This window comes from Sylvia atricapilla, chromosome 14 (assembly GCF_009819655.1).
Source record: "Sylvia atricapilla isolate bSylAtr1 chromosome 14, bSylAtr1.pri, whole genome shotgun sequence".
Lineage (NCBI taxonomy): Eukaryota > Metazoa > Chordata > Aves > Passeriformes > Sylviidae > Sylvia > Sylvia atricapilla.
Genome location: NC_089153.1, coordinates 13,202,942 through 13,346,311, shown reverse-complemented (window position 1 = coordinate 13,346,311; position 143,370 = coordinate 13,202,942). Strand labels below are relative to the sequence as shown.

The 143,370-nt window shown below is 46.5% G+C and overlaps 3 protein-coding genes and 1 long non-coding RNA gene across 5 annotated transcripts in view; 2 read left to right on the top strand and 2 right to left on the bottom strand.

The window, feature by feature from the left end:
* The window catches only part of LOC136367305 (uncharacterized), a 4,463-nt gene extending 3,092 nt beyond the window's left edge, over positions 1–1,371 (top strand). Inside the window, exon 3 of the long non-coding RNA XR_010744672.1 lies at positions 538–1,371. This is a non-coding gene — a long non-coding RNA (uncharacterized lncRNA). The remainder of the gene's footprint in view (positions 1–537) is intronic.
* A 26,419-nt stretch (positions 1,372–27,790) lies between these two features.
* On the top strand, positions 27,791–29,187 carry HAND1 (heart and neural crest derivatives expressed 1). Of its 2 annotated transcripts, none has more exons than XM_066328824.1 (2): positions 27,791–28,358; positions 28,975–29,187. In XM_066328824.1, the coding sequence occupies exons 1-2, from the start codon at positions 27,852–27,854 to the stop codon at positions 29,071–29,073; spliced, it is 606 nt and encodes a 201-aa protein (XP_066184921.1). In that variant the 5' UTR covers positions 27,791–27,851; the 3' UTR covers positions 29,074–29,187. The 2 variants fall into 2 exon arrangements, with proteins under 2 accessions (XP_066184921.1, XP_066184920.1); XM_066328823.1 differs by having other exon boundaries at positions 28,972–29,187.
* An 8,319-nt stretch (positions 29,188–37,506) lies between these two features.
* SAP30L (SAP30 like) lies at positions 37,507–49,106 on the bottom strand. Its single transcript, XM_066329217.1, has 4 exons — positions 48,631–49,106; positions 46,750–46,872; positions 45,030–45,128; positions 37,507–43,098 (listed from the first exon to the last, which is right to left on the bottom strand). The coding sequence occupies exons 1-4, from the start codon at positions 48,814–48,816 to the stop codon at positions 42,970–42,972; spliced, it is 537 nt and encodes a 178-aa protein (XP_066185314.1). The 5' UTR covers positions 48,817–49,106; the 3' UTR covers positions 37,507–42,969.
* Positions 49,107–52,470: 3,364 nt separating this feature from the next.
* GALNT10 (polypeptide N-acetylgalactosaminyltransferase 10) lies at positions 52,471–134,172 on the bottom strand. Its single transcript, XM_066329216.1, has 12 exons — positions 133,888–134,172; positions 96,412–96,514; positions 95,398–95,536; positions 92,306–92,472; positions 75,644–75,829; positions 73,423–73,606; positions 72,391–72,508; positions 64,178–64,285; positions 62,193–62,414; positions 60,846–60,962; positions 58,983–59,132; positions 52,471–58,271 (listed from the first exon to the last, which is right to left on the bottom strand). Exons 1-12 carry the CDS (start codon positions 134,059–134,061, stop codon positions 58,104–58,106), a joined length of 1,836 nt encoding a protein of 611 aa, XP_066185313.1. The 5' UTR covers positions 134,062–134,172; the 3' UTR covers positions 52,471–58,103.
* Between the last annotated feature and the right edge of the window lie 9,198 nt (positions 134,173–143,370).

The window sequence follows — 143,370 nt, the reverse complement described above, 5'->3', positions numbered from 1 at the left end:
AGGGAGGGCTTGGGGAGATCTCACTGGTGCCTGTCCCATTGCAGGGCAGGAGCTGCTGAGGGGACACTGAGTGGCCCAGGCTGTGCTGTGACAGAGGGATGAATGGTTTGGGTCAAACCTGTCCAGTCAGTTCGGAGACACAGCTGCTGGAATGGGGACAGCCAGGCATGCAGGACAGGGATGTCCTTGGTGCATGATGTCACTGCGTGTCCCCTGCCTGAGCGCCAAGCTCAGGGAATTAAAGTCCTTCTAATCCCCACACCTGCACCGGGCTGCCCTGCCACAGCCTTGTCCAGCTTGGTTTTAAAACACCCATGACATAACCTGCCCCAGGTTTAACTGTCCTATGGTGACTGAACCATTTGTCTTAATATCTGACCTCTGAACTTCCTCATTACAAATTAAGTTGATTATGTTTTGTCCCAACTTCAGCAGACCCTGAGATCAACTGATCACTGTTGTCTCAGGGGTCTTGGGAGATTTTATCATGTCCCTCTCCAGCTTTCTAGAGAAAACAAGGCCCATCTCTTTGGTCAGGTTGGACTATCCACTTTGTCATTCCTGCTGCTGCAATGACTCCCCTGAACATCTGCATCCCTCCCTGAGCTGGCAGCCTGGAGCTTTTGGGGGTTCACTTTGATCCATGTTCAAAGCAGGACCCCAGTGCCCTGAGGACCACTCTAGGTCATTTGCTTTGTCTACACTCTCAAGTGCACACCTGAATTGAAGTCAAATAAAGCTCCTCAGCCCTTCAAACCTTGAAGTCAAGCCAGGATGTCCCCCTGTATCACATCTGGAACTGGAGGGACCAAGCTGCCCACATGCTCCAGGCTGAGGAGTCCTCAGACCCTCAGCACCAACTGCACACTCACATCTGCATAAACATCTGCACACCCAGAATCCACGTGCTGCCTGTCCAGCTTTTCAGTCAAGGATTCTCCAACCCAAAGGTGGAGTGAGCCACCCCAGACTGGAGGATGCTGCACTCCTTGACTCTACTGTTCCCCCTGAACAACACCCCAAATCCCTCTCCTTTGAGCTCAGCAGCTTTCCAGCTTCCCAGACTTTAATGGTGGGAACATAATATTTTTCACCCACCCTCCTGCCAATCATCCTCCCCTTCCCCCTGCTCTAGGATTTAAAGAAAGATCCACCGGACAAACAGCTCGGAGCCGGCATCTGAGCAATTAGAAAAGTGCTTTCTGCCAGCTGCTAGACTGCTCGTCACCAGTGTGATGGGTAGACTAAACAGCCAGGACCTGGGCTGATCCCCCCTGTGCTGCCCCAGCCTGGAAATGGGGGGAGCTGGGAGAGCGCAATGGTTTGCATCAAAACTGGCAGCAGCGTCCTAGAGGAGAAGGCCAAGGGAATCCTGTGGCTGCTCGATGGGGGCGGGTGGGAGGAGGTGGAGAGAGGGCTGAAGGGACTCTGGAGGATGGAGCCCAGGCTGTGGGAAGTGGGGAGCCCCTGGGTTGGGGTCACTTTCCTCCTTTGTGGCAGTCCAGCTTGGCATCACCCCTCTTTTGTTGGCAAACCTGCATCAAAGCCCAGCATGCCAAGCCTGGAACTTCAGAGGTGATTTTTTTTCCCTTTCAGTTGCCCAAACTCTCCTTTTCCTCTTGCTCTACAGACAGACAACACAGACAGTTTCCCCCAGGGGCCAGGGGGCTCATCTGGAGTAGCTGGCACCATTATCTGGGAGTCATTCCCTTATCAGGCAGCTGATTTTGGCTCTGGAGAGTCAGCACCTCTCAGGTGAGGAGGGCTGGAAGAGCAGCAGCCCGTGCTGTGCAGTCGGGGGGGGTTATCAGTCTGGCCACCCCCTCACCTGGCCAAGCCCCATCAGACAGCAGCTCTCAGACACCCCTGGGGTGGAAATGGGACATTGCATCTGGGAAATGCCTGCTGCTTCCTCAAAACAGGGAAAGGAAAAAGCATCACTTGGTCTCGGGTCCCTGTTGCCATCAGTTCACAGCAATGTGTGACTGTGCCAAAGCAAATGCAGTGGCAGTGGTGCTGAAGAGATGCAGCTTTTATTGCTCTTATCTCCCAGCTTCTGGAAGATCCCTCTGCTTGCATGGGGGTCTGGGCAGGGACACAGTGCACACGCCACAGGGAGAGCAGCCCCCCCTAAATCACAGCTTGCCATGATTTACACACAGGCTCACAGGTTAGGTAACTGCAGTAAACAGAATAAACAGACCTCCGTCTGGATTTATGGACTGGCAAAAGGACCTTTAACCACAAAAGAAATGTGCTTTCCAGCCCTCTTCTATCACCAGATCCCAACCAAAGGCTTACATGCTTATGTCAAGCCCAGAGAGCTCAGGATTTGGGCTGGATTCAAGCTATTCCTGCATCTTCCTTGACACCCGGATAAGTCATCTCACAGTTCATGTCCCGTTCAGCTCCCAGCTGACACACACACACGTGTGATGCCAGAGGAGCCAGAGGGAGCAGGGACAGCAATTTTCTGTTTGGGGCTTACAGTGAGTGACTCTTAAATACACAAGCAGGCAAAGGTGTTCAAGTGCTCTGCAAAGGGGTTACTTTCTTCTGGAACTTCCCATTCCTCCCCAGTAGCTACCCCATGTCAAGCGAGGAGCTTTGGCTGCTATCACTGAGCTAAACCTTCCCAGCACAAGAGCTGCTGTCTAAAAAGAAATGATGGATGTTTTTTATATTTTCTTGGAGTAAAAGAGGTGTTAGATTTTGATGTGTTCTCAAATATCTCATGAGTTTCCCCCTGTAGATGTGGAAACTTGTATAATGATGCTATTACTAAGGTTTTGTGCCAAAACAAAGAGTGCAAAATGCCTCAGGAGTCCTTTGTTAGCAACCTTGGGACCATTATTTTTCATGTGGCACCCCCTCAAAAAAAAGCAGCTGGAGAAGAGGAGCATGTCCATCCCCAGACAGTCACAGCTCATGCCTGGGGAGCTGGTCCCACCAGTGGCAGGAGCATGTTAGGGAGTGCCAGAGGGTAAGAGTAAAACCAGAAATCGGGCTGAGAACTTTGGAAAAACTTGGCATTATTAGGACTTTTTGCTTTCCTGTACTCCTCAGCTGAGTCAGCCAATGCATCAGCCACGCAGAGCAGCCCACACAGCTACCAAGGAAGTTCTCAGTGCCCAGAGTTACCCCTTCCCTTCATAGCCAGAGAGGGAAAAGCATCCAGGAAAGTACTGCTTTCCTCCCATCTTGCACATCTTTATTTAATTCCATTGAAAAGCAAGCACACATTTTTGAAATGGAACAATTTAAATCCATGAATTGTTCTGAATCCAGGAGAATTGCCAAACTTTCTGTTTTAATACATTTTCAAATTGCCTTTTCCTCCTGTCTTGGGGAGCCAAGATATGGCTATTTAATTACAAGCACAACCTCCATTTAAGAACCCCTCTAATGAGGCTGGTGTGGAAAGGCATCCAATTTTTCCATTGTCTGACTGAGGGGCTGGAATTAGTGTGTTTTATCCCAGGTTTGCATTTGGCAGGGCTCAGTGAATGATGCTGTGGGGAAAGGACTCGAGGCAATCTCTGTGCTCTGGGCTCTTTGTTATCCTGCCTGTTAGAGGGAACCAAACCCAGACTCTTTCCAGGGCAAGAGGATTTGTGCTGGCTGCTTTCTGCAGCTCACACCTGGGAACAGAGGCATTGAATCCTCCATGGCACAGGTTGGGAGAACGGGAATGGGAAAGAAATACAAAAGAGAGGGAGCTTTGGGTCAAAGGTAGGCCAAGAAAACTTGTGGTAAGGGAGAGAAGCAAGGACACCATTGCAAAAAAACCACAACATGGGCCCTGTGGTAACTGCACAAAAATGTTTCCCTTGGCTTGCTTTGAGTGAGGAACAAGAGCTGGTCCATGGAGAGAGTAGCTCCAGGTATGTCTGCAGCAGGTCAGCTCTGAAAACTACTGCAAAAGCCTCCCTGAGGTCTGGGAAGACCCAGATGTGAAGGTATGGGGATGCACCATCATTTCAATACTGGGACACCCTAAACCCAGGGTAGGGACCATCAGTGCTGGAGCCCACCCTCCCAAAGGGATCAGGGTGTGCAGAGCCCACCCAGACCTGCTCCCAGTCCAGGAAGCCTAATATAAACAAAAGTATCTCGTTGGCACAGCAAGTGCCACATCTGCTTTCAGGTCTCCCCTTGGCATCAGGCTGCTGCTAACAGATGTGGTGTCACCCTGGCAGCATGGTGGCAGTCACCCCATCACCTGTCAAATCCACCCACTGCCCTCATCCCATGGAGGGGACCAGGCTGAGCTGCAGAGCCACCCTGGAGGTGATGGAGCAGAGTGGGAACATCTCCCCACTGCCCCTCGACCAGGCTGTGTCTGGATGTGCCCTGCCCACCCTGCTCTGTGGGGAGGGGCATGGACATGACTCTAGCCGATGTTGGGGAGCACACGTGTGGTACCAGCACCCACTGTCAGGGCTGGTGGAGGGCTCAGCATCCCGTGCTGGCTCTGCATCCCACGAATTCACATTCCTCCGGGCTCAGCGAGCGCTGGGCCGGCTCTGGCTCCCAGTAAGCAGCCGGCCATGGTGGAGCCATGCTCATCCCCATCCATCATCCTTATCAGGCGGCGCTGGCAGCCCGGCGGTCCCTGGCAGCGGGGCCGCACGGACGGCAGGCCGGAGCCATGGCCCAGAGACAGGCGGGAGCATCGCGCCGATAAGCGCTCACAAACAAAAACAACAACTCCCCTCCTCGGCACTTCAAAGCGCCGAGCTGAAGCCGAGCTCTGTGCTCACGGAGCCCGCGTGGGTGCCGGGGACAGCCCCGGGTGGGGACACGGGCGGGACGTGGGGAGGGGACCGCGCTTTGTCCGCACGGAGCCGACAGATGGAATGTGAGTGTGACGGGGATGCGGGCACGGAGCAAAGCGCAGGTTACCCTGCACTGCCACAGCCACATGTGGTGAAAGCAGCAGCTCAGCCCCAGGCGGGTTCTGCCCCACGGCCGTGGGCTCTCTGCGCTCGCAGCTTCCCAAACCATCCCATGGGAATGTACTCCAAGTGATTTGCCAGCAATGATGCGGGACAATTTGCTTCTCGCGGGCAACAGTCTCACAGGCATAAAAGTAGCTTTGGGGAGCGGCTTTCGGGATGTCAGGAGGGAGATTTAGGGCTGTTCCCGGCGAAAGCAAGGGCTCAGCCACGCTCCATCTGTACCTGAGAGGTCCCACGAGCGTCACATTACACCCTGCTCTCATCAACCGGGATTTTGCTCCTCCGATGGTCCCGATGAAATCCGTGAGACCTCTGGTGGCACGAGCCGAAACTCCACGCGCAACCATCGGGCATCACACCGGGACATCACACGGGGGTGTCCCCACCCCTCCCGCGCTGCCACCGCACCCCTGGGCACCAGGGAAGAAGTCGTTTCAGTTGTTTTTCCTGACTGGAAAAAGAATCGTGTCGAGCTTAGCACAGGGTTAAAAGCATCTCACAGCTGAGATGGAGCTTGCAGCATTGGATGATGCAGACACTAAGGAAAGAGAGCCCGGCAGCAGATCCAAGGGATGTTAAAGCCAGGCCGTGGCTTTGGAGAGGACAGGAATGTGGAATGGAGGGATGATGTACAGCATGATGATGTCCACCCACAAACATGTCTGCATACACATATGTTCACACACTTATTAAATTCCAGCTCTACATATACACGTATCGTAATTTACAAGTGTCATAATGCTATTAAAACAAAATGACACACGGTTTAGCTGGTAATTGCCTCTTTTCATTGGATTAACTTTCATTGATCTTTGTCTATATCCCAAGTCATGGTGAAAATTAATGATCTTTAAGTTTTTTAAAAGACTCTTAATTTTATATAATCATTATTTATCAAGGACTCTTTCATTTGTCAACAAAATGACTCAGAATTGGAATTTTTATCAGAGTTTTATTTATTTTCCTTTCCCCCCAATTTTCAGAGCTTGTTCTTTGTATTTTCTTTTTCTCCTCCTTCCTCATTTTCAGTAAATGAGGGGAAACTTAGGGAGCAAGGGAATCCCCATCTATTTCACTTGAGTTGCATTTAACTGAAGTGGAACAATTGCTTATCATTTGATCTAGTTCATCACAAATTAGACCTATGCCAGAGGAAGGAAGAAGTGTTTATTTCCATCTGAATTTTGTGGAATAAAAGCCCTTTTCCTCAGCTGCCTCCATAGGAGCTTGGGAGGAAAGTTCCCATCAGATACACTTTAGCAAAAGGCATCCTGATTGGAAGACTCCCATTCCCTGCCTCCTCTCCTCCATCAGGACAGTCCTTCTGCCATTCCCTTCCTCCCATGACCATGGTCTGGGCCTCCCTTGTAAGGCTGCCACCTCTTCAGAGTCCTCCACTTTGCTTCCAGGAATGACATTGCACACCAGCCTCATGTATGGGCATCGACCACGATGCACCAGGATCATGGATGTGACCAACCACTGCACACCAGGATCACGGATGTGACCAACCACTGCACACCAGGATCATGGATATGACCAACCATCATGAACCAGGATCATGGAATATGACCATGAACCAGGATAATGCCCGTGATCAACCACAATGTCCAATCACCACGCAGGACAGCTCAGTGCCTTTACCTTTTATAGCATCTGCAGTGATGTCACAGGTACCTGTCACAGCCTGATTGGCTGTCAGATGTTGGAGGAGTGGTCTCCCTGCTCAACCACCCCTTAAAGGGACAAAACTCTCAGCCCAGGAGGGATGGTCCAGTCTCTGCTGGGAGCAGCCTGGCAGCATCCTGCTCCTTCTCTGCCAGGAGAGCCTGCCTGCACATATACATACTTACATACATTATGATATCTTGTTTTAATTACATTAGAGCAAATGACTGCTTCCCCTATGGTTTATATCAGAGCTTTAGGTTTGTAATTTATCTTGGCACAGTCTAGACTGGAGCCACTTTGAAGCTGTTTCAAACAGGATGAGAACAAACAATTTTTCCAAAGTGGCTGGATTAAGAAAACTGGCAGCCATTCATCTTTGGGGGAAGGCTTGTGGCAGTGCTGTGTCCCTGCAGGAGCCCTGCCAGCTTCCTGCTCCCCTGCCCTGCTGGGAGAGGGAGGTTCTAACCCTGCAGAGGGTGGGAAATGCCACCATCAGCTACCGTGTGCAGGGGTGGTGACAAAGGGCACCATCAGGGAGGTCTGCCCAAGGAAGATCTGATTTATTGCTAATTTATGCCCAAGTGCTAGAGGTGAGGATGACTGAGCAGAGGGCACTGCAGCAAGAGATGCAGCATCCAGCATCAGGAGCATCAGCTGCAGGTGGGGACCGTGGTCCCCCCATCCCAATCCCAGAGCACAGCTCCTTCACACATTCATGGACACCTACACAGAGCTCTTCCAATAAACCTCACTAACATCTGTACTACGGGAAATATCTTGTTTTCTTCAGATAAAAGTCACCCTGAAAGTGTTTTGCCTAACTTCTGTAGTTTCTCCAAGATATTTTTTTTTGTTTGTTTAAAAAACATACCAGCACCTTAATGCCTTCATTGACTGGGAATGGTGGTTTTCTTCTAGATCATTGTCTTCAGGCACCTCAAGAGTTGAAGAGCTCATTTTGGGACAAGCACAGTAAAGGGAGCATATCTCCCTGAGCTTTGCATTGGGATTATATGGATGCCCTTCCATGGGCAGGGTGAGGGTCCCAGGGTGTCCTCAGGGTCACCCAGACCTAACAGTGTCCTCTATCCTTGCCAGAGATGGCTCTTCATCACCTGAGACCTGCCAGGCTCCGCAGCTGCCCTGCAGTGCCACAAAGCCAGCTCTGCACAGAGGCAGAGCTCACATGGAAACACACGTGTTTTCTATATTTTTCCACCCAAATGCCGGGGGTTTAACTATTCTAGCAGCACTGTTTGCTCAGCAAAAGCTGCCAGGGTTTATGACAGATCCTTCCTCCTTAAGGCTTTGAAATAAGGCTGTAAACATGCTCGCCAGGCTAAAGTGTTACCTGTAAAGGGGGTTGCTCCCCTCGTGATGTGCCTATTGGCTCCAATTAGCACTGGCAGGAGTCAACCACAAAAAGAAGGCAGAGCTTATTCTGGGAGTGAACTGATTTATATACAGCATTTTCAAAGCAAGATGAACGTGGCTGGTTTTTTTACTTCTTTTTCTATTCTTTATGAAGCTACCCATTTGCAACAGGGAAAGAAACTCCCTTCAGCTATCCTCTAAATATCTGTAAGAAGGAGGATGCTGTCTGCTTTCCCCAAGATAGAATTTCAGCTTTGTTTAATAAGGGTGGGATAAAATCACCTGGCATTTTACTGGCCATCACCAGAGGGGGGAAGAGGGAATCCCACCCAGCCATGCTCAGTGCATGCTCCAGCACCTTGACACCATGTGGTCAGGGGCCAGTGCAAAGGGTTTCCTCAGGATGCCATCAAGGTACTGTGAAAGTTTGCTTGGGCAGGCACTGGAGGAGCTCAGCCCAGATAAATTTGGGATGCATCTCACCCAACTGTCAAGTCACAGGTTTACTGTTTGGAAAATCTGTGGTAACCCCGTGAGGGCACAAACCTCCCTGTGCAGGGGAGCCAGGGAGTGGGATAGATGAGGGAAAAAACTGAGGGGAAAACTGAGGAAAAGCTGGGAAAAACTGAGCCCGTGGGCTCAGCCATCCTCCGACCCCACAGCACCACATCCCACCACTGCTTCAGGTTTGCTTGGCTTCATCACCAAATCAGCACACCCGGGCACCCACCTTCATCCTTCAGGCTCCCTTCACCTCCACTGTTCTGCAGCACAAAGTTCCCTTTTCTGTCCAAAGCAGCTGTCGGGAAGGGGCCAGGCAAGGAGGTGTTTAAATGTGTGGGAGCTGCAGGCACTGCCTGCTACTGATGGCACCTCTGCCCCTCCAGCAAGAGCCGAGTGTCACAGCCTCAGCTCAGTGCTGAAGCTGCCTGGGTGAGGGCAAGGTGGCAGCTGACAACGGGATTTATGGGCTTTGGAGGAGCCTTCATTAGTGGTAACATCAGGGACCTTGGGTGGCAGGAAATGCTGGGAGCTTGTTGTGATGGTTAAAGGAGGGGAGCAGTCGGGAAAGGTGGGTGTGCTACCAAATTCTGCCCCTGTGGCACAGTCCTGCAGGTCCTTGTGTCACTGGGGTGGGTGGCAGCTCCTTTCCTTACTGGGGCTCAGGAACCTGCAAGGGGACGAAGCCCTCAGTGCCCTTTCTCGTGCTCGCCAGCGAAGGGAAAGGGTGGAGCACTGCCGGAAAATAGCAGAGGATAAAATCACCACTCCTTTGGGTCTGCCCAGGGATAACCCGTGTCTACGTTTCCCTGCAAAACCTGCTTCTGACACACTGCTGCTCCCAGGATAGGACAGCTGGAGCTCAGCTCTGCCTCTTGGGACAGAACAGGCAATGCCAAGCCCCAGACCCCAAAACTGACGGCAGGAGCATCAGCACCTCAGTGCTGACAGCAGGCAAGGGCCAAGGCTCTGCTTTAGAGCCGGGCTCTGCTCAGCAGCTGAATCAGCAAATAATTAACAGACCCAGAGCTGAGGGATTAACATCCCTCTCCCCTCCAGCCGGCCAGTCCAGCTTAACCCTTTCATCTGCGTGTCTCTGAAGCGCTGAAGTTTTGGCGTCTCCCAAGGGGAGATGCTGCCGTGGGAATGGCGCCTCTGGAGAGGTGCCCAGGGTGTCGCAGGAGGTGTCCCCTTGCCTGGTTGCTGTCCCCGTGGCAGCCACAGGCTGGCAGCTGTCGCAGGGTCGGGGCCAGCCGTCAGTCCCGTGGCTGCCGGCTCGTTTGTTCACCTCCGGGCAGCGCGATGACAGCGCTTCCCTTTACTACCAGCTGCAAAAACCTGGCAGCTGATTTAGGAGAGCTCCCGGGGCCTAAAATGTAAACCGTTTTTCACCAGGAATGTATAAGCAAGCCATAAAATAGGGGATTTGAGTCTGGTCACATGGGACAGGCCTCCCATAAAATTGAAGCATTGATCTGTATTTTAGTGAGCAGCTTCGAAACTGCCCGGATGATTGAAGACCTGAGCTTTAACAAACTCTGTAATCTCCCACCATACATCTGAAGTGGCATGTTTGAAGTCCGAGGAGGAGTTATTTATATTATTTGTGTAATACACGGCGAAAGGACATTAGCCACAGCTCGAGCACCGGTGGTGGGTATTGCTGCTGGGCAGAGGGGAGCAGCTCTGTGAGGCATTGCTCCTTGCTCCACACGTGGGCACAGGTGTGTGACAGCTGAGGTGGCCTGTCACCACAGGATCTGGCTGTGCTGCTGCACACCAGTGCCATCCTGGCTGCCCTGTGCCCTCTGCAGCTGCTGGGCTGGGATGGATGGCCCTGCTCTCCTGATGGGCATCATGTCTTTTCTGGCATGTGTCACTCCCTTCTCAATGTCTGCCACTCCTTTCTTGATGTCCATCACCTCCTTCCCAGCAAGTGTCACCTGTTCTTGGCATGTGTCACACCCTCCACAGCTACTGTGTCACCACCATCCTGGCTTGTGTCACCCCCTTCCCAGTGAATAACATCCCCATCCTGCTGTGTGTCACCCCATTTGCAGTGTGTCACATCCTCATGGCATGCATCACACCTTTCCCAGCATATGTCACTCATTTCTAGCCTGCCACCCCCTTTCCAGGATGGATCACCCTGCTCCCAGTGCGTGTCCCCGCTGTGGGTGCTGTCCAGGCTCCACTGCTCATGGAGTTCCCTCTTCTTGGCAAAGCAATGCAGGGCAAGAACTCATTGCCACCCTTTCCTTTTTATAGCCCAAACTGCCCTTGCTCATCAGCAATAACAAAAAGAATTGTTGGAAAAGTATATATTTGCTTTAAAAAGTATAAATTTGGAGGTAAGCAAAGTTATTTGCAAATTGTAGTCAAACTCTAATCAGCTCAGGCAAAGCCTGGAGTATGGGCTGAGAAAGTCCAAGTGACATTTAAAAATATGACTTGGTTTCCCGTGTCTAGGAGATGTTTCCTCAGTGCCCAAAGTTCACATTCCATGATTTGAAGAGACTCAGCAAAAAAAAGATTAAATCTGGAAAGTGTCTCCTCCAAAACCAAACCAGTATAATTTGGATCACATAAGCACATTGCAACCTTTAAATAAAGATTCTTGGTCATTTTCCTGCACCAAAATCTCATTATTTCCCCACTAGGTATTTTTGGAGAGAGCTGTAAAACCAAAACCAGTTAAAAAGTGTGTGAGAAAGAGAAGTTCTCAGTTTTGATGGCAGTTCCCAAAATGCTGAGCTCAGTGCAACGCCGTCTGCTTCCCTACTGTGCTGGCAGAACTCCCTGAGGGTGATGCAGAGATACCCAAAAATCCAATTTTTCTCTTTCCTGTTTCTCTCTCCTGGATTATCACTAAACACAACAATTAGTGATGTTATCATCCAAGTGACCAACAACCCCTGGAAACCCTACAATCCCCCCATCATGTGAGCCACAGCTGGGGAAGGTGCACAGCTCGAGCTCAGCCCCAATGTGGGCTTCCAGGGTAGGTGGAAAACTGTGCAATATTCAGCCTCTAGAGAGTATTTTGTGGCAGGCAGTGCTGTGCTCCTGTGCCCTTGGCAGGACGATGGGAGGCTGTGATTACTAAATCCCTTGCCCACTTAAGGCAGGCTGGGTGCTCCAGCCCACGGCGAGGCATATTTGAAATGCTTTGGGCCAGATCCTGACTCCTGTGCTGTTCAAGCTTCCAAATGATTGCCCAGGACAGAATCCTCCCCAAAATAACCTCTGTCTGTGGGACTGAACCCACTATGTGGGGGCATCCTTGGGGTGGGTGCTGCTATGCCCACGAGGGCTCTGGGGGGGAAGGACAGTGGGGGACAGTGGGGACAGGAGGGGCAGGGGGGCCAGAGAATGCTTTGTCTCATGGAGGCAGCCCCAAGCAGAAAGAGCCAGGTGATACAGCCAGAGCTGGCTGCTCCCAGGGCTTTGGCACCCTCACGGTGGGATCCAGTCACAGAGGGGCCAGGGGGTCCCCATGACCCTCGTGGGGAGCACTTCTTCTCCTCTGAGCAACGCGCCAGGAAAGGGAGCCAGTTAACTCGGTGCCACTTAAAAGAGGGATTAAGCACACAAGCCTGATAAGGGGCTAGGAGGGTTATTCCTCACTCCCTCCCCAGTCACCAGGAGGGGCTGGGGCTGAGCAGTGGGCTGGGCAGGGTGTGCAGCCCCCTGTGCTCTCTCTTTGGGGAGAAGGTGGCAGAGCAAAGCAGCAATAAATGCCCGTGTTTTACCACATGGGGAAATTATTAGGACAGGATTTTGGCAGGGCCAGAGCACCACTTTTACAGCCATGACTTTAACAAGCATGTGTGTGTTTGCAAGATGCCCGTTAAGTTCCCTTATCGCAGGCAAAGTGCTCCAGTTACCTGCTTGGCTTTCATGGACTCGGAAAAACTGCGAAGGACCAAGCCCATTTCTTCGTCCATCCCAATGAGCAAAATTCCTCTCAGTCACTTGCTACTTGGCCAGAGTTAAGCCACAAACTGCATCTTGCAGGGAAATAAGACAAATCAGTTCTGGGTGTGAACCCTTCTGCAAGAAGGCACAGCCCAATCTTGTCCAGCCAGTGTGTCCAGCCCTCCCTGCATCCCTGCAGCTGGCTGAGGAGCAGCTTTTATACCAAAACTCCCAGAGTCCTAAAGTTTTGTTTTCTGCATGAAAAAATCAGCTTTTCTTAAAAAATGTATAAATTTCGAAAATATTTAAGTGTGATCACTTAAAAAGGGGTGTGTGTGCATGTAAATAATTTTAAGTCAGTCTCAAGAGCTTTGCTTTGCTTGACTCACGATCAGGGTTTTTTTATATATCACATCAGAAAGTACTGTAAAACATACTTTCAAAGTCTCAGAGGACCTTGGCCTCCTTGGAGTATTCCAAAGCATCAATTACACGAGCATTATGGGCAGGATAGTTTGTACGAACCCTGTTAAAAAGTCAACCTGAGACTTGTGCCTCTAAATCCCCTCACTGCCCCCAGGGCTGGAACTGATTTTTGCCCGGGCTTCGGCACTAGGAAATGTTTCAGTTTAAAAAACGTTGAAAAACATTAAAACCAGGCCGTATGCACTTATTATTGAGAAAATCCCACACAGATGGACTGCATTGTACCACGAGCAATTATTTTCTGCCGTTCTCATGGTTAATGAGATGATCAGAAATCCCCGGCGGCCTTCCTCTGCCTGCAGTCCCGAGCATCAACCTCCTCTTCTGCATCCTGGGGCCACACAGCTCTGGCACCAGCCTCTGCCAGCCTGGGGCTCCCTGCCAGTGGGCTGAGAAGGCAGTGAACGCAGATCTTTAGTTTTCAGCCGCTGTAAAACCCAGGTTTTTTTGGTCCTGAACATGTTTGGGTGTGTCTGTGCATGAGGGACCCAAGCGTGAGCAGAGTTGGTACCCTACGGTCAACCCAAGGCTGAGCGGGAGCTGCAGGGCTTTGGCACGGTGGCCGAGACAAGAAAAAAAAAATTAAATCCCTTTTTTTGCTCCTATACTAAATCAGGTTTGGTGTTACGCTGCCAGTGGGGACGTGTTTGCCGCGGTTGCTGGGCTCGGGCTGCGGGTGCCGAGCGGCGGCAGCGATGGATGGAGAGCCCCTGTTTACATCCCCCGGTGCCTCCGCGCCGCCGGAGCCCTGCACACCCGGCCCGTGCTGCACACTCACTGCTCTGGCATGAGCAGAGCCCAAGGTGGCTGAGCTCTGCACCCTTATCAGCGCCAGAGCCCTAATTACCGTCCGAACCTCTAATACCTCAGGCTTGGCCCGTACCTCGCGGCCCCAATTCCCCGAGACAGAAGCTGTTATTGTCCAGATGAGGGGTTTGAAGTCTTGCAAACACAAACCTACCCTCAAAGGGAATTTCTTTCGCTGACACTTCCCAAGACAAAGAAACATTTCTGCCTGGGTTTTTGCAGATGGATCTGGCTTTTTTTTTTTTTTTTTCTTTTTTTCTTTTTTTTTTTTCTTTCCCTCCCACCCTGCCCCTCTGGATATTCGCTGGGTTGTCTGTGTCTGCTTTCAGTAAAGAGGGGATATGGGTAAGGGTCAGGACCACCACCCCAGTATGGGGCAGGAGGGCAAACCCCACTGCCAGAGGGGCTGCAGCCTGTTTTACTGGTGTGCCAGACTCCCTCTTATTGGGGCTGTTGCGTGGGATCCATCCCATGGCTCTGGGGCTGTGAGCCCTGCCACTGTGGAGATGCCATGGGCTTGGTGTGGCAAGCATAGGACCTGTAGGCATTTGCCAGCCAGGACAGCCAGGAGCTGCTCCAGGCTGTTTTTCACAAGGTATGGTGTGAAAGCACTGCTTTCCCTGGTGCCATCACCCTGACACAGGCTGGATGTGGCCCCAAAGACCCATTTGCCAGCCCTCTCCTAAAATTCAGTTTGTAACTGGGCAATGTCAGGATCCTTTCTTCACGCCATCCACCTGCTTCCAGCAGGATGGGACCCTGCCTGCTCTGGCTGGGGTTGGCTGAGCAAAAGAGTGAAGGGAAATCCCGTGGCCTTTCTGCAGTGTGAGTTAATCAAACTGTGCCTTGTTTGGGACACAGGAGGCGAGAGGCCAGAGCAGAACTCCTGCTGCCTGTGCTGGGCTAAGAGCACGCTCTCATATACCAGTGGAATCAGCGATTTAAAGGAGTAATGTGATCAGATGTAGCCAGTTATTATAAAGGCCTTGGTGACTTTAATGAGGTCCTGCACAGACTGGATTACCATGGTCACTCATCCATAGTTCATTAGAGCCTGCGAAAGGGGATCCACAAGAAGTCATGAAATACGATCTCCTAATCTCCCCTAAGTAGGAGAAGCCCAGCTATAAAAAAAAATAAAAAAAAAAGCCTTTTAAAAATACCCGTGAAGTGAATAAATCTCCCTCGTGCTAAAAGGCAACGACAGCAGACCCGTGAGAAGGGGATCTGCTCATGGGATGTGATTTCCATGCACACAAGTTAGAGAGACTTCACACAAGGATGGTGTGTCTGGGAGGAGGAACAGGAGACTTTCTAATGGTTTTCTTGGGATTCCTGGGGAAAACAAACAAATAAATAATGGCTGGGAGGAGGAATATGACAGGCAGACCTGCTGTCCCCATGGGCAGCAGTGGGCAGACAGTCTAGAGAAGGAAGGTCTGCCCATCTTGGAGGGATGCCCAGTTTCTGGTGTCCCTCTCTGTTCCAAATGCCCTCACCCAGTCTGGGGCTGGATACATCATTTATGGGCAGTGAATGGCATCCAGCTGGCACCCACTCCTCTCAGGATGTTCCCAACCAATCCCTTTCCCAGGAAAGGTGGGCTTGGCATTACCCCAGATATCCTGCCCACTAGGACAGCTTATTTTGGTGAGGATGCTTCTCTGAGCATGACACATCACCTGGTGCCTTCAGGTCATGACGGCAAGGTCCTGAGTCTGAGGACATCACTCACCTCAGCTGGCATGGCTGGGTCCTCTCTGTGGAGGGATGTGGTGGCCCAGGGATGTTTTGGGGTTAGAAGAACAAGGTATCCCATGGGACCTGGAAGAAGTAGGATGGAGCAGCTGGGACAAAGCTGTTCCAACAGCTGGCAGTGATTTGCACAGCTGGTTCTGTTGAGATGAGCTGTGTCCAGCCCCACTCCGTGGGCAATAGGAAGTGGAACATCCCTATCAATGGAAAAGAAGGCAGAGCTCCAGAAAATACGGGATGAGATCCACAACTGTGTGTTAGGGTGCAGGCAGCTCTCTGAACTGGGAAACCCACATGGCTGTATGGGCAAAGGAGTTGGCATGGCAGCAGGGATGCCAGTGTGGAGGGATGCCCCTACAGGACTGCCCAAGCAGGACATGCAAAAAGAAACCCTGAGAAGATTCCCTGTCCACTATAAACTTCCCCGGTCCTTATCAGGGAGAGCATTCAGTAAACGATTAAGTGAAGACTTTATTAATTCTGCTGCAGCTGGGACTGCTCAGGGGCTTAACCTGAAGCATGTGCTCCTCTGGCTGAGGGTCTTAATGCACTCAGTGAACATCTGGATGCGGCGCGCCCCTTCCAGACCTTTCTTCTCTCCACAGGCAGCCGGGTTATCTGGAGGGGAAGGAAGCCTGGAAGCCGACTCTGTCCTCCAGGGCAGCTCTCATTCCTCAGCCAGCCCAAGGGACAATTTGGCAGAAAGGAGCGTCGCGTAAAGGAATGTCCCGTGATGGACAGCGCTTAATGGGACACCTCCACGTGCACCCCTGGCCACGGGTGCAAATCCTGAACTGTCCCCAGCAGCCTCCTGGCATGGAGAGGTGATGGTGAGGCTGAAGGATGCCCACACTCACCCTCCCAGCGTGGTGGATGCTTTCCTTGCAGACACCTCTGCACAGGCACTGGTACCTCTGGACGCGCAGGCTCTGCAGACTCCAAACGCCGAGAAATGTTTGACAGAGCAGCATACATATTCCAAACATTGTTTGATTCATGTTTTAAAGTCTCACTTGCAAGCATACTTCCCCAGCTCAGACATCAATCACTGCAAATATGTTCTTATAAACAAAGCAACATAGACTGACTGTCTCTTCCACCCTTGCCATGCGCAGGTCACTGGGCAGCACCCTGGGGAGAGGCGCTTCCCAGCACATCTGAACCCTCCTTGGAGGACACCAGCACAGGTAGCTGAGGAAAAACAATGGGAAACCTGTTACCTGTGGCACAGCCCCATTCAAGGAGATGGATCCCAAAGGAGGGCAGCTGAGTCCATCACGGTGCCGGGAATGACTCACTCCTGCTGCACAGCTGCTGCGCGAGGGTGCCTGTCCTCAAGGTAACAGCTGTCCCTTCATCTCCTCATCTCACTCCATGCCCCACCCAAACACACATCTCTGCCATTGCAGGGATGGCATTTCCCAGGCAGGGACAGGGGATGAAGGTCCTGATGGTCGGGATGAAGTATTTTCCAGCATGTGGGATTCCTGCATGCAGCTGCACACTTACATGGATAATGAGAGCAGAGGCGTAATTTCATTTTATGTTTCAATTCTGAATGTCTGATTATCACATCTAATATCTCAAGAGACTGCCCCCTCCTCAGCATTAGGGACCTGGTATGGGCATGGGAGTGTCATAGCTGGCTGCTCCCCACGGTCACTGCACTGTCACCACCAGAGTTCCCCTGTCCCACTGCCTGCAGGGACATGGTGAGGTGCTGGATCATGGTTTTATACCTCCTTCCTCCGCTACTGTGGACATCCCAGACCCCACAAGACCCAGTCCCTACCACACAGCAGGGACCCCAAAGTACATGCAGCTCTGGGGCCACTCCTGCCACCAACTGGGCACCCCAAGAATCTGGACAAAAGCGGTGAGACATGACAGAGACGGTGGAAAAAATGTCTGCTCCAAATTCATGGGGTATGGAGACTTTTTAAAGCAAACTCTCTGTCTTTAGGACACTCCAGCAAAGTTCAGGATCCTGTTGGTAGGTGACTCTCGCACTTCTCAGCCCTCTGTTTAGGAAAAATAAATAGGAAAGAATCCAGAGGCGGTGCTTTCCTCCTGCTCCGTGAGATGGATCAGCGCTTGCCACTGCAGGAAAACTGTCCCACTGTGATCTAACCCAGTGCTTTGTCCTGAAATGCTCTGCCACGGCTGAATACATGACTCCTCTGGAGCAGAGTGACACATTCCAGCCCCAGACAGTGACACTGACAGATGCAATCAGGCTGCAAGGTTTAATGGGAACATGGCACTGGTGGAGCCAGCAGCGGGAAATTTATGAGGAATTTGTGAGAGGAAGAGGAAAATGAGCAGCGTTTGCTGATGTACGAGGGAGGAAGATCCCAAGAGGGCAGCACCTGAGCCATGGCATGGTGGCATTTACTGGGAACAATTTGGTGACAAGGTCCTGACCGTGGGGAGGGAACAGCAGTGTGGTGGGACCAGAACGGTGTCCTGACCCTCAGCCATAAAAGGAACAATTGGGAGGAAGCTCTGTGACCATCTCCTGCATGGGAAATGATGAGCCCTGTGTCCCATCACAACCCATAAACTGAGTAAACCCCATTCTGCCAGTCATATCCAGAGCTGCTTTTTCAGAATGCTCTTTCTGCCAGGCTTTACAAACTCAAACTCTCCCAGGTCAGCAGCTACATCTAACAGGTCACTGGGGCTCATCCAGCCCAGGACCGAGCACCAAACTGTGATGGGAACGTATTTCAGCCAAAACACTAAGGCCAGGGAGATTTTGGACATGTACATCCCAGGTTTTTTTCCTCCACTCTTGCCCTGCGCCCCTGTCAGTCGGACAGAGGGTCAGTATCAGTCTCCATCTCTCCTGACTCAGCCCAGCACCAGCTGAGATGGCCTGAGATAGCAGCAAGTGGCTCAGCCATGGGGCTCCGGGGGCAATTAGAGAGGAGACAGCTCCTGCCTGCACCCAGCTCCTTCCCACACCTCAGGGCAGGGCTTGAAGCCTCTGGAACCTGCTGGGATGCTCAGGGGGCTGCATGCTTTGGGATTCTTCCCCACAGAGGGGTGAGGAGGGCAGTCCCACCACAGCTCCCACAGCCAGCGCGGACTGACAAGGCTGTGAGGAGGGAAGGAGAGGGGGGAAAAAATGTCTCACTGCTGTAAGGAGATTTACTGGGCTTGTTATCAGCACAGGAAGAGCCAGAGCTTAGGGGCAAATGGGAGATGCTTTGCCTATTGCGGTATTTTTTCCTACTGTGCTCTGAGCCGGCTCATGCGGCGCAGGCAGGCGGCACACTCGGCTCCACTGATCCCTTTCCAGCCAGCTCCATGTGAGCCCTGTCGCCTCCAGCTTTCTGCTTGCAAAGACAGGGGCTGTTCGGAGCCCAGAGCACCCCTGTTCATTAAAAAGTGCTTTGTGTTTTGGTGCTGGTGTCCATAAACCCAGCACAGCCCCTGGTGTGGCCAAATGCTGCAGCCCAGCTCACCTGGCTGGTGGCTGCCCTCCTCACCCACCACACTTATGTCTCAGCAGCTGCTTTTAACCTGGAATGGGGTTTGTAACCACAGCCAGGACCAATGTGGTTATGGGGCTTTTGTGGGGCTTCCTGATTCTGCTGCCTGCATATACCTCACACCATTGTCACCACACCACTCTGGGGTTGGATCCTGGGGCTTATTTCCATGAGCTCTCAAGGCTGTGGAAGGTTGGGAATGAGGGGTTTTTCCCCTGGTGAGAAGGAGGGTTCTGCTTTGTGCTTATTTGAAGCTCCTACTGATACCCGAGGGAGCACATGTGTGCCAGGGAGCCAGTGCATTTTACGGGGCACATTCAGATACATGTGGGAGAGGGGGAGAAACAACTTCCTCATCCCACAGACTGCATAATAGCATCCACGGAATTAAAACAAGGTCTGAGCAAGAGAAATGCACCCACAAAGGCCCTTATCTGGCAGAATTAGAGCTCAGCAGTGGTGAGGGAAGCAGTGTGCAGCTCGCAGGAGACCCAGCCCATCTAGAGTTTCAGCTCTGGTTAATGACACAGCAAATCGAGCCTGTCATCTTTAGACATGATGTCTCTTGTCCTTTTGGCCCAAGAAAACAACTACCACCCTCTAAAACTGCAGTTTCACAGTGGTGTAGCCCCTTCTCCCCCCATCCCCTCCAGAGGGAAGGCAGGGGCAGCAGGTCTTGGGGTGGGAGGAGTGGCACTGGGGGCTCACCACCCTCCACCCCACAATTTTAGCCTCACACCCAGCAGATGAGGCTGGGCCAGCTTCCTCCTGGAGAGCCACAGCGAGGTGGAGTGGCCATCCAGAGGATCCCACTTCCCCCCCATAAACTGGCAGGTTCAGGCAAATCCATGAGTAACAATTTCTCCCTAATTCTGTGGGTGTTGGGCTCTTGGCAGGGCTTCACCAGGCTGGGCTTGCTGCACAGGAGGGGCAGCTGCATGGCAAAACTTCACTGCCCAAGACCCTGGGATAGAAATATTTGTGCCTAAATCACAGACTGATGCCGCTACCAGAAAAAGCAGCACCATACATACATATATATATACACACACTATATTTATTTCTTTATATTTACAACTACAGTCATAATTATATTTGTACTTACTTTTTTTATATATTCAAATATTGATTTATGTATGCAAGTATATTCTTATAGATACATAAATACTGTATCAGGATTGCTGGTGTGTATATTGCTGCCTTAGAAATTACTGGAAATTACTGTATTCTTTTTAGAAAAAAAAAATCCTAATTTTTGTGCTCTAGGTATAATATGGAGTATGTTAAAAAAAACTTTGAGAAGGGCTTTAACACCTTGTTGGAAAATGGGTTTTGTTTGTCCCAGAGTGAGTGTTCTCAGCTCCTGCATATGATGGGCCTCTCAGAGAGGCCACAGGAGCTCTGGGGCAAGATCAGAGTGGGCTGAACACTGGTACAAAATCCCTCGCTGCCAGAACTCCTGCACGCCTGTACCCTGATGGAAAATGCACTGTGCTGAGGTCAGGGATACTCCAGCAGCTGGGATAACCAGCAGTGAAGTGCTGGTGGTGGCCATCACCTTGCCAGCACCCACCAGCTCTGTCCATATCCCCGAGAACATCCCTGGAGCCGCCGCACCACCAGCGCGGCGGATTTCACAACATTTCCCCAGGAGTGTTTGGATTTACAATGTAAAACAAACCACTTTTGTCCAAACAAGATGCTTCTTGCAGAGATGGCTATTTTGGGTTGGGTGTTTTTTATTTTAATGGCCTTTCAAAGAGCAGAACTGCTTCTCATGAAGCTGCTCCAAATGTTTCCAAGCAAAAGTTTAAGAGAAAACTGGAGTTTCGCTTAAGCGTGTTTTAATGAGGAAGGCTCGTTTTTCCTTCATGTTCCCTGCTCTTCTTGGAAAACCAGGAGCCGAGAGAAGAAAGGTCTTCAGCTCACAGCAAACGATTTTGTTTCAGTTTTGAGAAGTAGGGAGGGATCAGCATTTTTATGGGAGCAGTTTATTTCCTTCCAATAAGCTCCATTTCAGACAGTTTTTTTCCTCCAGAGCATGTTAGGAGGAGTCACATATTTACTGTGGATATTGATATACAATAAAAGCGTTATTCTTTGGAGGTCTGGATTCACTTTTTACAGCATGGCCTCATCCTGTGACTCCCTGGATGCAGGGTGGTACAACATCTGTGGTGACACCATGGACCATACTGACACACAGTGTCCCTGTGCCTTTTTACCCCAAAATCTCCCCACTTTTCCCCATGCCTGTGAAGGCAATAGCACAGTCATGCTGGGTGCTGGATCCCAGTTTGGGATGGGGAATAATGAGCTCCTGGGAGGCTTCTGCCACCTCCCATTTATAGAACAGTGGAAAAAGGGGTGGGAAAAAGCACTAAAATTATTTAAGACCCCCAACTCCCAAATAATTTTCTGTTGCAAAAAAAGTATTAACAGATGCTTGTTAATTCTTAAAATCATCTCAATCTGCAAAAAAAACCCCCAACCTTGGAAAACTCATCTTGAGAGTCTTTCTGTAATGGCTGGCCTGGCAGCTCCACAGACATCTCAGGATGCAGTGGAGGGAGCCAAAGGAAAATCAATCCCTCTACTCCTATGGAAGTGAATAATAATTCCTGTACCTGAGCAGAGAGAAAACCTGGAATTTTGAGAGAGCTGAGTATAACCACAATAACAAGGCACCACTAATTGTCCTCATCATCCTACCCTGGCACAGCTGGGAAGGCATAGCCAGACCTGGCACGAGGCACTGTGTGATGAGAACTGGAATTGCCCTGAAAATCTTAGAGACAAAATGAATTAAAAACCCATGTGGATCCACACAGAGGGGAAGGTGGGAAGTAGGGATACCAGGACATGGTCCCACCACAGGGAAACATGTACAGGATGCTGTTTCCTGGCTCTGGCTGGTCTGCAGTGCCAGCACATCACACTGAGCCTTTGACACAGCAGAACCTTGTCAAAAGCATCTCAACCTATTTTGGTGGTCTGGACTCCTTTCAGCAGCCTTTTCCCTCCACAAAGCCATTTACCTGCAGTGTCAAACAGATATGGTGCACAACAGGAGCTCACCCTTCGAGCCAGGTCAGTCCTTGTGCCAGCCACAGTAGCAATGGGACAGGAGGGAAGCCTCTCTTTCAAGGAATGTGGGATGGTGGTGTAAGCAGGGACCAGGGAAATCCCTTGTGCACAAGTGGTGTCGTATTACCTGGGGTTGGAAGGTCCCTGAGCTCCTGGAGTTGGAAGGAGTGGGAAGAAGTCCCCACAATGGCACCACCAGGATCAGTGGAGAGCAGGAGGAGAGGAAGAAAGGCACATCTCATGTCATCACCCACCTCCCTTTCCCCACCAGCACACAGGAGATGACCCAAACCTGCCCTAACATTTGACCAAGGGAAAGGTTGGAAGCAGCAAGTCCAGCTCTGCCCACCCAGACCCAGCAGTTTGTCTCCAGCTATGCCCCAAACCAGATGCTTTTGACGAAGACGCCAGGAGCTGCCTTAATAAGCGCTTATGCAATCCTTCTCAGCAGAGGAAATGTCTTTCCCAATCCCCAGCCATTAGCAGTTGGCTGATGCCCTGGAGCAGGACATTTTAGAGCCCTTGTAAATTTGCTTCAGGAGTGGAAAGTGGTTCAAGGAGGAAAAGGCACTGGTTTTTGTCAGGGACCTGAATCATCTGGGAGCTCTTCTCCACCACTCCCCACAAGTGGAGAGTTGCCACCACGAGCCAGCAGCCAAACCCTGCCCTGAGCCAGGTGATCAAGGATGGAGAATAAGAGTGGCAGCTTGTACCACAAGGTCAGCAGCCAGCCTCAAGGTTTTGGGGATCAGTGTTTGTCTCAGCAAGGAATCTGAGTGGGGAAAGAAGATGTTTGAGGGCAGGAGCATCACTTCTGATTCAGTGCTAAACTTCTTTCAAGAAGAAAAGTCAACCAGGGAGCAACTGGAGCCACTCTCCATGCACATGACTCACCTGGGCTGCCAGTCAGTGCTCCTGGACTGGGTTTTTCTGTCAGACTATTACGTGTCTATGACAGGTAATGTTATATAATAGAAACTCCCCTTATGGCAGGTGGAGCCTCCTTCCAGTGTTTTCCATGGCAATCAGATGAGGGAACAGCTCTGTTTTAAGTGAAACTCAGGGCATCCATGTCAGCCTAGAGCAATGATTTTGGGGCTGATTCCAGCAGCGAGGCTGCTGTTACCTTCCCTTTACCTATTGTTCACATGCAAACCTAATTGCAAATTGACATGAGCCGTCTTTGAGGAGCTGCTGCTCCATCAGCACAATGAGCCATTGTTGAAATGGCCACAGCAATTTTCCAGGTTAATTTATGGCCGCCACACCCCATTAGCAGCAATAAATGTGGAGCCCGGTTTTGCCGAAATTTTGAGTTACGATTTTTCAAATAAATACATTTTCCTATAAACCAGCTCTCTGTTTAGTTTGAATGTTCCTCACAGACACATCCATCTACATAAAATACACAGGAGAGGAAGCTGAGCTGTGACTTTGCTCTGATGACATAAAAACTTTTGTAAACACAATGTCACTTACAGTACTAGCAAAGAAAGAGCCCAAAAAATAAACAGCGAGTGCCTGGCCCATCCCTTTAGGAGCACATGGAAAATTTAGTACTTTTTTCCGTAAAGCTTTGTTTTCCTTTTGATTTATCCACGCGAGACAGTGGCTGTTTGGCCATAAATAGATGGTATTTCTTGAGGGGCAACCATCCTGTGTGTCGCCATAGGGGCAGCACGGGAGGGGTGTGGACAGAGAAGATGCTGTGGGTTGCTGCTGGGAACAGGAACATCCAGGCACAGCCCTGTGCTCACCCCCAATTCCTTCTGCTCCTTCCTTCCATGGGGCTCTGACAGACTGAACCCCACTTGGAGTTGCTCCTGTGGTGCTGATGCAGGATCAAGCAGCCCAGTGATGCAGTGTGGGGGACTCAGGCAGTGTGTGGGCACAGGAGAGCACGGGCACCAGCAAGCGTGAGCTCTGCTGCACCCCAGCACCTCTCACCCCTGTGAATCCCGCCCTGGCACAGCAGGACACGTGTGGCAAACCTGCTGGGGAGGAGGGATGCCCTGAGTGGCTTTTACAGCCCAGCCTTGGCTGTGACCCCAGAGCTTCATTTGTTGCTGATCAAACTGACTTGATTCCATCCATTTCTGCAGGTTCTCTTGCTCCTCACATTGCCAGGAGGAAAATAATCCCCCAGAGCAGCTCTCTGCAGCTCTCCTTGAAGCAGACTCTGCTCATGCCTCAGTTTCCCAAGGGTTTTTGCCACCGTCCCCCGAGGCCTCTGACAGCAGAACTGTTAGGAAGGTGCTGAGTGATTATTATTGCATTATTTCAGGCAAGTGCTATAAATACCCAGGGGCACCTTTAGACACAACCCAGCTGCCCAGGGGAGCTGGCTCAGCCCTGCTCTGCGCCTGCAGTGGCTGAGGAGGGGATCGAGGGCAGTGGCTGAGTGAAGAGGTACCCTGGGCATAACCTAATGGGGGACACGGTGTGGGGCTGTGGGGTGACAGGGCTGGGACCCTCCTGGCTGCACCCTGGGGCTTCAGTGGAGCTGGGGCTGGGGGGGACGTGGGTGCAGCAGGGTGCCGGGATGCTGCAGGGAGACGCTAACAAGGAAGACAAGGGGAATATTTTACGGGGCTGCAATGTAAACAGAGCTGGAGCAGAGCCCCTTTTTATGGAGTCCCTGTCCTGCCAGGGCATCTGCCAAGGCCCTGATTTACGCTCCTATTTAGATAAGGGAGCCGGAGGGGGGGAGCAGAGCTGGCGTCAAAGTCACAGGACAGCCGGGGCTGCCGCTCGCTGGGGGCTGATAAGGAGGTGGCTGAGGGGCCAGGGCCAAAACCTCAGCTCCTGTCCCAGAGATGGGGATGGATGCAGAGCTTGGTGGCTCCTGCTGGGTTTGGGGTGCTGGAGTTCACAGAGACCTGGGATAACCTCACTCCCAACATGCAGCATTGGCCCCCTCACCATCACCTGGCCATGAGGGCAGGAAATTTTTCTCTGGGAAGGATTTGAAGGAAAACAGGTGGAGAGAAATGTGGTTCCTCCTGCCATGCCAGCCATAAATCACTTAATCCAAACTGCTCGGCCTTTTCTCCCCCATGCAAGTGGGGAGATGTGAAATTAAAGAAAATCACCAAAAGTTCGAGAAGTGCTAAATTTGGACGCCATGACAAAGGCAGTCTGGTTTGATTTAGAAGGTGTCGGCATGAAAAGGGCTCTGGTTTTATTATTTTATTAAAACACGAAAGATTAGAATGATTTTCCAAAGGCAAATCAACCCTCTGGTCCCTCTATTTGCTCAGCTGAGCATTTCCAAACTCTGCGAGGTCCAGGGATCTCCATCAGGGGGTGGATTAAGCAAGATAATGCCCGGGCTTGGGCTGGACTTACCTGGCTTGGCAGCTGGAGGTGACTCTGGTGCATGGCTCAAGGCGACAGCTCCCAGCTGGATGTGGCTGTAAGTGACCTGTGCAGTGCAGGGCTACGGGGATGAAAGGGCTATTTTGGGGATGTATTTCTAGAGCTGGGGTTGGGTGGCACAGGCTCTAACCTGGCAGTTTGTAGGACTGGGGAGCAGCTCAGCGAGGAGCCTGCATGGATTGTAAGAGGAGCAGGGCTCCACAGGTGATGCTCTGCCGGCATGGGAGGGGTGAGGCATGAAGTGGGACCCCTGAACTTCTCCCAGGTGGGCACTGGCTCCCATCAGCTCTGAGCCGGGCTCGGGGATCCCACCCAACCACGGCTGTTTGGAAGGAAATCGGGGACACGACGCCCTACCCTACCCAAGGCCTGGCTCTAACAGGAGAGTAATCACTAGCAAATGTTCGCAGGGTGCTTGTTTAAAGGGGGTGGGGAAGCGGGGTCTTTGCAGCAGCTGAGAACAAAGCAGGGGGGAACAAAGCTGGGCAGATCCGGCACGGCCGCTCCCCCCCAGCCGCCGGGGCCCGGCAGAACCGGAGACCCGCTTGCACCCTGCCCCGGCCCCCCCAGCCTCCTGCCTCTGCAACTCGCCTTGTAACAACTAACGATGGAAAATCCGAGGCATTTAAGTGGCTCCCGAATCCGCCCGGGAACCGTGATTGAGAGAAGTCAAATAAAATTTGTCATCTTTAAAATGCAGGAGGACGTTAATGGTGTGTTAGCCCGGATGATTAATACAAGCGCCTGCAAACAACCCTCCAACGTTTCCACCCTCCGCCGCAAGATGAATCGCTGGAAAGCGCCGTTAATCGCTAACATACCTTGGGCCCAAAGCCCCTTCCTGCCCCGCCGCGCTGTGATCACCGCTGCCGTGCCCAGCCTGTCCTCACTGGGAGCCACTGCAGCGAGAGCAGGGGGCAGCCCCAGTGTCACCCTGCAGGGTGAAGCCCTGGCTCTGGGAGGCATCCTCCTGGGGATCTGTTTCCCGTGGGTGCAGAGGCGAGCAGGATGTGCTGTCCACTTCAGGGCTCCACCCTGGGCTTGGGTTTGGGGCTGTGGTGAAGTACAAGATCCCGGCCTCAGCAGGTTCCCCCAGCCCTTTTGTGGCCTGGCTGGGACAGGGAAACGCAGGGCAGGTTACCTCCCTGTTGTAAATACGGCTGTGTGCATGGACAGCATCATTTTTATATATTTACATATCTATGCAGTGTCTGTGCACGGGTGAGCAGCACACACACACGTGTGCTTATAAGTCGTGTGTGATAGGTGAGCGTGTGCCACACGTGCGTGTGTCATATAATGACATTGTGTGGCACATCCGTGCTGCTGGTGTGTGTAACATGCATGGGTGCACGTGTGAGACGAGTTTGCGGAGCGTGTGTACAGCACAGAGAGTTGTGTGGTGCACGCAGCCTCTTTGTGGTGCATGTGGTTCCCGTGTGGTGCATGTGGTTCCCGTGTGCAGTGCATTGGTGTGAGCAGCAGTGCATGGTGTAACCAACACAAGTGCAGTGTGGGTTTGTGCAGCCTGCCTTGCACAACGTGTGCTGTACAGGCGTGCAGTGCACATCCCTGTGCAGCAGTGCAACGCACGGAGCAGGCGTGGGCCAGGAGCCCCATGTGCAGGGAGAGAGCTCACACCCCATACCTGCCACCCCCAACCGCAGGGTGACCAGCCCGCCTCACTGCGATACCTTCGCCCCCTTTTGTCCCCATGCCCCGGCTCCGCCGGCTCCCAGCGCGGCCCCGAGCACCCCGCACTGCCGGCCCGGCCCCGCCGCCTCCCACGGCCCCGCGCCTGCCCCGCGTGGGGACTCGGCGTTTGGGAACAGAGAGAGCGCGGGTCACCGCGGCCCCGGAGCCGGGCCAGGCCGTCGGGGCTCCGGGCAGCCGCGGCTCCCCCGCCCCGCTGCCGCCTCTCCTCCCCCGGCCGGGCGCGGCGGCTCTCGGGGGGCTCGGACACGCCCGCCCCGGCAGCGGGAATCCAAGCGCTCCGGGAAGGGGGTGGGATGCCCCTCGGTTCTCCCTCACCGCCTTCTCCCTGAAAGCGAGGAGCAGGCGGGACCGAGGGCAAGCGGCGGAGGTGTGAGCCCAAGCCCCCGAGCCCGGCGCACGCCCCCTCCGCCGCTTCGCTCCCCCCGGGGCCTCCGCGCATCCTCCCCTGCCCATTGGCTCCACGGCGGGGGGGCCGCGGCCCTATATAAAGGCAGGGTCGGGAGGCTCCAGAAGGGGTTAAAAAAACCCCAAACAACAAACCCCAAACCCTCAAACCCCGACCTCCCCACTCCAAACCCCACAGCCGCCTCCGCCACCGGAGCCGCGCTCCCCGCAGCCCGCCGCGCCCGCCCGGCGGGGAGCGCCTCCCGCCCGGCCATGGAGCGCTGCTGAGCGGCCCCCGGGGCCAGCGGAGCGGATCATGAACCTGGTGGGGGGCTACCAGCATCACCACCACCACCACCATCACCACCACATGCTGCACGACCCTTTCCTCTTCGGGCCGGCGGCGCGGTGCCACCAGGAGCGCGCCTACTTTCCCGGCTGGGTGCTCAACCCGGCAGAGGCGACCCCCGAGCTCGCCGGGCAGAGCCCGAACTACGGCCCCGCCGAGTACGGCCCGGCCGGCCCGGGGCGGCTGGAGGCTCTCAGCGGCCGCCTGGGACGGCGAAAAGGTGTCGGGGGACCCAAGAAGGAGAGACGGAGGACGGAGAGCATCAACAGCGCCTTCGCCGAGCTCCGCGAGTGCATCCCCAACGTGCCCGCCGACACCAAGCTCTCCAAGATCAAAACCCTGCGGCTGGCCACCAGCTACATCGCCTACCTGATGGAGGTGCTGGCCAAGGACAGCCAGCCCGGGGACACCGAGGGCTTCAAAGCCGAACTCAAGAAGGCGGACGGAAGGGAGAACAAGAGGAAAAGGGACACGGTAAGAGGCGGATCGGGACCCGCATCCCTGTTCTCCGTGGGCCAGGAGCAGGCGGGAAAAACCCTGGGGCTGGCGGGGGAAAAATCCTCTAAACTCTCCTGGCCTCGCTGAAGCCTTTTTCCCCCCAGCGTAATAACAATAATAGTAATAATAATAATAATAATGATAATAATAGTAGTAGTAGTAGTAGTAGTAGTAGTAGTGGTAATAACAAATCTGTGGAAGGAAACTCGTCGGAAAATAGCCCAGCCGACTTGGAGGCCGAGTGAGCTTCCGAGCATTTTCCAAGAGGGCTCAGCCCCCGGGTCCGGGACTGGCGGCGGCGGAGCCTCCCCCGCTGTGTCCTTCCCCTGTCCCGGGAGCTCTCCCAGGACAAGCGGGCGCAGGAGCGATTCGGAGCAAGGGCGGCCGCTTCTCCCCCTGCTGCAGCGGGCGGGTGGCAGGGTGGGGACCCCTAAAGCCCCTCTTTGTCCTCGGGCTGGCAAAGCCGCTCCAAGCTGCGGGGCCTGGCTGCAGCCCTGCGGCGGCCGCAAGGGGCGGGCGGGCGGCCCGGGCCCCCGCTCCGTTCCTGACCGCTCCTTTCACCCTCCTCTCCCCATCTCCTCTCCCGCAGCAGCCCGAGGTCTATTCGCAGCCTCTGGGGCACGGCGAGAAGAAGCTGAAGGGCCGGACGGGTTGGCCCCAGCAGGTCTGGGCTCTGGAACTGAACCCCTGAGAGCTGCCCCGCCGCCCCGACGGCGCTCCCCGCCCGCCCCTCCATGTGCAATGTCCGAGAGAGCCCAGCCCGGCCCCGGAGCCCATCCAGGCGCAGGATGCGGGGAGCCGGCCCCGCCGCTCCGCGGGAGAGAGGCCAGAGCGCTTTGCGGGCTCGGCTCCTGCCCGCCTCGTCGGCGGCGGGGACCAGCCGGGCCCTTTCCCCCTGTCCCCATCCCGCATTTGCAGTAATCGTTGCTCCTTCCCGCTGCCAGCAGCGATCGGCGGCTCCTGCCCCGCCGGGCCGGACTGGAACGGTTCGATTCGTTTGCTGTTGTAAATACGAGCCCCCGATCCCCTCTCCCCGTCCGCTGCCTGACCGACGTGTGGCTGCGGTGAAACTACCTAGAGGTGCATTTGGGAACACTCCTGTGCCGGGTTTTCTACCTCAGATCTGCATGACCACTTCCCGAGGGACCGAGCGCGCCACACCACGTATTTAAAACTGAATAGCTAAAAAAAAAATTAATAAAATAAAAGTTAAACTTTATGCAAACGGCCTCGGGTCCGAGCCCTCTGCTTTCCCCTGCTCCGGCAATCGCGCTGCTGTGGCCGGGTGCCCCGTGCTGCCCACTGGGATGCCGAGGGATTAAAGACACCCCTGAAGTCAGTACTCTGCTGTGGGGCCGATCCATGTGAGGGAATTCCTCCTTGGGGAGCTCGGGATGCTTTGAGACTTGTTTGTGCCGTCCTTGCTCACCGCAGGAGCTGGTGGAGCTCTGCAAACTTGTACCCGCAACTTCCTCCAGGGCACGAACTCTGCCCCTGCCCTACAACCCCTTCCCTCCCTGCGCAGGAGACCTGCTAGAGGGACTGGACTCGTGTTTGGCGTGGGCAAGGATGGCAGGATCAGGCCTTTACAGCGTCTGGATGGCACCACTGAGCTGTGGAGCCTCAAGTTTTATTGCTGCCACGCAGAGAGCCAGGGCTCGGCTCCCGTGTCCTGCCGGGGCAGCCCGCCTGGCTCTGGCACGTCCTCACAGGGATCCCCTGTCAGGCGCTGCCTCGGCCACAGTTCCAAGGAGCAGCGTCCCCTCCTCGCCATCCGAACGCAATGGATGCCACCAGCCTCAGACACAGCAACGCTCACGCAGCCCAAATTCTGTCACCACTCAGGCATAAATCCTTAATAATCCTTCATAATTAAAGCCAAATCCTTATTCCTTTACACTGTGCACACACGCTGCTCTTACCAAAGAGCTCCAAGACGTGCGTGCCTGCGCTCAGAGCCTGATCCTGCCTTCCCAGGCTGACCGCGCTGTCGCTCCCGGAGACACGGCGATAAACCCTGACACTCGGGCGGCTGCTTGGGGCAAAGAAAAACAGCGCGGGAAAATGAGCACATTATTCTAGGGCTAATCTGAGGGCTCACAGCAGGGACATTTACATTTTCTGTTTAAAACCAAGCTTTTGATTGCGACTAAAGGTATAGAAGTAATGATGCAACATGTGTAAAATACTGACACATCGATCAGTCTGTGCTTGTGCAGCCGCACACACCAAGACTGCCCCAGCTCACCCGTGGGGAAGCAGCTTGGGGTTTATAACTACTTTGTGCATGGGTACAAATAGAGACGGAGTGACACACAAACACTGGGGAGTACGGCCAGTGTAATTAACTCACGATAGAGAGTGAATCAGCCTTCCCTCGCTCCGGAGCCGCTGCACGGCTGCCTTTCCTGCCCCTGATCTATTTTCTGATCCTTTTGAGCGAGGCTGAAATGAAAATTAACTGCCAGAGAAAAGCAATGCCCGCCTGCAGTGGTATATTTTTTGTTCGAGCTATAAGAGGTTTAGCATGATACCACTTCCATGAGTGAAGTAGAGTAGGGCACTCCCAAACCCAAACGCGTTCAAGGGGGGAAAAAAGAGAGAAAAAAAAATAATAAAAAAGAAAACGTACAGAAAATCAGCCCCAAAGATTCTATTTTATGTCTAAGTTTCACAGTCTCCTAAAGGCTGGGTTCCTATGGGAAAGCTCCCAAGCTGTCACTAACACTACAGTCCAGCGCTCCATAAATGCGTCCAGCCGCAGTCCTGTGTGCCAGCGGTGTCCCTGCATCCCTCCAGCACCAGTCGGAGCTGCCCTTCGGCAGCGGATGAGGGAAAGGGTTAAATGGGGACTCGGGACTTGCTCTGCTGTGAGGCAAAGGTGACTCTGAAGGGAATCGTGTCCTCGGTGCACACCACGGATATATTTCCCACAGCCTGAGCGCCTTTCACCCCACCAAAAACCTCCGCTGGTTTTTACCTTGCGTGTTTCCAGTTTTGCTTCTGGGAAGGGGCACCTTGCACAGCCAGGGCGGTGTTCTGCCTGCACTCGCAGGATTTTTTCTTTTCTTACCACAGGTTTCTGGTGGTGGTACCTGCTGGCTGCAAACTCCTGGGGGAGGTGTCCCCAGTGCCACCCTCCCCTGCTCCTCGGGACTTTGCAAGTGAAAGCGCTCTCGGTTTCCCCGGCTGCAGAGGATTTCCCTGGCCAGCTAAGGGGGTTTTCCTGTGAGGTAGTGGCTCAGCATTTGGGGGGAGAGAGGGAAAAAAAAAAAAGCAAGCACTAAACATTTCCAGTAGCCTGGGGCTTCCCCGCTCCCCAAAACGCTTTGGGAGGGGTTTTGGAAGGCATTTGCAAGCAGCGAGTTCCGTCCCCAGCCTCGGCACCGCTCAGGCGGTTCCGCCACTCCGGGGCGGCGAAGGGGAATCGAGCTTCCAGCCTGTTGCAGCCTAGGATGGGGTCACCCCTTCACCCCAAAGGAGAGGAGCTGCAGGGGAACGTGAGCCCTGCACAGGGACAGCCTCCCTTCCCCCGGCAGCGAGCCGCGGCTGGGAGCGGCGTCCCGGAGCCTCCGGCACCGCAGCGGCAGAGCTCCCGCTGCCGCCGGCACCAGAACTCGCTGGAGGAACGGTTTGGCCACCAGCTTGGAGGTTTTGGCTATGGAATTGCCTAGCTGATCGGTCAGGGGAGACGGCCCTGCACATACCTTCGGCTCGACCCTGCCGTGAACTTGATGCCGGTGGAAGCAGCCGGCTCGGGGCACGCAGGCGGGGGCCCGCGGTTGCCCGGGCAGAGGAACACGCACGCAGGGATCGCTTGGCCCCGGGGCAGCATCTTACGTGCCAGGTTCCCTGCCGCTGGAATCCAGGCACGAGGGACCTGCAGGGGACCCTCTGCCTGCCCTGTCCGGCCAAGGGGGCAATGCTGTGGGCAAGGAGGCTGTCGGATGCTTCCCACCCCTCGCTCGGCACCCCTGGTTTGGTGTGCAAAGGAATGGCTCCTTTTTTTATTTTTTTTTTCCTTTTCGTTTTTTTCCTCCTTTCCTGCCAAGCCCAGACCCTGCTTCTTGTTGTTGTAGGTATTTATGGGCCTGTTTATCTGATCTCGAGGGAGCCTATTCTTATCTCAGAAGCAGCAAGGGAAGGGTTACACTGGACAGCTCGGTAGACAGGATGGAGCCAAATAAAATACCAATCTGACAAAAAAAAAAAAAAAAAAAAAAATGGGGGGTGGGGGGTGGGGAGAAAGAAACACCCAAACCCAGACACCCGATGGTCCATGAGCACTGTCCGAGCTCCAGGCTGGATTTGCCAGCTCTCAAAACAGCTGCTGGGTTCAGCAGACAGCACAACCCTGGGGAAAAAATGCCCAGGGACGGAGCTGAGGAGAGAGCGGTGTAATGACGCTGAGAGATGGGAAGAAAAATAAATTTAAATACTTTCAGGTGGGTTGTTAGGGCAGTTCAGCTGAGATGCTGCTGTCCCGTGTCTCTCGGGGTGAACACGGAGATGTCGCAGCTCGGAATGAGAGGCACAGGCGGTCCCCAGCCCTGGCAGGGACTCACTCCAGGTCGTCCCGAAGGTCACGGCCAGGGCCAGGGCTGCTGCCTCCCGTCACGGGGCCCCTCTGGGCTGGCCCCAGCCGGTGACACAGGGCTGGGGGAGGCACCCCGGACACCACAGCGACAGGGAGCCCCACCTCTGCCTGGCCTCCGCGGAGCCCAAAGGTGCAGCAGCGATAGGACGGGATGGAAGGGGCTCGGATGGGATGGAGCTGGATGGGATGTCCCCTCCTGCCTCGGCAAACAGGGGAGCAAGGGCAGCCTCATGCCAGGGGTACCCCCAGTCCTTGCCCCCACCCCACGCCCCACTAATTACCGCTCTTAAGGAAGCGCCTGGTAGTTGTGGCCATTTAAGGTAGCCCCAGCCCCTCTGAGTAAGGGTAATTGGGCCATAATTTGTTTTCGGTGTCAAGATGGCGTCAAAGATAAGACAAAAATCTCCAGGTTTGGGGGCTAAAGAGACAGGAGAAATCCTGACCCGGGGCCGACCTCGGAGGAATGGCCACAAGCCCCAGTGAGTCACATGGCAGGTGAAAGATTTACTGCCAGGGGAGCTTTTTGATCCTCTCCCAACACTTGGAGCCTCTCAGGCCAGTTGCTGGCTCCTAAGTCAGACTGTCTCCTGGGAGCACTGCTCAGGTGGGAAGGTTTTCTGTCCAACCGAGGCCCCGCCCAGCTGCAAAGTTCATGACATTCAATAGTTCTTCCCCAAATCTCCATGCTCCTGGAGTCATGTGATTCCAGGACCCATCTAAAGAGAAGATGCATTTCTAATCCATCTGTAGAAATGATGTCCAAGCATGGGAGGACTCTGAAGCCACAAGGTACATGAACACTAATTTTTTGGGGTTTTTTACTTTCTTGCTTTTATTTTATTTTCTAATCCAAACTCTCTGGGTTTTCACCCCTGTGGCAGTTCCTGCTTGGCTCTGCTTGCACTGAGCTCTGCCCAAGGTAAATTTTTCATGCAGCTGCCTTTGTTGGGAAAAGACCAAGAACCCTGCACCTTGGGCCAACCTTTCCTAGACCATCCTTCAAACAATGGACAAACTCATCATCCATCCCACGTTCCCACATCTCCAAAGCCAACCTGCATTGCTCCTTTACTCCACAAACACTCTTTCTCCAGTGCATTGGGAGACCTACAGTTTTCTGCAGGATCACTTGTTCTTGTCCTGCTCTGTGGTGGAGCAATGCCCATGGCAAACACCTCCTCTGGCAGTGCTGACGCTTTGCTGCCAATTTCCCAGTGATCTCCCACATCATCTCAGCACAGCCCTCAGGTGAGGGTGGGTGGTGTGGGGTGGCTCAGCAGCCCACCTGTGTCCCATGCAGCAGCTGGATTTAAGGCCCAGGATGGAAGGACTGTTAGAGGACCAGTGCTGTACAGCTCAGGGCAGCGGGTGAAACCATCCAGGTACTTTGCTCAGCAGCACTCTGTATCACAGCCCTGTGATGCTGGATGAGCTCTGTCTCTCCTGGTTACTCCAAAGCTGAAGAGCAATAACAAACCTGGAGATGCTGCAGCTCCAGGAACCTGCTGATCAGAGGGGCCAAGGAGCCAGATGGAGCTCCTGGTTCCTGGAACACGAGTGGGAAGCACAGGCTGGGAGGAGGGTGTGCACTGGTGAGAGGGGAGTGAGAAGCAGTTACCTAAGAGCAGAAGGATTGCAGAGCTATAGCACATGCTTGGAGCCTTGCTGAGCCCTTGTGACAGAACCTCAACACAGGGAAGGCCCTTCCTGCTGTTTCCTTTCCCCCTGCTTCTTCTTTGTGTGAGGAATTCATGTCCTGACCACCCTGAAAGACTTCACAGTAATCAGAGAAGTAGGGGAATTTATGGCATCACCAGCAGCTGAAAGCTGAGGGATTGAGAGGAAAAGCATTTTTTTTTCCTGCCTCAAACTGCAGCTACTTTGACAAAATTGTCATGGCCTGTGACTGACCTGCAGGAGCAGCTGAGGGGAAAGCAGGGGCCAGAGCAGGCTGGTTTAACTGCCATGGCCAGGAGCTCCTTCCCAAATTGAGACATGAGAAGGTTTGAGTGAGTGCACAAAGCTTCCCAGAACCCTGAAACTCCCTCTTCTGCTCATCTGTGCTTCCTCCCAGGCCACGGCTGCTGGGCTGGGTGTGGGAGCTGCTGAGAAGCCAGACATCAAGGTGAGGTACAAAGGAGCTGGATACACCAGGCTTTGCCCACACAGGTGTCAAGGGCAGGAAGAGACCCAGGGTTTATGGGATGTGCTCTCTGGCAGTTCACAGCTGCAGTAGGAGAAACAGCAGAGCCACCCCAGCTACCTGACAGTTCCCTCTTCCCCACAGCATGAGGTGTTCCTGCTGAAGGTGCTGGGGTGATCAAGGAGCACTTCCTGCAACAGTAAAGGGAACAGATCTTGGAGAAAGATCCAAAGGCAATTAAGTAAAAGCACACTGGGGGGTTTTCAGGTATTAGGAAAGAAGCCAGTACTGCCTGCAAGGATAAGAGATGTGAAATGGACTCCAGCTCCTGGGAAAGTGAGACTGAGTGCTGGTGGAGCTGTGCAGTTACCCCTCATTGGACAGAGGAAAAATTTAACAAAACAAACCAACAAACAAAAAAATAAATCAAGCAAACCCTGAGTGTCTCTCCTCCATACTCCTCCTGCACAGCCACATCTCTAAGACACAAAACCATTAAATCCACATTCACATTTTTCCCTGGTCCTCTGTGCTGCCCTTTCTGCTGGGGAGTGGGGAAGCAAGGCCTGGTTTCCATCAAGGCCGCAGGACGGCTCACGCAGAGGATCGGACGTGTTCAATTTCAATGTCCAACCAGGAAAAAAAAAAAAAACCTCAAAACCCAAACAAACCGTTTTTATGATCTCCACATCCCAGCACAGCATAATCCTGCTTCCGGTCTCTGACAGGCACAAGGCAGCTCCTGCCAAGGAAGCATCTTGGGGATGGGGACACAGCCCCGGTGCCCCCGGCAGCTCCCTGGGCTCGGAGGGGCAGCGATCGCCCCTCGGGGTTCCTGAGCTAACAGTGCCCTCGCACGGCAGCCGGCAGTGCCGAGAGGGACGAGCAGGACTCGGCCCATCACATCAATCTGCCGGTTCCTTTGTTTGGCAGTGTGAATATGTTAAAAACTCAGCAGATTCCGCCTCGGTTTCGAGCTTGAAATCTTCTCTGGGTTTCTTGGTAGGGAGCAAACAGGAGATTAAGGAGCATTATTCATTACTCTATACAGCTAGCAGATTAACTGGCAGTTTATTTCTATCGGAATTTTACCCTCTTGTACTAAAGTCAGCACCTGCACAACAGGTTGCTGCTTACAGCTGTCCTTTAGCCCTGCTGCCTCTCCTCGCTGTGCTGGCAGAAGGGTCCCCTCATCACTTTGGGAATGCAAATGACAGTGTTTTCCCTTTCAACAGGGGTATGCTGCCCTTGTCCTCACCTGAAGACTCCCCTGACACCTCCTAAAACCCCTTGACAGCACACAGGTTGTGTGATGTGATCCACCCTTGCTCCCTGTTCCATGGTGTCCACCCGTGTCACCTCTGCCCTTGCCTTCCTCAACTGAGAGCTCCCTGAGACATCCATAACCTCCTGTAGCACAGCAGCATGTTCCAAAATTATCCTGCTTCATTAAGGCTTTGAGACACAGCCACAAAGGCAGGCACTGGGGGGCACTGGGATCTGTTTTGGGTGCAAAGCCTTCGACATCTGATCATCCTCCTCTGTGAGAACCCAAGTGTGTGATAAGCTACACTACAACCTCTTTCCTGGCCAAAAATCAAGGCTAAAAGCACCACTCAAACAGTGCCAGCAGAGACTTTAAAAACACCATGACAGAATTCAGAAGAACAAGTACTTAAGTCCCAGATTTTTTTCACTTGCTTCCTCAGTGTGGCAAAATACTCAAACACCTTTGCCTGTAAGGCTGCTGGTCAAAAGGAATATTAGAAAAAGAAATGCAACAAAGCATTTCATGGGAAAGGATCTTCAAGGCTGGGATGTTCCATGTCATTACTGCTCTGGAGCTGTGCCCACCTTGTCAGCTGGGTGTGCAGGTTTCACTCTGGACAACAGGAGCTATAAATCATGTATGAAATGAAGCCAGGGATGTGCTTGAGAAAGAAGCAAAATCACAGGGTTGAACTAGACATAAAGAAGATTCATTAGGAAACATGAATCAAATGAGAAGCTGCACATGACAGACTCTTCATGATACAGGAGGGGAGGAATTCCCATCATAGAAAAGCCCAACACTCCCCAAAATGCAAGGGCATGTGGCTTTTTGTTGCATTCAAAAGACTCCATGAATTGCACCTGTGCAACCCACATGGGTTTGTCAGAAAATACTCCATCACCTGAGATTTCTACTGCAGGCTTGGCATTCCCATTGAGCAGTGCCATTCTCTGCTCCATGTCTGCAGTGTTTTCAGCCCTGGGGAGGTGGGTGGGAAAAGGCAGTGAATCTGAGAAACCCGGCACAAAACATCCACACAAAGCAGAACTCCTTTGGCTCTGGAACCATCAGTGCTGAGGGCAGAAAGGCAAACAAGGGAATGTGGGCCTGGTTGCTAGATAGATCATTTATTAAAGTGAAATTCAGAATTTTATCTTTGTCAGACAGTACAGAGTTAAAGTCTCATACACAGTGGAAGCAGGACATTTCCTACACCTCAGAGAAATGAGTTCTACAGTTTTTGCTATAAGTTACTAAGTTGCTTTAACAATACACAGCTATATTACACAGTTAAAAATACAAGGTGTCCAAAACATTTGGCATAAGATCAGCACAACACATGGAGGCCAGAAACAGAAGAGGGAACACAGTTTTCTCTCCCAGTAAGCCTGCCAAAACACTCCAAACCATTCTGCAAGTTACCTGCTACCCACGTCCCCTGCAGAAGCTGTGGAGCAGAGGTGTGAGTAGGACAGGAATAAACCCAGCCCTGGTAAGGCTCAGCTAAGCCAGAGGCTCCTGGAGCCTGCTGATGTACAGGATGGCCTGCAGAGCTGCTCACAAGCAAAGTTCAGGTTTAAGGCAGGAGCCTCCCCCTCTCCCCACACTTTGTTCAAGCATTTAGTTCATCCCAAGCAGATGTGTTCACAAGCAAGTCAAAAACACAAGACCAGAGATAGCTGTGAAAAGTGCAAGGAGTATCTTACATCCTAACAGTTCATTTGCACTTTGAAAGTGGAAAATGAGAACTCCCTAACTTGATAAGCTAGAGATGGTTAAAGGGCATCAGTGACACGAGGAGTGAGGCATCAATAACATTCCTTCACCTTTGGGACTCCAGTCCTTGCTCTGAGCAGGACTCCTTTTGGAAGGGAGGCCACCTTGCATTACCCACGTTTCTAAACTGTAGAGACAAAGTGACTCTAGTGCTCCAGGGAAGTCCAGCGATCTGCAAACTTAAACAAACAGTCCCTCAGCTGACCCCTCCTCTCCCCTCCAACTGCAGTTCCTGCTGAAGATCTCCCATTGGTATTTACATTTGGCTCAACCAAAAGATGTAAAGTGCACAGCTCGCCCTCCTCCTCCTCTCATAAAACATCCATCACAAGAGCTGACTCAGAACAAATCTCTCTCCACACTGCTGCTGCTATGGAAGTGAGTTTTGTTCAGTGTCCCTGTGGGCCATGTCCTGCTTCATCCTCCCTGTGTCATCATGACCCGCATGAAAACTCCCATTTACTGTAGATTATTTCTGCTCTTGTGTTCAAAGCCTCTCTGAACCCAGCTTGCACTTTGGACTCATTTCAAATGCCAGGCTTGACATGTTCTGGTCAATTCTTGCACCCCAGGGTATCTAGTGGTTTAGAGCCACATTTCTAAGGAAAACTGGGACACCAGAATACTGGAGAGAAGTGGTACGAAGCTCTGCTTTTCTCAGGCTGAGCGTCTAAAGTGCCTGGCAAAAGAACATTACTTTTTAATTTTTGTTTACTTCAGGTTGATGTACAATAATCTTTCAGATTATGAAATTTTAAAAACTGCATTCTAACAGAGCCTCCTTGGATGTGTTTGCACTTTTCAGCCATCAGGTTGCCACTGACTCGAGTCTTTGCAAGTTTCCAACTCCCCTGAGTTGAGCTCAAGCCAATAACTACCAGCAATGATTTCTTCTTCTTCCCTTGAAGTGAGCAGAGGGTCAGCATACAAGATGAAATTAACCCCAGAAGAGATGTTTCTGCATTATTTGGATTGCATACTAATGGCTTTGGATCTATTCAGAACTCTAATTAAGTTAATGGAACTCTGCAATGAGAATTGAGCTAGGCTATGGAATTGCATTAGGCTATATAATGGCTGGAGACCTTCAGAGACAATTCCTCTGCCCCAGGGTGAATGTCACCTATGCAGGCTTGTAAAAAATAAGCTTCCACTATTATAAATAGAAGATGACATCTGGTCATCCTCCATGCCCCCAAGGCTTGTGCTCCATGGTTCAAAGCTAGACAGAATTTAAGGCCCATCTGTGATAAGCAAAATGCAAAAAAAAAAATTAAAATCATACCAGCCAAAGCGATTTGGGTCTTACACCTTTCCAACAAGTCCCATCTAAAAGTGCTGAGAAAATGTCCCACCTCATGGCTTCACAAGTGTGAGGTTCAAACACATTTACTTTGACGTTTAAAATAAAAAGTTGGAAAGTCTTTTTTGTTTTTTTTTCTTTACTTGGCATGCAGCATAAGGAATCGAACACACAGCACGGTATCGTACACAACGACAATTGCATTGTTGCGTTTTCTGGTTATTAGACACTAAATGCTTTTCAAGAATCACAGGCACCCTGAACATGGATATTGCTACTGAATTGACGTGTGGTTTCAGTTCATAGCACGGGAGCCAGCAAGTGGCTGACCCTTCCAACAAGACCATCAGCTTTCTGTTGCTCAAGGTGTTTTGCTCTAGCTAAATTGAGAACAAGGTAATAAGGCATTTGCAAGGGGTTTATAAGGCCATGGGGTCTGACAGCCAAAGATTTTTCTGTTTCTTTGGTGTCTTGCCTCCAAGCTTTCCACCTTATAAACAACTGCTAATGGCTGGTAAACATCTCTTCATCATCACACTTTGCTAAGAATTTTTTTTTTTTCAAAAAAGTATAATTGCTTTAGAAGTGAAACCAACAAGGATCACATTTAACATCAATTGACTATTTCAGGAAAAAAAGAAAAGAAAAGTTTCCTGGATACCACCTCGGTGCAAAAGCATTCCAGTGAATACACCTGAACAGATGGAACCTGCCACCATATTTCCTTGAAAAGAATCATTTTGCTGCTGGCTACTAGAACACCCCAACAGATTTATTTACTCTTAAAAATAAAACAAAATAAAATACAACCACAAAAAAAGTAAATCCCAAACAAACTACATTTTTACAGTTTTGGTCTAGAATCACAGAATCACAGAATCAATTAGGTTGGAAAAGACCTCTGAGATCATCGAGTCCAACCTGTGACCAAACACCACCATGTCAATTAGACCATGGCACCAAGTGCCAGTCTTTCCTTAAAAACCTCCAGGGACAGTGACTCTGCCACCTCCCTGGGCAGCCCATTCCCATATTTAATCACCCTTTCTGTGAAGAAATTCCTCCAAATGTCCAACCTAAACCTTCCTGGTGCAGCTTTAGGCAATTTCCCCTTGTCCTGTCACTGATTGCCTGGGAGAAGAGGCCAACCTGGCTCCACCCTCCTGCAACACCTCCAGGGTGTTGCAGAGAAGGAGAAGGTGCCCCCTGAACCTCCTCTTCTCCAGGCTGAGCAACTCCAGCTCCCTCAGCCATTCCTCACAGGACCTGTAATCCAGATCCTTCACCAGCTTCATCTCCTTTCTCTGGACCTGCTCCAGCACCTCAACGTCCTTCCTGAATTGAGGGGACCAGAACTGAACACAGCACTCGAGGTACTGGCCTCAGCAGTGCCCAGTACAGGGGAAAATCACAATGAGGCATAACCCTCTCAACTCAGAAACTCATTTTCCCTTGGTAACATCCTCTGATTACACGAGCACTTTGAAGGTTATCATGCAGTCAGAGAATGTTCCCTTCTAACCATCTGTCCTGAATGAGAGAAGCCAGATCATGTTGACTGATGTGGGAAGTACTCCACCCTTTCAATAAGGAAAGGACCAGCACAAATAGGAAATCTTTAAACATTCATGAAATACTGACACAAGACATTCTCTCCTCATTCCTTGAACCTCTCTGTTGTATGATGTTCTAAAAATCCATACGGAATTGAACAAGGAAATGCTGAAACAATCACACTCCCCAGATGTCACAAATGGGACATGTACCATAACAGAGTATTTCTGCCTATGACACAGGACTTAAGACATGCTGAAGTTTGTTGAACATGTTTTTGGAGTATTAGCAAACAATTCAGAGTGATGTGAACAACTTGCTTTTAACTGTGACTTCAATTTTAAAGAGACTCTGGGAGAGCTTCAACAAGAGCTTCACTAAGTAAACCCTTCATGCCTTACAAAACACAATGCAGTACTAAGCTGGGACCATGACCAGTGTGTTTAGCTCTTAAACAAAACTTCATCCAGTTTTGAAATAATAAAACTTGCCATTTACAAAATGCTAGCCGAAGTTTTCTACTGTTCATTTCATTGCTTAAGGCTTATTAAGAATATCCTCTCTATGTGGAGTCTTGGCATCTTGTACCAGAATGGAGACACTGGTCAGGACAGCAAAGAAACAGAGCGGTGCTTTAAATCATGAGATCCCCTGAAGAGAATTTGAGGTCACTGGAGAACAGTCAGTCACGATTAATGCTTCGAAAAGCTCCTTTTGCCAAAATAATCACTGTATTATCTGTAAGGACACCTTGGCTTTAAATAAAATCAGGGTGATCTCCTCCTACGGTGCCCTGTTAGGGATCACCAGTGTGCCACCCTCACTCACACAGCTCTCATGAAAGCACATGTAATGTTCATGAAAGACAAATGCTTTGATGCTTCTTGCCCACTGCAAAGGGAGATGAAATGTATCACGAAATGCTCCAGTCAGATCACTGTGCTGGTTATGGTGCCTCACCCATAAACCTGCTTTAGACTAAACAGAGCCCCTGAATGCACACAGCAGTTTTGTGACACCTGCTAAAGCTTCAGTAAAAAATGCACATCATTTGTGACCGATACTGACCTGACACAGAAATTAAGAGACTGATGTCTCAAGCCATTGTTTCACCTATCATCACTGAAATCTGCATAAATCAATTAAATAAGTACTTCTACCAACATGATCAGACATACCAAATAGGTTGTGTTTGCCTTAATACCACATTCAGAGAAATGCAGAAGTTTTTAAATGCTTACAGAAAATTTAATTAGTGAGTTCTTGAAAGAAATTAGAAAACAGACTGCGGAGAGTTGGTTGGCATCTGTGTCGGATGGGGTTGGGAGGAAAAAATGGCAAAAAAAACCCCATCAATTTCAGACTGGTCAAGTAGCATTCACTGGAGTAGATCTGGTGAGCTGGAGCATTTGTAGAAGTTTGAGACTTGCAGCACTGACTCAAGGCAAGACAGAGCATGTGTAGGTGAGCAGCAAGCTTCAGACAAACTTCTGACCCATGCACCTTGATAATGAATTTTATCTCTGCTGCTCTTCCAGTTCTGTATCAAGACAAACTGCATGGTGGTTTGTGATGCAGTCTGAATTCAGTGAAAAAAATTCCATCTGGGATTTGAATTGCACTGAGATGTAGATTTCCAGAAATGGTTTAAAACACCAAGTTGACAAACTCCACAGTTCTACAGGTTTATTTGGTTTCCCCATTATCCTCATTTCTTTACTCCAATATGACTTTGAAATGAGGGGAAGAAGTCTTCGGAAACATGCTGGGCACATGTTTTCAAATACTCCTCATAAGAATGTCTATATTTTTTTTTCTGTCATCCAGACACTGCATTTAGAAAAAAAATTTACAATATACTTTAACAGTTTTTATAAACCTAAAATGCACAATACCACATGGTTCCTTCAAGGTCTCTCTTATTCCAAGCCTTGTTAATCTTCAATCAAGTTGCTTGCTGCCTTCTGATTTCTGGTCCAGCCTGCTCTTGTTGTTCTTCACCATGTAGATGAAATATGCAAGTGTCTCCTTCTCATTCACTGGAATATTCCTGAAATGACGACTGACAGTCTAGGACAACAGGTAAAGAGACATGCTGAAATTAAAAACTAGAAATAATCAGAACAGGGTTTCTCTTCACTTTCCAAAACCAATTTTATGGCCACTGAGTGCATTATCCTTTGAGTGAAACACGCACCAATTCCAACTGTCAGTCCTCATTTACCTCCCTCTCTCTTTACAGCTGGAATGTGTGTATGAACATAGCATAGCCTTGCTATGTCAGCAGGATTTGCAGCCAACCTACAAGAGGAGTTTGGAAGCCAGAATGTCCTCCTGCCAAAGCAGCACAGCTTCTCCTCAGCGACATTTTGTGCTGAGATTATTTGGTGAGCAAGCTTTCCCTGCACCTCTATGTTTTAAAGGAGAGTGTCAGAAACACTGCAGCACTTTGCTGTGTGAACCAGGTGTAGCAAAGTTTAATCCAAAGTGATCTCTTCTGGACTTTTAAGTTTTCACTGAGAACACTAGGGAATTTGAGAGGGTTAGGGTTTGGTTAGGGCTATCCTTCTCTGACAGTAGCATAAGCTCTGAAACATTAGCTGCTTTTTCCTCAGAAAGTGAATGTAGAAAACACGTTGGAGCTGGACAAGATCTGCTTCTCACATAGAAGAAATCCTTTTTTTGGTACCCAGCACAGATCTAGAATGGGATTCTGATGCAGGTTGAGCAATAAGTCACTCCAAGGAGATTTATGGAAGCCTGAGTGTCCCTTATGGTGGGATAGCATGAGGAGTTTAAGAGCCTCAGACAGCAGTGATTCGAGCATGGCAGCTGGATGAGGATCCAGCACAGAGTCAAAGCTGCTCAGGCTTCACAGGAAATCTGGGAAGTGTGTGATAGCTTAAAGTGAGGCTCCCTTTATTTTCCGCCTGCACAGTAATTGATCTTTTCTTTCCTCTTGGGTACATTCATGGTAAATTCCTTAAGCAGGCAGTCCTTCATGGCAGGAGGCATCTGACAGACTTGAACTGGTTAGCTAAAATATGACAAATCGGGACTGCTAATGAGGAACAACCCCATCCTACTTCGTTCAACTTACTCCTACATGCCCTACACTGCACATTCTTGATGTTCTGTATATTCACTCCCTGGTTGACTTTGAAAGAGAGAAAGACAGTGTCTTGCTGACTTTTTTGGTCTGTCAGGTTTTTGTTCTTTAAAGCAAAAGTAAAAGCAAACCAGACAGTTTTAGGCAGACAGTCGTGAAAGTCACAACTTACAAAATCAACCTCAGTCCAAATCAGTAACTACTACATTTTTTCAAGTTTAGAGAAGACTTTTCCCACAGCATGGCTTCAGATCAAGTCAGGAAAGAGAGCAGAGCAGAAGCACAGCAAGCACATCTTGCCCAAATACCAGAGAGATACAGAGAGTTCTTTCTGAACAAGTAGCCCATATGGTGAGAAAGCAGCAGAGGCCCTTTAAAAAAAAGCCTTTTATAATTCAGAATCATCATGACAAGAGAGGGAAATAAAGAATCTGAATCCATAGACAGCGATGCTGCCTTTAATAATAAGCAATTCCAACGAGTTCAAGTGCCTGTGAGGAAAGGAAAACTAACTTGAGCACTTGGAGAGACAATTAGTGGGTTAAGTCCGAGTTCAGCTGAGCAGGCATCCTCAGGTAACACCCAAAAACTGGGTCCTGTTTCTGCTCCCTAAAGGACACTGATTGGGACTATGAAAAGGGTGGGAAGGAAGCAGAGACAAGCAGTTACTAAAACAGGCTTTCAGCAGCCAGTGTCCATGCCTTCCAAGCCTGTCCCAGGTGAAAGCAAGCAGGCAACTTTCTGCTGGCATCATTCTCTGAAACCTTTCAGAGGACACTTGGTGTGTAGCACTGAGTCACACAGGTGAGAGTGCCCCCAAAACATGCCTTTGAACAGAGGAGATAAAAATTTTTCTTCTAACAGAGATACCATCACTGCTGTCCTCACTTACTTCTGCAAGCTGAGCCTTGTTGAGTCCAGGCCTGGTCTGCAACTTATAATGTCTCTTGTAACGTCGCAGGGTGTTCACTTGGAGCTGGAACAAGTCAACCTGGAAGTGAGGAAGAGGGCATGAGCACTACCTTTAGCTTCTGTGAGTAGTTATTTTATCTACAAATATCTAAAAATAACTACTTCTTTCTCAACAGGGTTTCTCCTCGCTTGCATTCAGAACCACACTGGCTTGTCTTACTGACAAACCTAAGTATACTTTGTATTTGTTAATACTAAAGGACCAAAATAGCCTCAGGGAAATAGAAATTTTTGTTCTGGTTCACATGCTGTCAACAGAATTGCTGGCCAATTTCTGCTCTCAATTACACCTCTGCAACCTCCAAGCAAAGGGGAACCTTTTGTTCCCACAAGGTTTAAAAAGCTCACACATGAAATAACAATTTAGCAGGCATTGAACAAACGGCTTGTGACATAAAACAGAGTACAGAGATGAAATGAAATTCAAATACTTAAATAGGAAGTGCACAGTTTAAAAGCAAAGGGGGTGGTGGCAAGGTTACAGCAGGGAAGATGAAGATCATGTGGGAAATGCCAAATTTCAAAGACAAAAGGAATCTCTGCTGAAAATGAGAGGGAAATGACATTAAAACTGACACGGTGCAGAGTTCCCTGTTCAGCTGGGTGACGTGCATCCGTCAGGTTTCAGCCACCAAATACTCCCTGTGCTCTACAGCACCAACATTTTTAGATGCCAACTGGGTCTTCAGCAATCACCCTGGCAACTACTGCAAAGCTTGAACAGGAAAGTTTTGATGGAGAACTTTGTAGAATGCAAATATCAACAGTGATAACAAAAGGTCAGGTTATCTTAAAAAAAAAGTATCAAAAACTTGCCACTCTTTCAACACCTCCACACAGGAGGTGTGTGCACCAGCTTTGCACCAACACACAGCTTTGCTGGCAAAATGACTCTTGGTGGCTTTTTTTTTTTTTTTTTTTCCCCTTTGAGAAATAAAAGGCTTTTTGCCAATAAGGATGGCATTTCCAGCAGAGGGCTCTGCTGACGTGGCCACGCTCTGCTTCTCTGAACACCACCTCTGCACGACTTTTGCCATGTCAACAGTACCAGAAACATCACTGAGGCAAGTGCAGCACGCAGAGGCACAGAGAAAGGATTATTCTAGAGTTTTCTACATCAGAGAACTTCCCCCAGGCCTATCTCCTGAAAATAAAAATGTGTCACCAACTATTTAAAGGTAGTTTTAAATAGTGCTAAAAAACCCCATATATGCAAATATCTGGAGCAGCTCAATATCCCTGGGTATCAAATACCCAATCAAAGTGAGTGATCTATTGAATTCTGCAGTGTATTTGCAAAATGATGCATACTAAGAAGCAAAGAATTATGTTGAGGACTCAGACACCATCAAAAATAACTTATTTTCAGCCTTAAAAATTAGTATCAAATACAATTTTAACTGTACAAACATGAAGCTGTGCAGTTACTCTATACATGGAACTTTACATGGGCAAAGAACTCATATGGGAATGAAGAAAATTAGGACACCACATATTAGAAAAAACTCTTCCTGGAAAGTGAAAGTAACTCCACAGCAGATTGAATAGCCTTGCAATTTAAAATATAAATATTTTCCAATATATAAGAACATCCAAGTGAAACTTCAACATGCTAAGAACTGGAAAAGCAGCCCACAAACCTCCGGAACATCTGTGTCGTGCTCAGGAGAGTCACCTCCATCATCGCTCGTCTTCCTCTTCCTTTTGTTCCGAACACTTTGAATGAAGTTCTTGTGAAAATCACAAATATACAGATGTCTCACCTGAGAACCAGAAGTGGTGAAAAAGCAATCAAAAAAGATACTGTGAAACAGCATCCAACAGCAGCGACTTAGACACCAGTGTCAGGTGCATCCCTCAAGACTGGCATGACTGGCTGACATCAAGGAATTTCTAATTTTAAATCCTAGCTCTGATATCACACTCCTTATTCAGAGATAACTTACCTTATAAAACTAAAGGCAAATAAAACAACTCAAGCTCCAGCTGACCTTGAACCCCTACAAATAATATATTTCTTTTTTATGGCTGCAATCATATGTCAGGGGAAAAAAAAAAAAAAAGGGTGATTGTCTGGAGAAGTGCATCTGTTTTCAGGACTTACTAGGAGGTAACTACCAAAAATATATTATTCTATTCCATTCTTGTCAACTTTCTGGCTTGAATAGTACAGAGGATTATTATGGCAAGTGTCTCAAATCTTGACCAAATAAAACTTGGGCTGATCACTTCAATGAAAACAAACAAACCCAATGCAGAATAGCCTCCTTATTGCTTGTTCAGCCCTGGACCCTTTCTTTTAACAAATATTATCTCACTAGAGTTAGCAAAACAAAGCACTTCAAATGATCAAAATTATTTGGTATTTATAAGGCAAAATATCTTCAGATAGCACAAGCACCCTACATTCAAAATCACTCTATGCAGCCTGCTTTACACTTTCCCTTTGTTCTGACTGCATTAGTCTGATTTCCCCTTTCTGTTTCTAAAGCCTGGCATCTGTCAACAAAGACTCATTTCTAAAATGCAAGAAATTACTACGCCACTAGACAAATCTGCTGAGAGCTACAACTGGGAGAAATACTCTGTTTTTTAAGAATATGTTTCAAACTGAGTCACTTTTCCCGTGACACGATGCGTTTCGGCTGTGCAGAAGGGACCCAACCAACTGGGGGAGCTGCCAAACAGACTGACTCAAAACTTCACCTTTTTTTTTTTTTTTTTTTCTTCTGCTTTGTTTTTGTGGTTTTGATCTTTAAAGATCAGGCGACAAAAGCGTGCAGAGCTGAATTCCGTTAACGAAGTCACTTCTGAGAAACTGAGAAATTCCTCCTGTGATCTGCTCTGCTCTGCCTATTTCTCTGCCGGGCAAATAAGCCGTTTCTATCTCGAGCTGACAGCTGCCACTTAATGTCATTAGGCAGCAAACCGGGCTGTTCTGTGCGCGAATAAGCCCTGCTGAAGAGGCAGCACATCTCACCGCCGGCTCGGTTTTTAACCTGCTTCACTACAACACCGATTCTCACCAATTAAAGAAGTAACGTCAGTGCCGCCTGACTGAAGCAGCAACCACAGCGTTGTTTTCACCTGACAGTAACCAGCCCTTCCAACCTGAAACCGCAATGGGAACAGCACTCCTGCCTCCGAAGCACTGACAGCTCGCTCCTTTGCTTCCCTGCACACCACCTGCCTCCCAGACATGCGGTTTAGCGCTTCAGCCACATTATGCTTCAGCAGGCGGGCAGTGCCACAGGGAGAAGCCGGCTGTGCCCCCGGAGAACAGCCGCGTCCACCCAGGCACGTCTTTCCCCTCCCGGGCACGGTGAGGCTGAGGCCGTGCGAAGGCGGTCCGGAGGGCGCTGTGTGCCGCACGCAGCCCCGCGGCCGCCCGGGAGCTCAACTCGCCGGGCGGATCCGCAGCTCCCCGGAGGCACCGCAGTGCGGTGGCGGCTGGGGCCGGCCCGGCCGCCCCTCCGGGGCGCTCGGCGGAGCCCGGCAGCCGCGGCCGAGGCCGCACTCACACTTTTGTCGATGTCCAGCTTCAGCTTCTTCTGCGAGATGCTCTTCTGGATCCTCTTGCTGAAGGACGCGTTGCCGGCGGGGCGCACGCAGCGGTCCCCGTCGTCGATGAGGCAGCAGCTCTGGCCGTAAAAGGGGGCGGCGGGCGGCCCATCCCGGCTGTCCTCCTCGGTGCTGAACCCATTCATCGCCCACCTGCCCGCCGCTCACCCCGCGCGCGGAGCCGACAACCGGGGGACCAACCGGGGAACGAGCCGCCGGTACTACCGCGCCCTCGGGGGGACCCCGCCGCGCCTGCGGGGGCCCCCCACTACGGCAGGGGAGGGGACCCCCCCTCCGCCGCCGCCGCCGCTAAGCGCTGCCCGCGGGGTCGGGCCGGGCCGGGCCCCCCAAGCGCCGCCGCCCGCGGGGAGCCGGGACCGCGCAGCGCTCGCACACACAAAACCGCCTCCCCGGCCGCGGAAGTCCCGCCCCCCGGCCCGCAGGCGCGGCTCTGATTGGGCCTCACGGCTGGCGGGGCGGAGCGCTCCGCGCCGCTCCGAGCGCCGATTGGCCGGAGGAGCCGTCCATCCGCCGCCGCCGCCCGGCCCCCGCAGCCGGAAGGTCGCCGTGAGGGGCGCGCGGAGGGAGCGGCGGCTCGGCCCCCCCGGCCGGCGGGACCCTGAGGGGAGCCGGCCGCTCCCTGCGCTGCTCCGCGGGCGCTGGGCCGGCACCGCCCGGAGGAGGCGGGAGACGGTCCGGCCCCGCCGGCCTTCGGGCTTCCCCTGCTGCCGAGACGCGCACGGGACACCCGCAAGCAGCCGCGGGACCGAGGGTTCCTCCAGCCGCCCGCAGCTGCGCCGGCACCGCTCCTGTGACAGACCTGAACCTGGAACTGACCTGAAGCTGCGGCTCCCACCCGGCCTTCGTATAAAACTCGGGTCGGCACAGCCACAAATGCCTGTTCTTGGGTCGTCAGAGTTAGGCTGGAGTACCTGGCTGAAATGTATTATTATTTTTTTTTCCCTAATCACAAGGCAGGGATAGTGAGAAGATGGGACCTGGAGAAGTGTTTCTCAAAGCAATGTGACTTTAAGCTTCGCATTTTTCATCTTCAGGACAAGAAAAACCAAAACCCAAAAAGAACCCTGAGAAAACAACAGAAAAACCCATCCCAACCGCAAAATCTCCCCAAAAATAAAAAGGAGAAAAAAGGAGGAGGCAAAGTAGGAGGGGAAGCAAAGAATAAAATTCCTGCTTCTCTGTGAAGAAAGGATGTAACTTCTGGAAATGCTGTGACTCCTGTAATGCCAGACTGCAAACGCTGCTGTCAGAGATTTCTGAGCTGCTCTAAAAGGAAAAGGATTTCATCCTCCTGAAGAAAGGACTTTCTGCTCAGACAGAAGAAAGGTTCTATAGACTAAAATGACTTCAAAGCCTGAAATCCTGCCCATGGAACAATGTGCGTGGGCAGTGGGTGAACTGTGCTGCATCACACAAAATACCCTCGCAAGAAAGAGACTCCTTAAAGCCCTTGGTCATCAGCTCAGGCTGCTCCACACAGTAACATTGGTAACTAGTTCTGCATGCTCTGTACAAGACAACTGGGAAAAGCCAAAATCTGTATTTTCCAAGCACTCCTTACAATACCAAAGAAGCCTCAGAAGAAATCTGGAAGGCAGAGACTTAACACTCCTCAACAGCTCCGCCTCTTGTCTTGGCTTTTAGTGCGGCTGCCCTCGGGCAATTAGTAATTTCTGTTTGTGCATGTGACCAGCAGAGAACCACAGTGCACCCTCCTGGGGACACGCTCCCTGGAGTCGGCCGTTCTCACGGGAAGCTGGTGGAAACAAATGACTTTACCCACAGACCAAACAAGCAGTTAGCAAAGAGCAAATAGATTTTAAATAGTAAAACACTACGGCTTATAAAAGCCCCAGGCCAAACTGACTGGAATCTGCCTGCCTGAAGTAATACCCTCCTGGCAAAGGCATACAGATACTCCCTTGTTTGGGGGGAAAACACCAAGAGGCTGTCAGAGATCTCAGAGCTGCTGATAACAAGCTTTCTGGCTTTATCTTAACATTACCAATAAAAATCAAATGGCTGGCTGAGGAAATCTTGCAGAAGGATTATCTTTGACACTCAGGAAGCCAAAACCACAGACTGTAGGGACAGATGATAATAAGAGCAAGCGAGGAGATAAAAGGGGACATGGCCATAACAAGCAGAAGTTCTTCCTGTCCCCTTGAGAAGGAGATTGTGCAGGTGCTCCCTGACTCTGTTTTGGGAAGAAACAGGCACCATAAATGTCAGAACAGGTTGTTACTGACCATCTTGGCTGTATTTCATCTTGGGCTGCAACCTCTCATCCCTGCAGATAAAGAGGTTTAAAGTCCTTTTGCAATGCTCACTAGGACGAAAAACCCAGTTTTTGTCACTGTCTGTTTGCTAATTCAATGCTAATTACCTCCTGCTCAGGCTAACACGATGACACCTTTTTTTCCGTCTTTGGGGGAAAAAAAAATAAAAAAAGCAAAGCATGGAGGTGTTTTTATAATTGCAGTTTATTTCAGCATATTTATCCTCATGGGAACCTCCAGATTTCACAGTCTGCTAGTCTGGAACAAGCTTGCTGCAAAATAAACTGCCTCATAGAGACATTCTTTATTAGGTATCTATCACTAACCTGATCCAATAATTCTTTGTGGGAGCTGCAATGAAGTGAGAAACAATGTTTCATAAACCCATCAGTACCCAGGCAGCTTTAGTGCCTCTGAAGCAGTAATAGCTTGGCCATCCCAGTCAGCTTCTAATCAAATTAGAGGAGCCTGTGCAGGCCTGTAAATCTCACCTGGAGCAGCACTACCCTCTAAAGATAAGTCGGTGGTGTAGCTGTCATCTGGAACTTACTATTTTAATGGAGCCATTCAAGGGGTTTGGGACAGAAATACTTCTCTCTCCCAACGGTCTGTGCTGCTTGAGATGTCCTGGGAAGTAGGTTTTTTTTAAGAAAAAAAACTTTTCCATCATCAGAAATCAGACCATTTCCTTTCGCAGTATCTTGGGGAGGCCAATGAAAACACTGCTCTGGCACCTTCCCCCAGACTCCCACTCTCCTCAGCACTTTCCTAGGGTGGCACATATTGAACCTGCTAAAATGCTCAAACTATCACAGCTTTTGGCACATACTTGCACTCTGGGCAATGTTCCCGTGGCCAGGAATCACAGCAGTCTTCCCTGGGGATCATGCCTTGCTGGTCCCCTCAGAAAGGCTCCTTTTCCCACACACATAAATTTTCACACATTTCATTGTCTCTCATCCATTTCCCCCCCACCGTTTTTCACCCAGTGGAGCTGAGTAAAAAGGAGTATTGAGAAGGCCACTGAAGAAATGAAGTGGTGACAGTAGGAAGGACTGAGGGGTCCTAGAGGGAACATGAGCAATGCTGATACACTTCTGTTGTTTTGGGCTGAGCCTGCTCTCCTCACATGGAGATCAGAACACAAATAAGGCCGAGGTGTTAAAACCCTCCCCTGCAAACCAAGGGTGGGATGGATCTGCCAGCAGTTGCTTCTAAAGAGGCAAACAGGCAGAGAAAGAAGGATCACAGATGAGTTTTCTTTGTTCCTCTGTGCTTCCCAGTGTGCCCTATCAAGGACAGTCCATGGCTGCTGTCCCCAGGGGTGTCCTACCTGGGTACAGCTGTGGTTCTTTCAGGATTGCAGCACTGGGCACGGAGTGACAGGAAACCTGTGCTGGGGAAACACCACACCAGGGCAGCTGAGCTTATTCTCACAAGTAGAAAAGAAACCAATCACTGGAGCAAAACAGGTGGGGACAGTCATGTCTTTGCACACAGTTTTCAGAAAACACATTAAAAATTTATTTTAAATATATTATAAAAGGAAGTCCATTCAACTTTAAAAACACTAGGCATTCTATCAATGATTCCCAATTTATGAAAGCTACTACATTAAAGTGCTACAAGTCTTTACCACCCCCAGATATTAGGCTGTTGGTCCTAATACACACAAAATAAATACACACTGATTCAAAGAGGCACCATCCAGTTTTACAGAGAAAATGCATGCAGTACAAGGTACAGACAAACTTAGACCTAATCACCGAGATCCTAGAGAATGCATTTTGAAACCAATTCCCTTCTCCACCCTAGAGGCTAAAGCTATTTGTTGCTGTTATCGTAAGAGCTAAGGTTTCAGGCTGTTAGCTTGATCAGTTTTTATCTTGTTTTGTGGTTGAAGTTCACATTTGTTTGCTCACTACCTGGGATTAAGACTTTTCCCCTTGAGCTGAACTTGTATATCTAAACCCACATAGATCCAGTGGCTTTATATAAAACTCCCAAATAACTCACAACTGCTGGAATCATTGAAGCCTTTTTGGGTCATACAGAAGCAGCAAGAAACCTCAAATGCAGTCAACTAAGGAGTGTACTCAGCTAGCAGAGGCAGTCAGAAACAAACACAGGCTTTTTATTAGGGTTTCCATGATCTATCATTGCCTGGTTCCATACAGATTCCCCAAGCTAAAGCATAGCACTACAAAGTAGAAATCAGAGCAGGAGGTGAGCTTATTTTGGTTACACTTCAGATTTATAATGTGAATAAATCAATCTGACTGCTTAATGAGGACTATGAAATGAATTGACGAGTCTGTGTTGAATGCTGATGGCAATTTCAGATCTCATTTCCCATTTTCCACCCACTGAATCTCTCTCCACTTGAACCAGGTGAGGATGTGCAGCTTGTTTGGAAATCTGTACTCAACACTCATTAGGTCAGAAAATAAAGCACTTGAAGGTGAATCCCACACAAGCTGGGAAATCACAGCACACAGACTTTCCCTGTGTAAGATCAAGCAACAGGCCGTGGGAGCTGGGGAGCAGGACCCAATGCTCCTGACTCACAAACCAGCTCCCCTTTGCTGTATATCCTGTGAAACCACCCAGTGAATCCATGATCCCCAGCAGCTGGAAGTGGATGTGGGATGTAAGGTACACGTGCATCACTTGGGCTGTTTCACCTGGCTTTACCAGGGCTCTTTTGACTGCAAGTGTGACAGGCTGACTGCCAGAGGCTGGCTGTTCTCTCCAATCAATTCAAGTCCCTGTTTGTATCTTGAAAGACAATTTAGAATAAAATCTTCTCCTTTTTCACCTGGCAGTCCCATGATTTCCCAATCTGTCTATTAGGAGATGTCTCCCCTGGGTGATGTGAGCCAGCAGAGCTGCTGTCACAGCCCTGCAGCAGCCCCACAGCACTGTGCTCCTGCAATGCTGGTGGTGCCTGTTTGTCTCTCAAGCCACTGATCTCAGTGCAGCAAGGAGAAGGGAGGTTTGCTGACTGGAACACTCCAGTAGTAAAGGAAAGCAAAGCCCTGTGCACAGACTGCTGTAAAACCAACCACGAGAACAGTCAGGCTGAGAAATTGCTTTCTTGCTACTTCTGTATTAGAGATTTTAATACATTTTTGAAAAAGTTTCCCAGTGATGGAAGGCATCAACTTCTTCTGAGAGACACTTCTGCTACAGATTTTATATGCTTTTGGGACTATTTGTGATTTGCATACCTAGAAAATAAAAGGCAGGGTCCCGCATGCCAGTGAAATCATGAGCCTTCACCATGAGGTGAAACATCCAGCAGTTAACCAAGACATCTTCCATACAGCTTTAGCTGTTACAGCACACCCAGAGGAAGCTGCCAACCCTTCCAAGTCTTCGTATTAGGAGTGACAAACCTCCCCAGAGTCATTAATGATATCGATTTAACAGAGGGAACCCAAGAGCTTCTGAATTACTGTCGTTCATGCACATTTTGCACTGAAAATTTGACATTAAAAAAAACCCCCAAACCCACACACAAACACTGCAGGAGTCAAGTCTTTCTTTCTCTTACATCCTTATCCCCCAACCCCTTCCCCTCTCCTCTCTTGTCCAGCAAGGCACTAGGGAATGGTTCAAGTTTAAGCATTTGTTGTACATTTACATTTAAAAAGGCACATCTTTATTTTAATGATGCTGTATTCCCCTTTCAGGAAGGCTCACGTTCTTCTAGTGTGGTTTGAAAAAGAAAATTAATTTCCTAGGTATGAGAAAAGACACCTTGCACACATGAGAGCCCCAAACCTATTTACTGTCTGCAGGCCTTAGAGATTAGCACCAGTATAGATCAACAACAGCTTCAAAAGCAAATCAAAGTATTTTAATGCAACATAACACACCCCCTGTTGTCTGGGATTCTGATACTTAAAAGCAGCAAAACTTATGCAGCCACAAGAGAGGGGTGATTCAATACTTTTGGGGGAAAACCATGAAAACATGTATTTGGCATTAGATAATCACCAGTATTTAATCTCCAGTCTTGACTTGCATGCAGATGTGAAGATTTGATTATGTATTCATGCTTTAGTGATTTTGCTTACAAATAACCAAAAGTAATTGGAATAATTAACCAGATTGCCCAGCAAAGGCTCAGTTAAAGATGCAGATGATAAAACACAGCTTATATTCCTCAATCAGTGGATGGTTTGCTATATTAATTCTTTGCATTAGTCAAGAAAGCCTCTAGGGTATTGAAGAGTGTAACTGATGCAAATAATTAATAGCTCAAAGCCCAGTGAGCTAGTCAGAAGTGTACAGAATTTGTGAGGCTGTTACCACACTCAGACCCCAAACCTTCAGAAAAGAGATCAGCCATACTGAGATGGACCTGGTAAAACCACTGACACTAAATCTCTGGATTCTGTGTACTGGTGGTGGGTTGTCAAACAGGAATTGCCTCAACTATTGCCTCATTTGTTGGTGCAAGCAGCTAGGAGCTGACCTTTCTCTCCAAATTAAGATCACCAAGTGGTAAAAGACCTGTTCACTGCTGCAGCTCTCTCTGAAGCAAGAATCCAGTGAGCCAAGCGTGGGCTCCCTTCACAAGGTGAGCCCAAGTACAAAGCAAGCCGTGCAGTTTAGAAACAGAAGCTAATCCTCCCATTAGAAAACTAAGACACACAAAGCTGCAACCTGCAAGCAGAACAACCTACAGTCCATTTATAGAATATGCTGATTGTGTCCCAGTTATAAAAAACTAGCACTGTTCATGGACAAACAGCTTCTTGTTCCACAGGCATTAAAACATTCATAAAGACATCTAGTCAGGCCATCTAGTGGCTCCACAGTCAGCACTACTCAGCTAATTGAGAGCATTAATAACTTAAGGAAAGCAGCAGCCAGACACAAAGCACTGGAAGGTGACTCTGTCTCCCACAAAAAATGCAAAGAGATCCTAATGACGTACTGTAGTCACTGAGAACAAGATGTCAACTCTGCTTGATGCTCGTCTCACTTCCATCCAATGCTGCTGCAGAACTGTCACAAGGGAAGTCTAGGGCTATTCTTTCTTCACTCCCAAAATCTTAGACGCCACCATTTGGGAAGCCTGGTCCCAGCTGCAATGCAGTGCCCATGTTTCCTGTTCTCCATGACTGCATGGACGAGGTAAGTTGGCAGAAAAGGTCAGACATGGCCTCAGCTGTGGGGATGAGAGAGGTGCAAAGGATTCTGAGCCTCCTACTCAATACATCAGACTGGAGAGTTTAGGGGGCAGACAGCTGTGTCCTTGTTTGCTCCCAGCTGCCAGGCACAGCACTGCGTGGCCTCCAACACATCTGAGACACGGGACACAACCCTACAGTTGGCAACAAAAGGGCTTCTTGCTTCTGGAGCTCTGCAGAGGGAGCTGTCCTGCTTGTTTTGGGACACCAGGGAAGCATCTCCTCGCCTTCACAGGAAAGACATCCTAGAGCAGAGCTTCCCTGCCCCTCTGAGAAGAGGCAATGTACTAACCATGCTCATCAAGCATCCCACAGGGGTCCTGTCACCCCAGAGCTGGCTGCATGCTACCTACTCTTGCAACACCCCTGCATGGGCAGCTAGACAAACCAAGGAGCTGGGCAATTCCTGCCAAAGGAATCCTGTTTACTAATTTACACAGCATCTGTTCACTGCCTCATCATTCACAGCTTTTACCAGAAAATGCCCCTGCTCCCTTCAATACAAGCCTAAGTCAGGGGAACTAGTAAATGTGTATTTGCAACAACTTAGCTTTAAACCAGATATTTTTTAAATACTTGCTTCAAGATAGACTTGAACCAATGATCCTCCATTCATTCTTTAGTGTCAGTACATTCCAGCTCCTGGGCTGAGACAGTACTGGTTCACTGTCTGGCAGATCCCACAGCCAAACCAGAAGGGGTAACACCTTGCACTTCTCACTCACTGCACAAGGGAGAGGGTACCAGGAAAATGGGTCCATCAGTCCCACGACTCTGCTAAAGTAAACAGATTTCCTGTCACAGTAAACTGTACAGTGCTGTGGGTGCTGGGAAATGAGGAGAGATTATTAGCACGTTTCCACAAGGCTTGAACACCACTGACCACAAGACTCAAGAAACTACAGACTGATGAATAAATGGATAAAGACCAATGGCTAATCTCAGCCCTGACTTAATTATCCTGAATTAATCTGCTCACACCAACTGCAAATTAACTTAGCCTTCATGCCTCTAAAGGAAGAATGGAAATTGTCTTCACGCAGTAGATTTAACTCTGAGAAATCATGGAGATGTCTGTGCTAAAAAGGTTATAAGAGGCAAATTTGGAACCTGATATCCAAAGGCTCTTAGCATAAAATCTTCACCTGTAAGAACTGTGATTATTTAAAAAAACCTCTGCTAATCTTTCACCTTGAAGATTCAACAGTGAGTGACAAACTGACTGCGAAGTGACTGGACCAGAAACCCAGATTCCTCATGGCTAATAACAACAGCCATATTCCCAACACTTGGCTGCACTTCCACTAGAGCTCATTCCTTCATCAGAGCTATGATTTGGAAAGTAATAACACTCAACCTGTTTGAAATATATTTGGTTCAGGGCAAAAAAAAAAAAATACTCATTTCATTTTACAATAACAGGCTTTTTTTTTTTTTTTTTTTTTTTTTTTTCCGATTGGAGGCTTAAATCTTGTCTTCAATATTTTACTTATATGAAGTTTGGAAGATAAAGCACCTATGTGGGAATGCTTCAGTGGGTGGTATAGCAGCTACAAAAAGTCCTGCAGGGTCCTGGATGACAAAATCATTTAACACCAGACCCCAGTGGAAATAAAACCAAAAAAAAAAAAAAAAAGGAAAAAAACAAAAGCGCCATTTGAAACACATTCAGACTCCTCTAAAAACAGAGTTTCTGTTCAGTCTCAGCACAGAAGTGGCTCTGGCAAAGCCTTTAAAATTCCATCATCCCCAGAAGAGAAGGATGCAGCATCTTCACAATAAAGACTGGCCTGCTAGTTAACCTTCTCCTGAGATTCTCCCTTTTACCTTCATTAAGTGTTTAAAAAAAAGTATTAAAAAAATTGTTTTGTAACCCTCCCCAGTAAAAACTGTAATTGTAAAATATAGATATATTTTTCTCTCAGTCTTTTAAAGATCAAGGTTTCTGTTAAATTTTTCCAAGATGGTTGAGTTTGTGTGTTCAAATATCCACTGCTGTGTTGGAGATGAAGGATTGCAGCTATTCATAAAGATCTTTCGATCACTCTCACTGCAGTCCATACAGCTGCTGCTGACTGGGTGGTACAGGGTCTTGTCCTGGAGGAGAGAAATGTGATGTGAGGTTGCTTAAGTGGAGAAGAAAAGTTGTTTTAAAAACAACAGAAAGAAGTCTTAAACACCAAGGTGAGATATTATGTTACTTGGGTGTACCTGAAGTTGTTCCACACTTAACTGGTTGACAAGTGTCTGGGTTCATTCCCACTCCCTTCCTACAGAATGCAGCCCAATCCTCACACCTGCACTGGGACTCTCTAAATCTTCCCAGGGGCTCTCCAGCCTGGGATCCTGCTGCATCCCTCCTGTGCCAGCAGATTGCAAGGACTAGGACAGGGCACCTAGACAAGAATTTACTTACCTATGGCCCACAGTAGCATTGCTTAGTAGGAGGATGAACAAATCCTTATCTACTTTTGGCAGGACATTCCAGCACTCAGAATAAACCAACTCTCAGAACACCTCTTTGCAAACACAAGGGCGTTGCATCACCTCACTGCCAGCTGTGGGGACACTGCACAGAGAGTGTCCTCTGCTCAGGAGCCCTGGGGTCCTCACCTTTCTAACCAGTGGAACTGGGGAGTCACCTCTTTTTAATCAATGGTACAACGACAAGAGCTGTCTGCAGATTCTGTTATTACAGCTACATGAAGAGAAGGAATAAAACACGAGTGTGACATTTTCAGGAAATGTATGTGCCTCAGGCAGTTTGACACCTTCAATAAGAATACGCCCACACACACACAGACTCACTTTTCGGTATCTCCAGAGCTGGTTCCCCTTCATTCCATGACAGTCATAGAGGGTCACAGGGCTGCTGTGGGAAATGGCATCAAAACAAAACTTCTTGGTATGCTGAGGATCTCCTGGACGGATGTCCTCTCTCCAGCTGAAGGTGAACACCTGTCAGGACAAACACAACCCTCATGATGGCTGGTACTGGGCATGATACCTTCACTGACAGAATGCTGTTCCCCGTACCCACAGGGTGGGGATGGCATCAAGGAAAGGACAGTGTCTTCTAGAGGAAAAACTCCTCCTGCCTCTGGGGACAGGGGCTGCTGACCAGGGGACTCTGCACCAGCTGTCACACAGCATGTGAAACAAGACTGTGCTGCTGCTGCAGCCATGCTGGTCAGTCTGGGTACTAGAGCAGCCCTGGATGTCTCTGCAATGCAGACATACATCAAGGATTAAGTGAGCAGCTGACCAATTACAGCCCTTCCCAGCCAGCAGAAAAGCCAGAGAGCTCCAGCAGCTCGGAGTTAACACTGGCAGTGAACACTGGAGTGTGCACAGGCAGCCTGCAGTCACCTTGAGAAACTGTCCCACACTCCTGGGACAGGAGACCAGGAGCCACAGCTTCCCACCCCGCCCATAGGAGTGCAGGAAGGGCAAACACTTGGGTGTTGCTTTCTGATCCTCCCTTCTACTGACCCTGCAATGAACTCTCAGGTGCAATGAAGGAGGGACTCCACAGAGCAGAGGAAGAGCTTTAACTCCAGTAACTGAGCACAGCCTAAGCCTGGCAATGCAGTGTCCTGATGGAAGGGCAGCACTGGCCCACGTGGGTCTGCAGGGCTGCCAGCCAGCACACCTCCCTGTCAGTCCCTAAGGAAAAGGCTGTTCTGGAGGCTCCTTTGGAGTCAGCTAGAGGAATAGTTCTCCTGAGATCTCTCATGGGGCAGTCAGAAAGGCAAGTAATGAAAGGGTGCTGCTATATGAAGCAGTGTGGCCAAAAACTTTTGCACAAAGGACTTTGTTCTCAGCTGTCTTTTAAATCCCTCTTGAGAGAGAAATTACCACAATCATTTAGGCTCAACGCTACTCAGAAGTTCAAACTGCATTCTCTTCCTAAACATAAGCCAAAACTAATTTTCAAGATCCTCCTGACACAACAGAGGCTTAGTTTTGGACTGTGCCTGAGTAAATTGGTTTTGTTTCTATTTTTTATGCATCAAATTGATATGCAACAACCCTCTGTCTCCTACTACAGAAGCCATTCCCTGAAGAGTTATGCATGGCTCTGTAACAGAGGCATTGTTTTCTTGATCCTTTCTCAGCTCAGCTGCTACAGTTTAGACAAACTAATATTTTCCTCCCTTCTGTTACAATAAAGCTGTCGTTTCTGGCACCTCATATGTTGAGAGGGTGAATCTATAACCTGGCTGGTTTCATCTCTCCAGCATTGGTTGGGTGTTTATAATGCATTTGCCTGCTGTCAGGAGGATGATAGTGAACAGTTATTGAATGCTCCTGCAGGTTCATTAATATGCATGATGCTCCTCTATCACTTCTTTCAGCACAACCTTTGAAGTTAATATTCACTTTGTTACATATTACAGCTGCCTTGTTACTGGTTTATTGTTTTGGCACACTGTTTTCTTGTCATTTCTTTTGTTCACTCTGAGAACTTCAAAGCAGAAGTAAAAGCTCTGCACAGTCTGCCATGCTCCAGACATGTGCCACGAGCACAAGCCACATCCTGTACCAAAGTACAACCAGCATGTGAGCCTTGGGGTGCACCTGACAGCTCTAAATGGCATTCCTTCAACACTGGCCCTTGGAACCTCTCCCTCCCCAGATTTAGGGGCTGCTGATTTATCAGATTGTTACCTGCACGTTGTTCCACGCTGCCTCTCCTCTGTCCTTCACGCAGTTTTCCAGCCTCAGTGGGGATCCCAGGGCTCCGTGCTTAGTATCCACACACAGTCCAGTTCCCACATTGCGTATCTGAAATAGTTAATTAGTCACTGAATCTCCTATTCCTACCAGGAAAGAAGGCTCAAATTGCAGCTGTATTTGTATGAAGTTGATTTTTAAGATTCCTCTCTTAGCTGTGAGTCTGAGGGGGCCAGTAACAGCTGGAAGAAAGCACAGAACTCAAACCAGGATGCAGTTATACTTCGAGCACACAGCAAAACCCAGCAGTGACAGGACTGCAGAGCCCACTGTGGGTTGGGTTGTTTGGTGATGTTTCTCACAGGTCTACACCTTGTACATCCTCCCTTAAGTCTGTGCCAGTGTGAATATGCTATAGCAAATGTACAATGAATGTTTCTCTTAAGTACTTTAGATTTGTGAGTTACTCTCGTGCTGTAGTAAATTCCACATGAATCTTTTGTTGAATTGTTTAACTTAAGCTACAGATTAAGTGCTGTTAAACTATTGGGCTTAAGCTGTTGGCTGAGTTCAGAGCTAAGTTTAGTAAGGGAGTCCACTCTGAACCTTGCGTCTCCATGGGAGGATCTCCCTTATTCTTTTTTGTCCTTACCCTCTTCCATCCCCAGTCTTCACACAGGTATTTTTTGGTTGATTTCAACTTTAGATTGATTGATTTTAGTTTGCCTTTTCTCTGTATGCTTTAACCCTCTAGTAAAGTGAACCTTACCAATAAACTTTGTCATGCTTTCAACTTTCATATTACACCTGCTTTTGCCAACACCTTTGCTAGTGATTCTTTAAGCAACCCAAAACACTTGGCCATGAGAGTTGTGTGTGTAACAATTCACAGCCTTGCTCCCGGGGTGATTCTATTCCCAGAACACAGCTGACTTTCAAAAATACAGATGGTTTTCCTGCCTTTCACATGGGAAAGCTAAAGACAAGAGTAGCTCAACACAGTTGTGATGCCCTTTGGAAATACAAGATTTCACTATTGCTCAGTTGCCGCCTTTCCCTAGTCTTCCCTCTGGCATATTCTGCTTTCTACTAAATATACAACATGCAGAACAAGCCAAGTCTCTATTCTTGTTGGAGCTGTGCACTAATAGAAGCAGCTGCCTGCCCAACTGCCTGCTTTGATCAGGCCAGCGCAATGGTACAGGAGTTCTGGGTTTTGAAACATCAAGCAGATCTTTAAACACTCACACCTTACCCACAGCAACTGAGGCACAGGGACTACCTTAAAAAACCCAAACCGCAGCCTATCTGCCCTCTGCAGCTGTCAAAGCACAAACTTGCCTCTCCCCAGGCAGCTGCTGGAGGCTCCACTGGTGGGTAGAACTTTGGCAAGTCCCAGGCGACCTCGTTCATGAACCACTTGAAGCTTTTGCAGTTGAGGCTGTTGCGAAGCTCCTTCTGAGCGGCGACGTCGCCCGCGGAGAGGTGCCGGTACTCGGGTCTGCGCTGGTAAATGTACTCTGCATATTCATCCATCCACACCTCAGCCACCCTCTTCAGGTTCTGTGGGGGAGAACGAGAGGGGAAACCACCTGAGAGCGCTGCACGAACCACCATTAACATTCAGAGCAGCTCGTGTGTTTTTGCTCAGAAAGGATTTTCATTCACATCCACTCTTTCTCTCCAGCTTCAGGACAAAGATTATTTTTATTACTCTGGAGTTCCAAGGGACTTTTAGAAAGATATTTTCAGTTAAGGTCAAAACAGAATCCTGGCACTCGGCCATTATATCTAGTTCCTTGTGGCTAAGAAAAACAACATTAATCAAAGTTGTTTTTTTCCCTTTTTTTCTGTAAGGAAACTAGTCAGAACATGATGCTGGTAAATACCACTGGACATTCAAAGGTCTCTGACAAAAAGCTGCTTTCTTAAATCCTTCTTATTGCATCTTTTATATCCACCTAGGAACGGGATTTGCAGTACTCCCTTCTGAAAAGCTCCAGTTCACAATATTCTTTCTTAGCACTATTTTTCCATTTTCTTGGGTAAAACTAAGATACCTCAGGAATACGAAGCTTTCAGGCGATGACCCTTCAGAACAGAAGCAAAGGGTTTTACCTCATGGCAGCAGCACATTTTATGTGTTACTGTAAAGCTTAATCCCCTGTGCACCACCAAAGGCAGTAACAAACACCACCCACTCAAGAAAACCTGCTTATCACAGTGCCCTTGGGAGTGCTGGACCTTGGGCTGTTCACTGGCAACATCAGGCACATTCTTGGTGTCCTGGGTAATGTGCCATGTGCAGTTTTGACTCCTTGCAGGAAGCTGCTCAGTCCAGCAGTGATCATTTACTACCAAAAAACTTAGGAAGTTAAGAGTGAGTAGTGTGCTGATCCTGCCCCAAATGCAGCCTTGCACACAACAGGAGCAGGTGTTTACCTCAAGGTGTCTGTTAAAATGCCAAGAAACAGCTTTTCCTACCTCTGCTGTCTCCTTCCAGCACTGTGGGAGTACACAAGAGCCAAATACTGAATCAAAAGAAATACAGCTCCCTCCTGAAGAGATGGCAGAGACAGGAGAGTGCTCTGTCATTCTGACAGGTCATTGCTGGGCTGAGGAATAAATCCAAATCTATAACTGGGGTGATGCCATTAAACTGGGAAGCATTGTAACACTGTGCAAGCCTTAAGATTTCAGAACAGCAGGGCACCTCTCTGAGGTTTTTAGTTTTGCAGCCTTCCAGCTCCTAGGATGTTTTTCTCCCACCAGAGGGCAATACAATCCCTCCTCAATTTGAAAATTAGCTAGAGAAACCCAGTGCAGGATAGACAAAAGCTCTTCTTTGGGCTACACTAGATTAAGAAATAAGATGGCACGGAACATTCCATTGTGGAAAATTACAGCTTGCCCATTCAGTGTCTGTGATGCTTGAAGTTGAGAGGTCTTTCAATCACCAAAACCTATCACCACACTGAAGCCTGCTGCTCTTGGAGAGCACAGCTATAAAATGACTGAAGTATTATACAAATAAAGCCATATCTTGTTTTTATAGCCAGAGCCTGATCACAAAGTCCCTGCCCAGGCACCCAGCAGTGGCTGATGTCTGGAGCATGGCAGCTGTTCACACACACATCTGCAGCTCCCCAGGCTCTCTTCCCTTTGTGTTACACATCCACCACTGCAAAACTGCTCAACTTGCATTGCACAAGTGCAAATCACAGACAAAACCTCCATATTTGCCTCCCGCTGTGGGGTGAGAACAGACAACAGCGTGGTCACGTTGCAGTCAGACTCCTCTCAAGGGGAATGCCACTGCCACTTACTCTTGCCAGGCTGACTCCTGTGGGAACCTTGTATGGAACATATTTCCTGTAGATATGACCAACTCTAGAGCAAGGGATGTCCTCCATGCGACCTCCACACATCCAGACCTGTGGAACAGCGGAGAAACACATTCAATCTTGGCTTTACGGAGGAAAATGAAAAAGAAAAGACTTCCAAGTAATAAAAAAAAAACTTAACCCAGATTTTTACATTAAAGTACACTCTTCCCAAATCCCCTCCCCTCCCTGCCTTAGTCCCAAATCCTGTAACAACCCGCTTAGAGCCATGCAGCAAGCCTTGATTTAGCACGAGTGCTCTCAAGCTTTCTATACAGGAAAGAACAGGGGAAAAAAAATCCAAGCACTGAGAAAACAGCACACACCTCGCTTTAAACTGATATATGTTATTACAGCAATAGTAACCACAATAGTTAAACTGGGCTGCCATAAAAAACCCTGGGTGTAGGTTGTGTAACGAGGCTGTAAAAGGGAGGCCATCTCCCTAGTACAGGTGGTCATGTGTTATGCAAAAGGCTCCAGGGAATTCATGAGCCTGTTCAAGTGCCAAAAATCAGAAGAAACTGCTACTTTTCCCGTGGTTATCACTGCTCTTTTATGGTTTCATTGCTGACATTCATTCATTGCTTTTGCAGCCTTACAATTAAGTGGAAATCTCTGCCTGGTGAACACATAAATAGCTTTAAAAAAGCCCTCAGGAAGTCACTAGAACACACTGCTAGTTGGAGATGACTACCTTGATGCTTGGTTAATGTCTAGAGCGGGCCCAAAAGCTTCCTTCCCCATCTGGGAAGATTGCACTTTGTGCCAGCACTCTGCAACAACTTTCTTTTATTCTTTATTTATAGCATGGATGTAGTAATTTTGTCCAAGTGAAACAAAAGGAGACGTTTTCTAAGCCAGCCAATCTACCTCATTAGGTTTAAGAAATATTTCTGTGCTTCACAGAAATATCCAATCAATACTTAAAGAAAAAGTACCCTTTAGACTGCCAAACAAATGACTTTCTGAATTCCTGAAGCAAGGCACTGCCTTTGCCCTTCTGACTGTCCCCAGATCCCATGGGACTGCCCCAAAGCATTTTGGGCTGGCTGGTGCAGTGCTCTTGATCTCCCCATTCACTGGGGCTAATTTGAGCCACCACAGTTCACTGTACAATGAGCTTAGTCAACAGCTTTACACATAGCAGGCAATTCCATTAATATTCTACAGCGACAATATTAAATACTTAGCTTGGAAGAGAAATATTTGGCCAAGGCTGCTGCATAATTATTAGCTCTGACACTAAAGTCCTCTGGAGTTTCAGCTCTGTCTGCTGGCCCTAATAATTACAGTCATTTGCTGACTGCGTATAACTTAATGGAGGTTGGTTGCTCTCAGTTAGAGAAATATTTTTCACAGGCATCTTCTAAAGTTCAAGGTACTTAATTACATGTCGTTACGGTGAGAGAGACAAGAAGAAAGTTGACAAACACTCTTACAAAATTTCATTCCTTTTGTCCCTGCTGTGTTCTGAGAGGCTGGTGTAGAAGAGATGAAAAAGAAACTAGCACTCAGCTTCTGTGAAGTTTCTTATGGAATTAGAAATGCTTTTTATTCTGCAGCGACTGTGCTTTTGGCTGCAGAGGGCCAGAGCATGATTCCACTGCTGAGAAATTAACAGGCTGAGAAGACAAGCATTTGGAAATGGTTTGTGTTTCTAGGATAGAAATGGTTTGTGCAAGGCTGTGAGAGCTGCAACAGACCTGTGAACTATAAAAACCTGCAGGAGCAGCAGCAGAAGCCCCAAGCTCAGCTGCACAGACACACACACAATAACCTGCACTATATCCTGCAGCAAGAAGCCTGAGGGGCTCACAGCAGTTGCATTTTAGTGTAACACAAGCCTGGCTGCAAACACCAGCCTGTTCTCCTTGCTGCCTGCCCACAGGATGCCTGACCTCCCCATCCCTAAGGAAAGCCTTTCAGCCAGGCCACCACACACACACTTCTCTGGAACATGATGTCCCTGTGTAAGCTGAGCAGCAGAGCCCTGCAGTCAGTACAGCTGGAGAGGAGAGAGCTGCCCTTGTGCTGCAGAGCTGGAGATCAGGAGTGGGAAGCTGGACAGAACTGATGGGCCAGGAGCTCCGAGCTGGCACAAGGCTCCAGGCACAGAAGACAACATTACACAAACGCATGCAATGTGATCAGAAAAGCTACTTAATGGAGTTGCTTAATAAGTAGAACCTAACATCAGTTTGACTTGCTCTTTTCCTGATCGTGCTTTAAAATATTTACTTCCAAACGATGCTGCAATGGAAAGCTTCCTAATCCCTACCAGCAGAGCTCAGTGACCCTCTCAAGGTACTTTGCCACCTCTGTGCCTTTTTAACGTTGCCTCACGCTGCAAGTGACAGTATGGCACCCGCAGTACAAATCTAATTTTAAAGGCATGCTTTCCACTCATTCGTTGCTGCTTTGATTTATTTTATTAGTGAGCTGCTTTGTGTGGTGACAGAACTCATTACAACCTCCATAAAGACAATTACCAGTCCTTATCTATACAACTGCAAGGAGGGGGAGAGGGAAAGAGCGTGATATGCATTGGTAAAACCCAGCTAACAAAAGCATTAGAAAGCCAGAGCTAAAGGTCAGAGAATTGTATCCAGGGGTCTGTCAAAGACTAAATGCAAGGGAAGCAAACCCAAAATAGCTGTGTGCTAGCTGAGAGAATGCTTCCACTCAGTTACTGATATTTGGTTGTTTTTAAACAGGAGTACAGTTCCCAGGCATGACACACCAGGACGTACACTGCTAAAAATACCACGCTGTCAGATAGCTGAAATGGTGCTGGGCTGTGGGGCAGCACCTCACACCTTCCTCACAACACTGTCCCTTACTGCCTTCTCCTTTGGCCACAGGAGCCACTTTCTTCTAGGTGTTTTACACATGCTGCCTCACTCCTCAGCTGACGTGACAGAAAACGTCAGAGCTTGAACTTGCACTGATTTCAAACAGCCATTTATGTTGTAAGGACAAGAATTAAAGCTGGTCAGGCAGACAATGCTTCTTACAATAATCTAATCAGATCTCATCAAGAGAGAACAGGAAATTTCTCTTCCTCCTCAGGCACAATTTTGCCAATCTTCATTTTGGGCTTGGAATCCAGCAGCTGACAGATCAGCTAGAGTGAAGAGAAAACCTGGCTACGCTGAGGTCAGCGGGCACACTGGGCAGATTTAGCTAAGGCCACAATCTCACCCTAATAATGAAAACTACACAAGGGAAATAAAGTAACACTGGTGATATTGCTTCCATCTTCCCAGCAGCCTGGAGAGCTGTAACTCCATATTCATAAAGCGACTCCAGAGCCTTTGATTCAGTCAGTATGCTGTGAAAGCAGCAGATAATATGCCACCTATTCTCTACATGGGAATGTTATGCTGATCCAATTCCCTTTCTGCAATTTCAGAAAACAATGTCAGGTAAGACAGCTGAACCTCTCCTCTCAAACACACAATACAATGCTGCAGTTGGTGTGTGAACACAAATTATCTGGGTATACAAGGTTTATGGTTTCCAAAGACTGCACCATGATGAGCCAATGCTTCCCAAGAGAGGGAAAAAACACAAAGGATAGTTAAGCCCTGAAAATAAAGCTGCTTCTGCAAGACACAGCAGAAATGAAGACCACAGGATGGACCAACAGAGAGCAGCTGGCTGGTTGTGTGAGCACACACTGAAGGGTGGGAAGGACACAGAGGATAAAGTCAAGGGGTTCTCTGCATAACAAAGAAGTTGAGAGGATGAAAGCAAGGGCAGTAACTCAGGAAAATTGTAATCCTCTATACTGGAGGCATCAGCTGCTCCTGCTGCTGGGACCTGGTGCTCTCTGAGAGATTAAAGGCAGCCTGTGAGGCACTGGGATCTGTGTGTGTGCACAGCACCTTCTCACACACCACACACCAGTACAGCTCCTCCTCACAGTCTGGAGCATTTGAGAGTAATGACAGCACTTTCTCATAATCACATCTCAGGGAGTGGAAGGGAGCACTTCCCTGCTGCTGCTTGGTGGGAGGCTGCTCAGGAATGTGAACCAAGAAGAGGGTGAACAGAGGCAAGAAATTTAAGTCAATGGTCTGAAACTGGTCTGTGCATCAAGAAGCCACCCTGTACTGCAGCTGAGAGCCTTAGAATTAAGCAGCAAGTGCTGGCTAAACAAACAAAAAAAAAAAACCAAAACCCAAAAAAACCCCAAAAAACCCAGCAAAAAAACCCCAGCAGAATGCCCAGCCTGTTCCAGTGTGGGCAAACGTGAGCTGCTGGGAAGTGGAGTGAGGATGTGCCTGGAATAAGCAGTGCAGGCTCACAATCAGCATTAACTTCAGCAACACAAGTAGAAATGCTGTCAGAAGGGATCCCTTGGCAGTTGCACCAGAACTACACACCTGCCAGAGCTCAGTGGCAAAATGAGAACCAGAAATGTGCTGCTGGCATGGGGCAAAGGAGGGGCAGGCATTAGACATGTGAACAGAGGCTGTGCAGCCCTTGGGTTTGTTGGAAAACGTGTAACATGTTTTATGCTGTGGAAATCAGAAACAATCCATGTTCATGGTTTGGGTAAAGGATCTGGGAAAATGCAGTGACCTACAAACACCAGAGAAAGTGCAATGGCTCTTTTTCTATTGCTGAAGAAAGAATTGAAAACCACAAGTACTGACCAGCTCTTTTGTCTCCCTTTTAATTGTTCTTTTCAGGGCAACTGTCAATTTGGGTTGTTTGCATGGAGCCCTTTGCATTTTATGAAGGCTTTACAATCTCCAAATTACAAGGCCAACATTTCTAAAACTGAAACGATTTATCACGTAGAGAGGGACATTCTGGATTCTCCTTCTTTGCTCTTCAAGTACAGTGTGCAATTAAAGGACTGAGAACCACATCACTCAGATCTGAGATACAAAGTACATCTATATTTATGCCAACACAAGTCAGAGACATTCCTTTTTACTCTTCTGTTTCCTCATAACCAAAAAAATCAGAGACTGTGTATTTATGGAAGAGAGGCGTGAAGCAGTTTAGCCAAGATTTATGTAAGCCAAACAGAATAGAAGCCACAAAAATACTGGAAAACAGGCAACACCATCTCAAATAAAACTGAGTGTAGATAAGTGCTGTACAAAGTAGCACTAGCAGAAGGGAACAGTTTAAATGCTTCACACATACTGCTCCAAATTAAATGTATTTATGTAAAAAAAAAATGAAGTGGCTACGTAGGCAGCTATTAACTTGTTTAGAAGAGGAAAGGTCCATTATAACTTTGGGTAAAGATTCGAGTTTTGTTCACGCAGTCAGGAAGATAAAAAAGATCAGGAAAAACTGCAAGAGAGGAGAGGTAAGGAAGTGACTCCAAAAAAAGCAAAGAAGCCCACCTCACTGAAGCCTGCTGAACAGAGGAACCACAAGGCAGCAGAAAGGAAAATACAATTTTGATGCTTTTGATGTATTTTTTTTTCAAAATACAAGAACACACTTCCAGGTCAGCACCTGGGAATTCACCTGTGAGTACCACTGGAGATTGTGACCTGCCTGTTGTGTCTGGGTGACCTGAGCAGGAGCAGCCTGACTGCAGCAGCGCTGCCTCAGGGACACTGAGCTGCTCTGGATACACACAGCTCAAGAGGTGGAAGAAGTTTTCTGCTTGAATATGGAATGGATAGATCAACTCCTTCATTTCTAAACTAGAGATTTCTGTTTTAAGGGATTGCTAAGACTCAGAAGACAACAAACCAGCAGTTAAGGTTAGAAAGTTCACCTCAATTTTTTTGTCCCTCCTACATGAAGTGTTTCTTAATGATGTTTGATGTACGTGTTTCATACAAAGTGCAAGGCTTCTAGAGTTTTATCCACCCTTCAGCTAATTTTTTTCTGAGGTGTAAAGCACTGATGCTTCTCTGTTGGCTTGCTTGAAAATTTCTGCTCAGAAGGAAGCAGAGCCAGCTGATAACAGAAATAGGTAGGATTTCTAAAAAGAAAGGCAAGAGGCTCCTAAATAAACTTGTTTATTTCCAGTCTCTCAGCAACAGAACCCTGTATTTTAAAATAAAGACAAAACCAGCAAAGCGCAGTCCATGAATGGCCAAAAAAAGAATATGTTTAAGGAAAAAAAAAAAAAAAAAAAAAAAAAAAAAGAAACAGAAAAATAAATCCCCAAAGAAGCCCTGTACTCCTTGTGAGGCTCAGAAGGCCAGATCCAACGCAGTGGATTCCAGGCCAGCAGTACAGAAGAGTACCTGCACCCACCACACCCAGGGACAAGAACAGATTCTTTGTTAAAGCTCAGATCTAACTCTGGCATGCGCAGAATTCCCATGAGATAATAAATAATGTGAAAGCAGGCACCCCATGCCTAAAGCCAGAGATCTAAATTATTTGACAGTGCACCTTTAACTGCAAAATCTCAGTCAACTTCTAAAGGTAAAAACATAGCTCTGAGTCACCAGGAAATGTCATAGCTTCATAAATTCTATGAACAAACCTTCTATTCTTGCAATTCCACCAGAATTATTAAATCCATCATCCACAGATGAATGTATCAATTTATCTTAATTTCTGAAAATACACTGAGCCTCTTTCAGTGAAAACTTCATTTTTCTGTTGCACAATGAAAGAAAAAAGGGGGTCTTTCCAGAGATTAATTAAAGCAAATTTATCCCTCCATAAATTACCATCTCTGGACTGAAATAAAACACAGTGTGTTTCAGAGGGGATAAGCAAACAGATGAATGAAGCAGTGTTATTTCCTGCAGATCAAGCAGTGTGACTGTTTGCTGTGGCACTGGAGACAAAGGGCTTGCCCAGCCACTGTCATCACTCTTGGAAACCAGCATTTTCAGAGAGGAAGAGGCTGAATGCTCCCCTCCTGCAGAGAATGAGCGCCTTACACAATTTCATGACACACAACACAAAGATGAAGTGGCTCTAACCACAAGGACACCCCCAGAGAGGGTGCCCTCACCCCTCCCTTCCTGCCACTGTTACAGAGGACAAGGGACATCCAAGGTGACTCGTGGTGAGGAAACGATGGAGGAAAAGGCTGTCTCAAAATCAGTGTCTTTTCTCCCACCATTTGCTGCCCAGGAGCACACGGGGTGTGTGTATGGCAGTGTGGCTTGCTGAGGATTGGTATCTTCTGAACTGCACACAGGCAGGGAGATGCAGGAATCTGTTTTGTAAGAGATCAGCCATGACTTGTCAGGGGAGACAGGCAAAATTTTAGCTGCTGAAGCCAAACTGTGCGTGACATCCCTGATGTCCTCCATCCTCGTGCTAAGGTCAGTTAGCTTAGATCAGTGGCATCCAGACACCCGTAAAATTAAATATTCAACCTCTGAAAGAAACTTCAAACAGAGTTTAACGTAGACATCTTTACTCAGTTTGATCCAGGCTGTGGGAAGGATTCCCACTACTGAAGAGAAGACCTGCCTTCAGAGGCTTGGGACATTCTGGTGGGTTTCCCAAATCGAATTTCAGAATGCCATATTCCAGCCTAACACAGGTACCAGCAGTCTTGGTGGGTTACAGTGACTTGTTACTCTTTGTATATATTTTTAATCAGCTGGCTAACTCTCAAAGCCCTCCACTGACCAGCTCAGTCAATCAGTCAGTAGCAGAACTGTCCCCAGGCCAGGCAGATAATGACCCAAAGTCACTGTCAGCAACCATAATGGCTCCAGGCGTTGAAAATTTCTTCTGGGTAAGTAACAGCCTGAGTTCTTCACAGCCAGGGGTCAGCTGGATTGACTACAAAGTTGTTCTCCTCTCTGAGAACTCAAGCTGAGGACTGAGGTCCTCCTGGACGTGCACTCCTCCTTCCCTCCAGGAGGAGAGTATCTCACCATCCTGCCAGGGTGAGCACTAAGCAGCCTCAGAGGCAGAGAGCTCCACACCAGCTGACTTACCCTTGCTGGGGAGAGCCTGTGCATCAGAGCTGTGACCACACAATGGGGACACCCCAGCTAATCCTGCTCCAAAACTGACCCTCACAAGTCTCTGCTCACATCAGTGCTGATTCTTCTGGGCACCATCTTACTACTCCCACCTTTTCCACCTTAAGTCACACGCAAAAGTAAGGACAAGACATCATTCACATTCTGCGCCTCGGAACAAAATCTTACTTTTCAAAACAAAAGTAATTTCCAGAGAACGTGGCTCACCTTAAAGGATATTTCATACTGCTCTCCTCCCCATATCTCCAGACCTGCATCATACCCTCCCAGCTCCCAGAACCACTTTCTATCGACTGCAAACAGTCCTCCAGCCATTACAGGAGACCTTAAGGAAAAACCAGACTCCATATTACAAACACATTCAAAGACACACATCTCTAGCTAAACATTTAAGAAAAAACAAAGCAAGATTTGACAAATATTCTTTTCACCGCCCAGAGTTCCTGGTGCCTTTACAGCCCCGTCAGCGGATCAAACACTTGTTTTGGTGTTACCTACTGCTTTCCCACTTGCAAACGAGGAGGACCAGGCCAGGCTCCCTTCAGAACCTGCCAGTGCCTCTCCTCCAAGCAGGCAGGAGTTGACTATTAAGTGACAGGACACCACCTCAGCCCAAGGGATCTGAAAGCTCCACACATGGTGCTCTGCTTCTGTTGTAAGGTCGAGTCTTTGAGTTTGACCTCAAAAAGTGTTTTGTTGGTTCATTTTTCTTTTTTGCCTTTTTTTTTTAAACACTGCAGAGCATAAAGGACAGCAGAACTGTCTCAATGTTGGCAAGCACAGCAATAGCAGAGCACAACTTGATCACAGATTTACTTCTGCAGTGCACTGTAATAATCAAAATTGCTGTAATTATTCTGCTAGGTTTTCTTCTTCCCCCACCTGGGAATGACACATAACCCACCATTGGTTTGTTGTTTTTGGCACAGCACTGGGGATACTAAGTTATGTTTGAAAGACCTCAGTAATAAATGATCACATTAGTTGTTACACATTAGTTTTCAATGAAATGTTAACTTCTGCAGGAATTAACGTGGCAAAAAAACAGCAATGAAAAGGAGAGTGTTCACAGCTACTATACAATGCATTTCTTTTAACCCAGCAAAGCAAACAGCTGCCAAAAAAGCAAGTAGCTTAACACCAGCTTGTGGCTTTTGCTGTGCTGAGGTGTAAACCAACCCTGCAGCAGGGTGTTATTTCATTAGCTGGCTCTTAGCACTCTGCGTTTCAGCAACTTACTCAAAGGGATCGCTGGGATCAGGTTTCTGTAACTCAGGAGGAATGGGGATCCTCTTGTAATACATCTCCCAGTCGAAGGCCCCTCTCATGGCGTCCCCAGCCTGAGTCTCGTACCCAAAGTGGTCGTGGTCAATGACATCGATCATGGGGCAAACGATTGTCTTGCGGTTTCGGGCAATGCGATCTGGAGGTTGGAGAAACAGGTTAGAAATCCTGCACCAGCTGCTGCCTTTCACCACGAATTTACACACAAAAAAAGGCATCAAAATACGAAGTTGTTCAAGAATGACACAGCTTTCTTCTTGTTTCTTCTCTCCTGAGCAGAGGCTTCAATTTATATCAATTTATATCAATTTATCTGCTACTTCTGCAATCACTGAGAGAAAAACACCAGGCACCCATCCCCCAGGAGCAGAATGGAATGACACAGCCACATTGCCACAGAGAACTGACTGCCTGGCTAAAACCAGACTTCTTGTACTCAGTGAGCAATCCTCATTTCCACGAGTGACCAGGATGTGAACCCCTTCTGTGCAGATCCCAATCCAGGGAATAACCCACTGCACCACCCAGCCCTGGTTGCCACACCAGAATCTGGCAGGAAGCGTTTCAGACTAATGGCATAAGTGCTCTCACAGCAGGCTCAAGAAATGCAAGTGTTACCTCCTCCCCTCCAAGCTTTTCTTCCAACCAAATAATACAACACAGGATAAACTCCTGCATAAACATCTGGAATTTCTTAAGTGCTTTATTACTGAGACAGTCTCTTGTTTGAAGTTAGCTCTCAGAGCAGAGGCGATAAAATGATGTTTCAGCTTCCAAAACACATCTCACAGAAATCCTTTCTGTGCTTTAAAAATCAAAGCTTCGTGTTCTCATTTAAATGGCATTGGAGCTAATTCTGTCCTCCCTCCCTGGGGCTCGTAAAGCTGCAAATGTTTCAAACTATTGCTAGATATAAACTCTAGTGAAAGAAACAGGATAACCATCCATCAATCCTGCAGGAAAATCTGACTCTTTCTTAAACCTCTGCTTGGCCCTCGTTGCCACAGCCTATTTGAGAAAGTCACAGCTCAGAGAGCTCTGACAGGTCAGTGGCAGCAGGGCTGTGAAGGAGTTTGGTGCTGGCTGGAGGCAGACAGGAACCAGAGACAGACGGCACTGTCCCTTCAGTTAGTCATCCCTGGAAAGAGCTGACACCTCCTCAGAGACGGAGTGCTGCCTTGGAAAAGGGTGCCCACGTTCTACAAATACACACCAGCACCTCTCATTCACAAGAAGTATTTTTCACAGCTTTGCAGACCATGAAGTTAAATATAGTTATATAGGAGATAAACCCTTAAAAGCTACTCAAAAACTGTATGTAAAGATCTTTTCTGTATCATAAAGCCATTCCTCCCTGCAAGCTGTTAAATGACCATGTGATAGTTTACTCTTCTAGCAAGCTGTAAATTATTTAAGATCTCATTTAATGAGGAAACAGAAGAATATGATTTCTGCTCTTTAATTAACAAAAGCATATGACAGGGTTACTGCACAGCGCAGGACTCCAGAACAGAAAAAAACAAACCCATACTGGACACTACAAATTGCCAACAATACACTTGAGTCTTGCGGTCGGTTTTATGATATTTCATCTCTCTTTTATCCACTTACAGCAGTGTGGGTGTCTGGAACTGTTTACTGGCTTGGTCACCCACCAGGTCTGCACACAGGGGTACAGCCTTGTACCTTTTAGGTTTGGTGGGTCTGAAGCTCAAGCAGAAGCGTGGCAAGTGGCATGGAAGAGAGGAGGACTCTCTTGTGGGTTGGAGCTAAGGTTTATTGCCCCCAGGAAGCTCAAGTGAAGAGTAGGTTCCTGGGCTTTGGGTTTCAGCTTAAGTACAGGGGTGTGGAAAGGGGCAGAGAGCAATCTAGAACCAATCCCAGGTAGGATGGGAGTAACCAGAACAAGAAGACAATTAGCAGGACATCTTATACATAATACAGGGTGGAGAAGTCATGGGCTCTGCCAATCACACCGAGCCCCCCACCAGAGCCTGGGAGAGGTGGCAGGGAGATGGACAGGACCCAAAACTACGGAAAAACCAGAGGGGTTTTTACAATGGGTAGGTAGAACAAACCATTTGACAAAAATTCAGTAACCTAAATTTCACACTGCGACACAGCGGGAGGGGGGAAAGCAGGAGGTGGGAATAAATTCAACAACCCCTCCACTGACCTAAGAGAGGTGGCAGCCAGTTGACATTGGCCTCGCAGTGGGAGTCCAGGAAGGTGATGACGTCCCCGATGGCCACCGAGGCTCCCAGCATGCGGGTCCTGATCAGCCCTTCCCTCTTCTTGGTGCGCAGGATCCGCACGGTCGGGAACTGCGCCATGTAATCCTCCAGACGTTTCTTCAGGTGCTCTGTGTGAAAAGGGGACAGTGAGACACGCTGCAACAACCAGGTCCTTAAAAATGCTGTTCTGTCTTTGCCAGGAGGAGATGTCTTTGGAAGTATGGCCTCAACAGGCGACAAATATTGAAACAAGAAAAAGGAAGTAAAAATTCTTTTAACTCCCTAAGCAAGACTTTTGAAGACGTTCCAAAACTTTAGAAGCAAATAAACAGAGGAGAAAAAAAAAAAAAAAAAAAAAAAAAAAAAGAGGAACCAAGAGTATAGGATGAGAAAGAAAGCAGCAGAGGAAGAGGAAAAGGAATAAAAAGACAGCTGGCAGACCCTGAGCCAGGATTCTTGGACACTTGTGGAAAACCACTGTAACTTAGAAAATACACAGGGGAATTCGTTTTCAGAAGTAAACCACATGCAGGGCATTTAAGTTGTATGTGGTTTCTTCAAAACACACAACATAACAATCCGTTCATGCATAAATAAAAACCAGGAAAAAGCCTAGTCAGACACCCCTCCAAGCTGCAAGGCAGGCACAGGGTGCATGGGGATGGCTTCCTTAAATGCTTAGCAGAGGATATTTGCATTTAAATATGAAAATATTTACACTACTGAACATGGACCGGAGCCACATCTGAATTAACACAGACAGTGGCAGTCACCACCATTAACAAGAATTCAAACAGGAGAGCTGCAGAGAAAGATCACTGATCAAAACAATGGACAGCTTGTTCCAAAGTGGAGATAAAAAGTTTGGTCTGCATAACGAGAGAGGGGAACACAGCTGTCTTTACATCAAAGGGTGAAGCAGCAAAGAAAAACCTAAAAATAGGCTGAGCCGACGCTGGCCTCATCACTAATGGGTTGATCTTTTAGGCATCTGAAGTTTTGACAGCAAAGCCCATTCAGAGGGTGCCAGGGATTGTTCATTAATGCCCCACACCACCCACTGCAGTCATCAACCCATGCAGGAAAGAAGCCTCACTAGACAAAACTTAGTATGTTACATCTAAGCAAGTAACTCCTAAAATCTCACATAACAAAACTTGACTAGAGGCAATCAGTGGAATACAAATACCCTGACAGGGTTATTTGCCTTCTGTAGGGAACACATCCTCTCCACTCTGAACAGCACATCTTCCTCAGCTTCCAAAGGAGGCATGAAAGGCAGGGGCTGGAAAGGCCAACAGCAGGAAAGTGTCCCTGAACAGGGCACCAGGGAGGCTGGGCATTGGAACAGCTGACTGAAAAGAGCAAAGGAGCAAATAAACTTAACCTACTTATTGAGCTCTCCCCCTTGTGCTGACCTGGCAATGAGAGAATGGCCAGAAGCCCTGTGGTAACACACGTTCTGTGCCTGCTCTTTGAAGCAGCCATCATGTGTCTTCCTTCAAACATCACCCAAATACACCTCTTTGCTTTTGAGGTATTCCCAGCAAGCTCTTTGCCCTGTTCAGAGCTTTGCTTAACATTCCCCAGGAGTTTTTTTCACAGATCCATTTTAGTGTTTTGCCTGACAAGTGTAATTGTCCCATAATATCTACATAGGTTTCCCTCTCAATAGAGCCCTTAGGACTTCTTGATGTCTAGTGTGCTTTTCCCTCATCCTTTTCAGGTCTCTTCTGAATAGATCCTCTCAAGCAACCAGAAATTTTGTCCACTCAATTACAGATTTTTCAAATAAGGGCCTTCCACAGAGACTAGACATATTATTAGTGCAGCTGCCTTCCTCCTGAGGCAGTGGGTAGACTTAAAATGAGAAAAAAAAGAAAAAAAAAAAAAGAAAGAAAAGAAAAGCTACCACTGTTTAACATCAGAGCTCATCCCCTGCCATTGTTAGTTTGTCACAAAAGATTGTTTCATCGCAGAGAACAAACAATCCTCACTTCAAGCATAAATCAGCCAAGCCCAAACCAGGATGCAGACTTTACTTAATGTACCCAAGACAAGATAAACATGACAGTGGCTGCTGATGCTCGTTATAATAAAGGAGGGAACTGTCACACAGACACTCTCAGTCTCATTTCCCTAACAACAGCCAGAGATTGATAACAGCAGAAGACACTTGGAAGATCAGACTACACAATACTTACATTATCCAAGCCAAACCTATAAAACCCTAGGAAGTCTTAAAAAATCCAAAGCTCCAAACCAACGGAAAAGATAAAGAGACTTTCTTCAGCTCTTTATTTTGATGAAAATGAGAAAATGAGACTGTGAAAGATGCCAGAGGATGTGTGTTCATCATTTCCATTTTAGCATCACCTGCCTTTCAAAACTGTTCTGGTTTGTGGTGCAATTTCATTTGTGGTGACACCTGGGGTCCAGAGGCACAGGCACAGCATGCTCAGCCTGCTACCAACCATGAGAACGTGCTGGGATGTGGCCTCACACACACCCAGCAGGTGAACAGTCACTGGGCTTGGCCATTTCAGTTGTGATGATGATGATGGCTGCTCTGCTACACTGACTGAGGACAGGGTGATTTGTGTCTGTAGATGACCAAGCAGCTAAAAATGGAGATTTTCCCATTTTTAGAGTGTAATGGGAAAGGAAGGCATAGAAGCCATGGAGTTCTCTCAGTCAAATACTCTGCAAAGAGACAGCAGAGAGTCTAATCCACGGACTTCTCACTGCATCCCCAAAAGCTGGGTTTGGTTCTTCAGCACTTCTGTACTACATTTCTGTAGTAAGATAAAACCAAAGCATCCCGTGCTTGCAGTGAAGTGCCTCACACATCAGGAATGGTGTCCCTGATGGCTGGGAGAACAAGGAAAAGCTGCAGGTGCTCACACTGTTGCAGGGGACACTGCTGAGGGCTGTGCTGCAGCCAGAGGGATGATGCTCAGGTAAACTGCTGCTCCTCCCAACTGCTGCAGAAAAATCCACGTTTGGTCATTGCATTTTTGTAAGGTTAAGAATTGTCTATCACAAACTGCAAGTGGGCAGAGTTTATTGCCTCTGCTTTGCTTAACTGAAGAGTCACAGACTTCTGAGCAACCTCACAATATATACAAAACTCAGTAAAATGTGGTTTTTCAGAGAGATTTCTTATTTCCTTATCCTTGTGCTATTCCTGCCACACAGCCTGGCTTCTATGCACCCAGAAAGAAAATAGTTATTTCATTCTGTTTCAAATATTGTCCCAATTAAGCCAAATTTTGCTTTAAAAAGAAAATTTAAAAAAACCCAAACAAGTGCCATTAACTGCTACAAAATTTAATGAAGCTTTAAAAGAATATATTATGGAATCTTGTCACACTGAGTAATTTTTATTACAAGGACAATTTTCTTTAATGAAAGTTGCTAGGTGAACTGGATGGATTCCAATGGCTGTGCCTATGCTGGGCAAAGTAACACAGCCCAAAAATATAAATGAGAGTAAGATTATCTGCAGATTAAAAACTCTTCTGGTAGTTTGCTAACACACTTTGCAATAAAGTTGATGTACAGTGTATACATTAATAGTACCAGTCAAGAACTGCTGCTTTCTTTACTTTGAGCTGTAAATAAAGCTGTCTGAAGACAGCAGAGAAGCTTTAACAGCACCCTACTTTAGAGAAGCTGCCTTAAACTTTCCAAAATAAGGCATGTTTTTCTCCTAGGTCAAATTTCTGTGGTGGTCTTATTGTACTTCTTCCTACTGGCCTCATCCAAGCAGAGCTGCCCTCAGATCCCTCTGGTCTGGTGACCACTTGTAGCATGGCAAGGACTTTCCAAGACTGGAATTCCTCATATCCAGTTGACTTTTATTCCAACAATACACTCTGCTACCTGAAGAGGCACCTAAGAAATTCAAAAACAAGCATATGCAGAAGTGGAAGATGGAAGAGTCCAAGGAGTTGCTTTTTGGGTTTTTTTTTTTTTTTGATAGCTTATAGTCCCTGTAATGGCTCTGCAGTATTTGGCAGAGAAAGAATTACCAATATTTGCCATAGAAAAAACCAACAACTAATTTTAAATATCAGCCATGACTTGAAACTATTAAACTGATTTATATCCTGAGAAAGAACTATGAGTGAAACACTTCTCCTGTCTACCAGTGCAACATTTCATGGTTCATATGACACCATCAGCTTTGGTTTCTGAATTTTTACACTGTACAGCACATCTGCAGCTCCAGTGCCTTTGCCATATGCATATCATCAACCCAATCCAGAAGGAACAGCACTGAAGAAATCAGAAACTCTCCCAGACACCTTCCCACGTTACTCAGATGCCACTGGTGACACCAAAGGTCGCTCTGCCCTACAGGATCCTGGCACCTGCTGAAGTGCTTTGCTTTAATTTGCACTCAGAAGCTTCAAGATGTGAAGATGGGAGAGCCACTGCACCCTGAAAATCCAGGGAACCTGCCCTTCCCACTGAAGGGCACAGGAGAACAGGACTGGAGGATCTGCAGAATTCCATTTTAGGCAGAAAAGGACCGTTCCCCTTCTCTGCAGGTTATTTTGGCTGCTTTCCAACACCAAACCTGAAGTGCCAGCATGCATCCAGCATTTGTTTACAGGTTACCCCAGCCTGCCATCCCTGCCCTCCTACACACAGACACGCTTGTTGAAGATTACAAACGAATCCATTCATTTTTACTTGGATACTTGGCCCTAACGTGCTGTTTAACAATTTAAGAACGAATTATACTTCTTCCTGAATCCATCATAATGTGCAAGCCAGGCCTCCCTGAAATAGAAGACTCTAAATCATTGAAATTAACTTCTCTCCCTGTTTTGGTGCAGATGAGTAATCCTTTGAAACAGCAAAATGTGCTGTTATCCAAACAGGCAGCACTTCCACTAGTTTTAATTTTCTTTCAATGTTTTCACGCTCTGATCACTGAAGTTGGTTGGGAGGATAATAAATTGATTTAACAAATTGTACTATGAGCACCAGTCTCAGTAATAGAAAACTGATTAGGCTGATCACAGCTTTCCAAGCTGAATCTTCTTACAAAAAGGAAAAGCCCTGAGAAGGGAGAGAATTAGTATTTGTTGCTTCACTGATTACAGTTCTGGGGTAGGAGGGGGCCAAGAAAGGAGGGGGCTCAGTTTCCACTGCCCATTCTGCATCAGTGATGGGTCTCAGCACAACTTTAAAAACAAAATCTGAGGGGGGAAAGGGTTTCTGTACATGGGACAATAGCTAAATGTGTACCACCCCACGTGATAAAATAGCATGGTCAGGACTTCAACAAAGATTAAAAGGATTTGCTGAAAACCTTACTGGTTTTGCTCTCTTTCAAAATGGTTTTGAACCAAGCTTCTGTTTCAGGTATTATAAATTGCACAGAAGTGGAAGAATGAAGTCCAAGAAATAAGCCAGAATGTGAGTTAGTGGAGAAAAGACCAGGGGTGTGAGCCTGTGCTGTGATAAACTCAGGTGTATAAACTTCTGCTGTCCTGCCTGTGCCATCAATTCATCCTTCAGTTTGCAAAGGGAACTTTCTCAGTGCTTCTTCCACCCTACAAAAGACATCTCAACCCTGCTCAGGTATTCTTCAGGAAATCCTAGCACTGAATGCAGAGACTAAGGTGTCATTTTACACTGGGAAAATTCACACTTAGAGGTATCAGTATATAAATACACCCAGACCCCAAGGTAAGTTTAGGAGGCTGCATTTTCAAGCAGGGAAATACACAGGGAGTAAACATCTTAATGACAGCACAACCTCTCAGTCTCTCAGAAAAGTTTAATCTGTAAAGGAGTCTATTCCAACTGCTGCTTTTTGAGGGAATCCAGAAAAATCCATTTACTTATCTTTCCTTCATGCTATGAAGGTTTAACCAACTTTTGTTCCTCGAGAGCAGTGCAGCCAACCAACCTGTGGTGTATGTATCACTTCTTAATTCCTGCACACTGACCTTCTGGCCAACCCACAAGGATCAGTTTTTCCCCCTCTGCCAGAACCCATCTCTCCCAGGGGAAACAGTCAAGTCATTCTCGTTAGTTTACTCAAGTTCTTCCTTCCCATTTCATTAAATATGTATCAAGATTAAAGCACCCACTTAGGTTTTTCCCTCTTCTGTTGACTACATCTCATCTAAAGAGGGTGTTTTGTGACTCTCGGTTGTTTCCTGTTGATTGCTTTTAACCTCAGAGCTGCTGTGCTGGCACACACACACCGGAGAGATGCAGGCTTTGGTCCACACAGCCTTTGTAGCTGCAAACCAGGGGTGAATTCCTTCCAGTACACTTAATATGCAGCTCAAGTTTGATGTAGCCATGGTGACTGGCAAGGAAGGGTATTGCTGTCCCAAATACTGCCTTCAACCCGAGGAATCTCTGCGCTCATCTTAAGGCCACATCAGCAGCTTTGACTGTCCAGTTGTTTAACCAAAGGAATGCCTGCCCTCTAAAAATCTTTAATTGCCTTGAACCTACACCATCAACTGCTTTCTGGGCACTGGAGAGACAAACAGGGGTGCAAAAGCATCTCAGAAGTTTGTTCCAAAGCCTCCTCTGTGCCCAGGGTGCATGTCAGGATACAGCCTCTGCTGCCAGTGACGTTCTGCATGGCTTATCAAGACATGAACCTAAAGCCTATGACCAACAGCAAGGCAAAACTTGCCATCATTTGAAGAGATGCAGGCAGAGGAAGTGTTAAGACAGTTCCTACTGAAACATTTTGGAACATATCAAAGCTGTGAGATTAAAGCCTTAAAAGTCACTGAGTTTTGCTGGGGAAAAAAAAAAGAAAAGAAGATGCCAAAACAAACCAGTCCTTGGAGAGCTGGCTTTGTACATGAATAGTGCTGATAGAGGCAAAGAACTTCTTGGCCTGAAAGTATTTGCTCTGTGCAAATCATCAAAAAAGGAAAAATTCCAGGAAGAGCACAAGGATTGACAGAGAAATCTGCTCCAGACTTTTGTCTTGTTAGAGAACAGTCCGTTAGGCCCGAGATGTGACTCACTTGAAAGTGGCTTTGATTTGGTAGGAATGCACCCCTTCGGATCCCACAGGCTCTGATCTCAAGTGTCTAAGTGAGGAAAAACAACTATGAAGCCTAAAATTAATAGCAGAGAAGTACAAAGTTTTTGCTCTGGGGTTACAGCCAAATTAGAATATTGGAAAACTAACTGATAATCCTTCGGTCCTGCAATGATGCTTAAACATCAATAACCATGACTGACAAAGCAGAAGGAGGTCTGTCCTGTAGTCTGTGTGTCAGAGAACAGAAAACAATGGATTGGGCAAATTAAAAACATAGCAATTCAACTGCAGGGAGAACACACACAGTTGACTTGCAATAACAAACTATGCCATGCCAGAAGTGTAATTTACAAACTCACACTTTACTCTTCTTCCAGACCTCTTCACCATCAGTTCCCAACACTCTGGTTCACTTTACCCACAAGAAATGCAGCTATCACAGTAAGTCAGTGACATCTGCTAGAAAGGTCAATAAATCCATTAAATCCTGAAGCACAAATCCAGGCCTGTTCACAGCTGCACTGATACCAAAACTAAGCCATCTTGTGGGGAATACCATCCTCAAGTAACACATTAATTTTATCTGGATGACAGAGGACAGGGCAGGACTGATAGTTGAAGGTACCTGCTTTTAAATCTGGAGCTTTGGCTTCCCCCTGCTCAGCACAGTTAAACTTCTGTGCTCCACCAGAGCCTCCCTCTTGTGCGTAACAGGCAACTGTGGTGCTCAAGGACTGATGCTGCACTGAATTTGTGCAGCATTTCTTTACTAAGAAAATATAAGTGCAATTAAAACTAGAAAAGGAATGTGGTTTGGTTTCTCCACTTTTATTTTTCAACTGAAGCAGCATTTAGCTTCCAATTTTCTCAAAGTGAAGAAGTTTCCACCTTTATCACGAAGTCCCTGTGTGGAACAGCTGCTTTGTTAATACCACTCCAAATGCAGGTTTAAATAGCAGAAACTATGATTACCAGTAATAGATATCATATATGGGCAGAGGGTGTTTGAATCACATTTCTAATTAACTTCTATAGAGGAGCAGCTGTAAAGCATTAAAATGCTGATTTGAACTGCAGCTGGCAGATATCTAAATTTTTGACTCCTAGCAGACGAGGACGTGTACTTCAAGGTGAAGAGAATAAAATTAAAGCTGTTTTCCTGCAAAATTCCTCTAACAGAAGCTCCATGTGTAAGGTTTCTTAGCAGCAAGCAATGTACTGAGATTTACTTAATGAGCTGTAATGGAAACTCTGCTCCTCAATTATTTATTTTTTTTAAACTTTAGACTGCCAGACATCCTTCACTACACAATAATTAGCTGAGAAAGAGGTCACAGTAAACTTGACCTTTTAAAGCCACCTCATCTCCTTTCTAGAACAATCTTTCAGCTGCAGGAGCTGATCTTAGAGAAATAAATACAAGACGATGAAAAGTAAACTGGTTAGTTAATTTAGGCTGTCACAAACAAAGCTGCAGTAAACAACTACAATAGGCCCTCATGCCTCTTAAAACACCAGAGAATCAACTTTTAATGCTCCCCAGCCATTGTCTAATGAACAGTGCAGGTTTTAGACATCCCTTTATGAAGAGAATACATGAGTACAGACATTAAAGACGCATTAAAAATGAATACTCAAAAAAGGGAAAACATAAAATTGAATCTCATCCACATCTCACTGTGATCCAAAGCAGACTCTGTCACTGTTATCTAAAGTATCCCACATCCACAAGGCACTGCCAGAAATGGAGAATTACAAATTACTCTATTCTTATAAACAAAAATGGGACATCTGCACCAGCTTTTATTTTGTTGCTCCCTTTGGTGCTCACTATGGAAAAGAGCGTTGGTGAGTTCACAAATTCACTCTGACACTCATGTCCCTGCTCTGCTGTGCTGCCCAGAGTCCTGCTGCAGTTTGGGGCAGAAACTTCCCATCTTTCCACCCAGATGAACCAACCTTCTTCCACTCATGCAAAGGGACATCTATTTGACTTACTTTTAAGTCTAGCACTAAGTCTAAACTAAATCTTGTATCTATAAAAAGAGATTTTTTACAAGTCTAAACAGACCTGAGATGGTCTGCAGTGAATTCTAATGAGGAAAACAATCCTCTTTATTCTGTAACTTAATTTACAAAAATAGTCTTTTTCTCAGTTGTTTGGGACAATAGTTACAGCACAACTTCTATGAGAGACCTTGAAAGCAAAACTTAAAAAAAAGTTGTAGAAAAGTACAGTTGGCCCAAAAGAGGGTGGCTTTTTCTTCTTTTTTCCATACTTGATGGTAAAAAGCTTTAAGATAAACATATTGATAATTCAGCAAGAAAGGCTGTCATCACTTTGTCCTAAGCACGTTCACTCCATATTCCGAGATGCACTAACCAGATGCACTTTAGTGCATTTAAGAGAAAAAAAAAATTACTCTTACAGTGCATGTGCCTAAAGATGAAAAGATAATCTCTTTAGCTGCATAAATCTGTTACTGTTCCATTTAAAGATCAAAAAGAATTCAAGTATTAAACCTTTTTCTATTTCAGATACTGAGAACATGATTTCTTTCAATTAAGGCCTGGCAGATGTGGTTAATGGAACAGAGCTGTATTTGCTATATACCTGCTGCTGCACCAAATGACACATTAATCACCCCTTGCCTTCTCCCTCACTACACTACTTAGTGACTTCTGCCCTCCAGACCAAATTATGCTGCTCATGGTTCAGCCAAGTTACCTCACTCAATTTTGGTTTTCCATTCAGATTCTCCTGTACCTCCAGAATTACCTGTACTGCAATATAAAGAGAGGTTTAAAATGTCACAGGGATTTATCTGTCAAGGGAAAAAGCAGGATCTAGTTGTGTCTCCCCTCTGATTTGGGTAAGGATGGGCTCCAAGAGTGTGAAGATGTCCAGGGCAACTCCAGGGCGATGGCACATGGTGCATGAGGGGAGAGAGCAAACAATGCTGGTGGAAACCCAGGGCTGAGATGACACTGCTGGGGAAAACTCTCCTTGGACTCCTCTATTAAAAGGCCTAAAAGCTCTTTGCTGCCTTTCCATGATGAGCAGTGGCCACACTCCAGGCTCATGGTGCCTCCCAGATGCCAAAGAGCAGCTCCAAGCCTGACTGCACAGTCCTGCTGAACACACACAGCTAAGGAAAAAGGAAGTGAAAACGGGGAAGGAATTAAAAAAAAAAATAGATGGTTGAACATATAAATAGACTAGACTCCTAAGGAAAGTTTTCACAAATTAAGATGAGTTTCAAGGTAACAGGGTAGTCTTGGAAGATGAAGCTGAAATCCAAAATCTCCGTAATGACCATCTGAGGGAAAATCTGTTCACGTAAACAGTCCTCAGAACAAAATTGTCTCCTTGAAATCCACTGCAGCCAAGGATGTATTTACACAGCCTCCTGAATAACCACTCCCTAAATCAGACTGTGTTTAATGTAAAAACCAGAAGGTTCCCATGGCAAATGTCATTGCCATATTGGGTCAAATATATTCAAACACTTGGGCTGAAAGCTGCTGTTGCCTCCCAGTGACAGGTGCAGATTTTGCCTGGTTCCTCTGAGAAAGATGCTCAGTTTTCACATCTTGCCACTGTACAGACATGCAGCACCATAAGGCAGAGGGCCCAGCTGGGTTAACACCTCCAGAACAACTCTGATGTTTGGAGATTGCAGTATTTTCAGTGCTGCCACAACCAACTTTATTATTGTACCAACACAGCGCTTTGCATGTAACTCATGCTTTGGAGATGACTGATGCTGCAGTTCTCTTCTTCAGCAAGGGACAACATTTGTTCTAAAACACTGTCATTCATTCCAAAGTAATCTTAAAAACAAGTAAGAACAGGCTGTCACTCAATATGCAAATAATTGAATGCTGAAACGTGAGTTTTATGCAAATTTCAAGCTCTTAGCCACAATCACTGATTTTTGTCAGGTTCAGCCATGAAATAAGATAAACCCTGTGTGGTGTGCACCTTTTCCTCTGTGCACGCAGCCAGCCCCAAGTACACCTCAAAATGTTTCTTTTAAATGACATTCAGCAATTAAGTCACAGCCTCCTGCACACAGTAAGCTCCAAATGTCTTGAATAATTTTTAAATTTCCATTGCTGCAAAGGGTTGAAAAGGTAAAAATCCTACCATGTCTGACATTAAGGGAAAAGCTGAAAAATCCACGATATCAGTTTGTTCCAGGAGCACATAAATGCAAACAATTAGTTTGTTTTAGAGGTGTTCTTTTACAGGTGTTTCCTAGATAAGTTACAGGAGCTCTGCAGAAAAGGACCTGGGAGTCCTTGGGCACAAACTGAAGCACAGGAAATGCTGTTTAAGCATAAGGTATTTTTTAATTACTTTTTTTTTTTTTTTTTCAAACTAGGTCACTGCCAGAGTGACTGAACAGCAGAACAGGTTCCCCAGAGGCATTATGGAGTCTCCATCCTTGGAGATTTTCAAAATTTGAGTGAAGAACAAGATCCGGAGAAGCCTGCTGTAGCTGAGCAGTGAGGCTGGGTTAGATGATCTCCAAATGTCCTTTCCAAACTCAACTATTTTTGATTCTGTACCTGTTCCAGTCCCACCTGCAGCTGTAAGAGATCTCTCTTCCAAAACAAAGGAGTTTGCCTTCTGCCTTTCACCAGGAGTATTTAATGTTCCTGCTGTGCTGGGCTACTAGCACGTACCAGGTGAAAAGCAAAGAACATTCTGACAAGCATCCTTGCAAAGGGATGTGCCATCCTCTGCTCCTCCAGCTCAGGGCTGATCATTTATTACTGAGGACAGCTTTACATCTGTTTACATTGACAGAGGACAGCTTTACATCTGTTCATGCAGACACAGAGCCAGCTTTTACAGCAGAGGTGTCCACAAGCTACAAGAATTAGGTGGAGACCAACAATTCATTTCGTACAAGACAGACACTAGAGCTGAACAGCTCCATTTCTCACCACAGCAATTCAGGCTGCAGGCCCAGGGACTGAGGCAGACCCTGAAGAACCATGAACTGCCTGCTGCCAGCTATCAATAACAAAATGCCATCAGAGCTGATAGAGAAACCTGCAGTGTTACACACTGACCTGCAATTCCACTTCAGTTCTCCTCCTCCCATTTCTGTGATAAAATAGAACCAAATTCCCACTCAGCAGCCTGGTAATTACATATTCAAAAAGCAAACAAATTTCACATGACAGCCCCCAGGAGAAAACTGATATACAGGGAAAAAACATTTTAGTTTACTCAGGGCCATTCTGGTAACAACAGGCTTGGTGGGATGCAATTAGTACCCTGCAAGTCAGCATATGAAAAGGTTTAATTTAACCTATCAGACCTAAAGAATAGCTACAGAAGTTAAAAATAAAGCCACAAATTCACACAGGACTGCCACAGCTAGGAATTTTTATGATCAGGAGCTCTAGAGCGGTAATTCACATGTGTTGCATTCTGATTTTTGCTTATCCAGAAGGGCAGGCATTATTTTGGACCACCCTGCAATAGCTGAGGTTTATTAAACCCATGGAGGTTGGTCTGTGGGGCCCTAGCAGTTCTCTGCACCATGCAGGAAGAAGCAGCCAATGCTGGGCAGGTTAATTCTTATTCTCCAACAATTGTTTGCTGAATTGGTGTCTCCTCTTCAACAGAACCTATCTTCTCCTGTACAAAAAATCCCTACCGAAGTTTTGAACTGGAGAGGAAGTTCTTACATCACTCTCAATCAAGTTTGTGGGGGGGAAAAAAGCATTACAGCAGTCTTAATGCAATGCTACACTGACAGCAGAGACTACCAGTGGAGAAAATAAAAAATAGCCTTGCAATATCCACTCTGCTGTGACCAATGGCACATGATGGAAAGCAGCTCCTTTTAAATCAACCCAACCTACCAAAGAATTCCCACAGAGGAAGATCTGAGTGTCAGGAAGGAGCTGCTGGAGGTGACAATGTGGTCTGCAGCTCAAGGCAAAGGGGATGGAACCACACTGACTGACCCCAGTGACAGGCAGCCTTTCCCACAGCACTCTGGCTGACACAGAATCCTGCACAGAATTTGGGTGAGGTAAGGCTCCAGCCTGGTTTTTTTTAGATATGGACCATTTGCATTATACTGCAGGCATACAAAAAATCCCCCACCATTCCAGACAGCAAGCTGTTCCAGCACATTTTGACTTTCCAAGTACAAAGCAAAGGAAACATTTAAAAAACATGACTCGTAAAGCTTTTGCTGCTCCCTGTTAAGATTTGCTGTCATCAGGACAGCATTTTTTGGATGAAAAATGTTTATTGCTAAAGGTCACAGAGTTGTCTCTTTCAAACAAATTAAGAAATAAATGGCTGCTGACACTTCCAGATGATGATTCATCTGTCCAGGAGCTCCAATAACACACGGCCACAGCTGCCCCTCAGGTTTGCTGCAGACCACAGCAGCCACCAACTAACCCAGAAATCTGTCTTCACTCTCCTGTCACTCTGTTAGCCAACTTCTCAGCCCTTCTTCGTAGACACACCAAAAATTCCTTACACTCAAGCTTAAAACCAGATGAAAAACACATGAAAACAACATCTGTCAGGAAAACCACTGTTTGCAGTAGCCAGGTTTCCACACTCACTATTATTACCAAAGTCCTCTTTTGGTAATAATATGATGTGCAGCAAAGATTCTCCATGTATGAGACACAGGGATAAAAAAGGCTGATGGGTCAGCACCAATATCATCATTCCAAGAAACCAGTGAAACAGCAGGACAAGAGAGAAACATTCCAGCACCTCAAGGGCAGCTGGCAAAGCCCAGCACAGGTCAGCACACAAGAAATGCTGCCAAGAGAGAGAGACAGTGTCTCCTTGCCAGGGAAGGTCAAGCTTTGAGGATTATTCTTTTAGGCATTATTAAAGTTCTAGAGGTCTGTTTAGACAACCCTCAAGTGAAAGGCCAGCACCAGACACAGCAGAGATACCCAGTGTTTTGTCCTGACATAATAACATCTCAATAAAAAAAATTAATATTAGATTTTTATTGAGTGATTATCCTTTCTGTCTTTGGCTTTTCACTGGAGTTTATGGCGACTATTTACTGATCTCTTCAGGGAAGCAGATGACATTTACTGCTTGTATTATGCCCCTCTGATCTCAGATGTGGCCTCTACTGTCACTACACCCAACAGTGATTCTGTAACTTCAAATGAAAGATGCTGCTATAAATTTAGAGGTCTATTATTTCAAACGGAAGCACAGAATCCTTGAAGACAATACAGAATACTTTGCAGACAATGCAGAGGACTGATCATTTATGATTTGCAAAGAAAAATCAAGAAATTTCTTCCCATTCTTTTTACTGCTCTCCAGTTCTGTGGCACAGCTGTGATGATCATCAGCTTGGACACAGAGTTCTTATTAGCTGCCCAATTTCATCATAAGAAACAGATAACCAGAGCAGTTGCCTAACATCCAAATCCAAGAATGTGCTCTTTTCAAACATATAAGCAAAAGTTTTCCTGGCACTTCTACTCTTTCATGCGCTTCAGTTTGATGCATTAAACTATCAATTCTCAATTCCTGGGTTGAAGTGTTTGCAGTTTAGGTTTTGGGTTTGTTTTTTTCTTAAACAATGGGTAAATTACAACCAGAAATTTGTAACCATCAGCCTTTCAAGTCAAGATCATGTGATTAGGATTTAAGAGCCCCCTAAGACTAAGGATCTATTTAAGCCCATTGAGGGATGTGGAAGCCAACCCCAGCGTGGTTAAGGAAGAAAAGTGCAGATACAGAACTGACAGCAGTGAAGGAAAGATGTTTCATCCTAACCAGCAATTGTCCCAGTGTGCAGAAATCAACTGTGCTAGCAGGAAAATACTGGTTTTAAAAAAACACAAGCAAAGAGAACCCCACACCAGTTTTTATTAACACCCTCTCTTCCCTTGACAATTCAGCTCACTGTCCAGCACCTGAAGTCTTTTATTTCCATTTATAAATAGATGCTGTACACAAATGAATCTCAGGTACATCTTGCAACCTTTGAATGAAAGATGGATGACCAAGAGAGAAGAGTTTTTGTCTTATCAGAGGCAAGTGGAACTGGACAAAACAGCACAGATGCACACTGAGGGGCAGGGGTAGAGCCAGGAATGCTCTCTTTCACCTGGTCAGGGCACATCTAAAGAACAAGGAAAACAGATCCACAGGAAACTAGATTTTATTACTTCCACTTCTCTGAAAAGAAACCCATTTGTGCAATTCACCTGTGGTTACAGCATGAGCTTGTCTAATTTGCTTCTAGACTGAGTAGCAATAAAAAGACCTTATTAGGAGGGTGGGTTTTCCTACTCCTCACCTCAGCCTGAAAATCCACTAAAGAAATACCTATTTCACATAGCATTGATTTGTTCAGTGCAGCACACCTTGCTTGCAAACTAATGAGAGAAGAACTTTAGACCAAGTACTACAGCTGATGATGGGTAGTGTCTGTTTGGAAGCCAGTATAGGTCAAAACACTAAATATTCACAAGCTTGTTTCCAAGCTCATTTAGGAGCTTCCTATATGTCAGGTTTCTGGAGATGAATCCTTTAGGATTTGTGTGGAAAGCTCTTTTGCCTCACTTGAGTAATATCAGTGGCTTGAACTCTCATAAAGCTCAACAGACTAAGTAAATTTAAAGGAGAAAATAGAGTTACTAGATCTGACCATAACCCCTCAAAGTCACTCTCCAACACCAGTCAGAGGACTTCCCATGGGATTTCTCCACTTATGCAATGCCTACACAACAGAGGCATTGATTCCTCCTTCACTTGCCTTTTCCACCACAGCAAGGGTGCAAAACACAAGGCAAAGCACGGCTTAATTTGCACTGGGCACCATTTAAATGGCTCAGAGAAAAAGATCTCAGCAACTTCATGCACACATTGCTGCTGCAATGACAAGTAGCTGTTTTATTCATGGTGATGTGTGGTGCCAGTGACTCCACACCTCTGCAGACAGCACTTCAACCCAATCCAAAGTGACTACTCCAGGCAGGGCAGTACAAAATACTGAGGGAAGCTCCCAGCAGGAGAGAGAAAAGGTTTGGATGCTGCACGTTTATTTTTCAGGAGCACAAAACTCATGAGAAAGGCAAGCCAAATATTAGGCAGTCTCAGGCGGAAACCTTTTATCAAGGATTCTTTTACATGTTCTGCACCAAGAAAGAAAAAAAAAAAAAAAAGGCAAAAAAAAAAAAAAGCAAGCAGAATGTAAGGAGTGAGATATTCCTGTCCCTTGGCTTTTTATTTTTTTTGTTGTTATTTCAAGTGTCAACATTTTACATTAAGGGCTGCACAGGCCCTTAGCTGAATACTCAAAACCAGCTTCCCTGGCTTTTCCTACTGCCCAGAACACAGGACAATCCATGGCAGCAGCAGCTAAACCAGCACACCCTGAGTACGGAACGTGACTTTTCTGTTTTCCAATCCGCCACAGCGAGATTCCCCTGAGCTCTGCTGCTGGCAAGTAAAAAACCTCAGGTCATTATACACATATTTGCAAGTGCACTGCTCCCTTAGGTAGGGGGGCTGGTGGGGATGTCACACACAAACCTCTGTCACTGAAGTCATCCACCAGCACGATCTCTGCCACCAGCTCGGGCGGGGAGCGGTTCAGGACGCTGTGCACTGTCCGCAGCAGGGACGACCATCCCTCGTTGTGGAAGGGGATTATCACACTGGTGTTTGGGAGCTTCTCCAGGTACAGCTTGTTCTTGCAGCTGCACACACACAGAGCAAGTCAGAAGGTGCTGCCAGAACACACCAGACACACCAAAGAACATCCAAACCACACCAGCATTTCCATATTAATTACCAGCAAGCAACTTAATTTGTTCTTTATTCCCCAAAATGATGCAGAGTGCATTAATTTTCTTAATTTTGTAATTGGGGTAATGAATTCTTGCCTTGTAGGTTGGTTTTGAGGCACTTTCATAAATTCTGCAGTATGAAGTGCAGTGTTTACTTTCCTGCAGGACTTCACACCTTGCTAAACAGCTAACCTCTAAGGCCACACAGCGACCCAATATGGCTAAAAACCACCCAGCAGCTTTTCAGTGGGGCTCAAAAATCTATTCCATCCCTGGAGCCCCTTGTCTGGCTGTCACTCCCTGCACAATTCCATGCACACAGGCAGTAATTCCTTCCCTGGTCCCCGGAAGGGCAGATGGGAATGAAAGCAGCTCTGGCAGCAGCAGCTTTTTCCTGGTACCTTTCCCAGGGCACAGAGAAGGATGCACCTATGTTATACAAGCTCAGTACATCTGTGCCTACAGGAAGTTACTCTGGTGCCTGTGTGAGAAGACAGTAACTTATTCTGGGTGTAATGAATTGTCCTGGGGTGCTGCCAAGAGCCTGCAGGCTGTGGCTGCAATGCACAGATGCAAAATGCAAACTGAAGCTGCAGGGACTGCTTTCATCCAGCCCTTGGCATTGCCATCCTAACCTTCTTCCAACAGCTACTAGGTACAGTTCTGTTCCAGTATGAACCAAGAGCCCCTTGAATTATTTCTAACTCTTCTTAAACTGGAGTTCTCATTTTCTGACTAACTTTAACAAGTGGGAAACTTTAGCTATTAAGTTTAACCATTAAGCGTGGAGAGAAATTGCTTCCCTCCAGCTACTGTATCTACAATTGCTTTACAAGACCTGCAAAATTAGTATTTAATATTAAAGACCCTAGAGGAGCTTAAAGGAAATGTTATCAGGGGAAGACACGACTGTTGAAACAAACAATTGTATGTGTGCATCAGGCAAATCCAGTACATGCTGTGCCCAGCTCCCTGAGTCCCACAATTAACAGAAAGCAGTGCTGACACACTATTTGGTATATTAAAATCCACACAAACATCTCACACATCAGCTGCTTCTTTGCCCTTCCCCACCCAGGGCAGCTGCTGGGGAGAAGTCCAGGTGTGGCCCCAAAGCTTAGGGCAAGGCAGATGATGCATTTTTCCCCTTCTCCTCACACCCCCTGCTGCATGTGGGCACGTCTCCAAACTCTTTTACCTCACTGCATGTAAGAGGCTCTAAAACACAGCTCCCTTCTTTCTGGAATGCTCTTTATGGACTTGTGACTTTATGACTAGGTCTCAGCCTACCTTTGTTATAAAGTGCCCTCACCAGCCTCTCCAGTAACACAAACCATATCATTTCAGGTATATCTTTTTTAATGGACACAGAGAATGCGCTGCAGGTCTTTCCAGTCATGAATTCCTTCACTGCACATCCCCACTATGGGTAAATCTGCTCCCTGCCCAGCTAATCCCAGCACCCATTAAGCACATGCTATCCATCCACTCCTCCAGGCCCCCACAATTACAGTTTGCTGTGCTGGGGGAAAGGTTGTGCCAAGTAACAAGCAAACCACTGCAGCAGCACCATTAATCACAGCTGAAATCATTGGTGTCCCAGACACTTCACTTATTAATTTTATCTGGGGCTGGAGTTAGATGTTTCACGTTCTTAACAAAGTCTAAATAGCAGAATTACCAACACTGAGTCGGCAATTTCAGGAGACATGGGAAGCACTGAGGTAACACATTAAACCCTCACAATATAATGAAATACTGGCATTGTCTGATATTTAAGCTCTCAGAGCCAAAGGCACACCCTGTAAATGGAGGCCAGGTGGAATTTAGATTAGTAAACTCAAACTGTATTTCCTAGAACTTGTGCATGGGCTGATCCACAAACGTCTTCAGTTACCTGATTTATCTCTGTGTTTAAACATTTCAGCTGCATGCCTAAAATATTTATGGAGCTACACTCACTGCTTTGTTTTATGTGTTTATATTGAGAGAGGGTGTCAAGCCAGTGTATTTGATTAGCTTGCTGTGACAGCTGAAGAGGTAATATCTCAATTGTGCAGTTAACAAATTATAAAACTTGACTTCTGGAACTTGTATCTCATGAATAAAGTAGATGTTGAATTCAGATTTACTAAATTGTGATAAACACAGGTTTACACAAAAGAATCTGAGATTCAAATGTCTAACAATGCCTTCAGATTAAGAACCTCACAAACAGTATTTAAAACCCTAATATAAACAAGGACTAAATCCTATCTGATGCACTTTTGCTAGAGGAAAAACCTGTGGCTTGACCAAAATCCAGTTCAACACCATCCTACAGCATGATGTCCAAAACCAGATGAACTCTGAAGTCAGCATTCAATTGGAACCCACTTCTACTTGTAAACCCTGATGAGGCTGCTTTTATGAGGAAGATATCCACAAAAATAATCCCCAAACCTGGTAAAACTCTTCATACACAGTTGAGTGAAGCTACTCACACCTTTTTTCTGCTCCTGAAAATTCCACAGTCATTTCCAGCTATTGGCCAACATAAGAACTGGAACCTCTGGGTTACACTGAAGATTTCTTCTGAGCAGGGTTGCAAGTTTGTGGTAATTTTAAGTCTTTTGATCAAAACCTGATTTTTTCCCCCCAGAAATCTTCTATTTCCCACTGAAATTACTATACACCATCCTTTATTAAGGAAATATTAAGGACCCAGCTGTGCAAGGATTGTACTTTATGCACAAAGGTACTAGAGTCCATTGAAAAAAAAGAACACATTCCTGCAGAGGTGGTAATTTAGGGCTTGCAAACCTTCATTTGTAGAAATTCAAACTGTATACTCACTTTGGGTGCCTGATGTCCGGAAGGGAACGATTCAGAGAAATTTTATCACTCACAAAGATATTAAAGCCATTCTCCCTGTAGGCCTGGTCCACTCGCTCTGCGTCAGTCATTGGGTAAGGTTTTCCCTGTTCTCCATTTCCTGTGCATAGACAGAAAGTAAATACAGATCACTGCTGCTAATTAGTGCTTAATGGGCCAGAAACTAATCCATACAGCAAAAAAAGAGCATCTTATAGTCCTTTGAACATTACTGATTAGTTTTGTGCTCTGTCTCATATTTAGCACCGGGTCAACCACGTCAATTTAACAATTTTATCTGATAAGCAGTTTTGCTACAAACCACTCAGCTGTGCAAATTGAAGGTAAAAAGTCTTCCTTCTAACAGCAGAAACAGATGAAGGGGTTTTGGCAATGCTGTGGAGGATCCACAGAATGCCTTTTGTTTCACAGTGGGAAGAATCCATGCGGTTTGAATATCTCGGCACTGCTGGAATTCTCAGCACAGACAGATTTGTGGTCTTGCACTGAGGGGCAGAGCCCTTGCAAACACATCAGTGCAAAGCTGTGACATTCAAAATGGGCCTTATCTGCAATGCAAGACAAACCCCAGAATAATGGAATGGACCTGCATGAATGTTATAGTCCAAAACATTCTTCTTATTCTTCCTTTCTGGATTTCCCGTTTTTGGGAGAGGTACATGCACACTCTTTTTTTTTATTTTTTTCTTTTCCCCAGGGGTAAGTTCTTTAAAAATCAATTTTCCACCTATCATAAAACACCAAGATTTAAGTGATGCATTTGCACCTCAAAACTCAAAATAGTTATTGTGGAGTTGAGAAAAAAGGAATTTAATTGGGATGAACACAGTTAAAAGATTAACAGATGAATTTGGTTTAATGGCGCAAGAACATCATCTTGACCCTGAAGTTGAACATGTTGTTTTACAGTCAGCCTACCAAATAAAATCAAAGTTACAATCTGTATTAAAACAATTTTATAGCAATCTTACATACCTACACGCTCAGAGTCCCTCCTTATGGCTTCTTTGTTATGCCAGTCCTTTTTCCTCTGTCCATCAGCAAAGTAAGGGTCTTTCTTTTGCCTCACGTAAGATGCCTTTTAAACAAAAGATTGGATATATAATAAATACACAACACATGAAACCTTTCCTCAGCAGCCTCCCTTTCCTGTAAGAGGAAATTAAACATCTCCCTTAAGGCAAGATCATTACAAGGAAGTGGCTTTTAGCTTGAAAAGGGTGAGGGAGGAAGTGAGTTTTGCTTGTCTTAGAACTTTATCTGCATCTGTTAAGTGATATTTTTCCAGGGCACCATCACATATGCAGAACAGTATTTCTTAATCAGAGAACCTATTAAAAACTCCCATTTTCATTTTGAAAACATCCAATACATCTTACAGCCTTTTTGTTAATTAAATAGGATGTAATGGGAGACCTATTGCAGGATCATTATTAATGAGACGCTACCACACCTGAATAAAATCAAAATAAGATTTAAAAGGTCATTTATTAAGACTCTTGCTGCTGAACCCAATTAGAGATTCTATTTCATTATGTTGTCCCTGAAATTCAAAAGCCACGGCTGCTTCAAAAACAAGTCAGCAAATGAAGATCCCCAGTAATCCAGTGTCTCCAGCTCAGCCCTGACTGCACAGGATGGAGACTCCCATTTGCTGAAGGAAAGAGGAGTCATGAGAGGCACTGCAAAAGCCTTATTGATTCACATCATGCAGGAGAAGGCAAGTGCAGCCCCAGAGCAGCTGTGCTGGTGAAAAACCACACACTCCTGTCATAGAAGGGCTCACCTGAACTCACCAAACATAAATATGAAACTAATTTGCTTAACCTGCTTTGTGGTTTTTCAGCTGTCCCGTCAAACACCACTGTTCTCCTGCGAATTCCTGCCTGGTGATAATGCCACCCCTTCTAATCATTCCCACTAAATAACCCACACTAGAGCACACTACCAATCCTGTGAAATTTTTGCCTCTGTTTTGCAAGAACAAGTCTGTGCCAGGCCAGCTCACTGACCAGTCTCCTCTCCAGAATACTCCTCTGCCAGGAAGAGTCCTGGAAAGCTCTCACAGACCAGAGCACCTCCTTGCCAGGAGAGTTTTGCCAACTTTCTGAGCACTAGCCTTCTGCACAAGTATCACAGTGGGCACAGGGACAACTGGCAAGTCTGAAATCTTCATATTTTTGGTCTCTTTTGTCTCTTGTTTATAGTGTTCTGAACTGAATGCACACACCAGGAGAATTGCTGACAATGCCACTGTCCCTCCTGCCATTTGCTGGGATTAAACATGTAAAAATCCTTTAAAGCAGTTGCTCTGGAAACCCCTGCAGAGGAGAGCATGGCCAGTGTCCGGGGACTAGAGCCAGAAGGAAGAATACACAGTACAACTCTGAACCTCACAGCAGCCCCTGTGCTTTGGGAGCCCAGCAGCCCAAGTCAAACCTGTACAAAGCGAGCAGGGAATTCTGGCAACCTGGAGGAAAAGAGAACTGAGACTCCCCCAGCAAACAGAGATCCAACCTGTCTAACAGAGCACTGCTAAGAGTGCTTCAATCCCATCTCTTTCTGGGACTTGAGCAACTCAAGCTACAACTGCAGAGGCACCTCCCTTCCCTCTGAACCCTGAAAACATCCCTTGGAAAACACCTGTCCGTGGCTGCAGGTACCCATGGGGACTGCTCTCTGCGCTGGTTTTGGATGGGGTAGAGTTCATTCTCTTTGCAGGAGCTGGTATGGGGCTGTGATTGGGCTTTGTGCTGCAAAGTGCTGATAAAACAAGGATGTTTTTGTTGCTGCTGGACAGGGCTTACCCAGAGTCAAGGCCTTTGTGCTTTGCCATCAGAGAGGAAATGGCAGTGCATGGGAAGCTGAGAGGGGACACAGCCAGGACAGGGTCACCCCAGACCATGCTCAGTCCATAAAGCTGGGGGAAGGAATAAGAACCAGGGTTTTTTTTTGACATTTATCTTCCCTGCTTTCCTGGGGAAGGCTGAACACCCACCTGCCCACGGTAAGCGGGGAATGGATTCCCTGGTTTGTTTTGCTTTGCGGGGTTTTTGCTTTACTTTTTAAACTCTTTATCTCAACCCATGAGTTTTCTCACTTCTACTCTGCCAGTTCTCACCCCCACCCCCCAGCGGGGGCTGAGCTGCCAGCTGGGATACAACCACCACTCATTCCTCCTGGATGGAATACACTAACAGGAGGGATCTGGAGCTGTCCTCCACAACAGCTCGCAGGAGACAAGCAGAGGCATTTGAAATACTCCCCAAAGGATTCACACCAACGTGTCCAGAACCCTCTGAGGGAAGCCACAGCACTGGGCTAGTTCAGGAGGGGCATGTCTCACCATTGCACAGCTGTCCCACCACAGCAGCAGCCTAAAAGCCATGAAAAAGCACTTGCAGCCATCCCTGCTCAGTGTGTGCATCCCCAGGCTCTGGGCTGCAGTGATCTTTGTGTTTGTGTGCTCAGTGTAGGATAATGTGTACAGGGAAGTAAATTTTCTGCACAGCTTCAAGCCATTCTTCAGAGAGGTCAGCAATGTGCATGTAAACATCCTCAGAGTAACAACAACCTAATGCAAGCAATTTAAACCCCGAGACAGAGGGAAAGCAGGCAGCAGCACACCATCCTCCAGGGCTGTTAAAATAAAGGAAAACAAAAAAAGAAAAAACTCACAGAGACTGCCACTGCATTACACACAGCACCAATCAAGCAGATGAACAGTGGAAAGTCAGGCACATAGATGTATTTCTCTCAGTCCCAGATAAATTTACACACAAAAGCATCCATGAGCTGGGTTAAGCTAACCCTGTCAGGGCCACACATGTCAGTAATTTGTAAACTTTAAATTAAGCAAGAGGGAAAGCTATGAAGCACACACATCAGTTCTTCAGACCTCTCTGAACTTCAGGATGGAACTTGCACAGAGCAAGAGTTATCGATCCTGAAGTCCTGGGAACAGGCTCTGTGCAGCTCTCAGTCTTGGAGACTTACACGGATCAACACTTCTTCACGCTGGCACTGACAAAATGAAATGGGAACTGTGCAGGCTGAGTCATTATCAGCTCCTCTGCCTGCAGTGCTCATGGTGTTGCTGCCCTGTACAACTAAACACCAAAAGAGATTCACACAGGACAAGCACAACATGAACCTCTGCTGGATCAGCATAAACCTCCAAGTGGCTTTTAGAATCCTGAAGGGTAAATGCAGTTCCAGGTCATGGCAGACATGCTGCATCCTGGAGCTTTTTTTGGTGTTGGGCAGAGAAGTCACCTTAGTTCATCCAGCACTGGAGTCCTGCATTACATTTAATTCAGCTTGGGTAAATGTTAAGAGGTTAGAGTATTTCTTACTGTATCCCTTGCAAGCAAACATACAATGCTTACACTGGTTTTGCAGGTCTCTGTTAAAACACCATGACTGAGAAGTGTGCAGTGAGTCACTGACAAGTTCTGTCAACAGTGTCTAAACATTAATTTTGAGGTGACTTTCAGTGCTAGAAAAGGAACATCAGTGTCTTTGCCTGGGTGACCTTGCCAGCCCTCACCATGCACACAGCCCTGGAGGGGAGGTGTAGCTGCAGCAGCTTGATCAGCATCGTGTTTCTGGTTAAGAACCACACTTTCAACACTAACCTAATTTCAACAAACTACCAGAAAAAGTCAATGTGAACCATAAAACATTTGCCTTCCTCCTCCTCGACTGCAGCTCTTATCTCATGCCATGACTATCAGCAGAGCTGTGTGTAAGGTTGTAGGCACGATGCCACCACGGGCAGAGCAAGGATGTGCACAAATATCCTCAAAGTCTCTCTCACTTGCAGAATGGGCAGGTTGCTGACATTGATGTGATTTTGGAAGCTCTTTTCCCCTCTTTCTTGCTCCCCCCCTCCTCACCCCCTTCTTTTTAAAAGATGTCTGAGCTCCAGAAATCCAGACACAGCATACAGGGACCAGAATGTTGCTTTTTTTAGTGGTTTCCTTCAGGGATGCTGCATGGGATTTGACTCAATTATGCAAATTACATAACTTGATGATACTCCTTCAACAAATGCTCTAGACTGTGGTATCAGAGCAATCTGCAAAACACAGCAAGTTTCCTAGGACTGACTTTTGCTTTAACTCTTAAACAAGCATCTCATTAATGCAGAGCTGTGTCGTATGTGTAATGCTGTATTTCATCTGAATTTCCACTCTCATTCTAATTTCTCATTAATTCTAACTGCATAGCAGAAGGTAGAACATTTTTGTCCAAACCCTCCACCACATCCCCCCCTTATGTGCACTTTATCTGTGGAATGCAGTGACCATTTTTTGAATGTTGCAGATGTCAATTCTGCACGGTTAGGGTAAATTCACATTATGGACGTGGATTTCTATCCCTGTAAAAGAGGTCAGCAATCTTCACTTTTGCTCTGCATTAGCTTTCCATTTTGCAAAAATATTGGTGGTTTTTTTAAATGGTCAATTGTAAACAAGATGTAAAAAGCACATTTTAAAGCGTGAAGGCTTCATTACGATCATCTAGTCAGGCTACGTACGTGCACCAGCCACTGAATTCCATCCATTAACTCCTCCAACAAGCCTCTAAGTTCTATTTCAGCTCAAGCACATTTTCTTTTCCTTAAGAACTGGAAGTTGTTTACCACTAAGGAGTGATTACTTCTGCAGCAATATCTTAAACTGTTCTGCCTGTTTCCAGCCTTCATTTTTTAAAAGCTGAAAATGAACTAAAGTAGAAAGGCATATTAAGCAATACATTGAAAATGGATTTAGACAGATTGCTGTAAATAAGCCCCTTCTGTTGTCTACCACACTGTTACTTAACACGCCGCCAAAGCAATTGATCAGCGTTCAAACGCCAAATGCACAAAAATGGAATTTTAATTTTTTGTTTAATCACTATTTAGTGCGCCTGGCTGCAGCCAAAAAAAAAAAGAAGTGCGTATGGAGACATAAGCCAAGAGTTTTCTACACATGAGGAAAAAAGATTTGCTGAAGCATTTATGTTAACCATAATGCTGTACAGATCTCACACCCTCTTCAAACATTTGTTTTGCTGATTTATTATTTTCTTTCAAGCCAAGGAGCTGTAATCAGACCTGTGATTTTTGGAGACAGTGTCAAACAGGGCATCTGCTTCACTCCAGACCTCTTCATTTATCCCATCCCCTCAGCAAGTTTATCTTGCACTTATATCCTACAACAAGATGTGGAGGATGCCAAAACAATTCAAGAGAAACAAGGGAAAGCAGCATTAAAGAACCATTCCTCTATTTATGAAATATGAAAGGAACTTGCAACCTTGCACCGAGGTGAACTCGGTGGAACACTCAAGAGCACACACTTGGGAACCACCCAGCTGTCACATCCTGGGACAGGGCAAAGCAGAAAGAGGAAACATCTAAAGGCAGATTCTTCCCAGTCTTCCAAAACCTACAGCACCCGAGGTGTTTCAGGAAGCAAAATGTGAGAGAAGCCAGGTCTAGAGAAAACAGGAGCAATCTTGCCTCTCACTGCAGCAAACTCAGGTTTTAGTGATCGTGGGACCATCCATGCTCAATGTATGTAACCCTTTCATCAATAAATAGATAGCAAGTATTTATTGCATCATGAAGAAATGCAATTCTTGGTTTTGGTTTGTCAGAGCTCTATTAGCAAGTGTGGAACAACAAACTGGTACTGCACTCACGCAGCACAAACAGACCCCCATCCTTTTTACTGGCAGGAAAACAGCTGAGACTTTCAGATGAGCTAATGAAAAATAAAAATATCACCAACATCAGCTGGAGGCTGCTCCTGGGTCAGGAAGCTGAGCATAACCTCAGTCAATCAAAGCTCCTCATTTACTGGAACAAGAGGCAGCACACTGCTGGAAAAAAAGGCTGCTAAAAGCCTGTTGTGTGATCTACCCAAGTGTTTTCAAAAGGTTAATTTTTGAAGCTATTTCAGTCCATAAAAAATTTAAAAGGTACATTAACATAATCTATACCTTCAACATTTCAGGAACTATTAAAAGGCAACGCAGGACTAAATGGCACCACATCATGCAGAATTTTTAAGTGCTTTCAAAGACAAAAAAGCCAAGTTCATCTTCACAGCTTGTTGGGACTCAGATCCATGCAACAGCTTTGAACCAGATCTGAACTTTTCCTGCAGAAATCTTACCCCCTTGGCCATCATTTTCTTTCCCACCTGTAACACAAGTAATACTGAAATTCAGATTTGTGCTTTTTTTTTTGAGCAGGCCAGACTTTGGAGCATGGAAATATCCTGTCTGATTACTTCAGCAGCAGAGCCCCAGATAGATGTGGGCACTCCTGGATCAGCCCTTACCCTGTGCCAGAGAATGAAACCACAGCTGGACCAGAACCAGCTGAAGGGATCAGTGCAGACAGGCACAAAGCAGAGCCTTCTGTGCACAATGCCCAGGGACATTTGGGAGCTGTAGGGCTATTAAAGAATATGTTCCTTGCAGAATGCCAGCTCCTTGGTGGATGGGACAGACCGCTGCTTTTAGCTGACTCTGCTTTTTAATGCAGTAAGTTTTTTGTATCAAGTGCTAGAACAGTATTTTTTTTAACTATAACTCTCCCCTTCCCTTTTAAATTCCTTCAGTCAACAAGTTTTATTCAACATTAATTGCTGAAAACCCCTTAGCACCAAAAAAAAAAAAATATTCATCTTGCAAAAGGTCCTGGATCAAAGTCTGCAGACATCAGCTGAGGACAGTGACGAGACATCCAGCTTAGTCCTTTATCTCTGCCAAACACTTCACACTTTGTTCTTTGCTTACCTTTAGATATAATATTATAGTTTTGTGATGTCTGCTGTTCTGAACTTACTGTTTGACTAATTCAGCCCAAGCCTGCACCTTCCAAGGTCAGCACAGAGCACCAAGCAGCAAGTTCCTCTCTGAATTTAAGCACATCTTGTGACAGCACAGCAGTTTCAGTCTCAGACTTTCCTTTCAGCTGTTAAAACCCTAGCTGGCCTAGTTTTAGAATTCATTTGCCCACAACTGCTTTCTCATTTTTTTCTGTTCACTAAAACGTTTACAGTCCTTTCCATCTCCAGAAGTGCTGCACCTCCCACACTGAGCCTGTCTCAGGAATCTGCTGAACACTGTGGGCAGGCATTTAGCTGGGGTAACCCACCTTGTTCTCCCCTCAAGCAATAAGAATATTTCTTTGACCTTCCTGTAAGATACAGCAACACCCCATAAAATGCCCAAAGAATATATCATGACCTGAGATGAAGACAACCCACTCCTCACCCTGCCCGAGCTACAACAGCCAGGAGGGGTTTGGACAACAAACACACAAAAGGAAGATGTAGACTAAAGCAATCTCTGAACTGACATTCCAAATAAGATTAAACTTCCCACCCCTCCCACCTTTCCTTTCTGCTTTACAGCTTGCTGGAAATGTGAAACTAGATGAGCTCTCCCAAGGAACCGGGGTACATTTCGTGTTTTGTATCGTGTCCAACTCCTGGCTGAAGATAGGAGCATGAAATCCAGAGAGATGCACTTTGTTTTCCGCAGAATCCAGGGCTAGCTGAAGCTGTCTTAAATACATCCTTATGTTCACAGAAGGAGGAAACAAGCTGGTTTGGAGAGCAGTTGAGAAGTGAGCATTTGAAGCAGAACCTGGCATGTGTCTGCAGATATCCACACCCAAAAGGTGTAGTGGCTTCCTACAAGGGCAAACTTTGGAGCACTGTTTCTGAAATCTGACTTTCCAGTAAGGCTTAGAGATTATGTTGCATATGCAAAAACAGTTGAATAATCTGCATTAAGATTTAATAAAAATGCAGGATACAAAGCCTATTAATTCCCATCATTTTGGTGAATTCTCTGTACTCAAGCTATAAACTCCAGATCACATTATAGGAATGTTAAACCAATCAAGGATTGCTCAGGTGAACACAACTTCCAAATATTTGTTACACAAGCATAGAAGCAAACTCTGTATAATATTAGCAGAAATCTCATTAAAAATACATCACAATGAGCATCCTGAATATCCTCAATACAGAAATACTACAGAGAAGTGAAATTCCCAGCACTCAGTCAATACAAGATGACAATTCAGATGGTGCTGCACGTAGGTGGACCTGGCAAACTTGTGACTGCCAGGTTGACTTTGTTCAGTTTACAGGAAAAAAAATGTATAGCATCTATAACTATTTGAATGATAAAACATGGCAATTTGTGCCTTTCATTCAGTGGAATCCACCTGATTGAGTCCTTGGGAAACTCTGGTATGAGTCCTGGTATAAACTGGCATAACTGGTATGGAAAAAAAATCAAATTATAGAAAAGATAAGGCTGCTAAATCTCCAATAATCTTTGAAGCAAGGACAGGACAAAATCTACCTGCTAGACATGCAAAAGAAGAATTCTAAATACTTTGCACAGAGACAGACATTTCAAGACAAAAAAACTCAATTTTGGGGGCTTACCAATGTGCAAAGTATATTCCCAGGACACCCTGCACTTTGTGATAAAGGCACAAGTGAGACTGCACTAGAACATGTTTTCTGAGGTAGGCTGAGCGAGGCAGTTTGAAAGCTTGCCAACAGTTATAGTTCATAATAGTAAACAGAAATGCTCAGGATTTTGCCCAAAAAAGCAGGCAGAGCACCATAAGGCATCCATAAGCCTGACAGAGCTGCTGCAGTCTGCACCAGCTGACAGTGTAGATCAGATATTTACCTTTCCTCACGGAAATTGGGCTGCTGGCAAACTTACACTAACAAAATTCAAGGGCACATCATGGAAGGTTTGATGCCTGGTGAGGGGCAAAGATTTGTCAGCCAGCACAGCGGCTTCAGAAAGGTTAATGCTGCCCTTCTGGAATCTTCAAAAACGTAAAAAAATACCCAACATTCAGTGCTATGGAAAAATATATTCAATCCATACAAAACCTACCTGACAGATATGACTCAAAAACTGGAATAAGAACTGTAGCTGCCACTTTGTTGTGTGCCAGGTACTGAGAATGTGTTTTATGTCAGCACAGTGTTTCCCACAGCAAGTTGCATATCATGCTTAGAAACTGTTTCTTCCCTGAATTTTGAAAGCTACAAGGAAAAAAAAAAAATCCATATTTGATGGGTTTTTTTTCTTGAGCCTTCACCCATCATTAGGAGTTACACATAAAATTAATGAAGTATCTCTAGCCAGATATTTGAGAGGAGGCACAATCTGACTGTCATCTGTGGGAAAGTCAGACTCAAACCCAGAGGATGCCAGAACATCTCTGAGCAGCATCCACCAACACAGGGAATGATCCCCAGACAGCTCACCTTGCTCAGCACACCACGACTGCAGCTTAACCCTAAACTGTCCCTGGAAATGTGGTGACACGATAAACACTCGGCCAAAACGATTTTAGGGAGAACTTAAACCACTGAGGGGCCTACAGATATCTTCAGAGTGCACTCTTCCCCCATTTATCTTCTGCTACCAGCAACTAGTAGCCTGCCTGCATAATACTTACACACATCTTGAATCAAATCCTTCCTGGTAAGTCTAATAAAGCAAAAAGAACCACAAGCATTTTTCTGTTTTATTTTCCACGCTCTTCAGGCAGTTCCTTCAGTGCTGACACTGCCCACTTGCCTTGGAGACACTGAGAAATCAACAATCACTCTGACAGCTTTAGTTTAGGGGGAAAAAAAAAAATCATTGTTTTCAATAAACTTTTACTATTACTTCAGGTGGTGCTCCAAATCAGCTTTGCTGCCTGATTCCCACCAACAGCATCAGTCTCAGCACAGCTTTTTCATAGCAGCAATACAGCAAAACCATGATTTTTTGGCTTTCATCAACAGAATACCCCTGAAATATTTCCCTTTTAGCTGTTTAAAGATTTTAAAGTGAATTCCTTACCATATTCCTGGCAAGCTTGATGCTTCTCGACAGTCTTATGTTAAACTGAAAATATTCAGCACTAAAAAGCAACATTTAACAGGACTCCTCTTCCCAAGGAGTTATTTAACTGGAGCTCACACAACTAGCATGTTGCACCCAGCAAATGCACAAAAAATCCCCGACTCTCAAAAATCAGAGTTACTGCACAAAAATCCCAAATTCAGCTGTCAACCTCTTCTAGGAGACCAGGTCACCACTGATGGGTGGCCAAAGTGACTCAGAGAACACATATATCACACAATTATGGACTAAAAAACCCACTCAGGGAAGGTTATCCCATGGACAAGTTGTGGGCACCTTAAAAATAACTCGGGCTCACAGTAGTGTTTAGAGACTTCTCAGCAGTGAAAAGCTGAGGTGCCAAGTACCCAGCAAGGGAGAGTGTCTGGCACCCTTTCCCCACTCCTCCCTGCACAGGGAAAGCGCTGGCAGAGCTCCCTGCAGCACTCCTGGATGTGCATCATCTCATCACACTTCCCAATTTCATATTCCTCTCCCAAGCACGAGGCTTCACTCTACCCCTTTCAAACACAGCACGAAACTGGGAGTATTACACATCTTTTTGCCACCTCAAGACTTTTAACCGTGCCTGGCTGCACCCTGGGGTGAGGTGAGGCTGAGCCAAGGCCAGGAAAGGATCAAGTGATCCACACTGGAATGCTCAATCCGTGTGGGTACCACTGGTCCCTTCTAGAGATGCCCTCTAGTACTGACCACTGAGCCTGGTGTGGGTGCAAAAGGGGGAAATAGAGGCTGGAAAAATAAATTAATTGGTTCTGGGAAGAAGCTGGTTGGCAGCTTTAGACTGCCTGTGGAAGGCAGATAATATTTCCAATAACTGAAAAATGCTGTACATTTCTGGGGAATTGAGGAAGAGCAGGGCTGGGGATGCAGGCACCAAAACATTGTGTATGTCTAAAAGGTGACAAATCACTTTTGGATGTCATCTTAAAAGTGACAAACTGCTGCTAACTACGGCAGTGTCAGGATTAAAAAGGAAGAAACAAGCAGCTGCTTTGTGGGACAGGTAACAACCAGGCAGACAAGAGAGAAAAGAGAGGTGTCACTCAGTGATGTAAAACTGAGCATACTGAGTCTTGTTATTGTTAATATCCAAATTGGAATTCACTCAAATCTAATCAAAACTTACACATTCTGATGCAAACATTCAGCTCATGCGTCAAAACAATCTTTGCCAGAATCTTTCCAGACCCTGTAAAATTATCTATCGATTTCAATACTGGAATGGAAAACAGGCTTGTTAAATCTGCTGATGTCGCTAACTGGAGAACGGGATTAAAATTCAAAAGCAGTCCTGGCCATAGAAAAAAGCATCAAAAATTTAGAATACATTTCAAAGGGTAAAGGAGACATTTTTTTATGCAGCTGTTCAGCAGCTGTTCTATCATCATGACTGTATGGAACTCTGTCCTGCTGCTTGAAAAAAAAGCTAATTTCATACAGAGATATTTACAAAAACATCACACGCAGAAAAATGCAAAATAATGGATGCTGATGAGGGCAGACACGACTAGGCAGAAAAGGAAGGGCATGCATTACAAAGAGCCCTCATACTTTTCCACACTGCTGTAAAAAAAAAAAGGCCAAGATGTGAAATTAAAAGCACCACACATGAAATTATGAAAGAGGCTTTTCAACTATATGAGAAATTAATATAGTCCATCCTGGGCCAAGAGGCAATTAGATTTTGAGGAGTTTCATTTCATCACAAGGATCTTAAGGGAGGTCTTTCCCTTGAGAATACACTGAAAACACTGAATTCCTGAAATTTTCAGTGTCCACTTTATGGAGAGGGTTATAGCAGCCAAACATCCTCATGAGCATCCATTGGGCATCACATTAAAATATACCACAATATTTTCTATTTTACTAGATCTATTCTAGCTCAGTAGAACTAAATTCCAAAGAAGCTGAATTATTTAGAGCATTTACTGTCCTTCAGGGTCATTACAAGAGCACAGAAGTTAGCCCTATGATAAAATATAAATTCTCTTCTCTACAGCATAGTCTGACCTCGCTATAATGAAGCTCCATGGGACTGAGAAAAATTGCTGGACATTCTCTGAAATACAGTTTTTGTAGCATCTCATACCAGTACAAAGAAGCACCCAATTTGACTCGAATGTGTTATATCTGGTATTTTTATGAGTCTTGCTTCATATTGAAAGAATACTGCTTAAGCATCGACAAAAAAGGAAAAAAAAATCAATAAAGAAATAAAACGCATGGTTATACATGAGATGCAGCAGAGAATGACAGCTACAAACTCCTCGGATTTGCTTAGGTGTTTGTTCTACCAAGTCTCATTAAACAGGAAAAAAGAATTAAGTTCCCACTGCTGGGACTGTTTCAGAGAGGGCAGGCTATTAGCAGGTCGTGTTAGAGAGTGCCTGACTAATTCATTGTGTGTTCATCTCTCCCGAGTCCTCTGAAAATTTATGGTGTAACACCTCATGGCAAAAACAGCCCTGGCAAAACAGTGCTGGCTGCTCAGCTCACACAGGGAGCTCCACTTCATCTCTTTGGAGGAATTCTGAAGGTGAATCTCTGTTCAGCCTTGTACAGAGCAGCATAAACTATTTTAAAGCCTCCTTTTTAATGGGAACAGGGAATGAGACACAACTCATATCCTAGATTTTGTGTGTTCCCTGGACTCAAGGACAGTTGTTCTGGGATGTTCCTTTTAAGAGCCACATTCACTGGCTTTCAGCACAGACAGGGATAACTCTGCTGAAAGGGGTTATGGTTAATGCTGTTCTGCACCATCTGAACGAGGGAAGAGGAGCCACTGCCCTCTGGAGAATGATGTCCTACAGAAAAGCAACGGGAAGATCATGGGTGTAACACACAGCATTTTAAAGAGGTTTTTGGAGCAGCCTTTGTGACACTGGCGATTTTTTCCCTCCCTGAAGCAGCACAGATGTGCTGAAAATGGAGCACTCCCAGCCTTAAGCATTTCCAACTGTGGTGTGCAGAGAGGAGAGGCTCCCTCTGCTCTGAAGTTCGTCTGCACTCACAGCTAACATCAGTCAGACTTCCTCAATTCTGTGACGTGGTGAACTGCAATCAAACAGAACTGCTTCAACAAAAAACCCCTTCATCTCCTTCAAGCTCGGTGGTTTTTAAACGCTCTGTCAGACTTGCACATCTGTTGAGTGAGGAAGTGACCTTGGAGGAGAGTAAGAAGGATGAAGGAACTGCCAGGAACAAAGAGATGCAATTAGTGATGATGAACTGGTCTTATTACCATAGAAGACTGAAGTTCAAGTCTTGATCTGTGTCATAAGTGAAGAATCAATCTGGTTAATTTTGCCAATAGCCATTCTTCGGAAACCATTTTTCATTACTGCCCAAGAAAGAGCTCTGACCTGAGGAGTGAGAGCATTAACCAGAGCATTTTGGGGCAGCCAATACTGCCTGAGAGCTGTTGCCCTTCAGACCCATCTCCTGACCACAGAAAGCTTTCACAGAGATCCCTTTCGCTTGTGACAATAGCCTGTTTCACACACACTTCATGCAGAGAATCTTAAAAATCCTGCCAATGCTGGAATATTATTAAATAATAATTCAAGACTGAGATAATGGGCAAAGGGGTTCTTTCCTCTCTTCCTGCAAGTGAAAAAATAGTTTTCCATTCAAGAATGATTTTGAAGAAACTATACTACATATACGGATGTAGCAACACTGCCTATCACAAGTTTTTATCAAAAGTGACAAGCTTATGGCATAAATATTACACCACCTTAAAACCTTTCAGCATAAAAAAAACAGCTAAAAAGTCCTGAATGACTTTGCTCAGGAGATGGACATCGTGTGTGCTCCAGCTGACCTTACTAATGATCATTCAAGCTTCAAATCTGCTACTAAAGTCTCCGTTGTAAGCAATTGTTTGCCTCTGTGCAAAAATGTTCATTTCATGCTCTGTAAACACATCTCCTTGTGAAAGACCAGGCTGCCCATAAAGATTGCTTCTGACAGCCTGCTGACCATCTCCTGCAGCAAGTGCCTGGAGCATCTTTTGGAGGCAGAAACATCTGTTCTCCCCTCCCAGGGAAGAGAACATGTTTACAGGTGAGCCATATACAGTGACCTCGACAAAAGGCAGCTGGAGAGTGCTGGCACTTAAGTAAGACAAAGTAACTTGACACTGTAAAATTAAAGACAGCAGCAACCGCTTTTAAGTAGCTGTAATAATTTGTCATAGCATTTAATCAACTAACCTCTTGTGGAAAACATCCCCTCTGCAGTGCTGCTCTGGGGGTAAGGATTCATGGATGAGACAGGCTGTGGTAAGAAAGATGGCTTTTTAAGTACCTGCAACAGGTAGGGTGGTTGTCAGGCTTCAGGGAATAAAAACCACCACACTGGTTACCAAAAGTAGCAGTAACAAGCAGGCAGATTATTCAGCCCAAACCACAGGCAGCCACACCTAATCCTGTGAGCAGTCTCTCCCCATGAGATCATGAAACATGATGCTGTATGGCAAGTGCTTTTTGCCCAAGAACATTAGTCTGAATCTTAAATCCATGACACACAGTGCCAGTTTTGGGTGTCAGCACATGCAAGACCACTGGGAGACAAGCTATATATTTTAAGGTAATATGAATAAAAAAAAGAACTGCCTTCCCAAAGCTAAATGTTACATGTGGAAGTTACCACCTTTGCTAGAAAGGCAAGAGAATCATAAATATGCCAGACATTTCATGATGGAAACAAGTCAACTTTGAATAATTTTATGCTACTAAGAGATGCACGCTGAATGTGGACCCAGATCACTTCATAATCCATATCTAACACATACTAAAAGTCAGCCTTGGTATTTCACAGGAAGTTGCCAACCAGAGTGGCCTTTCAGATGCATCTAAATTCACTTCACCACGCAGACAGAGCAAGGGAACACTTTCACCCCTCCTCAGTGTGTACCTTAGAGAGATGTGCCACTTCTCTCCCAGTACTTCTCCACAGATGACTTCAACCAGACCTTTTTTCCTGTGCCTCATGTTACAGAACACTCTAGAGGCCACACATAGAGTGAACTAGTCCTTTTTATTTCTAAGAACAGCTTTTGAGACTTGAAGTAAGCAAAGAGACTTCAAGATTTAAGCGTCCACATGATGCTCTCAGATTAGAAAATATTTATGTATTTCCATACATTTACCAGTGTGCAAAGAGGCAAGACAAGTTCAGCATCCCAAAAAGCCTAAGCCAGAGCAGTTGGTTATTATGAATTATAAAAGCAAAAAGCTCAGATAAATGTCTGTGTTTCAGTAATCCCATTTAGGACAGCTGCTCAGAAGAGCCCACGTGGGACTGGATTTTCACAAATTACATTAACAAGAGGGAGGACCATAACACTTACTGTAATGACAAGATGTCAATCTTGCCCAAAAGTAAAAAGTAAGATTCTTAGTACATGCAATTTAGTGGAATTAGTTTCCAATTTGCATAACAAAACAAAAAATCAAGGCTGCTCTGTACTTTCAAGTAAAGCTAATCTTCGATTGATAAATCGTGACACTTTTGTCCATGGTCTGAAGTAAATCCTCACCAATTCTTTGAAGAGGTGAGACCAACACTCTTTCTGCTCTACACAGCTGTGCAAAAACAGTTTGCTGAATTACACTGCTCTTCTACACTCATCATCTTGGGAAGCAGAGCTCAATTTAAAGGCTTTTTTCCTGTCTCAAATCCAGCTTCTCTCATCGATCTGGTTGCAGTAAGTCCCCATCCAGGGCTGTACCAGTGCAGTACAGGGGAAAGCACACTGGAAAATGAGGGCAAGAACATCAAATTGCCTCTATTACTGAGACAACCCCTGTCAAAGTCCTCCTTAACAGGCCTTGGTTACTGGATCCCTATTTTTCAGGCAGCAGAGCACATTCAGGCTATTAATTTACTATTCTTCCTGCCACCTCTACCTCTCCAAAAGTCAAATTCACACTTTCATACTTCCTCATACAGGAACATGTATCAATCTCCACCTCCCCCTAACTTTCAGGCTTATCAAACCAGAGGTTAAAAGCCTTTTAAAGCAGAAAGTTGCTTCTGTCAAAAGAGAAGGAAAACCTCAGTGCCAGCCCTAAAGGAATCAATAAATAATTATTAGTAGGTGAGAAATTCCACACATTTTTGTCTGCTTAGTACACCTATTTTAACATCTCCCAACAGTTGAATTTAATTGGTTACTGCAATTTAAGCCACCTTCCCTATATAAAACTTTTAACAGGCACTTGCTTTAGTCTCAAGAAGTGCATCAAGCCTGTGTTAACATTTTAATCTCAGTAACAGCCAAAGAAGAGCCCGATTAAACAACAACTCCACAGTAACACCGTTCTATTTAATCTTCTTTGCAAGCTTCAGAAAGACCATTGCATTTAAAAAAACAAAACAAACCGCAAATCCAAAATAAACAAAGCCAACCCAATGCTCATGTAGTTATAAAAGCCTCCATCACTTAATCCTCTATCCTCTGTAAGAACTCTCCTGACCGTCTGGAACACTTTCTGCAGCAGCTCTCACTGCAGTAAGCTGAACATTTCCTCCAAGAGGGGGAAAGTCTGAAGAAACTATAGTACATGATGAATGACAAGGGAAAATCAAATACTTTAACCTCCAAAATTCCTTTAAATGCTTTTCAAAAAAAGCAGCAATTGTTTTGAATAAGCCAAGATATTCCACTTAGACCACAGAGACGAGAAACCACCTCAAATTCCTTCAAGTTAAATGGAAGCCAACTTTCTGCTAGATTCCATCAAAGGTAGGATAATTTTCTTTTCCTTAAGAAGCAGCAAGCCAAAGTTCATAGCTTCTATGGATTTCAGGGTATTCAGATCAATCTTCTGAGAGCTGCATAAAAATACCATGTGCTTTTGACTGATGTTTCAGAAAATGAACGGTGGCTTTTCTTTCAATCAGAGAAGTGAGAGATTCAGGCTCCATACACAAAGAAAAAGAACCTCTGAGCACAAGTATGTTCAGACAACTGCAGCTGAGGGGCACATACTATCTTTGAGATTTTTTTCAGATAAAATGATGGCAAGAAACCAGAGCAAGCTCAAGAGATAGTGGAAATATCCTGGGTGACTGGAGGAAGAAACTTCTTTGTGGCGCAGGTGAGCAACCACTAAGACAAGATTCAAATTATGAACATCAAACTTCAACGTATAAATTTTCTTAGTAATAGTATGTAAGCCAAAAAATGCCAACTCAACAAATGCTCTGGAGTCCAGCTGCTCTGGTCTTTGAAGTCAGTAGAAGTTCTCCTCCTTGCCAAGGATTTTATACATACATTCTATGATTTTTCCAGAGCCACCACACAACTGGCAAGTATCAACCCAAACCTCAGCCTGAATGTTTCATTTGTTATAGCATGTTGATACAAAGACCCATTTCATGCTCCTGTACAAACAGATTCAGACATGAAAACTTCTCCCCTTTGCCAGGCACCAGAGAGAGCCTTTGTTCAGCTGCACAAGAATTCAGTGTAACCAGTTCATACTTAAAAATCAGCGTGCAGCAGCGAATGTTCACCATCCCAGAGCATGGAGAGATTTGCTGGGGGGATTATATCTAAGCAGTTTTAAACACTAATGTGAAATAGCAAAATCCAAATCATTAGACCTGCATTTGCTGGGCTCGGCTCCCGCCCAGGGCACTGTGCCATGTCCCTCCTTGCAAAGCACGCAGGTCCCTGCTCAGGCACTTACCCATTGATGCTTCCAGCCCTAATCTGCTCTTGGAATTGCTCCCCAGTGCCAGGCAGACTCCAGGGATTCCAGTGAGCACAAGCTGGCTTATATTTAAACCAGACCAAAGCTGGAGCAAGGCTCTTTAGGGGTAACACAGACGGGCAAGGAGATTCCCTTTGGTCACCCTGTGTGGTACAAAGTAGATGCATCATTAACCTTTTATATATATATAAGTACATACCATGTGCTGAAATACCTTTTTACCAAAACAGCTCTCACACACACAGAACAGGAAAAGTTAGTGATAACACTTCAGCAATCCCCACTTTCCTTTAAAACTCTATAAAGATTTTTGGCAAGACTCCCAACAAAATTTCAAGCGATCAGGACCACCACTACTCGGTGAACTGCTAACATATGAACAAGTCCTATCAGATGTAGTGCCTGTTTGGCACATCCCTGCCTGAAGAGGTATTTCTACACCCCAGTTTTCAGCCTGCAGCCTTTAGTCACTCAGCCTGTCCCCTCAGGACACCTCCTTCCTCTCCTGTGTTGACCTGAGAACTCAGAGCTGCATATGGAATCACATGTTAATGAGGTGTCTACAGCAAAGCACAGATATTTTCCCACTCTCTCTCAGGATATGGAAAAATGAATGTGCATGGTTTATGCAGTGATGAATCAAGCTGTCTGAATTTTGCAAGTCAAGGACATCAGATGCAATTCCCATGTCAATATTCATACAGTCCCTCTCCCCCCAAAAAGCCATATGATATGCAAGCAACATTTTGTATCCCATATATACAGTGAAAATGTCCTTCTGGGTGATTCAAAGGATTCAAAGCGATGCAGAAAAGACAAGAAGCACAAAAACATCTTTAGTTAAAACTATTTAGTTTAATCTTGAACAGAGTAAGTGAAATATCACAAAAGTTTCTGTAGCAGAGGGCCATGCCTTGCTCACTGATATACAAAACACAACATTTCCATATGTTTGCAAAAATACTTCAAATTTTTTTTTGCCTTAATGCTGAATAGCTGTACACCTGTTACAAATTCCAGGTCAGCATTTAGTTGTATTTCAAGGTATACCTTTTCAAGTATCCACCTTGCAGTATTAATAATAGAGGGCCAGTAAATAACACCATGTAAGACCATCTGTGGCAATATTTGTTCCAGTCTCCACATGTGCCTTGACTAACATCTGTGCCTGTCTCACAAAAGAATGTTTTCGGCTAGCAAATCCCCCTGAGAAAGGCAGAAAGTAAATTTTCTTGATTTAGACACTGAACGTTTAATTCCTAAAACTTTATTTTCAACATTTCCTTGGAATACAGGGTTTGTAATATTTAGAGCTGCTGGCTTCCAGGAGACATTTGTCAGAGCCCATTTAGAAGCGATAACACCTAAAACATCTGCAGCTGGTTATAATGCATCAGGAAAATAAAGTTGTCTGGCCTTAGCACGGTGCTGGTGTTTAAAGGGAACAAAAAAAATCAAAACCATATGTCTGCTCTTAGTTTAGTCTCAAGCGATCCATATTTCATAAGGTAAGTTACCATTCATTTTTAAACTCCTATGAATTGAATTCTACTAATTGGACTTCTTGGGTTTTTATAAAAATGCTTTAAAAAACAACCCCTTAAAATTCCCCAAATCCAGCTGGTTTTGATTGTACCAGTCAAACACCCATAATCTTTCTGGTAAGAGGAGCAAGCTCCAGAAGTTCTCATAAAAGTGCCATGGCTAAAATACTTCCCTTGGCTTCTTCCCCAGAAATAAGTTTCCTGCAATTGTTTTATTCAGCTTATCACCATTATGGGTGCATGAAATGACATCCCTTCCCAAGTAATTTACATTGTGGGTTTTAAATTTCAACTTCATCTCAAATAAATTGTGGCTTACTGCTTCAAATGAAGTACATGAGAGCAGGGATTTTAAATCAGCCAGGAACGGGGTTTTGACCCATTCCCTCTGAATGGAAGCCATTCAAACAAGGTGACAGGATTTTCCTGCTGCAAAGGTTCTTGAGCTGCTGTTCCCATGGCCCAGACAGGCACTCCTGAATGTAAAGGCTAAAGCCAGCTTAAACAACTTGTGCTACAGGTAGGCAAAAAGGCTCAATTTAAATAACAATTGTTCAGCAGAGTTTTGTGGCCTGCGAGCACAGCTCAACATTCCTAAGGACACTCCACCAGCCAGATCCAGACCAAGAGCACAGGGAGAGTGATGTACTGCAAATGGAAATCCTCTAAACAAACACACAACTTGTGCTCCAGATTGCAAGGAAGTGGTCCAAAAACTATGTAAGCCTTCCCCAAAAACTCCATCTTCTCAATAATTGTGATTTTTGTGGGTCAGAGAGCAGCAACTGTTCACAGAGCAGCGATGCTGCCTTGGCTTTTAAAGACAAGCAGCTCTAAACTTCCTTTTACCTCTGCTGCTCTGGAGAAAACACCTCTCACAAACCAGGCACAGCTGCAAAACACTCTCAAAAACAGAGCAGGCAAGGCTTGTGCTAAAAACCTGACCTCTCTGGGTAAGATGTTTAACAAAGGAATTACCTAGCACAGTGATAGAAGAGGCTGAGCACAACCTATTTTGTGTTCATACCTCCTGGGAAACTTAAGGGAGATAAACAGCCCTGTCAAACTTTGTTATCTTAGGAAAAGAAACATTTTTCTCAGTGCCACAGATTAATGCACTCACTGCCTTCACTGCTTAGACTCTGATCTCAGTGCAAAGTTTGTAAGAGCTGCCTCTCATTCTTCTTTTAGAACACAAAAGACACTTAAAGGTTTGTCTTCTGCTTCCATGCGCTCCATAGGTGCAGTTTCCCAGTAATGCTTTTGCTGACTGATTCCTCAGCAGGCTCTCTCATTTCTTAACAGTAATTGCCCAGCAAATATGGACACAGTCATCCATTCCCACTGCTGAACTTTTAATAAGGAAAGAAAATTGCACAGCTTTTGATACACCAGAAGACTGCAGAGCAAACAGAGAACAATTAACATTTCACTTACTGTAAAAGATGACGTACATGACAACAGTGCTCTCTATAACCACACATTTGTTTTCAGGCCAAGTTCTAACCTGAAATGCTCTTCCAAATTCTAGTCAGAATTGGAACATCAACTTTATCAGCTCTTTCACAGCTGCTCATGGGTCCCAGCAGAAGCAATATAAACTGACAAGGTTCTGATTTAATTTTTTTTTAAAAAAACCTTTTGCAACTTCATAAAGCTGAGCAGCAAAATGCCAAAGCCAACTGCAAGCTCAGGAAGACACCTGTACACTGACTTTATCTTGGAACCAGCAGGCAAGGTTTCCTAACACTGGCTGAGTCAAGGGGACACTGATTATCATCTTCCTGCAGAAGGTAACTACACCAGCCAGGAAAAGGTGACAACTCCACTGAAGCTCCTCCAAACTACCTGCAAAATGTAAGGACATAATCTGTGCAGAACTTGGATTTGCAAAGGAAGCAGAACCAGAGCTCTCTCACAAACATGTATTTTAAGCTAAGAACTCCACTTTACTGCTACAGAAATCCACTTCCCTCCAACACACAGCCTTTTCAGTTTGATACACACAGTATTTCTGTTTGCAGTGTGCCTTTCAAACACTAAAAGCCTAATTAAACCCCAAAACAACAGCACTCGACCCCTGACAGTGCATATATCTGAAGTCAGGTTTGGCTTTGAGGCTCTAACCACTGTTTTGGTGGCAGAGAACCATCTCTTCTCACAGAGCGTGGCAAGGACAGACCCAGGACAGCACAACTTCTCTTTCTTTGCCACTTGTCACCTCCAGATCACCTCAGCAGCACACTGAATACTTGCAGCACCACAGCCGGGTGGACAAACTTGCCACACAGTGCAATTTTTCTGTGTGATTCAAAATCTACCATCTACGATCACCCAGTCTTTTAGAAGCAGACAGAGGTTCTGCAAAACAAAACAAAAGCATTTTAGATGGCTTAGTCCTTATGCAGCACTACCTTATGCTCTGACATACCCAGGGATTTTGGAAGTGCCCTCCTAGGCACATGAAACATTTGTTTCCATCACTGCTAAAGAACCACAACTACACAATCCCCAAAATCCTAAAGAGTGACTCAATAGCAGTGTCAGTTCACAAAAAGGCAAACTGCAGCAAAAACCCCTTAATCGTTTGTTTATTTGAACTTATCTGTAACCCACAAGCAGCACAATATTACTTTGTAACTCTAGCAGGCAGTAGATCAACTTTGAAAGGAATGTACAGCCAGCTTCCAAAAGACTTCTAGAAAATGCCTGGAACATTTTAATAACTTAATTCTGACTTAGAGAAATCTTTAATTAAGCGAGCATTTAGAAAGCATTTTCAGAACAATCTGGAATCCTGTGGAATGTGTTAAGGCCTCCAAGGAAGCCTGTTTTGGCTGAGCTGAGATCAGTCATGACTTAGAAAGGGAAAGCAGCAGTCAGCATCATCCAAACCTCAGCACACAACTTATCTGCAGTGTCAGTATTTGCCTCCAGGATGGCCCCTGCCGCTCTTTTATCACTTCATTTGAGGAGTTTGCCCTGTTTTTTCCACAAAGATGGCATTACCCAAATCACAGTCATACAGGACTTGACTTACAAGAATTAACTGCTGCTTACTTTTGCGCCAGCAAGCCACTGCTAATCCTTGCTCCAGCAAAAAAGCAAGTGAATTAGGTCAAGGGAGCTTAAATGTTGCATAGCACCTTATATCCACAGCTCAGACAGCACTTCCTCACCCACCAGCAAGAGCAGACAACAGTCAGTCAAGTCCAGATGGCCACAGGGTCTTTGTCTGGATACCAATGAACTTTCCTTTACTCTTTAAAGAAGGCTTATGTCTTGAAATGCCTTATCAAGTACTTATTTGGAGGAGATTATACCCTGCTGGGTGCTGTTTTGTAACTTCTTTCAACCCTTTCTGAAGTACAGCCAGTCCCCTTCTAGCAATAGAAATGACAGAAATAGATGGAGCAGCAAACCTACATCAGAGATCCCTTTCTCTTTCTGAAAGCTGCCCAGCCAACCAATGCCCCTGTTTCTGGATGGTGCCTTACACTGTCAGATACCGAAACACTTCAGTGTTTACAGTTTGTTATACACACAAAAATGTTTGTGTGTTATACATACACAAAACAGACATTTCCTTTCAAGCTGCAAACCAGGAGAGAAACCAGAGCTATTCTGACACATGAAAGTCAGAGAGAGGACACACAATCACCTCGGAGCGCTGCTTTAGGGCAACCACCTTCTGCATCAGCTGCACACTGACCTGCTGAGCCAGAACGCAGTTCCCACCTTGGGGCTGGTGGGAGCCTTAGGAGCAAACATTCAACCCCACAGACATGAAACATCTTGCTGAAAAACCTAAGGCCACTCAGGCAATTCTATTAACACAGATTAAGAGTTCTGCCAAGCACTGTGTCAGATTCACCAGATGCCAGCTTCTAGCACACAGCCCATCAGCTTTCCTAGGGTTAGTGCCAAGGGTTTGCCCATTGCAGCCCACTCTGTCTGCTGGGTTTGGGATTAGGATACTGCCTGCGGAGCAGATGAGGAAATGGATGTTTCTAAATCCCTCTGGAGAGCTGTTCTGCAGGATGCTTGCTAAAGAGCCTGTTTGATGCCTCCACTGTTGTGGCTGCAGATCACAGAAATCTCTTACACACTCGCCATGGATCACCCAAGCCATTCCACAGACCAGTAAAGAGGAAATTTTCATAGCAAACTGAAGACAAGACTACTGTGAACCACAAAGGACACTTAAAACTCCAGGAGCTTCAAGAAACTTGATATCTTTGCAACTGCTCTCTCCCCCTCCTTGCCTTATCAAGTATTTCTTAATCTTAAGATCTTTTGGAGGAGGTTCACTGTTAAACAAAGAGTTCGGCCTCATTAGGTACTAAGCAGAATTGCTAAAGTCAACATTAAATGCATAAACCCAGACATGCAATTAAAACCTTGGATTACATTTCATTAAATTTTAAGAGCACACTATAACCAATCAAGTTTTCAGGGTCTTGTCTGCCAACCAGTCTCCTCTTCTAAGGAGCCGCCGAGAGGTTTCAGAGGCTTTAGAAGCTTTGCACTCTATGATTTCAAACAAGATCCAGGTGCATGATCTGATCTCATTATTTAAATCCTGACCCTTCTTGCTGACTGCACACAGCACAGAACCAGAGCAGGCTGCACACACGCTGAATGGTGATGTGAAGAGAGCACACGCTGCTCTTGTTTAGGAAGCCAGAACAGAATCCTAACTGCATAATCCAGCAGCACTGAGCACAAGCCCAAACTCATTTGTGTTAAGCTGGCAAAGTTCCTAAGCAGAATGGAAGGAGATTTACTTTGGTATTCTCTTCCACCTCCTGAGCAGAGATCACTGCAGATGATCAAGTCCACAGCAACATCACAACACTTCACCAAGAGCCACAGCTCTCTCTCAACATCCTGCAGCAGAAGACAAAAAACCCCAGACAGACACAACACGAATCCATTACACATGGATCCAACTTCCACGAGCTTGGAAACATTTTGCTGAAGGCACACTGTCACTGTGAAGCTGTGATTCCCAAATGAGGTAAGCTGGTGCTCCTCTTAAATGTTTAGATCCTTCACAGTTGTCCAAAAACAAAAAGATTAACTACAATCAAGGTTTCAAAGCCAGCTCCTTTCACAGCTCTGACAAACTAAGGAAGAGGAAACTGGATCCGTAAGCCTCATGCCTGAGCCAGCAGATTCAAGTATGAAGCAATTACAGAACTGAGAGACATCACATACCAGGCTGAAAACACCAAGATCTTTAAACACTGGATTCAGTCACCAGTGCAAACCCAGATGTCCCTTTCAGAAATCCATGCAGTACTGGTGACACAATATGAAATCTAATTATTGCATTGCTGAGAAGCTCCTTTTTTGGTACAAATACTAGCAAGCAACCCAATTTTTAAGATATTTTCTATAGAGCAACTTTAGGGAAGGAAAATAAATATATACTTTCAGTTTGGGTTACTTTATGGGAAGCAGTCTGCCTTTAGGTGTTTTACTTTCTCCTTGCAGACTTCTGGCTAGGCCTCCTGTGTGCTACAGAAATACAAATCAAATCTCATGAAGCTTTCACTTTTCCCTAAAGGACCCAAATAATTTATTTCTGTTTTTCCAATTATCTCAAGAGTTATTCAAAAGCAAGAACTTTACAGGGTAGGAAAAACCAGACCTAAAATAGCTTTAAAAACACTTAAATATGAGGGAAAACTGCAAAAAAAGGTCAGGTAAATCACAAGTGTAGTGAGCTCAAGACAGTTATTTTATAACTTGCATTTCACTGAATATTACTTGGCTTCTTGCATTATTTCTTTGAATATTAATAGCCAAATATCTACTTTGCAGCAGCAGTTTAATTTTGATACCAGCTGGGTAACTCTATGTAGCAGTCTAATCTATCCTTTTCCTAGTTTTCAGGGATTCTCTAACCTCCTCTGACTTTCCCTAACACAAGTTGTATTGAGCTGCTCTGACAAAAACATTTCAGAGGGGAAAACAAGCAGCTTTCATAAACAAATACCAGCAAAGTTCAAGTACAGCCTTCAATTGTCATAAAGCAAAGAGGACATTTTCATTTTGTTCCCATTTATGTTGAATAGCAAAAAATTTGGAGCACTCCAACATAAGTGACAAGATATGAAAAACAGGGAGAGGCAGCAGAATATTTTTACAGCACTTGACTGATGACTAACCTATGATGTCAAGGGCTAAATATACAAGAAACTTGAAAATCACAAGGCTGTGCATCTTGCAGCTCAACTTCCAGCTCTGTGTGTTCCCACAGTGGGGTCTGTGGGCACTTTCAGGATGACATTAAAACAACAAGGTGTGACAGGCTTTTCACCTGATTCCTCCAGGTTTTGGTACACGGCTTACGTACAGTGGTGCCTCAATACTGCCAATGAATCACTTGAACCTGTTTGCACACTCTGGTGCCTGCAAAGAACACAGATATTTGTTATTCTGCATGGTCAAAGCAGAGAGGCAGTGTCAACTGAGAGCTGTAGCTACTGCACTGCAGTGCTTGAGTAAAAGCTGTCAGTGATCTGTGTGAAGGGCAGCAGGGCTCCATCCTCCTCCTCATCCCTCCACCCCAGAACCTTGAACACAAATACCCAGAGTCCCACATGGCTCCTGCAGAAGTTGAGAGCTCTGCAACCTTCACAAGGTGGTCGATGCCAAGGATGGCTCTGGGGGCAGAAAGAGGTGACAAAATGCCACCCTGAGCCCAAACAAGAGCACACACCTCATGGGCTTGACTGGCAAGAATTCCGGACCCAGGATGTCAGGTCTGTTTTCTGAGGATCATTCACTGCTCAGCCCTTAAATCATCCACAAAAAGGGCTGGGTACCAAAGTCTCTCACTTCCTGAGGTTCTCCCTCAGCACACAAATACCTGCATTGTGCAACACCTGCATAATACCAACAGCGATCGATTCAAAGGGAAAACAGTTTTCTACATGAAGAAGAAATTAAGGGGAACACGCAGAGAAAGGCAGCAGTCATCCTCCCAGTTAAACCTCAATTATTTGGAGGACAGCATGTCAGCTATGTACAGATATCCCTAAAAATAACCATTTTCCATTCCTAGCCCAAACCTGACCCATAAACCGCTACATTTCTCACGTTCTGTCCATTCAGCTTTTTCTCCACACAGCCATATTTCTTCCACTTCATCCTGCAGCACTGGTCCCACTAATCACTGACATATGCTCCAGCACAGAGTATTTCCTCTGGCATGCTCGAAAAAGAAGCACTGTCACCAGAGCAATATAAGTGCTGGCAAATATGGTCTGTCAGGTTTTGTTTTCAAGGACTGTAAAAATAGACTTCACTGCATTAGGCTTGAAAACTCATACCCTCTAGAAATAATTTCTAAAACAAGTTTTCACATGACTTGTTATTGTTTTCAAGTATCCAGAGAGAAAATCTGTTCTTTTCTATTTAATTTCACATTTTCAGGTTAAGCCAATATTTGAGTTCTTCTACACAACTGACAATTCCCAGCTAATTTATCAGCAATGCCAGTGCTCTCTGCTCACGTATTCATGACAATTCACAGCTTCTCAGATGCATTTCTACCAGGAGCAGCCTCTTACTATAAAAATATCAGCACTTGAAAAGCCAGGAACCATCAGCTGTTTCCACAGCTTAGGCCTTTCACCCAGAATGACCAGTGTTAGTTTGTGCTGATAACAGCTTTGGCCAAGGTGCATGGAAAAGGATGTTGGCACAGATTGAGGTTCGAGACACTTTCCTCTTAGCTTGCAATTGCTTTACCAAGGACTCTTTTTTCTGTAATCAGAAGGCCTAAGTTCCTATTTGCAGAAAATATGGCAGTACAATGAATGAAAGCTTGTTATCTTTTATACAGAGATTCTCTGCAGCAGTCAAAACCAAGGACAACACAAGTAGGACCTTCACACATTGCAGGTAAGACTTTTTGCCATGTCCCACATCCTCATTAGCAGAGCACACAATTCACATCTGAAGACCAGAAACAATCTGGGGCACAATGGGTCAAGAATCACATTTCCAAAAAATCAGCTGCAACAGCACCAGTGACAACCTGGATAGTTCTCTGGTATCCACACACATAACCAGATACAATTCTTCCAGGTTCTACAGCAAAATCCCAGGTCTTCCAATACTTTGCAGATATTTTTGCAGTTCACTTCCATGCCCTCCATACCAAGCAAGCAAAATAATCTTGAGAAATCTCACTCCAAACACTTTAACTGTACCAATATAATTTCTCCACTGCTGAGAATAAGACCTGTGAGCAGATGCTGGTTTTCTGAAGGGAGAATTTTTTTCCCTAGGCTAAATTAGTACCTTGAATCAGTTTCCAAAACAGACACACACACAAAAATTAGGCAGCATGCAGTAGCAAGATATCCATAGGAGTTTCAAGTATTTCTGACACAGTAAGCCACAGCCTGAGAATCAAAGGGAAGTGGCAGCCACGATTGTATTTGGTGGATCAGCAAAACCAACATGCACAGGAGTGGAAGAAAAGAGTTATTCCTTCTTACTTATCACATAAAACACTGGCAACAGCCACATGGGAGATAAATGAGAAGACAGAAGATAATCACAGGGTTCACTTCTTTTTGAGATCCTGAATAAGCCTGTTACACAGTGGCTAACATGGACTGACAGGCTAAATTTAAGTGACCTTCTGTAATGTTATAGAAAATTACTTACTTGCCCAATGAAAGCCTTTTACAACATCATTTTGTCTGTATTTATCTAGTTTTTGGGGTTCTGATTTCCTTCAGTGATGGAATATATTTTGCTTGTATTTATCTGAGCTGAAATTACAGTCTCTAAAGAGAGCCACTTCCAAGGAAGCAGAGTTAAGATTAAAGTCAGTCTGAGCAGAAGTGAAGGAGCTGCTTACTCTTTTAAAAATATTATAAAACCCCCCAGAAAACAAACCAAAAAAATCTTATGGGATGCCAGTCCTGGTTGTGGTTATTTTTATACCATAGCCTAGATCAAAGTCAGTAAGACTCTTATTTTTCAAAGGAACATCATACTCTAAGACATCTTTGAAAAACTTTAGTCTAAGTGTTAAGAACACTCAAACTCTGTTTCACCTGTTTTATTTATTAAGAAACAGCTCATGCTTAGTAGTCCCTGTGAACATTTCTCCTTTGGACTTCATCTGAAGGTTGGAAAACGTTAGGGAACCTCAAGAAAAAAAAAAAAAAAAAACAAAAACCGAACAAACCCAGTTCTTGGCCATCATGGAGAAAAATTGTTTTCTTGCTAGTGCGATCAACCAGGTAAAAGTAACCTCCCAAATGAATCTGAACACAAGTAAAGGCAACAGACAGAAAAACAAGCCTATGTGATCTTCCACTGAGGCACAAACAAGACTGGCTACTAGGGGCTTTTAAATATTAGATCTTCTGAATAATCATAAGCAGAGAACAAAATGACTCTCCTTTGAAAAGTCACCTCAGCTTGCACACATAGCTGCAAGCAAAGGATTTCAGGCTTTAGGGATCAAGCAGAGCAGAACTTTTCATAGCAACTTAAGCTTGTAAAAAAACCCCAGTTGTTCAGGAGGGCTGAAGTAAGTGAGGCAGCTCTGTGTGGAGGAGGGACAGCTGACAGTGTGTACAGACAAGATCTGGTAAAGTCCCAAAACATCACAAGACCTTGACTAACAAAGACAAAACGCCAATCTAATCAGATTTTTAAAAAGGGAGAGTATTCAAACAAGAACATCTCATGCATCCAGAAAATTAAAATTCTTGCAGGAGACAGACTGATTTACTATTATTCTGCGAATCTTTTATTTTTATGACCAAATAGCTCTACAGCAGGAAGACAGGCTTCATTTACAGGCATCCAAGTTTAAGACACGCGTTCTTTTTGTCTGAAATTTAACCCCTTTGCTGGTCATTATTTCAGGTAACAGCTGCATTTTCTGTGTCTTAAAAGAAAATATTCTGATGTGCCTTTTGGAAGTCTTACTTCAGCAGTCACCTTGTGATCTGCAACCACAAAGAACAGGACAAGTTCTCTCTTTGAGAGCTACATCAGGGAAAGGTGTCAGGTCACTGCGAGATCAGCTACACAAGGCACACACATGAGAAACACACATTATACGCAGGAGAAACACACATTATACACAGGAGAAACACACATTATACACAGGAGAAACACACATTAGTGGCGAGGGGAGATGCTTTGATCAGGAATTAAGTTACCTCTGGGCAGAAGCAATTCTCAGCCTAACAGGGAAGGATTCGCTGTTTTGAAAGTCAGTTTTTAGAAGCTGCTTTCTGCTGTGCGCCCTAATTGCAAAGGAAAAAACTGTTAAAGCTGAAAAATTAATCAGAAGTTAAGACTGGAAGACACAGTCATTATTTGGTGATATTAAGAGTGAGCTTCTCCACCAAGCTGGGCAGCACAACACAGTCAAGCCTTCCTGGACTCCATCCTCCTTCCCTTCCTTTGCTTTCTATTTCTGGCCAAGGAAAGAATCAAAATATCCACATGAGTTACACGAGCTTGCTTAAAACAGGGTTTCCATTTTAAACTCTTAAGTTCTCTGAATGTACTCGTGAGGGACATGATTTGCAGTAGCTGGCAGCCTGTGTTTCCAGAAAATGACAGGTGGACTAAATAAAACCTTTTTATTCTTGTGAGCTACAAAAAAATGTGCCATTAATGGTCATCAGCTTTAGAAATACAACTTAGCAAAGTGGGAAGGCATGAAGCAGCATCAGAGGAAACTCTGTGAGTGGGGTAGGAGAGACTTTGGGTGTAATAAAATCAACAACGTTGCCACTGAAGCAAGTTTCTCCCTTGGATATTGGTTGCACCAGAGCGCCGCTGATGCTCCGCTCCAAGTGTGGTTTAAAAGCCTTAATTATAGATCTGTGCTCCAGGGAGCTCTCTTATAACCCAGAGCTAAGATTAGAGAAAATGGAAGAACTGCAGAAGGGCAGAGAAGAGAGGTAATTATTTAGAAAGAAAAAGCAAACTTAAGGACCAAAAAATGGTAGACCTCCCTTCTTTGAAGCTGCAAGTTAAAGCTTTATCAAGTTTATACAAGGAACAATAAGGAGAAATGTCACACAACCCATTTCTTGTACTTTAGGGGGTGCAGAGCTGCCAGCAGACCTCAGACACAGTAGAAGTTACTCTTCTACCCCGGCATTTGAAAAGGAGGGCTGCCTGGCAACTCTTTGTGCTGGTATTGATTTACTGATCTGTAGCTTTCTCCAATCGTTTGCCAGACCCTGTAAATCTAACAAAAGAGGCAGAGCTTGACAAGTCAGCCATAATTTGATATCCACTACTACTTATATTCTTAACAAAGCTGTGTAGATAAACACTCCATTCCTTGTTGCCTATCCATCACCCATGCAGGATAACACAAATGCAGGAAATACCACCACGGGTGTTGGTTACACTGATAGAAAAGATATCATTGCTGCTGAGAGGACAGCCTTATGTGGACCTCTTACTGGTTTCCTGAGTTGTAAGAAGTCATGACCTGAAGGGAAAACCACAAGCAGACTCTTCAAGAGATAACAGAGAATATGAAAGTTTTTCCACCATCACCACCACCAAGACAAAAGGCAGTCTGAAAGCAGAACATGATTTTTTAAAATTAGAAAGTGGGGGCTATTATTGCTGGATTTGGAAATTAAGCATCACACTATTACACTCTAAAAAGTGACTCAGGCACCAGAATTTGTTCAGGAGTCTGTGAAACATGATAAACAGATTCACACTATCCCTGAACTGCTAAAAATCCCCACCAACAGCTTTTGGTTCTGCAAACACTGGGGCTTGAAGGCAAGATAGAATGTCATTTATACAACTCTCTAGAAGCAGAGGAATCCCAGGCCAAGCTGTACCTAGAAGGAAAATGCAAGTGGTCAAACTGCACGAGGACTGACCAAAATACTTCTGTCAAGAAATCAGGTTAAGAAAGTGCAAATGTCAGGCAGAAAGGCTATTCCTGGTTTGACTTCAGAATAGGAACAGAGAGCAAATTAAATTAACAGAAAGTAACTATTCCCAATCTAGCTCAGTCTGATTGAAGCAACATTTAAATAGTATTTAAATGAATGACTATTAAAATAATCATTGCTGTCTGCTTGCCATCACAGCAGACAGTTTTTAATCCATTCAGCCTTTCCAGTTTTCTAGACAACATGATCCAGAAAAAATATCTACACACATAGTCAGGTCACTTGACCTGAGGGGACCTATTACTAATAAAAACATTTCCTGTGCACAAAGTCACTGCAGCCACCTGTCTCCCTGAATGTACACAGAATAGTGCATTATTCACACTGAACAGAGGCACTGTTAACTCAGGTTACTGCACAGAGTTAACAGGATGGAAGCATGAAGCAGGATGGACACTAAAGAGAGTGTCCTCTGATGGCAAATACCACAGCAGCTTTTACATTTACATTTTACATTTACAGCCTGCTGAAGTACCAGCGAACTCAACACACTGTACTCCAGTTGAGGTGCACTCCTAAAAAATAAAAACCCAGGACTGACAGCTCCACTAAAACCCACCTGAGAACAAGCTCGCAGGTTGAAATGGCTGCTTTCATGGGGAATCAAAACAAATTCCTGCAGCACAACTTTTCTTCTGCTGATATTTCCAGCACACAGCAGAATCCCTCCTACCAAGTCCGAATGCACCCCAGCAGCTGCCTGCCTTCACCTGGCACAGAGAAAGGCTGCAAACAAACAGGAGCAGCATGCAGATTTGTTTTAACACCTGGATACAATTTCCTCAGAGTTAGGCAGGGTCTGTTCCTACACAATGTAAGCAAGGTTACAGCTGGCTCCAGGAGGAAGCAAATACAGAGTGACAGGAAGGTAAACTGCAGTTCTTTTTCTAGTCACACCTGTACCTGTATTCAAACAGGGAGTGGAAGGTGGCACTATATAACAAAGTCTGGCTGATAACATTTTCCTGCCATAATTTCACTGACCCTCCTCACTGGTAATAAGTAACTTCCTGTTAGTTTTTCAGTCCTTTAAAGTCCAATACCTGGCAGTTATCTGCCAGGAAATTTATAACTGCGGTTGCTCTCATATCAGTTGTTTCTTGCAACTTGATTCATATTCTTTCAGGAAAAACACACAGCTCTGGATATCACCACATGATTATGGTTTTCACCAGTGACCTACAGCATAGTTCAGATGCCAGGAGCCAAAAAGTCTTGCAGTAGAAATCTTCCTTCCACGAAGGTCACAACTGCAGCAATTAACTGCATATGGAGCATGTTTGAACAATGAAACAGAAACATTTTTCCAATAACAGAAGGACTTGCTTGATGATGAAGAACAGAAAATATAATAAACCTTTTATTTTCACACAGCATAGGAGACCTACAATACAGCCCATTTTTTCATTCAGTGCTGCCATTACAGTGAAGATCACCAGTTTCTCTACAAACATTTTCCCTGTTTATATAAACGTTTATAAAATATTTTCAAATTTTGCTCTGTGCTTCACAGCTGTGAGATGGTCTAGACATTTTACCTTCAGCTCCATTTGCCAATCACCAGCGCAGGACACGCTTACCTAGCTCAGGAAACCCTGCTCATTTCACAAGTGCACTGAAGGGATAAACTTCAGAGCAGCCCACATTCAATCAGTCACTCTTAAATTAAAACAGGCTTGTTCAGCTGCAGCGCTTGCACTCCAGTCCTTGGATGCCAATTGTTTTACACTATACTTACAAAAATAAGCTTTTCAAAGTTTCCCTTTCCAGCGGCTGGCGAGTGCCTGGCAAACACAGCTGCCAACACAGCAGTGTCCTGGAGGAGCCAGGCCCCAGACAGGAGCAGCAGCAAGGTCTAGGACATGAGCAGCCTACCTGCCAGAGGAACCTGCCTGTGAAGTCCAGCAAGCCAGCTGTCCTATCTCCATCTGCCTGGCAGAAAGCAAAGGTTTTCCTCTAACTTTTCCCAAGCTGTTCTCCACCCTCCCCAGCCCTGGCAGCACTGAGCATGCTGTACAACAAATCCCCTATTCCTAATTAGCTTTTACCTTGCTCAAAACCTCACACTGCCCCAGGTCAGGGCAGCAAAGCCCATCCCCTAACCACAGCAGAGGAGGACACCAGCAGCAGCCTGGAAGGCAGAGCGGCATCACTCCCCACCCACATCATCACCAGGGCTGCATTTTCAGCCGCACTGCCTGGAAACTTTAGGCTCAATGGCACTAAAGCCGAAGTTTATCGCCCCAAACTTTTCAAGAGCAGCATCCTCCCAAGTCATTTTTCCATCCCAAATCTGCAGGTGGTTTCTCTTTGCCAAGGAAGCAGCAGGAGGGTGTACCCCCCATCACTCCAGCCGGCCGGCAGCAGAGGGCACCACACAATCACCGATGTGATTTATACACTTCCATCATGCTCCCGAGTTAATTTATAGAGCACAAATTACTGCTACAACAAGCTACAGGGCGACTCCATAAAGCATTCATCATATCAGATAAAAACGCACTGCCACGAAAGGCAGCTAATTTGCTACAGTGCTTTTAAGCCAGCAATTCAAAGAAAAACCTTGAAGCTTAGTATCTCTGCGAGCTCAAATGCCACATTCCCAGAACAGCAGGTTTCATACAGAGTGCAGAGCTCCAGCCTGAACACACAAGTGCAGAGCAGCAGCTCTGCAGAGCATTGGAAGCCACATAAATACTTGCATTAGCCCAAGCATAAACCACCAGCCCACAGCCTAACTCATGCAGGGTTTACACGCTGCAAAGCTCCATCCACATCAATTAAACATTTCGGCTGAGGATGCTCAGGCAGCCTCTGAGGCAGACAGCAGAGATCCAAGAGACAAAAGGAATAGCTGCATTCCTTTCGCTTCTTCCTACCCCCACACCCACAGATCGTATGTTTTTACTTATTGAATAGTTGTTAAAAAAAGAAAAAGATGAATCCACAGAAAAGTCAATCTGCATTCCGTGAGCACACCGCGACAGGCGTAGTGGGGAGCAAACAGTACAGTCATGAAGTCAAAGCAGCTTCTGAGCTGTCAGCAGAAACACTCCAGTACCACGACGCCACCATCCCCATTTACAGCCAGACCTGTTACACACCCCAGGAAAAACAGGACTTCCCAGATCATCTCCTCTGCAAAACCACCGTGCAGAGTGACAGAGGCCGCTTCTGAGCACACAGCAGTTAAGTGAGGACTAACTCAAAGCCTCAGCTTTTCTAAGGAGAGCTGCAGCACGACCTTGAGGCCAAGACCTTGATGACTTCTCTCCATTTCTCCTCTGTGGAGCGAGCAGCACCCACAGAGCTGCAAAAGAACAAACCCAAAGGCAAAAGGAAAGAGCAGAAATCTCACCCTCCTTATTAAAGCAAGACGCTATTTTCAGCCACCATAATGTTTCCCCTGAACATGTAAATACAGAAGCAATTAGCTGCCTTGGCACTTCCGCAGAAACCATTTAGAATGATTTTTCCTAGAATATATTTACATCGTTTCTGATTGCTTAATTTTCTGACACATTTGTTTCAGGCACTAGAAAGATTAAATAAAGCCAAATCAGCTATAGTGATGTATATTGCCGTGTTATTAAAGGTAACATGCAGCACAGACTGAGGTGGTTTCAAACTTCAAAATTTTAGCATCGCCACAAGGTTCTAGGAATTGTTCTATAGCTTTAATTCAGCTGTTTCTTAAAACCTTTTCCCCCCTCCTGCCATTAGTCTGAGGGATAAAACTACTGACTGAAACAGCAGACACCATTTAAAGAGAAAGAATGAGCCTGGACAGAGATTTCATTGAAAAGCTCAGTTCTGAAGTACATAGGAAATGTCCTCAATTCAAAGATTAGCCTGCACAAAAAGGCAAATTAAAGCCAGAAACAGAAGAAAATCTTTTCTGACTGCTCTGAATATATTTTTTCATTATATTCTCTCCTATCATCTGGAGGTTTTGTATTAAGAAGTCAGCTCCAGAAACAAGCAGACAAACAGCATATTCATTTACAAGCTGGAAGTTGATTATTAAGTACAAAACCCATGAATGCTTGTCGGGACCAAGGAAGAGAGGCTGAAACCATTGTGAGGATGCCCAAAAAACTCTCTGCAGTCAGCTGGCAGATACCTCTACGACAACAGTAAAACAAACCCACACAACTAAACAGAAAAACAACATCACATCTGAGTTGTTTTTATTCTGCTTCATCTGAAATTATTTTTACCAAGACAGCCTGTTGTCCTTTAGGCTATGTTTTCCCTTGCTCAATGTAACTGGAGCTATCATTGCAGAGCCAAATCATTCAAAAAATAAGCATATGACACAAATATATCTTCACTCACAGACCCCTTGCAGCCCATAACTCCACGTTAATTAGACTGGAAGATGAAGCCTTCAGCCCAAAACTCAGCAACTCTGATTTACAGAAGTGCAGAGAGGTTTCACTGCGAATTTTCCTGCGAGCTGCACAGGCGTTTCCTGCCCAGCTCCACACACCACCAAAACAAAAGCAGATCTCAAATCACTGACAGCTGCCATACTTTACAGAGACATAAAGAAAAATGGAGCAGGCATTGTGTAGAACACGGGCAGCTGAGGATACCTAAACACCAAGAACACTGCAAGGACACAGAAATCAGCTGAGACATACTGCCTGCCTTACACCTACCCAAAGTCTAGAGTACAAGGACAATATTTGAAGACCAAACCCATAAAAACCAACTTGTCACTTTGAAGCCTCTTACAAATAATTACCAACTTTCTCCTCATTACCCCTGGAGGACACATGATTTTACAAATGTCTTCATTTTGCCCTAACACCATGCCACATGAAGCTATGGAGCAGGGCTTGATTTTTACCAGTCATGCAAAATAGATTCCTTGCATCCCACAGAAACACAAGCATAAGGCAGTAACATCAGGAACTCCAGGCATGTAATGATCACGTCAAAAGGACTTCTGTGCAGATATGAGGATCTGCTGCAAATTTATGTTTTATGACAGGCAACAGCTGATCCTTTTCCCCAACAGCATGGGACACAAGCACGGTTTTATCCAGACTTACATTAAAAAGCTTGAATTTGAAAAAGCGTTTCTTGGGGGAAAGAAGAGCTCAGTCCCAGTTTGAGTACAGCTCTTTGAGAGCCTTCTCTCCCCCAGAGCAGAAATTGTCACAGCAGGTTTCTCCACCTTTACAGTGCAGCTACAGCAGGAAGTCTCCAAGGAGGGAAAGATTTAGACAACTAAGAGTTTTAAGTGGTTTTGAACAAGCAGTGCCTTTTAGAGCGGCAGCTGAACTGATAGTTACACAATGACATTTCAAGCTTTCAAGTCCCAATCATTCTTAATGGCACAAAGCTAAACCCAGAAGGGGACAAAGCAATTACACAGCCAAAAGTAAGTGCAGCTAAACTGTGCTTCCAAACGCCTAATTTGGGTGATCCAGCCTTCCTGACTCACACGCTACACAGACAGGTTTGGCTGTTAAATTTACTACTACACCAGCGGGACAAGAAAGGAATGCAGCCATGTGTTGCAACATCCTCAGGCCACAGATCCGGCGGGCATCTTCTGCCTCTTAGGGAGAGTTCGCCGCTTCTCTTTTCCCAAAGGAGCATCACTGCACTGACATAATCCTCCAGCTCCACCAGGTACTGTCCGCTAGCCCTCGCCCTAAGCCCTGCGGGGACGCAGAGAAAGTAACAGGTGATGTTCGCGTCCCACACCTTTCCAAGGCAGGTAAAGAGAAATGGCTCGGAGGCACACCCTTGGCAAACGGAATTGCTATTCCTTTCTGTGCACGGATGGGATGAGCTCCCCTTCCTCGCTCCTCGGCGCAAGAAGCAAAGAGCTCGCTTTATTCCCTTACCACGCTCAGCCAAAAAAAAAAAAAAAAAAAAAAACAAAAAAGGCAAGGAGACCCTCCTGTCCCCGCACTCGTGAATTGCCAAGAAAGTACTGGCGTTCCCCTCCAAGACGAGCACAGGATACATAAAACAGCTCCTTCCCGGGGACCACAGGAGCCCGCCCCGGCTTCTCTCCTTTGCCCCCTCCTCTGCTGGGGGCGGCTGCCGCTGCTCGCCCCGCTCCTGCCCCTCCGTGACGGGGAAGGGTCGCGCCCAGCCCCGCACACGCCCCGTGCGACAGCGGCTCCCACGGGAGCCCCCCGACCCTCACCCAGCGGCCCCCCGGTACACCCGGGGCCGCTCAGCCCCCCCGGCCCCGCCACTCACCGGCGCCTCGCCGGCCGCTGCCCCCGCGGAGGCCGCCCCGTCCCCGCCGGCCGCGCCGCCGCCCTCCAGCTGCCGCTCGCGGTACAGGGACCAGAGCCCCACGTTGGGCAAGAAGACCAGGGCGGCCAGCGCCAGCCCCACCGCCTGCAGCAGCCGCTTCTGCTTCCGCCGCATCGGAGCGGCTGCCGGGAGCGGGCCGAGCGGCGGGATGGGGATGAGGAGCCGGCGGTGAGGAGGCAGCGCGCTCCGGCCGCCCCCGCCGCGCTCCCGGAGCGCAACTTTCGCCCGCGCTCGGCGGCGGCGCCGGGCGGCAACTCCGGCACTTCCGCTCCGCTCGCGCGGGGGTGGGCGTGGCCTCGGAGACCCCGCCCACCGCCCGAGGAGGCCCCGCCCCCTCCCCGCTAATGACCCTCCGCTAATGACCCTCCGCTAATGGCTCCCCGCTAATGACTCTCTAGGAAGGGCGCTCCGAGGTTGCCGCGGCACGGCGGGGTGTCTGCGCGGGAGCCGCCGGAGCGGGATTCGAACCGGCCGTCGGTGGGAGGGGGGAGTCAGGGTGGTTAATTGGCTTAAAGCCCCTTAATTGGGAGGGACCTCTATGATTGGAGCGGGGATTGGGGCTGGGAGAAGCAGATCAGGCTCAAGGTTAAGGGCTGCGGATGGTCCCAAAGGGTCGAGGTGGTCCCAAGGGGCTGGAGTTCGCCCCACGGGCACACAGGGACCGGGGACGAGCCGGTCCCCACCAGGGATGGCGATGCCATCGCCGGCCGCACCAACAGGCAGCATCGCTCCAAACCCATCCCCACCCGTGCTTCGCCTTAAAAAACAGTGCTGTTTAGTCGGGTAGCAGTTAAGTGGCTTCAACTAGAATGTAAACTACATCATTCAGAGGCACGGGATAGTGTTTGAAGGGGGTTTTTTAGGAAAAAAAAGAGACAATGGCCGCACAGCTTTCCCAAAACTGGGGAGCGGATCCATTTCCTCAATGAAGAGCACGCAGCCCCGGCGCTCAGGAGGATGCTCTGCCAGCACAACAGCCGTGAGGCTCGGCTGTGTCAACAGCAAAGCTCTGACAATCCGGTGCCCTGCTGGGCACTGGAAAAATAAATATTAGTTCTCTTCCAATGCAAACCCTCGCAGGGAAAGACCTGATTTCCTGGAGCAACAACAAAAAGTCTACGGAAACCATTATGCACCCCGGCATTTGCAGCTCTGGCCACCTTCGCCCCACACCAGCGAGTGGATTTAAACTTAAATAAACTTCCATAACCCACTAGATGGCATCTTCCAGCAGATTTCAATGCCTGCTGCGAGAGCCAAATTATCAAGGAAAGCATTTAATTTAGAGAGCGGGTTAGAGTTCCTAAGTCTAACTACATGTTAAGGCAGCTTGTGCTTTCATTTTAATTATCGATGAGAATTTGTCGCCAGCTGATTTCTTTACCAGAAGTGTTAACGCTTCCATTGTTTCTCCGTGGGTGGAGAAGACACCGACCCGTGAAATCCCTTCACTGCTGCCTTTAGAGCGAAGCATTCCCTTTATCATCACTGAATCACCTCCGGCAGTGCAGAGACTTTGGCTGCTCCTGAATAATGCATAGCCCCTAAAATTGTACAACAATAAAGCTACATATACATTACCTGGTACTGTGAGAATCCAGGCTGGAAAGCTACAATACCTCTGATTTAATGCTGCAGTGCCAGTGTACTGCCATATGGACCCTTATAATAACATCCACATCCCCTTGCCTCTGCAAGAGCTCTTTGAAAAGTGGCTGTGAAATAGCAGGAGGTTTCGTAGGGATGCACACAGGCTCACAGGCTGCCCTTGGCAGAACATCCTCATTTATATAAAGAAACGACAGCCACAAAGTTTGAGAGTTAATTAAAACAAAGCCACTTGCTGGCTTGACATATGTTTAAATTTAGGATTGTAAGCCTGCTCGCTAAATTAAATGTTTGCTTCATAAATTGGCTTCAGCAGAGTTGCACAAGTTTTAACTGGAAAGAGATTATGGCTGGTGCTGCAGGTAGATTAGTATTTTGTATATGTGAGAGCATCCTGAATGATCAGACCCTCTGAAGAGCCTCGTGGGAATTGAAGTCTGGCTGCTCCTCAGTGATCACTCTGGAAATGGATGTTCCAGGTCTTCCCTTTCTGCTTTAAGAGGGAGTGAGTCCTGTTGGGCTTACCAATTAAAATAATTTATACACCATGTGGCTTCCTCGGTCCCAAATAAATCGATGTTTCTTCTAGAAAAGGTAGAGCGTGTCTCCCTCTCCTCTTTCTCCTGAAGTGTTTTGGTGGAGACAGAGCTCTGATTTTGGCCTGTTGGATGCAATGCCTTGGGGATTGATCGGGTACATGCAAAATAAACATGGATTTACATTTCTGAGAAAGGAGAAAGCCTGTGGCTGTTAAGCCTCTAACTGGAAAGGGAAATGGTGTACCTTCCCCAGGCATCTTTTCAAAACAAATATAGGATAAATTAATAGCAGCTCAATCCCCGTCTGGAAGCACTCTTTGCAGGAGAGCTGGGTTGCCTGGTTTGCAGCTCGTGTGCTGAGCTGCTGCAGGGCAGAATGCAGCAAAAGTGGGTAACAGCATCATGAAAATTAAAAGCCTTGATGAAGGATGAGGAGCAGTGTTGACCAGAGGGACTTGGTCAGCAGATGCTGGGAAAGGGCAGGAGAGCATTGAAAAATGCTAATGGGAGTGGATGTGACAGGAGTTCCTGGGATAAAGCCCACAGATGGCATGACAGCATGGAGACGAGATGGCACAGACTTAGGGAATCAGTGTTCTCCTGCCTTCTGGTCTCCTCCGACTGCAGCTCCTCAGGGCAAGGACTGACTCATGTGAAGGGCTGCATTTCGACCTTGGAACTTCTGCAGGGGTGGCCGATGGAATGCAGGCAGTCCTTTGGATCCCTGGAAGTGAGGGCAATGGTTATGGGATCCTCCCTCTCCTGCTAAATGATCTTAAGCGAGACAAGAGCTGGCTTTCCATGCTCCCAGCTGCTGTGCCAGCCTCACAGCATGGGTTAGGGGGAGAAAACACTGCCAGAAGGATGCCAGAGGGATCTGCAAGGGGGAAATGGGGAAAAAGATCACCCAAGAGCCTGTTAGGTTTTTTCCTCGAGTTCCCAGATGCTGCTAATGCACGTTAGCACTATGGGAGATGGAGTTAGGGAGCTCCCACCCAGGTGTCTGTGCCCACAGTGTGTCCTGTGTCAGATGGCTGCACCCACAGGGAAAGTCAGCTACGTTTTGATATGTGTTTGTATGCTGGTGATGCTTTCTCTTTTCTGAAAATCTCATTTTTAGCCAGGAGGAGAAAAGGAAAAACAATCTCTAAAAAATGAATGAACCTCAGCCATGGCTGCGTCACAACAGGACTTTTGTTTGTGTGGCATTTCTTTATCCTTCGTTGTTTATTAGTTGAAGTTCAAATTTCGTGTGAACAGAATTGATTTGTTGGGGGTTTTTTCCTCCCCCTTTTTTTCTTTCCTGATAAAAGACAATGGTGAGGAACCTGCTCACCTGTGGGCAGGAGCACAACCCTCCTCTGCTCAGTGTGGGGGTGCCTGTCAGCACAGCCCCCCACAGTGATCCTCCTGCACTCCCCCAAACCCTGGAGCTGCTTCCAGCCAGCACTCAAGATGCTGAAAAACAATGTAAATGCCTGAATAGCTCACAGAAGTGAGATGATTACAGGCTTTTAAAAAGAAATTGCAAACCTTGTCACTGCGGGAGAGCATCCAACCCTCTCCCCATCCCTCCCAAGAAATGAAGAGACAGCACCAACATCCATGAATCCTTGTGCCCTGGTTGGGAGCTACCTGTGACTGACCTGGCATTTTATCTGCATAGAACAGACTTTTAGCAGAAAAATAAATAAAATAAAAATGGTGATCCACCTGAGCAAGCAAAATCCCCATGGTCAACAGGGAAATCTGCCTGAATTTACTTTGGACAAACAGAGCCCAGCAGTGCGGGGCAGGAGAGGGTGGCTGAAGCTGGATGCTGGTGGAGGATGCTCAGGGTCCTGCTTGGAAAGTTGTGCCATCACCAGTGGTCACTCCTCCAGCCTGGTGCAAAATGGAAGAAGTGACTGGGTCTGTCTGCAGCCTGGAGGTGTGCAAAAGCAATGAAGCTGTGGAAAGAGTTTTCCACAGTGTGACATTTTTGACTCCTCTGGCCTTAAATCAGGTAATTTCACTGATTGCCTGTGGCAGGGGAAATTGCTGATGTCTAAGTTGAAGCACAGTCCTGGAGGATGAGGCAGTGATGGCTTGCTGGGAGGATAAATACTGGAGCAGGGTATGAAGCAAGGAGGGAGCCTCACATATTTCACATTGCAAACAGATGCACCTACATACCCAGAGATTTCCCTTGCACAGGAATATATTTTTCCTCAGGAGTAAAATGAGTCCGTGCCTCTCTTGGCCAGGCTGCCCAACCTTCAGGAGCATTAGTGGCTGAGAGAAAAAGTTCTTGCTGCACTATACAGGGTCTGAATGGTGCCAGCTCTCCCTGCTGGACTTTGGTGGTCATCGAGGACATCACTTCTCCAGGCAAAGCTTTGCACAAAGCCATGTCAGGCTGCTTTAGTTCTAGAACTGCTTTTCCAAAGCAGCCCTGACAGTTTGTACATAATTATCGGGGGGGCTTAGCCTAGGAATGAGGAGACAGAGGGTCTGTTCCTGCCTGTCTACTCAAGTAACCTTATTTTAAAGGGAAAAAAAAAAAAGAAAACCACAAATGTTGTTGCAGTCTCTCTGGCTGGAATAGGCAATGAGCCTTGTCTGCTCCCTCTGCTCTGAATTCCGAGCTGCTGCAATGAATCGGACTCATTCCAAGTCCGGTGGAGCCAGGCAGACAGACTGCAGTCAAGATGTCCCCAAAACTCCCTGGCTCCCTGGCTTCTCTGAGCACGCCGTGGATTTTGAGGCCAACATTTCTCCCTGCTTCTCAAGGGATTTGGAAGCTCACGCTCTAATAATTAAGGCAGCTTTGAACGTCGTAGCCTTCAGCCTCGCTTTTCTGTTCCCTGTAGCAGCCATTAGTGCTTGGAACAGGTACCAGCTCTTAAAATGGGCTTTGCATGGTTTTGACAAGGAGGAATTTAAAGAGACTCTCCAACGCATATGTGAGAGCAACAAAGAGCTGATTTCAATGGATTTGCAGCTTTTCTGTGAGCAGGATTCATTTCTATATCTCTGAGCTGAACCTGGAGGATAGGTCTGCTCTTCTTCAAGCTTGCTGAATATATTCTGGGGTGAGAGAAACATCACTGGGGTCCAAAGTCTTCTTTAGGGTGGATCTGCAGTGGATCAGAACACTTATATGCTCAAGCTCTCTTTTAACAGATTGTTTGCTAAGTGTGATAAACTCTGTTTACACCACTAAAAAATAACCACGGGGAAAGGGGAAATCAGGATAAAGATGCTTAACCCGCTACTAAAAAAATATGGAAAGGGAAAAATAAAGCTTATAATAAGAAAATTTAGGTGAAGTGATTAAAAACTTAAGTGATATAGATAATATCATCTGAATTAGCAAGGGGAGGGGAAAACAGGCTATAAAACCTAAACAGAGGAGAATCAAATTCAGAACAGATGTCAAGAACCACCTTCCCAAGTGGAAAAACAGAGCAAAAAAAGCAGGGAATGACCTACCAGGCAAGGCTGGAGTGGACTCACTGGAGCTTTCCAAGATGAGAGGTGACCCTGGAGCACAAGCCTGGGGCTGCTTCGGTGGTGGACTTGGCAGTGCTGGGTTAACAGTTGGACTCTATCATCTTAAAGGTCTCCTCCAACCTAAATGATTCTACAATTCTGAGCACAGAACAAAATGTGCCAAGTGGCCTCAGTGGAATCGTGCCCTGCCTTCTGCATCTGACATAAATTCAGCTTCAGGATTTTTCATACTGAGGAAAAAATGATTGCTCTCAGCAAGGGGAGCCTGGACAGCTCTTCCCATGGGAGCTTCTTCTACCTTGTGGATTGAAAGCATGACGTGTTCAGCCTTGGAGGGGTCCTGAGCCACCCAGCAGGTGCTTTTGCCCACTCCAGGGAAAAGGTGGCATTGCTGCCGCCCATGCCATGAGCCAGTGCAGAAGGTGTGCAGTGAGGGCTCCACCTTCCTCCCTCTTCCCCATGGGTCCTGCCAGAGCTTGTTGTGGAGACACTGATTTCTGCCACTGCTGGAGGAGCATTTGGCAGCTGGAGTGGCTGTTAGCAGGTGTCTCAAGTGCCCGACTGGAGGGCACGGCACTGAGCCTGCCCTTGCTGGGCCCCTTTGCCAGCACTGAGAAGGCTCTCCTCTCTTAAAATAGATCCTCTCCAAGGGCTCTTGTGCTCAAGAGCTAGAAGGAAAGCAGGACCTCTGTCCTTTATGTTCTGTCTCTAAAAAGAAAGGCAGGAAAAGCTGTGCTTGAGAAGCAGAGAAGGAAGGCAGACGGGGTGTGGGATGGGATGAGAGGATGAGACTGGGAGGGCAGGTGTTCCCTGGAGTGGTGGTGCTGATCTGTGGTGATGAACAGGGAGAGCCAGGAGCTCTGTGGCACCAGGAGCTCTGTGGCACCAGGAGTTCTGTGGCACCAGGAGCTCACTGCTCAGGCCTGTGGGATGAGTCCTACTGGGTCAGCTCAGACCTTCAGCTGTGTCCCAAAGTCATTGCCCTCCACAACTTCAGGGAGCCTCACTCCTCCAGGCTGCCCTGTGGCTGCAGGTAGCCATCAGCCAGGGATGGAGCTGCTCAGCTGCTCTGTGAATTTTGATGGGTTTTTATCTTTTAGAGATGAATTCGTATCTTAACATCAGAGGTTTGGATACCTCATGTTTTCTTATTCACATCCCCAGGGCTGCTCTTGTTCTTTCTATTCTTCAGAGCCTGATAAAGCTTCTGGCCTCTGAGACACACAAAGACATTGTGGAAGGAATTGTACAGCTCCCATCAGCTGAATCTTGTAATTCAACTGAAATTCTGTTATGTTTTCGCTCTGATATACAGAAGTACACAGAGATTATCTGCAGGTCAATGAAGAGGCAGTTTTCTCCCTGGAAGGCCCTGTCCCAACAGGCATTTCTAACAGGCAGCCTCTCCTTTGGAGGAATTTCCCCCTTCATTGGCTGGGAAGATGCTGCAGTGATTTACTTGGACCAGATGTTTGCACTTAGAGAGGGGAAGTTCAGCACTGCCTTCACCCTGGAAATCCCAAATGTCCTTTCTTCTCCTCCCCCTGTAGTCTGCAGCTCATCCCTCCCATCCTCCTTCCTCTCCTCCTGCCCTGTGAGGCAGCCAGTAATGAGTCTCCTGGGGCAGCAAACAACAGCTTAAAGTGTCTGTGTGCGTGAGAGGCAGTGATTAACCTGGGACCATGAGGAACACTCACTGTGACAGGCTCTCAGTGCTCCCTGGGCTCCTTCTGCAAGGAGGATGACATGGGAGGAACAGCGTTGGGCTGGGGTGGGAGTAGGAATGGTGGAGGGATGATGCTGCCTTTGGAGGAAGCCTGGGAAGCAAAATACTGCGTGTCCCACATCTTGTTGCTTAGAAGGTGAGTCTGCAGGGCCGACATGAGGCACCGGAGACATCCCAGGCTGTGGCTGTCACATCCCATTGCTGCTACTGTTGCTGAGGATTGTTAATTCAGCAGCCCTGGGTTAAAGACTTGAGCCTACTGAGCACAGCCCTGTGGAGAGCTTTCTGCCTCATTCCCAGGGGATACAGCGGGATGAGAGATAACTGACAGCTGCTTTGAGCGTGCTAATAACCATCATCTTGCAGTACACAGCCCTGTCAGACAAAGCACTTCCCACGGGATTCCCCCAGACTTGCCCTCCTGGGAAACACATCAAAAAGTTTCAGAGGAGACAGGAAAATTCATCCCCCCAGGAGGATCTCAGGCTGAACCCTGCCCATATCACAGAGAGGCTGCAGAGGGGAAACAACACCCAGAAAAGTCCCTTGGCCTGAGCTGTGTGGTCACTCTCCTGGTGGGTTGCAGGGGTGGTATTGGGGGTCCCCCTATTACCAGGGCAGAGACAAAGGGAAGGGGTTCATGTTCTTCAGTGCCCCAGAACTCTCCTGTATAGTTCTGGTGTTTGCTTGCTTAATTTGTTGGAAACTGAACAAGAAAGTCAGTTCTGGGACTCTTGGATTTCAGCCTGGAGCTGACGCATAGATTTGCCCAGGAAAGCAAGCAAGGGAGGAACCGGGTGAACCAGAGTTGAGGGAGCAACATCTTGCTTTGCTGCTGGGCTGTCTGAGAAGGGAGAAAGGAAGGAAAACACAGTAAATGTGTCCAGTGCTGGAGAAGAGATGCTCTCGTCTGGAAAATGACATTTCCCTGCTCCTTGCACAGGGATTGCAGAAGTGTGGACTCTCCTATGGGAAAAGTTCCACATGGACTGTTTCTCCAGCCACCATCATGCCTAGCTCCCCCTTCCTTCCTTGAAATAAATACAGACAGACCAAGGAAGAGCAGTGTGACTGCAAATCATCTAGAGAGCTGTGTCAGAGCCACAGAGAGTCTCGTAGCTGTGTGATGGGGTACGCAATGAGCCTAATGAATCTCCATCACCAACCCACAGGCGTGTCCTGGCTGTGTGCGTTGTCCTGTGGCCAACAAATAATCAAATTAGGACAATCCCAGATTGGCTGGCAATGGCTCTGCCAGCTCCTGGCACAGGGATGTCAGGGCAAGCAAGTCCTGCCCACAGCATCCTGCTTCCCACCCTGTCCCTCCCTGGGCTTGGACAGGACCAGCTCCTGCCCTGGGCATCAGGGATTGTGTGGGAAGGGCTGTGCACATTCCTGGAAATGCTGAGTGGCAGAGTAACTCACAGTGGTGATGGACAGCAGTTGGGAACTGTGCTGGAAATGAGCTAGAGAGGTGGGAGATGCAGGCAAGGAGAGGCCACCCTGGGGGCCTGTGTGTGGGTTGTGCATCCCTGCCAACACACCAGCTCTTGGAAGAAAAATACAGTGAGTGACCACAGAACTGGTTGGAAATGCTTCAGCAGAACAGAGTTTTTTGTTTGTTGTTTGGTGGTTTGTTTTTTTTTTTTTACCCTCGGAGATTGCCAATTTGTTAAATCTCAGTTGTTTTGCACCAGCAGACTTCAAGGACGCTGTGACAAACCTCAGGCAGGTCACGGGCCCCAGCTCTCTGGCTGTCAGACCTGAGAGCTCACATAAGGGCTCAATCCTGGTGCTGTCCCTATGGGAAGGAGGGAACAGCACAGAAAATGTGACACACTGAAGCTGCAAACCCCACCAGAGTTGTTGAGAGCTGAGCACAGAGGCAGGGAGGCATTCCTGGTGTCTGTCACCCTGCTGACCTGCTCAAGATGTGCTGACACTCTGGTGCATCCCAGACCCACAACCACCTCTGCCTTCCAAGTTGTTTTGCTGGAAACATGCAGTTACTTCACTACTGCCATTCCCTGGGGATTTTCCAGAACTGTCTGTGTG

Excerpts from the sequence above, each read along its gene's own strand:
- SAP30L (XM_066329217.1), bottom strand. The coding sequence starts at position 48,816 with ATGAATGGGTTCAGCACCGAGGAGGACAGCCGGGATGGGCCGCCCGCC. Across the intron at positions 46,873-48,630 it reads AGCTGGACATCGACAAAAGT|GTGAGACATCTGTATATTTG; the intron begins GTGAGTGCGGCC and ends TCTGGTTCTCAG. Across the intron at positions 43,099-45,029 it reads ACAAGGCTCAGCTTGCAGAA|ACTGTCAGTCGTCATTTCAG; the intron begins GTAAGTGAGGAC and ends CTGTTGTCCTAG.
- HAND1 (XM_066328823.1), top strand. The coding sequence starts at position 27,852 with ATGAACCTGGTGGGGGGCTACCAGCATCACCACCACCACCACCATCAC. Across the intron at positions 28,359-28,971 it reads ACAAGAGGAAAAGGGACACG|CAGCCCGAGGTCTATTCGCA; the intron begins GTAAGAGGCGGA and ends CCTCTCCCGCAG.
- GALNT10 (XM_066329216.1), bottom strand. The coding sequence starts at position 134,061 with ATGCGGCGGAAGCAGAAGCGGCTGCTGCAGGCGGTGGGGCTGGCGCTG. Across the intron at positions 72,509-73,422 it reads GATCCCAGCGATCCCTTTGA|GTCTCCTGTAATGGCTGGAG; the intron begins GTAAGTTGCTGA and ends TTTTTCCTTAAG. Across the intron at positions 62,415-64,177 it reads CAGGAGTCAGCCTGGCAAGA|AACCTGAAGAGGGTGGCTGA; the intron begins GTAAGTGGCAGT and ends TCTCCCCCACAG.